This window comes from Dromaius novaehollandiae, chromosome 2 (genome assembly GCF_036370855.1).
Source record: "Dromaius novaehollandiae isolate bDroNov1 chromosome 2, bDroNov1.hap1, whole genome shotgun sequence".
NCBI lineage: Eukaryota > Metazoa > Chordata > Aves > Casuariiformes > Dromaiidae > Dromaius > Dromaius novaehollandiae.
Window position 1 is genome coordinate 3,278,188 of NC_088099.1, and position 144,179 is coordinate 3,422,366.

At 45.5% G+C, this 144,179-nt stretch overlaps 1 protein-coding gene and 1 long non-coding RNA gene across 2 annotated transcripts; one reads left to right on the forward strand and one right to left on the reverse strand.

The window, feature by feature from the left end:
- Nucleotides 1–11,895: 11,895 nt before the first annotated feature.
- On the reverse strand, nucleotides 11,896–18,771 carry LOC112980786 (uncharacterized). Its single transcript, XR_003258510.2, has 3 exons — nucleotides 18,352–18,771; nucleotides 12,301–12,505; nucleotides 11,896–12,200 (listed from the first exon to the last, which is right to left on the reverse strand). It is a non-coding gene; the product is annotated as an uncharacterized LOC112980786 (long non-coding RNA).
- A 77-nt stretch (nucleotides 18,772–18,848) lies between these two features.
- WNT3A (Wnt family member 3A) lies at nucleotides 18,849–113,249 on the forward strand. Its single transcript, XM_026096114.2, has 4 exons — nucleotides 18,849–19,445; nucleotides 68,462–68,703; nucleotides 101,234–101,499; nucleotides 104,795–113,249. The coding sequence occupies exons 1-4, from the start codon at nucleotides 19,375–19,377 to the stop codon at nucleotides 105,272–105,274; spliced, it is 1,059 nt and encodes a 352-aa protein (XP_025951899.1). The 5' UTR covers nucleotides 18,849–19,374; the 3' UTR covers nucleotides 105,275–113,249.
- Nucleotides 113,250–144,179: the final 30,930 nt, after the last annotated feature.

Here is a 144,179-nt window from a genome sequence, read left to right on the forward strand (position 1 = left end):
TGGTGACACCATTCTCCTCTGTCTGGCTGTGATGTCCAAGTAACAAGGGTGAGCATGAGGTCTATGCCGTGAGTGGTTTTGCAAGCGTGACTGACAGTATCCTCATAAAAATATAGCGCTAGCACTCACCTGCGCTGCTGGATTATGGCAAGATGACTCAGACATGCCCTAGATTAAAACTGAAGCTGATTAGGCTATTCTTTGATGTTTTTTTACAAGACATAAGCAACAATTCAAAGGTCCAGACAACGGAATCCACCCACCCATTGGTAGCTAGCAGCCCAGAGCAAGTCAGAGCACTGCTCTCTTCTACTCAGCCATCGCATCATGTCTAAGGGCAATTCATCAGCAGGAAAATTCTGCTGTAGGTGTCTTTATTTCTGATTCTTACATGAAGTATGTTGAGGTCCTTGTGCACATGGCAGTGAAAATGTCTTTTGAAGCTGGAATAAAAGGGAAGCTCATGTCTTCCTCTCCAGCTAGTGCTTCTGCATTTTCCGAACTTCTCCAGATATGGGAGAACTGGGATTTTCCACCGTAGTGATGGATTCACTGCTGATCCTAGATGCCAGCTGGGGAGTTCTGTGATTCCTTGTTGCATTGAGAAAGAGCATCTGGCATCTGGCTGCTTCAAAGTACCTTGAGTCACTAAATGATTAATAGCTTAAGTTTCTCAGAGTGCAGATAACTACATTATCTCTTAATTCACTTCATAACGACATACATTTCATAACTGCATACACTTCATAACTACACACATGGGAAGCCTTCGTCTCAAGCACACAGGAACCAGCTCCCTGTGGGCACTGGGAAAACCTGCTCTGGTGGACTTGAAGATAATCAAGTAGGTGTGGAAATGGCCCCATCTATTGGCCACAGAACTGGTCCTGAGCGCAGTGACCTTCAAACCATGCTGAAATCATGCAAAACTGCTCATCCAGCACTGGATAGTCTTTAGTCTCCTGCTTCTCCTATGATCTCTGTGGGCTTCTCCAAGCATGTGCCCCATCATCTGCTGGAATAAGCACACCTGTACTGTGGCATCTCTAGTAATTAACTGCAAGTGCAAAGATAAATAGCAATCAACCCTAGAATTGGCCTTGTTATGCCGTGCTGAATATATCTAACTCAGGTGCTTTTCTCCTTAAGAAAGCAGGCCTTTGTGATTAGGGAATGTGGGGAGAAAAAAGAGGTGGCTTTTTAATATATCCACAAGGAAGGAATCCACCCTGCAGTGTCTGTGCGGACTCCACAAGCTGGAGGGAAGAGGACAGGGTTAAATCCATCCCAGCCATAACAGCAGTGCTACTGATCCCTGTAGGGCCTGGAATTAGCACACTGCCGACAAGACGTAGCACCGGAAAGGCCTGGAGAGGATCTGTTTGGCAAGAGCCGAGGAAAAGGGAACGGAGCAGCGGGGAGTGTCTGAAACAGCTGAAAGCTTGCAAGTGCGTGGAAATCAGTAGGAATGCCTCGCGCCTGGGGGACGGGGAGCCGAGTGCCGGCTGAAGGGCTGGTCTGTTCCCGTCTGCCGCTCTCGCCAGCCACCCTGGCTGCTGGCACGCAGGGTCTGTTTTGTCAGCACGGCTCGGGAAGCTGCCAGCAATCAGGCAGGCCAGGAAAGCCACCAGTCTCCTCCCTCTCTCCATAGCTGGAGCCTTTGGTGTAGCCTGGGCAGCCCAGTCCCTCTCCCTGGCATTGTGTCCTTTAGTCCATCTAGACCAGGATAGTGTCTACAGGGAGGAAATCTGGGATGTGAGGCATTCCTTACACAGAAAGAGACGTGGGTCTCCAGGACCTTGGCTCCAGCCAGTTGGAGATAAAGCTGCGCTTGTGTTTTCAATAAACCAGCAACCCACAAGGCCCCTGGGAGCGTCTTCAGGAGCAGCTTTAGCCCAAGTTCAGGAGTCTGGAAGTTCCATGGGACGCATTGGGATGCACCTGTTCCCATACGGTGCTCTCGTGGAGAACCAGTGCCATCTTCTGGCAAAGAAAGACTTTTTCAAGCCTGAGCACGGGTTTAAGTGAGGAACGCTTTGGCCTCCTCCAGCTCTGTAAAGCAGCAGCACAGGGCCTGCAGATCCATTTGTGAGACTAGTTTCAAGGTTGTCTGTGGCAAGAGCCTACAGAAGATGCATCAACTTTGTTTGCAACACCTAGCCCTAGACTGCAACTGCATTTTGCTAGGCTCCATGCAAATAAAGAAGAAAAGACTGTCCCTACCTCGAAGAGCTGGAAATCCACCCCTTTTCTAAGTCCTTGCCATATTATGTGATTATACCATATTGTTCTAGCTCAGTTTTTGGCTTCTCAGAGACAATGTGATGCAGAGCAATAACACAAGCTCACCTCAAGTTTCATCCTTTCTGGATGAATTATCCAGACAAGAGAGGGCGTAACAGTAATTTCACTTCCATTTTGCTAATCCGCTTTCCTACAGGATTTTGAGAGTGAAGCTGAAATGTGGGGTCTGAGAGGTGGCTTCGAACCATACTAAAGCAACTCCTCTCATGGCATCCTGAGGCTGAATACCTGGGCAATAGATTTCTTAAATCGCAGTCCCTTCTAGCAGTGGTTCCCACTTACACTCCAGAAGGCAGCACTTTGAATGCATTTAATTGCTTGAACGGTCTGGTAGGTGAAACCTTTGGATGCATCTATGAGGCTCAGCTCTAACATGATCCAAAGGGACAACTGTAGGAGCTGAAAAAGTGCTAGGTACAAAAGCCTTTAATTCACCATCTCTGTGGGGTTGGGTGCAGATAGCTACTGTGTAAACATCTACAATTAAATCTGAGCATCAGTAACGAGTAAGCCTGTACTCCCGTTGGAGTCCAGGGCATGGGTCAGTCATCTATAGGCAGACAACTACAACCAGTGAAATGACTATCACCTCAGAAGTGCGTGTTTCTCTCTACAAAAGGGGTCAAAGGGACCATTCAGATGTATGCACCTGTGCTGTCACGCACACATGAGCAACTAGTCCAAGCCCGCTTAGATGGTAGCTACTAAGGCATGGTTAGTGAAGCCCACATTCCCTTCCCATCTGCCCAAGAAATGGCAAACTGGTGCACGATTAAATGTTTCTGCAGATGCAACCAGAAACGAGCTTCACATGCACCTACACATAGGCCTAGGGACCTTGTGCTGAGATTGACTGGTTTTCCCCATTACCATGACACCTTGCAATCACCCCTGAGGAAAGCTTTCTTGGAGCTGTGAGCTGCTTCATGGTCACTAGATGGCAGTGACTGTTTACATTTGGCAGCTCTCAACAGGCAAGGGGCATCCAGGGGCGAGAAGAAATCAGTGCAACTGGAAGCAAAGTCCACTAAGTGAGGACGTTTAGGTGGGCTGTGGGGATGGACACTGAGTAGTGACACACTGGGACAAGCTACTTAGTGAGAAGAAAAAGCTTCTTCTTTGACAGTTAAGAGCAAGGTTGGATCAACACATCAGTGCGATTTGGAGCTGGAGGCTTTGCTCTCCTTCCCCATATCTGACCACGGATTCCACCGGTAGAAGCAATAGCACCAGACTGCTGGCTCGCATAGTACTTGTATTAGGAGTCACAGTGGTCTAGATGGATTTCACTTTGCTTCAGCACAGGACACTGGGATCCTGTCAGCAGTTTAGACCTTGAGTGCGGACCTTTAGATCTCCCTGTCTGACCCAGAAGCTCTGACAATGGATGAAATGGAGTGGCCCAAGCTCATTCAGTCTCTCTGTGGCACAGGAGACACAGGCTTAGCAATCCTGTTTCCTTGAGGGTGATGGGTTCAAATCCCCAATATGGAGGTCTCACCTCTTGGCTGGCCTCTCACCAGTGCAGGAATCATATCCAGAGCCATGGATGTGTAAAACCCATGCAGAAAATCAACATCTGTTCTCTTGCACTAACAACAAGGGAGGTCGCAGCTCCCAGATTATTTTGCTGGTGATCCCTTTTCCTTCTATAAATCTCACATCTTTAGTCACTTTCTGGACAGGCTTGTGGCTAATAGTTTGGGAACCACTGACAAAAATATTGCAGTACTGTTCTAGACATTAAATGTAAGATGGTCTCACGCTGCTGAAGCCCAAGGGCAATCTTTGCAATACACCATTCACGAGTGGAACTCACTGCTGCAAGATACTGAGGCAAAAGACAACTGGCAATAGTTTAATTCAGTACCAAAATGAGCTACACATTTCTCCTCACAACAAGAGTGTAGGAAGTGTAACAGCAAATGCCACAAAAAAAAAAAAAAAAAAAAAAAAAAAAAGCATTTTGACAAGGAAAGAAGCATTCTCACTTCAGGGCAGAAAGCAACCTGCAAGGAATCCTGCAATGATCTCCAGAAAATCATTCCCTATGAGAGCCCTTAATTGAGCACAGTTTGTAGCTGGCTATGAAATGAGATAGGCAACTAATCTGATCAATTATGGTTACCTTCTCACCACTTACATTTATCTCCCAAGGTATAAAAGCCTCCGGTAATGCAAGGAAACCTTTGAGAAACTGGGCCTCAGGACATGGAGGTGCCTATCTCTCCTTGATTAACCACTACTTTGACATCTTTGAAGAGCTGGATCTTGGACACTAAAGCAACATCAGGTCACGGGGCTTTGTCCTTCTGTTTGAATACCAAGCATTGGTGGAGACTGTGCATGTCACCTCCTGAGCTTTTCCTTGGCCCCTCGGCTGTCATAGGTCCTTCCAGCTCTACAAGGAGTGGCTTTCCTCAGCAACCACGAATGGGCATTGTGGTGCCTGTGAAAGGACGAAGGGCTGGAAGAAGAGATGATGTCCACAATGTTGTCCAAAGGGCCCTGGGGGATGGAGGGGAGGTGGGGAAGGAAGGGGGCTGCTCTCCATGGGCAGCACTGCCCTCTTCTCTGCCAGGGGAGCACTGTAAGCCCGGCGATCCCATGGCAGTGACTGATGCCATGTGGATAACACTCAGGGAAGGAAAAGAGCATCTTCAAAATATTCTTTTTTGGACATTAAAAAAACATTTATCCCGTTGTCTGTTTTGTTGTTGAAAAGCCTAAGATAGCTGGAATTTTAGAAAAATCATCAAAATCCAAATAGTGGTTGCAAAAAGCACTCTTAAGTTGTTTCATAGAGTAAGGCTGCAATGGTGGCCTGGACTGGAGATATTCTATCTTTGGAGATATTCAAAGCTGTCTGGGCATGGTCCTGGGCAGCCTGCTCTGGCTGACCCTCCTTGAGCAGGGGGGTTGGACTAGATGGTCTCTAAAGGTCCCTTCCAACCTCAACTGCTCTGTGATTCTGTGACTTTTAGGGCCTACCCAAATGACAAAGAGAAAAATTGCCTTTTTGCAAGATACATCTCAAGGTGATTTTTCAAGATAGTACCACCTTTTCCCATCCAAATCTGACCAAAAAATAAAATTCTTAAAAACAAAGCAGCTTCACAGTTTCTAGAAAACAGGTGCAATAGAAGCAGAGGCTTAAAAACCTCTGGAGAGCTCTCGGGAGACCCCCCAAAAAAAGACTCCAAGCCATGCTGAAAGTATTTTTACAGCATTTCTCCAGAGCTTAATCTGGAATCGTTGACTTATCAGTACATAAAACTGCTTTTTCCTTTCTGCTGGGAAATGATTTTTTTTTATTTTGTGAATCCTGCTAAATGCTTGTGCTGTCTTGTGGCAGTGAGTTCCTCAGTTTAATCATTAGCTATGTATATACAGGCATCTGCTTTTACTGTTTTTAATTTTGCTGCTTTTAATTCCATTGGGTTGGTATCATGAGTCAGAACAAATTATAGCTTCTTGACTGATTCCTGTCCTGTTCATTTTGTTGTACATCTCTTACTCACCACCTCTTGGCAATTAAACCCTGATATTTTTAATCCGTTCCTCCTCTTCTCTCTTTTTTTTTCTTTTTTTTTTTTGGCAATGGGTGACTAGAACTGAACACAGTTTTAATGTTCAGGTGATGATACTCCCAGTACTATTTTCTCTTTCTTCCTAAATATACTCTGACCCCCTTTCTCTTTGTTGAGATCATTCTTGCACAGGCAGCTCTGTGGTTAGGACAACAGTTTTTTGGGGGGTGGTTGCAGTCGATGGAAAGTCCTTGCATGGTGATGACCAGCCTTGGTTCTCCAAAGGCAACATCACCTGCTACCTGCACTGGGAGTTATCAGCCAGTCTGCTCTCTAATGGCCTAGCTCGCTTGATGCTAATCAGAGCCCCAATTAGCCTGATCCATCACTAGATTTTTACCGCTTAGGTACCACCTCCGTGAGCTATATTTCAACTAATGTATTCAATGTTTGACTTGGACGGCTCATTCTTCCTCCATCTCCTTTTTTAGGAGAAAGGCTTTTTTTCTCCTGCCAGATATTTTTACCTTTCGTCTTCCACGTTCTTCTAATCTCTTCATTTTTCCATCTCTTTCAGCAGAGATCAGCATGTACTTTCTGATTTTGCTAGCCTTTTCTCCTGGACTGAGCTGCTCCTCTGCAACAGGGGTCCAACACTTCTTCCATGAACGGTGCTGCTTCTGGGCTCTGAGAAGTCTATCCCATGTTTCTTGGTCCACGGTGTTGCAGTAACCCTCAGCCGAAGGGAGATGGCAGACCGCCACCTTGCATATCGGATGACGCGGAAACCTTGGAAATGTTGGAGGAGCCTTTTCTAGCCCTTATTGGCTGAAATTATCCTGGGGTCCCAGGGAGGAGATGTGGTGTTACATCTGTTCAGGCATCCCATCAGTGGTTAACTGCAGGGAACGAGCAATGCTGGCCCCACTCTGCAGGCCCCTGACAGGTCCATGATGGACAAGAGCATTGTGAAAGGTTGGCAGGAAAACCCGAAAGGTCGCGTTTAAAGTAGGTCCACATGAATTGCTGTGATGTTTGAATGACGGTGCAAAGCTCATGTGAGCATGTTTCCTCCAACCATCCAAGCTAACGCTACATTTCAGACCCCACACAGGTCCAAGACACCTCTCATTTCCTGCAAACCCCATACTGGAATAGGAGGAATTGTCACCTACTTATCCCTTACTTAAATACCTACCATGCCCTTTCCTCAGCTGTGATTTCCCTTACACTGGGAAATACGCATGGTAGCTTTAAACAAGATCACTGGGACCATTGCTTCAGGGCATTTTCCAACTGTTTAACCGAGAGGAGAGCTTCCTTGTGTGAAACATCCTAAAACTCATGGCCCCTTGTATCCAAGGGAGCTTCAGAGTTTGTTATGTTTGAAGACTGTGCAGAAAGTGTCAGGTAGATTTTGGCCACGGAAGTGTGAAGAAAAGGCAGGCTGGATAATGTGGTTGTTTGTCCTATCCCACCAGCAGCTCCCTCCCCACCTTTCCTTAGCTGGCTGCGTAGATCTACTGGGGCCTTGAATTGCCACCCACCTCCCATTCTGCAAAAGAGCTTCAAGAAGATGCTAGGATTGCAGAGAAATGATGGGAGCTGCAGCTGACAGCGCAACAGCACGGGGCTTCACCTGCACTCCAGAGCATTTCACGTGAAGATAAATTTGTGTTTAAAATAAAGATGTTGATACACAACATGTTGTTTTCTTACTGACCAGTCTTGCCTACTGCTTCTGAATATATCTACCACTTGCTGTATTTAATACACTACTTCTGAATGTTTCCCCAACTTAAGTTAGCAAATATCTCAATATTTGATGGAGATTTGGTTTTTTTCTTCTTAACACACCATCTTCTGGAGTCACGCTATTTTGTGCAAACATATAGCAAATTCCATGGTGTACAAAATATTTTGAAACCATCTTCCCAGACTATTTTAAAAGTTCAGAAACTAGAAAGCAACACATAACTCCAAATATATTCACTTTCTTAAAACCTTAGAGTTCTGGGAAGCGGAAACAGAGGCAGAAAGAGCTGACTCCTGATGTCTGGAGTGCTGGTGGTTTATTGCTCAATGTCTTCTGAAATTGCAGGTTCAGACTTGCACAGCTTTAGCCCCAAGGAGTCAACAGAGGGAGAAAGCAGGGTGAGGAGAGGATGAGGAGGCATCTCAGGAGAGGACTGAGCAGCCTGTTGGCCATGAGCTGTCTGCAGGGTTTTCCAAGCTAGTTACTGGAAGAGCTCACTCCTCTCCATGGCCTCTGCAGGCAGGCAGCACTGCTAGGCAGGATTGCAGCCGTGTCCCAGGATTGTGAGCAAAGCACTCCCTTTTCTGGGAATTGCAGGTTTTGGGATGATGGGCCAGATCCCACCTCCATGAAAGCCAGGACTTTTGGATGGATCCAAGTATCCCCCAAGCAGAGCCCTTTCCTACCACAAGGCCGTGACCACAAGGTACCTCTCCCCTCTGGGAAGTCCTGCCTGAAGCCCATGTGTCAGGGCCATGAAGAACTGCTGGAAGCTCAGCAGCTCCCATGAGCGAGAAATAATCTGTCTAGTGGGGCCCACTGCAGGCCCCAGATTTTGCCTTTGGAGGGTAGAGTCATTTTTTGAGACACTAGGCCAGCTCATCCCCGGTGGGAAACCAATAGCATATGAGTGACCCGTTGCCCTGTGGAGACTTCAGCACTTTTTCTCCCTTAGTGGCTGCAGAGAGAGATTATAACCCCTTTTTCTCAGGGAAGAGGGAAAAAGAGTCTCGCAGCTGACAATGAGGCCAAGCCCTGCAGTTGCTACTCCCTTCTTACTCCACTGAAGCCAATGGGATTTCTGGGAGGATCGAAGCCAAGTAGGGCTGTTCAGAGGCAAAGATCTTCAAGTCCTGTGATGTCCTTGCCATTCCCATGAACAAACCAACTCCGGCAGGGCCAGGCTCTTGCTGAATCCAGCCAAATACAACCCACATTAAGGGTTGCTCTACACTCATATTGAAAAGCTGGTGCTTGCCAACATTGTGTGCCTTAAACTTCTTGTATTGACCCCCTGAGCACTGGCCTGGGGAAAGGATTGTGTTGAGGAGTATGTTCACGCAGTGCCTGGCACTGGGGAGCTCTGGCTCATGCCTGGGGTCTCTCAGCGCTCCTGCAAGACTTATAAAGGGCTGTAATGCATTTGAAGTCTGGTTTCCTTGGGAAATTGGGTTTAGCTGATTATGGTGTGTGTCTTTATCCGCTCATTTCCTCCCCTCCAACTTCTGAACCCCTTGGCCAATCCCAGTCAAATTTGGAAGACAGATAAAAGTTTCGAAGAGATTAAGTTGTATGAAAACAAGCATACAGGTAGGGAAGAGAGACCTCATTACTGCATTTCCCCTCTTTTCCCCAGGAGAGAAGACTGCAAGGTGAGCTCAACATTTATTAGACACTAGAGAGCCCACATAGGAAGGAGGAAGGCACAGGGGACACCAAGCATCATTGACTCCGATTTCTCACTGAACTATTTGCCGTTTAAGCCACTTTGTTTGCATTGTCCAAGTGCCCTGGTCTTGGAAATGACCTCTTAAACCAGTGTGAAGGACAGGAGGGATTTTGGTCCTGCAGACATGAGGATGTCGGCAAGCCAAAGTGATGCAGCCATCTGGTCCCTGCTATCACCCTGCTTCAAAGCCGTCAGGAGAAATCCCTCCCAGGGGTGTCTGCACCACACTAAACGCAACGCAACCCTGGCCTGGAGCACAGCCTTTCCTTGCATGAAGCATCCCATGTGTTTGCGGGAGCATCTGCAGACCCACACTCTGATCTTCTGCCTGTGCGTGGTCTTTGCCATTGCAAAATGGGTGCAAAGAACCCACCACAGCTCCGACACGCCGTGTTTTGCGTGATTTTGACCCACTTTGATGCTGGGCGAGAAACTATCTGCAGGTGTCACTCCTGCACGCGGAGTAAATGCTCTCAAAGAAAGTCCGGGACAGGTGGCCACCCGGCAACTGCATTAAGACATCATAATTTTGACTAATTTGTAAACAGTCTGAAAGAACATCCACCCTCCCTTGAAGGGGGAGAACTGTCTCTTTAAACCCTGGGGATATGACCTCTTGTCCTCTCTGTTTATAAGAAGGAAAAGGAGAAAAAAAAAAAAGAAAAAGAAAGGAGGGAGAAAGAGAGAAAGTCAGACTTGCTGCCTTGTTAAAATCTCCCCCCCACCACCAGCTTTTGTGATGAAAATGGCAAGGAACAGCCACTGCTGCTCCTCCAGCGCCCAGTTTTCTCCCTTTGTCATTCAGGCTTTGCAAGGGAGAGCTCCTGCCTGTTTATTTATCAGCTTGCATCCCTTGTCAACACCTCACTTGGCTGAGGTTTTCACACCTTGGTGGAGTTTTATCCCCGCCCCCCCCCCCCCGTTTTTTTTTTTTTTAACTTTCTTGGCTAAATCTGTATGTTCTTTTTTTTCCTTCCTGAGAGCCAGCAGATCTTTTCTTCTCATCGCTTTTGGAAGAATGCATTTTCTGCTTTTGGAGGAATGCTTTTTCTCCTTTTGGACCAATGCATTTTCTCCAGTATCAGTGTCCTGCACAGCAAAAACAGCATCGCTCAGCCCTGTCCACCCTGTTTCCAGCGAGAGCAATTTTTGGTGTGTGAGAGAGATATCACTGCTTTATTTCATTATCACCCACCGCATGGCAAAGCTCTGAGCCAGCTCATTAGCCCCCAGGGACTGGCACCCAAAGCTAATAGATTGCATGACAACTTTGCCACTGTGATATGTAGTATAAAATTGATATAAATAACTGATGCCAAATAAGCAGATAATATAAAAATCTTACCGCTCTTGACTTTTAAAGCACCTAAAAAAGGATTTAGGGACCTCAACTAGGGCGTTATTGCAATAGTAGGCAGTAACAGGAGTACCAGTCTGGAAGATGCTCCTATGTTTTCAAATTGTACCCTACATTCTCAGTTACTGTTTCTAATATATCTTAATTACCCTTATTCTGTGCCTGAAAAGAAGACACTCCAGTCTGGGTGGTTTTTCAGACCAGAGTTTGTCAGCAGCGTAGAGAAATCTCCGTTTAAAATGCATATTGATTTGCAAGGATAAGACTGAATCCCAACATTCATATAGAGAGATAGCATCACTTGGTTTTCAAAGAGTGATATTATGACTGAATTCACAAAGAGATACAACTCTGAATCTGCTTTCAATTTTAATTTTTTCTTTTATTTTCACCTGCAGCAGGAATGTGGCTAGCCCTTTGAAATGGGGTGATTTGAATGGCATTTTAGAATGAGATTAGAAAATTCCAAATTTACTATCTCAGCAGTTCCATAAATAACTGTCCCTGCTATTGATCTTTCTGTTCCACAAACACTGGTTTTTTCGCTCTTGTTTTTCCTTAATCCAATTTATATCCCCAAATTATCATTTCTATAAAGCGGGATTGGGTGGAGCAGAGAAAAGAAATTACAATTTTAGATCAGTTCTGAATATGGATTTGGAGGGAGTCTTCCGAAACAGCTTGATTTTTGACACCTTGCTTGACTTTAAATTTCTGGATTTGGGCACCTAGCTGAAGGTAGCTGTCTAGGCTGTCTCTGCAGTTAATGAAAGAGAGGTGGGAGGTGGAAAACAAGGACCTCCAAAGGACATTTCATTCCTCCAGTCGAAGGCACATCACTTCCAAGGGCATGAGCTCCCATTCATTGCGCGCCATCAGCACGTTGGGTACATGTAGTTTCACTTTTAGATGCTGAAACTTCAGGAGATGGATGTGTCCAGAAAGGCTTGCAGGATTTGGCCCCACAAGCAGAAATACCAGACTCTGAAATGTTTCTCTCAAAGAGAATGGCTGATTTTTATTACTCTCTTAGATAAGTATCATTGTACTCAGTTATTAGCGTTTAACCCTGCTATGTCCTGTGAATAGTTATTTATATACATAATAGCAGGTTTGGGTCCTTAGAGATTATCAGCTTCCACTGCTGATTACTAGGGTTTTATCTGAGTCTGGCCTAGAGAAATTCCACACAAGCAAACACACATTACACACATAGGGCTCAGGTTATGTATACATTTATTGAATTAGAGTCAGTGTCCTTAGGGGCAAATTTACGCTGATCAGGTCCTTCAGTTCTCATTTGAGGTTATTTCCTCTGTGAACCTGTAGTACTCAGCCTGCCTGGAAAAGCAGAGCTGGTCCTTATGGGCACAAGGACGTAAGTTTGCCTTCAAACGCGCAGACCTAATTGCAAAATCTTTCTGATCACCTTGTCAAGTGCAACACCACAGAGCCCCGCCGTTCTTGGACAGTCCCTTGCCCCACCGGTCCCAGAGGCACCACGCATATCCTGGGTCTACCTTACTGTCAAAAGAAGCAGAACTGCGTTGGTGTCATTGATGAGCACACTTTCTGGCATAACAAATTGTTTTTTCCCAAGCCTCTGCAGTGAGGAAGAACCCACCTTGTCCTTCATGGCAGTCATTTGTCAGAGGATGGTCTCCACCAAGTCACTTTGCAATGAGTAGGCAAATGCTGATGGAGGCCATCTAGAAAAGTCTTCCTCGCTGTCAGTAAATGGACCTACTGAACAAAGCACTGATACCTCTTGCCAGAGGGGTTGTGAGGGGCTCTGGAGAAGATGCTTGAAGGTGACAAACTCAGTGGGGCTGAGGAGGAAGCAACAGTAAAATGAAACAAAATGTTTACCTGAAAGTAGACAGGTAACAGCTTCCTCCCCAGCATGGACAAATTTGGTGCTCACTTCTTGGCTGCTGCTGCTATTCAATAAATAAAGCGGGTATTGATGGAGACCTGGATGGGTAGGTACAGTTCCCTTCTGTCGCCATTTACAACAAGGAGAGATCTGGGTGAAGCGCCTGATATTTCTAAGCACTACCTTCACTCTCAGAAGACATTGTCACTACCTATGTACTCTTATCCAGGAGGGTTTAGCAGGGCAAGAAAGCAGAAGACAAGAGGTGCTGGGGTCTCCATTTACCCGTTTCCATCGAGTATGCAGATAAGAAAATAGCAGCACAGCTGCACAGTCCCAGAGCATTGATCCCTCCTGAGCATTGTATGGAGAAGGCAAAAAAAGGCGTAACACCCACAGTTCATCCCCCACCTTCCCAGGCAAGACCATGCTGTCCTTCAGTTCACCAGGCCTCCTTGATACCCAGCCATGAATACAGAGACAAGCCCCGTCCCCACTTTGGGCTCTGCTGACTATTCTCAGGGAGGGAAAGGAGACCACAGCCCTGGCCCTGCAGAGCCCTGCGCACTGGCTGAATTTCTGGGCCATGGCTTTTTTCTCTCCAGATTTGTTCTCCTCCTGCACCACTAGGTGGGCCAGAGTTACACCAGCCAGAGTCCTACCTCACCTGCAGGAGGGAGGCAAGGCAGGTGCCTGGCTGGTCCCTGCCAGCCAAGGGACAGCCAGCTGCGGACCAGAAGATGAAGGGAGGAAACAGAAAGAGGTATCAGAGAGAGATGAGTTTCAGCCTGAACCTTGTGGTCATTGAAGCCCTGGCAGGAGAAGTCTCCTGTCCTAAGGAAGTGACCATCTCAGGGAGAGCAGCCCAGCTGGGAAGTTACATATGCCAGTGAAGTGGCAAACACAAAGTCTCATCACACCTCAGGGGCAAAGCCAAGAGCAGAGCCCCAGTCACCAGTTCAAGGCCTGGCTTTACCACTTACTGCCTTTCTAAATTACCATATTAGTGGCCAGAGCACTCACCAAAGCCTAGCATGGAAGAAACCTGTCCAGCACAGTACCAGCAGGTATAGCGAGAGGCAAAAACAACGTTGAGAGCAGAACCCACCTCACAACGTTTTTCTTCACCCCACATGAGATGACAGAAGCTCCTGTGTATAAAACTCCAGAGGACCCAAGCATTGCCCGTGCCTGTGCACTGGCCTATGCCTGCAAAAGGTCTGGCACATTGCATTACAGCTATTTGTTTGCTCAGCCTCCTTTAAACAGAACAACCATGCTCCTCCGTACCTAATCCTTTCCATCCCCTGGGGGAGATACCAGTTCTGGATCCTTTGCACTTGGCCATCCCACATTTCTCTTATGAACACTGTGATCAGAAGACAACTTTGCCATTATCTTTTTATAGATATGCTTTGATGGGAAGCCTGAAGCAACCAAAATCCCAGTCTGCCATTGGCATAGAATAACGTGGCCAGATGGCAGCCATATCCAAAGATGTTTTAGACAGTGTCAAATATATTCCACCTCTTTGCAGGTGGAACACAGGGAGCATTAGAGATACCTCGACCTACCTGGTTGAAACTCCTGCCCTGAATGTGCTCCTGGCTTATTCATTTCTCTCAGGGCCTCTTTAGAGCCCAGAGAACAGGCAGTGGCCTGTAGGCATCTCACCTAACTCCAACCATCTGAAGATTAGCCACCAAGTCTAAAGTAGACACCTAAAAGAGAGAAATGCAACTCCAGAAGCAATTCACCCCACTTACTGTAGACAACCATCTTCAGGTGGGCCGAGTTGCTCACGTCTCTATTGCGCCATTGACCACAGAGGGAGCCAAGGTTTCATAACTAGGATTTAGGCAGCTAGAGTCAGGGCAGGTGAAACCCATGCTTTTAGTATATTTGGTACATTTCTAAAACCTTCTTCACCTCGAATATTAACTGGACCAACCTCTACTTCCAGGTGGCAGTGACCTTGAATTTCTACAGTAAAACCAGCTGGTCACAGAGAAGAAAAGACACCAGTCCAGCAGTAAGATCCATCCTTTCCCCAGTTCTGCTACAGAATCACATCAAGAGCTAGTTGTTACCCATCTTCTGCTTCATTCTCCACATCTATAAATCACAGAGATCAATATTTACCTGTCTAATCACTATTTATACTGCTGTAACACCCAGTCAGGATGCATGGATGACCTGGATAAGGGAAGAACTCAGTCCTTAGGGACCTTAAAAGCCAGAGAGGTGGAATGGCGTGCCACAAGTCAACAGGCCCATGGGAAAGCCAGGGATGTGCATCCAGGATCTCACCAGTAGTGTGAGCTTTTCTGACCATCAGTGAGGAGGGGAGGTTTAGTTCTCACAATGTGTTTTGGAATCTGGGCTGGGAAGTGCAAGGGAAGGAAGTGGTTGAACAGTTTGGTTCCCAATCTCAATCACAGTGAACAGTATGGGTTTGAGACAAAGCAACTTCTAAATGCTATTGGGGTTCCTCAGCAGAGATGGCTTTAGGGTAGGTGGAACACACAGCTGCCTGGTGGGCATTTGCTGGTCTTCCCACTAGCACAAAGTGCTGGACTGGGGGCTTCTTGTCATGGAATGAAAAATAGGCAGCAGCTTCTTCATGCTGCCATGGTGGCTGTATCCAACCATGGAGACCACTATGTCCAGAGAGGCATATTTGGAGCAGCCAGTGAGTAAATTTTCGAACAGGGAAGGTTCATCGTCATCCAGCAAGAACTGTTGCCAAGGGTCATTGCCAAAAGGAGATAATGAATTAAATTTCCCTAGTGGAATTTCAAATATTAAAGGGGGAAGGGGCAGAACTACGCTTTTGTCCTCCCCCCAAAAATAAGCAAAGGCTTCTGCCCTGAGGGGAGCTTTCCTTGGCTCTGTTTGTTGTCAGTGATGATGGTCTCTCCCATCGTGCTGCCATATCAAATGTTCTCCATGTAGGGAAGAGGGGGAAGACGAGCAAGAGAAGTGACACACGGAATATTTGAGATGTGTGACAGACTGTGCTGCACCTGTCTGCTCGCCTTCCTGTCTGTCTGGATCTCTCCAACCTTCTCTTCTTACCCCTAATTTCTTTACATAGAGTTCTCCGGGGTGGAAGCGCCCTGGACATGTCATTTTTTGAATATGGAGGAGCACAGCTGTTCCCTCTTGTGACTAACCGCACAGTGAAGCAGTCATGTTTCTAAATCCAGCTCTCTTCGCTCACTCAAGTGGGCCCTGAAGATGCCAGCTGGGCTATCCCCATGAGTAAGCAAGAGAGGACCAGCTTGCAATGTCTTAGTAAGGCACTCCGACCCCATGACTACGAGGCCTGCTCCGTGTCCTCTCCGTCCCCTTTCCCATACCAGCTTGACAACTGAAGCTACCCGTGTCCTTTCGCAGCAGGCTCAGAGGGCTGAGGAGCCTGTCCTCACAGCTGCAAGTGTGGGCAAGAGTTTATTCTCCCTTTGACAGTCAGGACCTTCAGCGCCCAGAGAGGTCACGAACGAAAACTGGAGGTTGCTTTGCTAGCGTAAGGCTGGGCATGGTGGAAAGCCTGTGCAAGACAGCGCGTGGGTCCACCAGAACTGAGATTTGCTTTCTACCAGCCAAGGATCCACAACTCTGGAAGCTGGACTTTTCTCAAAACTTCTATCTGGATGTTGTTGGAGGGAAAAAAAAAAAAAAAAAAAAGAGCAATGCCAAGGGCAAAGAAGCCAAGGAGATGTTGAGCTCAGCCCATGAAGGGCCATATCCTGCCCATTGCAAAGGATATTTCTGCATGCGTGCATGAAAGCTTGGGAGAGCTGAGGAAGGGACGAGCCCTGTGGAAACCAGTGGACCAGCATGGATGAACTTACCCAGGTTTTGATATCAGGCCCTAAACCCAGCTGTCAGGAGAAAACACTGCTGATTTGACCAGCCGAATACAAACAGTCCCACATCCATAACGCCCGTGGAAGCCTTTTTATTGACTCTAATGGACTGCAAAATCTGGCGCTTGAGAGGCTCCGGTTCAAAGGTAACGTTGCTAATAGATAACTAATCTACAGTAGCGTTCATAACTCTGCACATGTCTGCTATACACCCAACGACCTTTTTGTCAGCGTAATTAAAAGCAGTCGGCGTCAGAATAAGCAGTGATGCTGCCTGCTGGAGAAATCAGTACGATCCCGCTTGTGCGTGTGTGTGTGTGCGCCTATGTCAAAGTGGATTATCTCCGTCCTCCCCAAATCGCAGCTGCACAGCTAAGAGGAAAAGGGAGAGTGGCTGAATTTGTACCTCCAGGTGAAGCTGCCTGGTGCTTCCTGCGGGGAGGGGCAGGGGCTCTGGGGGACGTTTAAACCTCTGCCCCGAGACAAAAGGATGGAAGATGAGCCGGACCCTGGGGAGGGATGTGTGTCCGGCCCCTTCCTCCCCCTCCGCCTCCGGTCGGCGCGGCCCCGGGACCCCGGCGCTGGCGTGTCGGGGACTGTGTGCGCGTGTGTTCCCGTCCGCCGTGTGAGCAATTGCACTTGAAAAGCGAGAAGAAATCCCCTCCTTTTGAAAGTCTCGGCGTTTGGTTCTTTCCAGTAATGCTATAATTGGATGGGATTTTCTCTAATACGGAGGGAAAGTCCTTAAGATGATTTTTCACACACCGCCGCCACCTCCCTCCTCTTCTCTCCCCTCGTCCTACCTTACGTGAAACTCTCCGGCCCCTTTGGCTCCCCGGGGGAGAGGAGCCGGTAAAGGGGGGTGGCATTAATGCACTGGATGCGATTGCAGCACCGACACCGCGGGGACTCGCTCGGAGAGCCAGAGGAGCATCGGTCCCTTCCCGGGAAGCAGCGAGCAGCCGCTCGGATCGACTCGAGCTTGGCTGCACGGGGCGATTGCATCTCGGAGCCCTTGCCAGCGCTCGCGTTTGCAACCACTTGTCATCCCAACCCTAAAGAAAATAATCAGGCCGCGACCCCTGCCAAATTCCCAGTGATTTAAATATCCCCGAATGAACTGCATTTCTAGTATAATTTCACTCGAATGGATCTATCTCTCCATCTAGCTAAGCACAAACACATCTCTCGCTACATGCATATGCATATGAAGCTGTGTGGGGATGTGTAAATAGAAATATTCCCTACTCAGGGAAAATAGGCAATTCATAATGAGAAAGAAACGCATTTTGATTTGAATTAATGCAAAGGTTACAAGCTTTCCTCCAACAAAAATCATTAAAAATTGTACTTCTCTTTGTCCCACGGGAGCCACAGAAATTTTCCCATTCAAAGACAAAATAAAAGAAAGTAAATAAATAATGAATAAACAAAATAAATCGCATCCAGTTCTCTCTTTGCTTAAAAAAAAAAAAAAAAGGCCATCAAAAAGCAGCAAAAATCCAACAGGCAGCTGCCACAACAACAAAAAATGATGGGAAAGATAGTCGTCACTATTATTCCAGGGAGAAAATATCTCTTAGCTAGTCCGGTGCCTCCGACCCCTCGTTTTCTCCTCTCCGGACCCCTTCCAAGCTCCCCAGGGCAAGGGGAAAGGCTGTCAGCTGGGTGACACTTGCCCACAAATAGAGCAAGCTTTAAACAATATGTTGCAGAGGAGCAGCAAATCCAACTGTTCACCCAGGCTCAAGGAGCTACATCTTTATAATAATCCTAATTATGATTGCTTTTAGGACTTCCGCCCCGCAGAAAACCCGCAGTTCTTGGAAGCACGCGATCCAGCCCGGCTCACCCCCCACCACCGCCACTGAAAGGAGAGAAATTGTTGCAATATGTAGAGAGAGAAATTAAAGAAGAGATCAATTACTAGTGCCCTGTGGGGTGGATCTGGTGGATGAAGTCGTTTGCAGCGGTGCGGTCGCAAACGCCGGGCTGTGACTCCTGCAAATTGTGATGAGCTGGATGAGCCTTATTGAAATTTGCCTGGAAGAGGTTGATTTCTTTGCAGATGTCTTCGCTGGAGCTCTTGGATATCTGGCTGGTCGGACTGGTGGGGAGCGGGTGTGCACGGCCGTGTGTGTGTGCGCGGCTGTGCGTGCGTGTGTGTGCAAATCCTTTTTTTATTTTTAATGAAAAAAGGAGGAAAAAAAGAAAGACTCAACAGAAAGTTTCTAGAAAGTTAGTTCGAATGCATCCCGGCCGTCACCGCGAGGAAAAGGGGATTTTAGAAGAAGACAGAATGGCGAAAAGGAGCAGGTTGACAAAATAATAATTTTAAAAAAACCTTCACACTTTTTTTTTTTTTTTTTTTTTTTTTTTTTGCATTTTAGTAGCTTCGACCCAGGGAGTGAAATCCGGGCAGGTTGTTATAGCTACCCAAATCCACAGGGGTCCCCCCTGTCTATTTAAACCCCCTAAATCTTCCTTCCCCTTTTTAAAACTACATTTTATCCCTTGGCTTGTGGGCCAACGTGCCCCCTAATGAGTATTAAAACACTATCTCCTTGCAATTAGCTCATTCCTGACTTCGCGCTCCTGATTGACAGAACAAGCCAAAGCATCAGAATTCTCCCTTTGGCAATAAGTGCTGATTGGGTCCTTTTTAAGAGAGCTACTTCAAACTTTTTTTTTTTTTTTTTTTAATATTTGCCTTCAGTGTCTTGGCTGAGAGAAGAGTTTTTTACCTCTCTGAGATTTTTTTTTTCCTTGAGAGTAGTAGAGGAAGCAAGAGAGGATTTACCTGGTCGGGTTGAGTTCACTTCATTTGACTTTTTTTTTTTTAAATTATTGTTATTATTATTATTAAAATAATCATCCTGCCTCAGAAGAAAGGAAGGTTTTGGCAACTCTGGTTAAAAAAAAAAAAAAAAAGAAAGACAACTTTTCATCAATGGCCTCTTTTGGATATTTCCTGTTTCTTTGTGGGTTGAGTCAGGCTCTGTCAAGTTACCCAATCTGGTGGTAAGTTTTATTCTTCTTCGTATTTTTTTCCCCTCTCATTTTCATTTATTTTTCCCCTCCTCTGTTTTCTCTGCAACCCCTGCGCTTAAGATGATTTGAAATTCTCCTTTCGTTGCCACTCAGCTAAAGAGGTGGGATGGTGCCAGCGCCAGCAAGTTCTTAGAACCTGCATTTCACCTCTTTTATTTATGCATTCACTTTGTTTATTTTGACTGGGTTATACCTGCGCTCTCCTTCTCCTACTGTAAAGCAGAGCGAGCGAGCGCGATCGGAAAGTTATTTATTTATTTTTTTTTTTTAAGTGCTTTGATCCTCTCCTGGGAAGAACAAAAGGCGCTGCCTGAATTAAAGAGATAATGATACAAGTTGACATGAGCATTTCAAGGTGATTTCGAGCTAGTCAGGTGGAAGGAAGCGGGGGGGGGGAGAGAAAAAGGGTGAAAACGTTTTTTTTTTTTTTCCCCCTTCGCTTTAAGGAATATTATTTTAAAAAGAAAAAAAAAAGGAGAAAAAGGAGGTGAGACGAGACGGAGCAAGCCGGGCGCGTTATGTAAAGGCAGGGCGGGGAGCGGCGCAGCGCAGGGGCCGCGGCAGCGCGGAGCGGCCGCGCAGGGCGGCGGGGACCCGCGCACCCCCCCCCCCCCCGCCGCACCCCCCCCCCCGGCCGGGACCAGCGCGCTTTCCGCCGGGGCTGCGCTGCTTTCCGCGCTGCACCCTACGCCTTTAAGAGCCCTTTCGCTCTCCCCCACCAAAAGCCAATGGTGCTGGGGAAGGCATGTAACTGCAAGACCTGCCCTAATTACCGCGGGGAGGTAATTGGGCTGCGGGACGGCTCCTGCTCTGCGAGCGGCTCCCCGGCGCGGGCCGGTGCGCAGGAGCCGCGGGCAGCGCAGCGCAGCCCCAGCCGGGCGCCGCGGGGCGCAGCGCGGTGCCGCCCGCACCGACGGCTCCGGGCCCGGCTCTGGGTGCGCAGCGCCTTCGCCCCCCCCCCCCCCGGGCGCTGCAGACCCAGGTCGCCGCCGTAAAACCCTCATGCAAAAAAAAAAAAAAAAAAAAAAATCCTCCTCCTCCTCCTCCTCATCTTCATCATCTTAAGCAAAAGGTGCTTCGAGTATCTGTGGCGCTGCGGCTGGCGAGCGCGGCCGGGCGGTGGGTTGCGGGTGTGCGGAGGTGAGTGAGGGTGCTGAAGGCAGGTTCTTCAGCTATGCCAGGTATGTCTGGAAGCAGGGAATGCGCTGGGATGGGGGAGAGGTAATAAAATGCAAATGGGTTCTTGGGAAGACAGGCAGAAGGAGCACCTGGACGGGGAGTCATTAAAAAGCAATCTTTTATTCACAGCCCCGATCTAACTTATAATTAGGAACTCCGGCTGCATTCCTGATTGGAGAAGGAAACGCATTCCACCGATGCCGACATAAATATTCCCTTGTCACCGGCGGAGGGGCGAGCGGGGCTGCCCAGCCACCCGCGGCCGAAAGCCGGCCGGCACCTGGAGACCCCCGGTCCCGCTCCGGAGGGTCCCGGGGGGAGAGGCAGGGAGAGGAGGTGGTGGCAGGGGGACCCGAGCGGTGGCGGGGGCTCTCCGCCGGTCCTGGGCATCAGGTGTGCGCAGGGGCACTGCAGGGCGACTTGCTTTTCCGTGTCTTTCCCCAGCTTTCTGCCAAGCAGCGGTTTGGACATTTCTCTTGGAAAAAGCACGAGCCCCCTTAGGCCATGGAAATGCAAGAGAGGTTTTGACTGGGCTGGGGGAGACGCCGGGTGCTGCTACATCCCCCCTCGCCCCCCCGCACACACCCCTTTCCCTCTTTATTTATCCTCCGGCAAGATATAAACTCACTGCCACCCCCCACAGCAAGGGAGACCCGGGACTGGGGTCCCGCAGCCCCACCGAGCGCGTTGCAAAATCCAAAAATCCGGAGTGCATTTTCCATTTTTCCTAGGCAAGACCACACTCCGGAAGGAGACCCTGCTTGCAAACTAATTTAGCAAACTGATTGCACTACTTTATTTTATATTAGTTACTTCTTTCTTTTTTTTTTTGTTTTGACGGGACTGAAGAGAGGGCCAGAAATTTATTTAGTCCGCTAGTGCCGGCGACAAACATATCATTTCAACCGCCGCTGTTTAAAACCTCGCTGCTACGTTAGCTGGTAGCTGCTTAGCCGCTTACAGCAGAAAATCTGTGATTAACCTTCCCCAAACTGTGTCGTTCCCAACCCCCCCCCAATTAATAGTTTCTAATTAAAATGTGAGCCCATCCTAATGCATGCAGAGCTGCAGATACTTGCCTTGCTTTCAAGACAGTTTGATCACCCAGAAAAAGCAGTGGCTGAGAAAAGTTAGGGTTTGGTTATTTTTTCCCCAAAAAGAGAGAAATCGGGGGAAACAGGTACTGTGTATTTGGGGAAGGGGGCAAGCGGGCACGCATCTGTTACTGTAATTTCTGTCTGCCTCTAAATAGAGCTCTTTTCTTGTCCGAGCGAGCTATTTTGGTTGTTATTCCCACCACAGCGTGGGGGCACCTGCTCAAAACTGGGACACGCATTCGCGCTGCGGTGCTGGGCGGCCGCGGCGCAGACACAGATGCGTGGCCGGTAATAAAAAGCTCGGGGAAGAAAAAGGGAAAAGATCCCACAGGGCAGCTATGTGTGTCCGAATGCTTAGCACCGAGCAGCAATAACGGGGAAAAAAGTTCTTGAAAAAGCTTCTCCAAAGAAAGAAAATCCCTAGGTCATGTATTTATAGAAAGGGACAAAATAGGCTTTAAAAATAGCTATTTAAAAATAATAAGCGGAGAGGGCACCGGTAGCCATTGGGGCTGAGGTGACAAGTTTCTGAGGACATGCTGGTGTGATTTATTGTGGTTTAATAACCCCACGGGACCTTGTCCAGCGCAGCTCTGTGCTGTTTGACCTAAAGGAGCCGCTGGCAGCAGCAGTAGGTCGTTAAACACCCGGGGCTTCAGCCGCCAAAGACTAGCAGCAAAAAATTTGGGATTTGGGTTTTTTTTTTGAATATTAGTGACTTTTTTTTTTTTTTTAAGAAGAGACTGGGTGAGGGGAGAGTTAGGAAACTCCAGAAGGACTGACAATTTTGCGAGCGGAGAGGGTTAGGTTTAAGCAGCCCCCTGTCCAACTGGGGTTTTTGGCCCAGGCGATGTCGTAGTTGGTGTGTGAACAGAAATAAAACTTTCCAGCTTCCTCGCGCTGCCTTGGCTGGAGGACTGCCTGCCTGCACACACAATGGAAAACCCTTTTTATTTTATTTTCTAATCAGTGGTTTGAGGGCTGACTTGGTCTGAGGATAGCCGGAGAGTTCAGAGATGATTCAGAGGGTTTGATTCAGGAGGAAAAAGCAGCAATGGGAGTGAACACAGAGCTCCAGTACTGCGAGCCAATATGCAGAGGCCCGGGAGGCTGGTGCTGGGGGAGATGGTCCATGCGGGAGGGGGTTGCTGAGCCAGATCCCAAAGCGTGGGATTGCAGAGGGGCTGCAGGAGGCTTATGGCCAGGGAGGTCCTCATGCGATGTCATGTGCCTGGCTGGTGCCCTTGGGTACCAAGGGGATCCTTGCAATCAACCCTGGCTGATGCAGAAGGGCACGCTGTGGGCCACCCTGCTCCCAACCCACGCCTGGAGGTTTGGTAGGATGCAGATGGCATGAGCTGGTCTGGCCGTGGGCCGCCGATGGTGTTGCTGGATGCTCCACACAAGAAGCAGAACCAAAAAAATACGTAATAGCGCAAGGACCTGGTGGGTGAGATGGTCCTGAGCCACCAGGCATGGACTGTGGCATCTCCTCACACAGGGCGATTCCTCCTGTCCCATCTGCTGTAACACATATGTCACATCCCATAATACACTGGGTAATGAGATGGGCAATAACCAATAGATAGTGGCAGAAAGGAAGGAGTGCAACTGGAGATGCCAGGCTGGCATTTGGAAAGTGGACAGGAAGGACGTGTTTTAGGAATATTTTCCTAGCTGTGGCCTGTGCCAGGCTGCAGGAGATTTTAGCTTTATTATTTTTTCCCTGAGACTGGTCATGGAGGCTCTATGGGTTGAATCATCCATGTAGGCCGAGGCTGGGCAAAGCCCTCGATGTCCTGCAGTAGGCACTCACAGCCGATGAGGACTGGCTGATGTGATCTAACAGCTCTTTCCATCCTTATTTCTTGTGATTTGGGGAAGGCAGGCACTTGGGAGTGGGATGGGAGGGCAGTCTTGCCAAGAGAAAGAGAAGGGAGCCCGTGGCATCACTTCGGGTATCTGCAGGTGCCCCACATCACGCAAGAAGAGGGGCGCGTGGGTGAAGCGCTGGCTCGTGCCCTGATTGAGGTCTCCCCTGGGGTCCAACCCCCTTAGGGCCGCTGGAACGGCCCCGATTCATGCTGGCGGGGGCGAACGCCAAGATGGGATCTCGATCTCACGAGAAACGCGATGCTCCTCTGTTGCGAATCCGAGAGAACCAAGCTGAGTTTTGGCAGGCTCCTTGCTTGAAAAACCTCCGCTTAGGTTTGGCAGAGAGCAAGCGTGTTAAGTGAGAGATGATCATCCCTTGTTAGCCAGGAGGGAGGCAGAGCTGTGGAAGGTCACCCAAGGGACAGCGTGAGCCACGCATGTTGGCATCGGAGCTCCCAGAGCAATCTCCAGCGCTCTGAAATACATATTGCGTCTACCCGCTCCTCTGCTCCATTAACCAGAGCCGAGGATTTTGACGTGTCGGAGGCGGTGGCATTCATCTGCGTTTCCTCTACCGCTGCAGCGGGTCGCAGGGTGATGTCAAACAGCTGTGGTGCTCCTCTGCAGACATGGCAGCATTTCAGCCTGACACGGTGCGATTCCTCTACGTGCGCCCCTCTCCCACCCTTGCCCCAAGAGCTAGGAATTGCTCTTATATACATATATATATTACAACCCTATCTTATATGGCCCTATTTTGCCAGGCACTGCATAAACACAGAATGGGATATCCAGCCTGTGAGGGAAGCTGATGCTTTAGCCTATTTTCAGGTACCAACTCCTCCGCCAGCCTGGATTTTCTTGAGCACGGCATGGATGATTTACATCCAAGCAGCAACAGGGATAGAAGGCAATGGGGGCTGAAGGGATCTTGCTGTGTAGATGTAAACAGTAAAAAACAGCCATAGCCTGGTCCATGCTTAGGGTGCAATGTGCAAAGGGAAAAGGAAATACTCTCCCATCTCCATTTCTCTTGGTGAGATTGGAGAAGCAGGCCCTAATGGTTTTTATGTTGCTCCTAGCATAGTCCAGGTATGGAGAAGCTGTGCCAGCGGGATTAAGTGACTGGACCAAGGTCACACAAGAAGCCTCTGTCTGGACAATTTTCCAAGGTGTTAGGAAGAGTGCAAGTCTTGTTTCAAACGTGAGGAGGACTGGGGCTCTCCCTCATAAAAGAGCGTGTGCTAAACAAAAGTCATCTACTCCCTCAGATTTTAGCCTGCAAACTGTGTTGTCTCATTGCTTATTCATGGATTTTTTCCTTTCAATTTTAAGATAACTTCATTAGATGAACTAACCTGAAAGCCAGCAACTTGGTATTCAGAGCATTGAACAAAGGCACAAAACAGGCATTTTCTAACCAAGATTAAAAGAAGTGAACTATTTTGCTCCTCAAGGCAACCCCTTTCAGATAGCCCCAGAGGCAAAACATGTCCTTTACAGATGCCTGAACACCTCTAAGTGTTCAAAGTTTTTCAGGTAGGATGTCTTACTGATATGGCTTGAGCTCTGATATGTGCCCAGGGAGAAAGAGGATGTTTTTAATTCTCATTTTACAGCTAGGTAAGCAGAGACAGAAGAATTCAAAGGCCCTGCCCAGGGCCTTGCAATGAATCTGTGGCAGAGTTGGGTGTAGCATCAAGATGCTTGGGCATCAGGTTCACAGAGGGAGGGGAGGCAGTTTCTCCTGCTTTCTGAAGACTTTTCTACATCAGTCCCATGGCCCAGCTTGGTTTCCTGAGTGCTGGTGCAATGTACAGTACTGGGGCAGGGTAAAGAGATGACTGCTTCGGGGGCAGGTGATGTTAATGAAATAGGTGTTCTCCTCTCTGAACTTCCTTGATGAGCCATTTCGCTTGTGCACCGTCACCTTTTTTAGAGACACAGCTCTACAGCTAGGCCTGCCACAGGCAGCATCATTGGCAAGGGGAAATGGCCACAGCCCTGCTTCCTATTTTGCCACAAAAGCCGTTTTGGCTGTCCCCTCTAAAGGGTCAGGCCTTGACTTTTGCTGCGAGTCCGTGGCCCTTCTAGATGAGGAAAGCCAAGGAGTTGCTGTCTCCTGTCCCTGGAGGCACCAGGAGGAACAAGCCCAACTGGCTGCTCTCTCCATCCCAGATCTAGGGCATCCCCTTTCCCCTTGCATATCCGCTTCTAGTGGGCCAGCTCTGCTCCAGCAGAGGCCAAGACTGCTGGGGCCAACACTTCTGCATCGCTTCTGCTCTTCCAGACAGGGACTGCCAGTCTCACCTCCATATTGCATCTCTGGCACTTAGCACCGGTATAAAGCAGGCCGTTCTGAGCTGTGCCCTGAGCTGCTCTCTGGTTCCCATGTCCTGCCCAAGTCCTCGTGAGGAGCAGATGTTTTTGCCTCGTGTTTACAGGAGTGCAAGAAAAGCTGACCGGGACAAGCATGTGTCAATACGCCTGCTTCCCCCTCATTTAGCATCAGCATTCCTCCGCGAAAGGTACCCACACTTGTATTCCTCGAGTGCATGATTCAAATAACCCAGCCGCATTTCAAAGGACTTTATTGGGCATAATGGCAGCACTTAACAAACATTGCACAAGTGTGTCACAGGGGGAATCCTCCAGACTCTGAGTCACTAGCACTCCGTTTGTACAGCTGAGTTTTACACAGTGCGTTTAACGCGCTGAGCCAACAGTCTCATCCCCAGGGCATCCTGCAAGCAGGGACAGACTGGTCCTACTCCCACCAAAGCTGATGTCAAAATCCCCTTGCTGGAGCAGGGCTGGGCTCATGTCCTATCTTGGGATCCCGAACAAAACCCCACAGGGCCAAAGAGCACAGGCTGGAAGAGGAAGGTGAAGCTCCCAAAGTTCTGGAGATCATTGCTGCAGAGAAGGAGAAGGACCTTTAGGCCAAAAATAGGCACCCAGTGAGGTCCATGAGAGCTAATGTGGTTCAGTGGGTCTAAATACTGAAGGGAGATGAATACTCAGGAAAGTCTGTAAGGGTAGCAACCCTCCCAAGACATTCATAACTTCCAGGGCTTTGTTAGATTGGGCCCAGGGTTAGTCTTTCAGAAAAGCCACTCCTGACACTGTCTGTGCAAAATGTTTTCATATAGCCTGGGTCATCTGTAATGTTTTTCGTCCCTTCTGCACCTTTCAAAGTGGCAAGGCTTGCTTCAAGTCCTGTTACAATCTTAGCCACAACATATAAAAATTCCGCTGATCATCAATTCACTTCAAATTCTACTAGTGCTTGCAAAAAAAAGGAGGGGGGGAGGGGGAAGAACCAATACATTAACTACTTTGTTTTGTTTTGAACTCCTAACATAGGGCACTGCTTTTAAGAACAGCCTTTAAACCAGGGGAGAGCATTATGCATCACAAAGACGTCATTTGTCTCTTTTCCTTGTTTGTCACCTGCATATTCAAAGTCCCCTACCCCCTTGGGTGTTGCTGATACCCAGAGAGTGTTTTGCATTTGTAGAGCCTGTGCCATCAAAGGGGTTCAAGGTGCCTTTGGTCTCCTCCTCACAGTTTCTGTCCTGGTGTAAATAATAGTCAGTGATGCTTTATATCGGTACGGTGGTAATTCTTAGCAGGGATGCTGTTACTCTTCTCCAGCATACTTCTTCCCCTTCCCACACTGTCTTGTTGTGAGATGCTTTAATCTTGTTGCATCTTTGCCCTCTCTTAGACCACACTAACAAGGTCATGTCATAGCATATGAACTGGTTCCCCTCAAGATCTCAGGCCTGTATTTTGCAAGGCATAGCAGAGCCATTTCCCCTTTCCGTGGAGGAAGTCTCTGTCGTCTCCAGGTGTGTTGGAGGAAGTTTGCCTTAGATGCTCAGAAAGTGCCTCAGGGCTACCTTGAGCTCTAAGTATGGGAGACCCTCACATTTCTAGCTCGGCCTTGTGTCTATCACAGGTTATGAAAGCTCTCCTCATCCACATGCATCTATCCTGGTGTTTGGTTTAAGCGTGTCTTACAGAAAGGCATCAAGTCCTGAAATTAAGTACTATTTTAGATGTCTACATTTAGATGAAACAGGGCCCTTCACTCCTCTGGCTGAGCTTGGCTGGTTAAACCCTCTGTGACTATGGAGTTGAGGCACCTAGCTCACAGAGATGCCACCACCATAGGCATCCAGATTTAGTCAAAGTGTTCCTAAGGCAGGGATTCCCCTTTGAAAATGTGCTCTTTCACCTAATAACTAGCTGTTAAAATAGCTTAATTTCTAATTCCTATTGCCTGGCATGATTTCACATGGTTAAAGTCAAGTCATGGACTTTTACTCTGTCCTCTTCCCGTATTTTAAAGAGCTCCTTAGTTCACAGTGCTCATTTGTGTACTGGAATGGGTGCAGCTGTGGTATGAATGATACTGTGCTATTGCAGGACACGCATGCCATCCAGGTTGGTACTAAAAAGTTAGCACTAGCCTCCAGACCACCTCTCAACTCAGCAAATCCACACCAGCTTACATTTTGTTGTGTCTCAGCATACTTGCAAAAACCTAAGGAACTTGAGCTTTTTGCAGCTTTCTCTGTAAGGTATTTAGTCCTGCCTCTAAACTAGCAGGCTCTGGAGCACAAGTGCATCTTCCTCATGTTTGCCACCCTCAGCTGCCAAGCACAGCCATGGTCTCCCAGCATCCTCCAACCACATCCACCCATCATTGACTCAGGCTTGTAATAAGACTTCACCTCTAAGCTTAAAATTATAAAACAGCTTTCCTGCTTCCCTATAGCAAGGAGAATACGAGAAAGGGCAGAGACCATCCCTGCTATAGCCCAGCCTGTGAAATGAAGCCACACAGCACTGAACAGAGCAGGAGTTTCTCCTGCTTCCAAAAGGTTGCACCTTGGCTAATAGAGATATTTACTAAGGGGTGGGAAGGCAGGAATAAAACTCCTTGAACAGCTGCCAAGCCTACCATTCAGTTTGTCCCTCTGCCCCCAGAATAACAACAATAGCGCCTGTTGCTAGACAATGTTGTGCAGTGTGACAGAAAGCAACCCTAATTCCTTGCAGCCTGAGGGAGACACTTAAGGGAACATTTCCATTTTTCACCAAGATTGCAGTAACTGGGAAGAAATGGGGTGGTCTAAGCTCTTGCTGGACAGGTAAGGTCCCCTCCAAAGCCAGCTGAAGACTGGGAAGACACGGCTGAGCATCAGATAAGATTTGTAGAATTGACTGGGAGACTGGCATTTCATAAAGGCATAAAAATCTGGCTAATACTGGGATTTGGGAGATCTAAGTTGACTCCTGTCCCTTCTGGAGGAAGAATTATCTCTTAGCTGTCTCTTTCCAGGTTTCCTTTAGAGTCATTGGACAGAAAAAGGATGCAACCAAACTGATATATATTAGATATTTACTTTTGGATGAGGTGAATCACATCCCAGCTGTGACAGTTTTCTCACCATTGTCTGCAATAGGATCCTGTATAACTAGGTCAGGTAAAGGTATCTCCATTTAAATAGATGAACCCAGCTCCTTTTCTCACTTCAAATAAGACTCTAAAGGCAAGGTGCATCTAGGCATTTAATGACCCACCTAGACATGCAGAATACTAAAATGGGAGGCTTCCCTTGGAAGACCCTTTTGAAAATCCCAGGGGGCATTGTTCTACATTTAGGCACCAAATTACATTTAAGAATCTGTCACTCAGGTTCCTGGTGTTGGAGGTGACCAAAATTCCCATATCTCAGAAGGGTGATCAAAGGGATTCCTTATGGCGTTCTGCATGCTCTTCCATGGGAAGAGCAGACCTGATGCATTTGCCCTGAAACAGTTTGCCTTACCAGGTGAGCTGCATAACTCACCTGATTCTGCACACTGTGGGGTTGCTGCCGCTCCTTGAGGATTTGCTTTGTGATGCCGGTGATGAGCCATCCTGGAGGCTCTGGGGAATACTCACTGGAGAGTGGCTCTTCTGAAAGTGTACAGACACTGAGAATTTGGGCTAAGGATATTAGGAAGTGTGTATTGATATAGTCTATTTTCTTCCAGTAGTGAGGCACTCTGCCTTCTGAGGGAGTGTTTGAGTGGAAGGCTCAGCCAGCCTAGCCCATTCACAGAAACAGTCTCGTACAAAGAGTGTGCTGATTTTTTTGAAGGCCTTGATATGCTCTCATTCACAAATAGTGTGAATCTATGGAGAAGGAAGCTTGGGCTTGAGACCAGGTTTGATGCAGTGTTAGCAGAAGCATGGTTTGGTTACCATCTGGAAAGATTTGTTGGTGGAAGTGCTCAGACAACATGATAAGAGGCTAAGTGGAAAAGGACAGACAGAGAAAAAAAAGTGCAAGGATATTTAGACTTATAACTCTCACTTACGTGCCTCAGATTCATTAACTGAGTGAATTGCTGCAATCTGATCAATTAACTGGTTTTACTGAGCTGCCCCTTGACAGTGGAATTGCAATACCCTTAGCTCATTCTGAACAGGAGAGAAAGTGGATTAGCTTTTTTGCATTTATTGAAGTGCTTATTTCTCTTCGCATGCTATCAAGAGAACATAAGGTGAGCCGCACAGATTTAGTTGTCTGTCTGTTAGGCATCTTAGGTTAGTTGAGGTGAGTCCCACTGTGAGTTTGCAATAATAGGTATGACAACTTCTACTATCGTTAAATCATTCAATCCAGAGATCATCATCTCATCCGTTCTCGTGTACCCCAGGCCGGATTAAATATACCTAAGTCACAGTTATGAAGAACTAATGGGTATACAAGGTACTTAGCGCTGAGTCATTACTAACAATAATAGCAAGTGGAAATGAAAGGAATATATTGGATCACAGTCCTTTTCTAACAGGACAGTGGATGTTAGTGGGATGATTAAAAAACTTAAAAGCCACTAACAACAGAAGACGGAGGGCACAGTGGGATCAAGTTTTTGCCTGAAAGAGTATACGACCCAGACAGATGTGGCAAACAACTGAGTTGAAAGAGAATAGATAAGAGACATTCACAGAAGATTGGGAATCAGACAGGGAAATGTTAATTCAGTGGCCACTGAAACCCTTGGTGCAACTTGCCCACAGGCATGTGGGAAGTCTGTGATAGACACAGACACTGAATCCTGCTGATGCAATGTGTGGTCTTGGTCCCTTCCTGAAGGAAAGGGTGAAGCTCAGTCGAGCACAGCTTTCTTACACCTCTAATAAAATTATAACTTAGCTGTAATGGCTACTAGAAGATTTTCCAAACTGTGGTGAGGAAACTGCTTCAAGGATTATGTAGTCCAGCATATATTTACAGCCATGAATGGTCGTAACTGCCACCAGCACTGCTGCTGGTGGTATCTATTGGCTCTGATAGTGGTACTCAGCCAGAATAGTTTGAGAACTACTGACCTACACATAGGCTGCAGAAAATAGGGTGATCTAGGCGCCTGTATGGATTCTTGCATGGAAAAACCCAATCTTGTCCATTTTTAGTATAAGAAGGGTAGGAGAATATGCAAGATCTTGACTATCCAATGAATTGCAGACTCCTTGATAAAACCAGGGGAAAAAAGATAGCCCCATGGCTAAAGCACATGCTTGGGACATTGGACCTCTCTGCCCTCCATTATTTGGATGACCTTCAGCAGAGGTTCCTCTCTGTGCCTCCATTTCTGATCTATAAAACTGAGATAAAAAACATTGCCCTGCATCATATAGGGGCTGTAATTTCACTAAGTACCATGAAGAATTTAAGTACAGATGGCCACTAAGGCTAAAAAGTACTTTGGTGATCTGCACAGATGGGAAACAGACAGCTGGAAAACCAGGAAAGGCAGTCTACTATGGTCTGTGGCACAAGTGGGCTGCTCACATACCGTTTCAATGTGCAGCATGAGGTCATCGAGCGGAGCCTGAGCTATAGTAGGAAAGGCTGTGCTGGACTTACCTTTGACTCACTGTTTCTAAAAACACTGGGAGTGAGGATATTAGCCAGGGCATCTGGGCTCTCATGAGTCAGTACGACGAAGAGCATGAGAGATGAGTTTTGGTTTGTTCACTCTGTTGAAGTGATGCACATAATGCCTACACACTGCAGCCATGCTGAGCAGGATTCGTCATAGTCCATCTCAGAGTTGGACAACTAATCTGGGCTAGTCATCTAAGTGCCCTTTCTAGTCAATGAACGAAGACTGACACTTCCTCACCATGATTCATCAGGCCTACCTTTGATGCCAATCTTAGGATGAAATGACTCTCTCTCCATAGGAACTGATCTCCCTGTGTTGGTGATCAGGAGAACCTAAACGACTAGTTAGATGCCTGACTTCTAGATGAATAAGGTTAGGTCAGATGCTCAGAATCCATCAAGCCCAAATCCCTAGGCTAATCCTGAGCAGATCTGTGGGACTCCATGGGCAATGAATTTACATTTCTGGCAAAGTCTGTCTGCTCCGCTTTTCTGTGGTGCTAGTCTACAACACAAAGGCTCATTCAAGAAAAGAGCTCTTGGAGAGACATTAGTTGTTAAAGATATAGTCATTTGGACTAATATTTGGAAACACTAAAGAACTGCCAAGCAGAGGTACAGTGATACAGCCCCCCTTCAAGGCCAATTACAATTTTGAAATCACCATAACAAGAGTCCCCATATTGTCTTCTCCTGAGCCTGTTGGTAGCTAGTGATTAGAAAGTAGCTTTGATTTTTTTTCCATATCTTTTCTCTTTTAAATAAATAAATGAGTGTCATGTTTGTGAGTAAGAGCTTAAACACATAATCCTCTTTTTTGAGAAGACGGTAGGCAAATAAGAAGGTTTTATTTTTTTTAGAAAAAAAGAGATCATGTGCCTTTTAAGCCAGTCTTGGCATTTCTAGGGTTCCATTGACCTTGTTATTACAGAAAGATCTGTAAAACTTTCTTCACACACTTGTGCTGTCTAGTTCTCAAATTCCTGGACTGTAGCTGTTACTGTGAATTCCGCAGTTTGGCTTATCTTAAATTTCCTTCGTCTTAAAGAGGTCAGGAAAGATTTTCTAAACTGCCTAAATATCAGGTCTGTACACAGTTTTTTGCTATTAAAACTGTCTGGGTGGTAAGATAGGCATGAACTTTGCCTTCGGTACTGCTATGCTAACTTGGACACTATTATTAATATGAGCAGATTGATGGATGAATATTAGATGGAGACACTTTTGGTGTAATTTTCAGTCAGTGTTGGACCCCTTCCTTGTGAAATTCAGGCCCTTCCAAAGTGTGTTTAAAATGCAGATGTGTAGTTGTGGGGGGAGAGCGTGTGCTAAGGGACTGATGTCCTTCAGGGCATGCGCTTGGTGGGGATTAGGCAGGAGAGCACCGGAGGGTTTGCTAAGCTGGGGGCAGGGAGGGACTCGGGCTCTCAGACATGCTGCTCCTCTTCTCTATCTCTTACAGACGGGCGTCTGCAGGAAGCAAGGCTTAAGCAATCCCGCCGGCTGTTTGCCACTCTAGTGCTGTTTGAACCCATTGGCCAAGTGAGCAAGCGTTTGGCAGAGGTTCTCAGGGATATTTGATACCCACAAGCCTCACAAAAACTGGGCAGCTAAGTAGAGGGGAGATGTTACTGGTGCCCTTGCAGAGGGAGAGGCAAGCATGCGTGTGTGTGTGTTCATGCACACGCATGTGTGTGCAGTGTCCTCTGGGCATCAGAGAATCCACACAGGAGGATGTCAGGAAAGCCAGCGCTCACTACTTTCACAGCCCACAGAATAATTCCTTGCTCTGTATGTTTTTCCTCCCATTGTCTTCTGCTTCTTCTCCCTTCTTTTTCATTTTGACCTCCTCCTTTCTCACTTCTCTCCCTGGATATCCTCTCTGTGTCTCTCCAGTGGGGCAATGTTACTGTCTCCATTGGGTTTCTTCTGTGATGAAAGGGGCAGCTGCAGAAACTGGGGGAAAGACATCAGGACAGGGTTTGAAGACAAAGGCTTTTGTGTAGGACTTTTGACTATTTCTTGACTTGGTGCATTTCAGTGCATCAGACTCCATGCACTGAGACATGCAATTTGTGAGAGGAAGGAGGACAGCAGTGGGACACACCACAAATCTCGTGATAGACATATTGCATTGTTGAAGTGAGGAGGAGGATGGAGTGAATGAACCTTCTTAAAGAGGATGGAGAATTCCACTTTTTGGAAGACTCTTGCTTTCCAGACACAGCTTGTCTCCCACACCAGGACAAGACATACTGCATGTGTCCCTCACATGGGAGATACCTGACAGCACAGCTTGGCATTGCAGGCATTTTGGTAGAGGGTCATGAGATAGAGTGAGTGAGGCTCACCAAGACTGTGCAGGAGGCAACAGGCCAGTTCATGTTTTGTGAGCACAGGAGCAAGACAGTTGCAGAAGTGCACTCATCTCTCTGGTGGAGCAGTATTAGTAGCTCCCAGTGACACCTCACAGAAAAGTCCCATTAACTACTTTGAGGATTCTTTGGAGCAAATAAATATCTATTATCCTGGAAAATGATTGTATACATATATAATCTATATGTGTATGCATATGTATGTATGTGTATAGATAGGTACATGCATAGATGCTTACATACATATACACCCCGTTCCTTAGCCTTGGCTTCTAATTCAAAGACAGGTTGAAATCTTCCCTTGACTCTAACAGAATTTGGAGCAATTTCTATGTCTCATGTCATAGACTCTGAGCTCCTTTAGGTCTTGATCCTGCAAGTTTCTTCATACTTTGATTTGGGGCCAGGGAGGTGCTGCTTAGTCTTATGTCTATCCTTAAATATCTGGGCCATTCTGCTCATTTTTTATGCACAGGCACCAAGCTGGGTCACAGTTTGAGATCAAGCCTGAGAGCAGGCAGAGTCTCTTCTGTGTTGGGCTGATACATAGCACATTATTATGCATGCTGTCAGGGACATACATACAGTAATAATGTATGCAAATTATGGACATATCTCTCAGTCCCATCTCCTATCCCATTGCGGGCGAGAGAGGGAACCCAGTTAAGGCTTGTATATATCTGACAACATGTAGCAAAACTTGGCTAGGAACAAGATGGGGGTTTTGCGGCATGCAAAGGCAGCATTACAGAACTTTTGTGTATATCCTAATGGGCTTCAGCATTTGCAAAATCCATCCACGTACCACCTACCCTGATCTGCATCCAGGTCTACGGGTGTTAAGTCAAGAGCTTCTGCTCTGAGCTCCAGAGGTTTCTGGCTGAATCCCCAGTGCTGGCGAAGACTCAATCAATGTGAATAATTGATTTGGTAGTTCTGTGGAAAAGAATAATCTGTTGGCTAGGGTGTGCTACTGAGATTTAAGAAACCTGGGTTCAAAACCCTGCTTCAAATCAAGCAGAGGAAACTTATGAAGCTCATTTTCCCATACAGTGGGTGAGTGCCCTAAACCACTAAGCTGCTGACTACAAGTATAAAGGGGACATTGCGTCCTCTGACTTCACTTTGAGAATGGTACCTGAGGGGATGGGCACATGAACAAATTACCACGAGGTAAGTTAGGGTGTGAACAAATAAGATGCCAGTTTTTCTGTGGTAACTGCCCGTGTGAATGCTCTTACCCTGCAATAAATACAGGATGGTTCATATATACCAGGGGGTAAGAACGTTCACATGGGTGTTCACATGGCTCACACCCTGGTTTAACTCCCCGTAACTTGGGTCTGTGCCTCTAACCTCAGTACTCTGGAGAATCCATCCTGGGAAAAAAAAATCAAACTCTTCTGTTTTAGAAAAGCCGCAAATCTTCCATTTCCAGTTGTAATTATTTTAAGGCATTTTCAGCTTGCCAAAAATGATTTGCCAGGTTTGACTCAACTGCGCTGTTTTTGCAGAGAACGGCTCATTCTGAGACCCTCACAGCCAACTATAGCCAACATGGGCAGATAGTCTACCGACGCTTCACAAGCTTTGCCTGCCTCGTAGTCAGAGACCTTCTGGGCACTGACATAATATTGATATCCCTGTTTCTCACAGCCAGCCTCCGAGCCTTGAAGAGGTCTAAACATGTGGAGATATGAAGTTAGGCACATGAAACAATATTTATCCATGGGGAGAAAAGGAGGTCTGATTGTGAGATGAGCAGTACTTGTGGGTTGCCTTGAGGTCAGCCAGTGTATGATGCTCTTTCACACACTTCTCATAGGTCTGCGAAATGGCCGCAAAGGATGGCAACAGCTCCAAAGAGAAGTCCTTGATTTTGCTACTTGGCACACTTGGTCTGAGAGCCTTCCAGGGCTACAAAGATAGACAATTTTGTCTGGGAGCAGGCTGAGTGTAACTGTGCATGGACCCAAGTGACTGAATGAGGAAAAAACATCTTTAAAACATTCCAAGAACTGGATTCAACATTCCAGTCAAAAAGTACTTGCTTTTGGGGTGGGACCTTTTCTCATGATCCCAAAGGTTGGCTGACGTATGCTATCTTGTTTAGGCATCTCCTTGCAAGTTAAACTGGGAAGACTCAACTCATCCGTGAGGTAGCATTCCACCAATGTGGGACGCCCCTGTTTGTAAACAGGGCTTGCTCAGAAAGTATGAGGAAATCTTCTGTTTCCAAGCACACAAAGAGTTGTATCCTTACTTTCTGTTGGGTGACAGCACACTCCCCTACAAACCTTTGTCGGTGGAATTCATCTCACTTAATTTTAGCCATATAATGCTTAAATATGTTGGCCAGTCATCTTACCTCCCTTTAGAAAGAAGGGCATCTTCCATAGGCGATACCTGAGATAAGTATCTTTGCTGGATGTGATGAGTCACTGTCTGGAGTTGCTTATCTTTCTCCATCCACTCTAGAAACAGCCTAGACACCTCGCTTTTAGACAGCTGAAGTTGGAGGTATGACCAAGTGTTTGAACACCTAACAGATGTCATTGATGTGATGTCAGTTGTTGTCTGGAAAGTTTTTGTCCCTATTTTAAAAGTGGCTGATCAGTAACTTCTCCCAGAGGCCTTACGCATCTGTCAGATCCTTGACCTTCCTTGGTCATATTTCCAGGAGACAAGAAGTAAAAGACCCAAATCCTCTCCGGTGCAAACAGCACAGCTTTTCCAATTTGGGCATGCACAGAAGCTGAGGCTGATACTGCTTTGCGGAGTTATTTCACAAAAAGAAAAAACCTGCCATTAAAAAATGAAAACTGAATGGGAAAGCAGGTCTACTCCAAATGCCGAATCGTCCTCAGAAAGAAATGAAAAATGACCTCTCCTCTCAAGGCACCTGAGTTTTGTCTTCTGTCTTGAGGTACAAACAGAATCTGAAAGGCTTTAGCTTGGGTTTAATCAGGCCAAGAACTTAACAAGATTCAAGAGAATTTGTCAAGAGAGTTCTTCAAGAGAACATTCACAGAGAGATTACAAATATTCAGGACCATCTTAATTAATGGCAATATGTATATAACTAAAACCTTTTATTTCAGGGCTTAAGGAAATTTCTGGCTATTGGAGACCAAAATGAGATACATGCGAGGAAACAATATTCCACATATGTCTTGTGCAGGGCACTTACATTGTCCTCTGGAGCAGCTAGTTCTGGTCACTCTAGCAGAGTGGTACTCATCTGAGGTCTGCTAATTCCCCTCTTTCTATAGAGCTGGAGCGTTGTTACCAGCCCAGTGTGTAGGGCCGCTCATTCGTGGTTCCATGGGGGCAGTAAGATTGTTGCAGTGGAAAGAGGAGCAATATTCTTCATTGCACCCTTCAGAAGGCTGATGATGGTTTATAACTGGCAAATGGCCCAGTGTAACTTTGACAATGTTTTGGTGAATTATTGGGCTAAGTTACCACCAGTGAGTGCTAATCAAGCTGAAAGGTGATTTTTAATCCTCTCTCAACTCTCTGTTGAGGTTTTTGTGGCTCACAAGAAGTGTAGGATTCATCTTGTCAAACCTTTGCCATCTGAAAATTAGACATCTAGTTTATGACTATCATGCAGTCTCCCTTTGTAGTGACAAACTCCTCAAAAAGGCAGTTCAGCCCACCTATCTTAGACACCTACCTTAGGACAAAACAACTAGCCCGCCTGAGGTACTGATGTCTCTGTAATGATGACAAAGGGGGCCTAGACCATAGCCTTAACTATATGAATAACTTTTGGATGACTAAAGAGAGATGAGATGAATTCCACTGTAGGGGACTAGCTTTGGTTTGAGCATTGGCTTCTACCATGAGAATGCATGAGACCTCAGTTCTGGTGAATCTAGAGATTTTAGTAAATCCAGTGAAGTCCTGCAGCCTTGAGAACCTGTTTAAAGCTGAAGTGATGTGAAGTGGTATGGCTTTATAGCCTAGAGGATGGGGACCACAGCTGACAATATCACAGCAACAGTATTACAGTGCAGGGGTGAAATATGAGGTCATTGTGGCTGAGGAAGCTACGGAAGCTGCTTGCAAAGTGTTATGGCTTGAGAAGTTTTCTAGTATCTACACGTCTTTTCAAAGTCTAATTGTGCTAACACTGTAGCAACCCTGACTCCAGGGAAGTTTTTAACCAAGCCATGAATCTCTGGAAGCTTCCTTCTTGCTTTGCTTCAAACCTCCACAGTGAGAGAGTCTCTGTCTCCAGACTGATTTCATAAGCATAAACACTGGCATTTCATTAGGCTTTTGTGGCTGCATATTCAGATGAGGCAACCTGGAAAATGAGAGATTTCCTCAGAACATCCTGAGCAAATGAGAAATGTTATTGCAACCAACATGGCTTTGCAGAGTATGGACCTGCGCTCTGCTGACCTTTACAGAACCATGGCATTTTTTTTATAACGACCGTCCTATTCTTACTGTTATCACAAAAGTGATAACATTTGCATTTCTAGATAAAAATTTCAGCTTTGCAAAATTTAAACAAAATGGACCTCATTTTTCTCTGGTTGAAATATTCATCTACTTTTCAATAATTCCACGATGTCTGAATATTTTTCCCCTCACTTATTTCCTGCCCTTTGCATTGTGTTTCATCCAGCTTTTAAGAAATTCTTCCATTTCTTGGTACAGTATGATCCACATGTATGCATTGCTTAGGAAGTCCGGGGGAGTGGTGATGGTAGCCAGCTCAGCCTTTTAGCATAACATGGGTCCAGCATTTCCAAGGTTTTCTTATGGATGCTGGAGAGTTTGGTCCCAGAGGTGACTGGGGACCCCTGCAGTCCTGGATAGATAAGGTGTACTTGCAAAATATTTTGTGTGCAATGGGTTCAGTAAAGCTAGAATTAGAGTTATTAAACATGTCATTTTTGTATGCTTAAAAAGCAGCCAGTTTTCTGAAAAAGTGACTTATTTGGCACAAAAACACGTATTGTGCTTTTCAGAAGGAACATGGGCTCTATTGTATGCAATAATTCCCATATTACAGTGAACACTGGGGAAGGCCTCACCTCACATACTAAGGCATATAAGCCTTGACTAAGTTTTCTGATATGTATGCATCTAGAGCCATTTGGGATGCCCTGAGATGTTCAAGACATACCCACAAGTCTGGCAGATGTGATATGAGACCTACAGCAGATCCACGTCTTTCTGGAACAGTAACCAACTGGGACACCCTAAGGGATCTCGAATGGCACTAGACACCTATGTTTAGGCAGCTGAATTGCATTATAAGATTTAGACAACTCCTTTATATGCAGACATCTACATGTATATGTCTCAGTCTGTGAACGGGGTCCCATCCTGGGAAACTTTAGCATTAGGTGACTGATGTTTCAATGCATTTGAAAGCAACAGAAACTTGCTAAAGAGCAAGTTCCCTGGTGAAATTTTCCTGATACCTGTTTTGACATCTTTGGTGCTACAAAACTTGGTAACCTTTTAGGACTGTCTAGAAAATAAACGTGTGGGTATTCCAGATCTTAAGAGTTAGATTTGTAGCTATTTGACACAGGGTATCTGTTAATGTTTTAATCTGGAGAAGCATTCAGGATTTTAGGTTTTTGATTGCTGCCACTGTTAGGTACTTACATTTGTGCAAAATAGAAGTATTCAGACAAATATGGACTGATGCCCACCATGTCGTAGAACCTCCCAGCAGAGAGGGATATCTGTGTGGCTGCTCCCTCTCCTTAATCCAGCTTTTAGTCATTGCTGTACAACTTGAGGCTTTAGTAGAAATTAGAATCCAAGTCTAAGAGTTTGCTTGTGCGTGAAAGTTACAGCAAATTAAACTCGTGATCAAGTTTCTGTGGTGTAACAAGTTACCACACATCAGCTGACCCTTGGTAACTCTCTGTGTGCTCACTCTTAGCCTGCAGCAAGTGAGGTAATTAGACTTTGCTTACCCACAATAAAAAAGGGTTAATTTAAATCACATTCACTAGCTTTTGCTGTAGGCTAGGAATCCACATATGTAGGACTGCTGTGGGTCAACTAGCGCACAGTAATTTAAGCTTTACTAACTTGACCATGAGATTGAACCCCAAGTGGAGATTTGAATTTTTCATGCAATGATGTCTGTGTGCTAACTCCTTCAGGAGGCACTCTAGGATGTCCACGTTTAGACATCTGCAAGAGACATCCACTTCGGACTCCTTCATAGTCAAAAAAGAGGAGAAATGGATGTTTCTAGGGAGCCATCTGTCTCACCCTAAAGATGTTTTTTAAAAAAAGGGACACATGAACTGTGCCCTAGAAGGGCCTATTTCCTTTCATTGCTGGAAAGGAAATCTGGATGACTGCACAGATGTAAGCCTCTACATTCCAGATGTTATCAGCTGGACAAATGAATCCCACCTCCCAGCGCCCACTGAGATCAATTTTGTTGCAGGCACATAAGCATCTAGTGCTGTCTGAGTGGCCTCCACCTGCCTCTCCAGAGGGTCTCAGGTTTCCCGAAAGTCCTGTGTCACATCTGCCGATCCCAGAAGAGTATCTCAGAAATGTCATCTCAAATGAATTGAGCCCTAAGTGTGAAGTGACTTCTCCCTTTTCAGAGAAGAACGAGTTACTTTTCACAAAGACATTCTTAAGAGAGATTATTCAAGCACACATAATGTTGACTATCTGTACTCAGAGTTAGTGAGGAATAGATAGCACTCAATATATTTACCATCCAGGTTGTTATGCAATGACATCTCACGTAGGTAAATCATTAGTGATCTGTATACACGTTCTATAGCGTATGTGATGACTCAGAGAACTGGAGAGTCTCTGCATCATGCAGAGAATCCTATCTTCACTCAAGCCATAATAATAGGAGAATTGGTCAAATTCCAAGGTAGCTGAGTACCTGAGTCAACTGCAGATGGACAAAAGGCATGAGAGTCATACAAATAATGAACTGACCAAGCATTTTTTTAAATCAGTATCTTTCAAAGGCTTGTACAGTGCTGCAAGTTGCCTTCCTTTAACACAGATAGCCCTTTACATAATCTCAGTATTGTGTACCATCTTGAGCAAAGAAAAAAAGGAGGACTTTAATCCTGTGCTGAATGTAGGGAATTTTGAAACTGAACATTAATAATCCTCACTAAGAGTTTGATACCGTTGACCAAACATAGGTGTCTAGAGCCATTTGAGATCCCCCTGGAGTCCAGGTGCTGCTTCAGAAGGGAACAGGTCTCCCGTAAGTCCTATATGTCCGTAAGCCTTGTGTAGGTATCTCTGATACTCAAAGGACTCTTGCATGGAGATATTTAGGCAAATCAATTGATTCCTGAGCTTCAGATTCAGACATCTGAATTGGATTTTCTACAATACAGGCATATATGCCTAAGCTAGTTATCTGAGTCCCAGTATAGTTATGGAGATTGAAGGTTCAATATAGTTACCTATACCTGGATGTGTAGTGCCTTTTTGGACGTTTTATGTTATCTGAGGTATCCACATGTATTATATGACACAGTACCTATGAGAAAGTCATGCCCTTAGAGTGGTAGCAGAAGAACAGCTAGGATATACTCTAGGGCATGTCTACATCTACATAGACATTTAGTGCCCCTTCTAACACCCCATGGCATCCAAGATATCCAAAAGATCCTGGCAGGTATGATACAAGACTTGTGGGAGATGTCTGAATGGCAGGCTGGAGCCACATGGATACCGTAAAGCATCTCATATGGCATTCAAAACACTTATGCTTAAGCAATTGAATCCCATCCTGAGGGTTCAATATGTGATAAACTAAGGGGGAAAAAAAACCCAACCCCAACAAGATAGTTTCATGCAGGTCAATACAATTTAGGCAAAAAAAGCAGTTGTTAGTAGGCTTGCTTCAGAACGTATGTTTCCCAGGAGAAGGTGGTATTATGTAAAATAATGTTATCTGAAATATGTGGAGTAATGCACTTGTATCTTGGTAATGGCGATGGTAATTCAGAGGCAGGACATGGCACCCTTGCCTGTTACAGAACATCCTGGCAGTCTTATTGACCATGGAGTCAATGGGACCAAATATGGAAGAAAAGAAGAATAAATCGTCCTCTTGTGTTTTGGTTCCATTCATTTGGATCAGGTTTAGCCTATGTTCAGGGAAGGAGAGGTTTAATTTGCCAGTGGATGTGTGGTGATGAAAGAAGACCGCAGTTTCCAGGAACTAGTAATCTAGCACCACTCACCAATTTTAAATTGACTTTAAATTCTTTTCGCTTTGAAGAGTCATCCAGTATTACTGTTTGAGAACTGTGTCTAATTACTGCAGAAGAATAAAATTAAGATCTTGTTAGTCTTACCTGGAAGGAATAGTTGCATTGTGTCACACAGAATAATCTTGATTTTACTGCCACAGCATCTAGACTGAAGTTGAAGACAAGTGGGTTATCAAAGCATTTAATTTCACTTATGATAAAAAAATGCATCTTCAGATGAGTGAATGCAGTCTTGTCACTGTGGCTTGACGAGTCACCAGCCATCAGAAGTACAACACCTCCTGGTATATATGACCTCAGCTCAATCTAATTTTGAGGTGAAAGGAAGAGATTTAAATGTATGTCTCCCCTCCCAGCCAGCACAGGCTAAGAGCACTCTCATGGACAGTTGGAGCAGCTCTGCTGGCAGGCAGAAACTTGTCAATTACTTGATCTCATTCATTGTGTGCCAATACCTCACTTCTCGTCACCTTGGTGAGTAAACAGAGGGAGGTAGAGCCCCTGCCTCCACATTTATGAAAAGTGTTGCCATGTCAACATGCACAACTTCACATAGACACGAGTGAATAGATCAGCTATGCACAGGCATGCATCTGTAAGCCCAAATGTGAAATGCAAGGTGATGGGAAAGAAGAACCCGTATGATCCAATGCACTGAGCCCTTGAATTGGATTGATGTGATGTTATGGCTCCAAAGAAAGTGCACCTGGACTACTGTATTTCATCCCATGCTCATGCCAGGAAGATCTTGACAAACTGGAGGGTGTTCAAAGAGTAAGGGGGCTGGAAGGACTGATGCTGATGAGCAAAGATTAAAAAGTACTAATCCAAGCCAAATAAGGATATGATAACAGTTCTCAGATATTTGTCAGGTGTCTATAATAAAAAAAAGCAAGAAGGAATCCACATGGTACCAGTGGACATAACTAGGAGTAGGCAAGAAAGGGGAATATCAGTTAAATATCAGGGGAAAGTGAGGATCCCCTCAGCAGGGATTAATACCTGGGAAAGCAACTTGTCCAATTTCCTGGAAAAGTGGCAATGTAGGGGAGTGTTTTGGAAATGGTGAAAGCACCATCATTTGACTTATTTAATATGATCCCAGGCAAGACCATGGAGAATTTGCACCAAGATCTCCATTTTAGGAAGAGGGTAGGTGGAACCAGGGTAAATAAGCAATTTTTTTATGCAATTCAGTGCAGGCTTATCTTCAGCCGCTGTAAATCACTATAGCTCCACTGACTTCAGTGGTGCTGTTCCAGATAGGTTAAGACATAGAAGAGGTCACTGAAGAGCTGGAATGGAGGATCTGGTTGTGCAGACATGAATCTTTTTACTCAACCTGAGGACTTGGTCATTCACCTTTTTAAAGTGATGAAATTGCTAATCCATGACTTTGTCTACCAGGTGTAACGAAGTGTGTAAACTCATAATTTCCTATTGACTCCAAACATTTGTTGTGACCAGGCCCACGTGTCTTCACAGTGTTAATCATGAAATATATCTTCTATCCAAATAAGTAATAGTATTCCACAAATGGGATTTTTATCATCTATGTTATACTTACTCAGAAGCAGTGGGTTGAGTAGCCTCTTGGAAGTGCCTTTCCTTCCACCAAATCTAGTGAACTGGATAATTAGGTGAGGCTAGATATCTGTGTTTTGGATGGCTAGCGTTAGGTGAGACGGATCCTACCTGAACTGCATATGAGCATCTGAGAAGCGGAGTATGCGACAACAAACTATAATTTGTCAGAAAGCTTATGGTTAATGCTTTACTCTAGATTTTCATAAGTGAAAATGAAGTGATCTATTTCCCCTTGCTAGAGTAGGGCCTAGATATTCCCCTCTTTTGGACACACCCTCAGCGAGAGGGACGTTTTCTCCACTTCCCAGGCTTGATGAGGGTATAAGGGCTGCGCCTACATCAGATGTAAAAAGGCAAAGATCTTTCTCATCAATACTGTTTAAGCAATGTCCTGCTACTCTCTTTTGCATCCTGCTAAAATGTTTGGCAACCAGCATTCCCATGCTATGAAAGAGTTGGCATTAAAGGATAGGATCCTCACAGAATGTATAAAATGGTCAACAGAATGCATATATATGGGGCAAAGTGTCAGAGTTGAGCAACTAACTTGGCTAGAGGCAGATAAGAGGAAGGGAATATGCAACTTCGAAATTCATCTTTGAGGTCTCCAAGACTGGCCTGAAGTTCCAATATCCTATTAGCTGTGGAGCTGCCACCAATGCTTAAATCTCTGCATAAATGCACAGGTATGCAGCTGGTAGGAAGGAGGAACAGTTTTGTCAACACAGTTAAAATGGGGTAGGTATCTTAAGAGACAGACTGGCTGCTAAATACCTTTAAGGACCTGAGTCCTAGTTGTCTAGTCCCTGGAGTGCTGCTGTTTGACACCACCTGAGGATCCATCTTCCCTCAGTGCTGATAGAGATCATTGGATTTCAGTAGTGTTGTCATGTTACATTATGTACTGCTCCAAAATGCCTTGGGATGACATTTATACAGAAAGCTGGAGAGGACAGTCTAGATGAATTATGTCTGCAGTGAGTTCCTTCCAGCTGAGACAAGCTCAGGAGCAGAATCTCGTTCTTCCCATCGAGCTGGCGGCCAAAAACACGAACAGAATCCTCCCCACCCCTTCTCCCAGCATTGGCTGGACTTCATGGCTCATGTGCACGTTGCACAGAGACCCTCATGGTCCTTAGGCAGTAACTCTATTAGGTGAGTCAAAAATGGAGCCTCCACCCCGTTGGCCAAGCTGTGCTGTACTTGTCTCAGCTGGAAGTCACTGTTTGCATAATTTACCATAGCTACTGAAATATGATTGATTCCAGGCTGAGGCGTGACATGCAGGTTCCTAGCTCATATAAGCAAATTTGCCTAGTGAATTTGGATTGTCTCCCAGCTGCTGAGTTATCCAACAGATATATATTTTTTCTTCACCTTAGTGATGTTGTATTCCAGGATTTGGGGAACACTAGGAGCCAAGAACTCAGGCACCCTACATTTGGGTCTGAAGTAATCCTTTTGATCAGTATTGACCCATCAATCCAATTTAACTGACCTAATATCTCCTTTCGCAGCCTGAGGTAGAGATTGTGTTAGGAGCATGGCAGGAATTTTGCCATGCACCAGCATTCCCCAGATTCTTGGGTCATTAAACAGCTCTGAGAAGTTCCAAGGTTATTATCAATTATGCTGGTATCTAGATTAGTCCCTGCTCTGTCACCATATCAGTAACAGAGTCATAAAGTTGGCCTTTGTGATTCTTATCTCCTCACTTTGATCAGCCCCCTGAATCTCGATAGCGTGCTACGTTGATCTTGTCTGCACTGTATGGGTATCCAACAGCAGTTAGCAAACAGAATCTATGTATGGGACTCAGTGTGTAAAAAGATGGAAGGATCCATGGCTGGGATCCTCCTTTGTTTTTGCCAAAGCCCTGGTAAGGTTTGAAGCTGTCTCTTGCCAGGAGATCATGCTTTCACTGAGAGCAAATTGAAGTGATGAGAATGAAGTGATTAGAAGTGAAGTGATTAGAATGAAGGGAACATCTTTTGAGGAACATGCAAAGTACCTTTTGATCTCCAGTCTTCAGAAGTTGAGCTCCTGACTCCCTGGGTCAGATGAGGACAGCCTATTTTGGATTTTTTTCTCCTAGGACAGTAGATGGAACAGCTGTAGACACCTGAATCCAGCTGGACCACATGATTCCTCACCTTTCTCTGTTTCTGAAAAAGAGAAGGAATAACAGAAATGCAGCCTCAGGACTGACTTTCCAAAAAATGAGGGTGTTTGAATTAGCTACATCAGTGGGTCCTTTTCATGTATGCTTTAGAAATAGAAACAGTACCTGCCAACTGATTTCAAAGGGGAGCTGATAAGAGAAGACACTAAGGGTATGTAGGCCACAAGCAACAGTGGATAAAGAGAGTTACGTGTATATGAGGGCTGAGGACTCTTATCCTTGCCTCATTTGTGTATCTTGAAGGACAGTGTCTGCCCAGGACTCTTGCCTTCAGCTCTCGGAGTACTAGAGCTTAGGTAACCATGGGCCTCTTCTGGTCTGAGTTCCCTGAGCTGCTATTTATTTGTGCTTTGCAAACTGAATTTGGCCTAAGTGCCATCAGTGGAGAAACCACTCTAACAGAAAGAGTAGGTGAAAACTCATCAGTTAAAATATACATTCAGCAAAGACATAAACAAGTCACCTTGTACTCTCACTTCCTAACCGAGGCTAATGTATAACGCTTCTGTTTGGGCTCCCAAACAGCTCTTTAACCAGCTGCAGAGGCAGAAGTTTATTAGAGGTCTCTACTCAGTGGTAGTCTTTGTACTACTGTGGATCAGGCTATGGGTCAAGCTCCCCTTAATTGAAGTGCATGGTGTGCCCACCTTTGCCTATGACTGTAAAACATCCCCATGGGTCTTTGCTGACTTAGAACAGTATGCAAATTATGACAGAAATCTTTAAGGAGATGATTACTGTTCGTTAAGTAAAGCTCAATATAGATTTATTGTGTTACCTGAACCAGTGATTTTTTTTTAAGTATTTAATTCTTTTTTAACATTTGGAGGCTTTCATGTTTTGCCAGACTTTTAAATTATGGAAGCCTTGATTTAAAACACAATGGCAATTTCTTTGGGGTAGGCTCTAACATTACAACACCTAACACAGGAAAACCTGGGTCATGCCTAGAGTTACTCACTTTTATTGCACTAAACCTAATCCCTTCTTCATGAAAGCTTTGGTTCAGCCAAGCACTTAACCACATATTTAAGCACCTGGGCCATGCTGTCCTTACATACTTGCTTACGTCTCATCAATCCATAGCTTGGTTACTCCATTGGGTAAATCAGGACCAAAGGCAACTTGAGAGTCAGAGAAGGAAATTACCAGCTTCCTACCGTATGCCATCTGCAGTAAAGTGGGTTGAATGGGGAAAAAAAGGAAAAAGAAAGAAATAAAAATCCACCAGTGGTCAGAGAAGACTCTACTTGAGCAGCAGCAAATGGCTCCATTTGATGTTGCTCTGAAGGCAGCAAGGACAAAACTTTTTGAATGGGGCAGGGAGGTTCTTACATAGAAATAAAAGCCTCTCCCACCCAAAACAGTGCTCCTAGATGCCACATTGACATCACTGGAGTTGGAAGTCAGGTTTGCATACTGTATCATAGTTTCTGTTTAACAGTCGATTAGAGGCTGAGATATGATGTGCATCTTTCTGGCCCACCTGGAAGCGCATTTGTCCAATGATCCATCAGCTACCTTCTATTCTTATGCTCCTGTGGTTGACACGAGTATTTATGAGCTCCAGTTTACGATTGTAATATGGCTTATTCATTAATAATCCATACATCTATGTGTTCACGGCCTTTAACTCCTTGAATACCTGGTTATTTTCATGAATATGTATAGCAATGTTTTTCCCAATTTACAGATCAGAAATTGAGACAAACCAAAAAACATGATTTGTCTCTAGTCCCACAGGGGATCTTCTTGTGCAATGAGGTGTTGAATCCACAGTCCATAAGTCCTAGACTTATGCCTTAATGATTACACCATTTTCTCTACTAATTAAAGTTAATCACAGATAAAATTGATCCATGTGCACGCTGGAAGGATTATTGTCTTAATCTACTACCTAATGTCAGCTCCATTAAGGACAGGTTCAAAAATCACCAATCTTTCAGTGTTGAAGGTTCTCCATCTAAAACAAGAAAGCTGTGAAGCTTCATTAGTCACTGCTTGCGAAGGTCCTATCTGTGCTTAATCCAGAGGTGGGAAGCTGAAATTATCACTCTTATGGTAAAACAAAAACTGAGGAAAATCTGCTGCAGTTCTGATTGGTAGTCTTTGATGATTAAAAACATGATTCATCCAAAAACAACCCACGCCTTTCAGTCTGTTCCCAGAGCTCTGGCGCCAACCAAATTCTGGGTACCGAAGAGACAATTCTGTCCTGTCACAGCAAGCAGTATATAAATTGCAGCAGGGCAATTCCTTTTCTTCTGCTAACACAGGGTGTCTTTCATAAGAAGACCCAAACTGAATAGAGTAGCACATACAGGGAGAGTCTCGGGTGCAAAATCGTTTTTTGAGCAGGATGCCACAGGACAATGGAATGGAGAGGCCACAGCTGAGATGTTTCCAAACAGCATTTTAGTTTAGGGCCTCTGCTGATAAGTGATTAGAGGCTATAAACAAAAAGCTGGTGCTAAAAGGATCAACAAGCAAAGTCAGTGCTGAGTGGGAGCAATTTGCTGGTGAGAATCAACATCCTTATTCCTGTAACACTGAAGAAAGCTAGTAATTTTGAGACATAAATCCCTTTAAGGCTTGCCACATCCTGGTTCCAACCAACTTTGGGATGGGTTATGCTTTAAGCAGGAGAGGCAGCATTGTAAAGCCATGATCTTATCCAACTCTCATCTATCCAGCTATTTATATGGTTGCAGATATATTACATTCCATTGTAAAAGGCAGATCTTGGTACTCAACCCTTCGAGAGCTTGTGGTGAGTGCTCCTCAGATGAGAGAATTTTATAGCACTTGGTGATAGGGGACTTTATGGCCCATCAGGCCCATATAGACCATCTTAGGCCTAATCGTGTCAGATTCCTTACCCAAAACAATAATGAGTTTGAGTCATTGGGTGGGAAGCCTTCAAGGAAATCTAAGTATAGTTTTATCTCTTTAGGACCATTACGACCATGATTTCTGAGAATTACACTCAGTCACTCCTTCATCAAGTCTAATAACTTGTGTTTGAGCTACAGCATTTAGAAAGATGTTTGAAGTGGCATTTTCTGAAGGTCCTATAGTCCACATACAGGTGACTATCCTTAGACCTTAAAGGACCTTGTAGGTGCATGCTATGGCATCTGAGATCAAGAAAGTAATGAATAGCTCAGGTCAACACTCTAGCTCTCTATGAGTCACTGGAAAGAAGCTTTGGTAATATTCAAAGCATCTCCTGTATGTGATCAGCTTCAATCCTGTGTCCACTTTTCTTCATTGTCTGTAAAGGGAGGAATGATGTAGTAGCTTTGGACTGGTATGAATCATTCATTGCTCTCCCAAACTTAGATGCCATAGTACATATTGCTGTCCATCTAGGGCGCTGCAATAAATTATCTGAATACAACACGTGTGACTTGGACATACAAGTCCCACAGTTTTCACTGTGGCTTGTGTGATATTTTAGGAGGTTCTGCTCTCCCTCTGTCTTGGGAAAGAAAGTCAAGCAATAAAGACTCTGCCACAGCCATTAGCAACTGGTCTTAGTAATTACAGTGATCCCTACTGGCACAAATATGCTCAGTAGCTTCAAGTGTGGGTTTTGCAAGTTCTTACTGCTGCTGGTAGATTAATCTTGTTACTGCTTTGTCTGGTACACTAAAGCTACCTCTGACATCTGAAATTCTCCTTTTTGGTGTTTTCAGACAGTGAGCAGGTCTTTGTAATTAGCCAAATAAGTTGACCCTTTAACAATTCTCTCCCTCCTAAGGCAAAATGAGGATGGTCCCTCACTATACTCTTTGCCTGAACCTTCTGCAACTTTTCAAACATCTGGATACAGTATTTCAGTAATGTCCTCACCAGCTCTGTGTGCAGAAGTTATATTCTCCTCTTCTGTTTTCACTGTCTTAGCCAGACTGCCATTGCTGATTTCACATCCAGGAGTCCGTCACACAAATCCCTGCATCCCCTTGGAGCCAGGACACAGCTTATGTTACCCCTGCAAGCCTGACTTGGCATCTGGGGCACAAAGGTGGCTTTACATGGACACATCTGATTCCTTACTTTGTATTGCTGCCATGTACATATCTGTCGCTCCCACCTCCCCAGTGCTTGAGTATCCTACAGGCTTTCAGCAGTGATGTGATACTTATTTTGGACCATTGGCAAGGAAGTTAAATAGCGCTGAGATGATCTCAGAGAATCTCCTTTAGAACAGCCCCACCTGATGACGATGCCTTAGTAGAATGATACTGGAGCACTTTTCAGCTCTGCATCTATTTATCCTGTATATTACCACTTTGAATTCTTTATTCACTATTATCGTTTATATTCTGACAAGAATCTTATATCAATAGAATCACTTTTCTCACTCTTGTTTAAGAGTAGCATTTAAAAATTGTATGAAATTCGTTTAGCGTATAACTGTTTACTACATTAATTATATTATAGATCCTTAATTCTCTGTGGATTCAGTCTTGTATCACCTACTTCACTTTTTGGACAGATAACAGATTGGCAGTTATCCATTTGTTCTTTAGCAATGCCGGTAGTTTCTTAAGCAATTTTGCATTCTCTTGTATTCCATCGTCAGTTCAAGATTTATTACATATGTTAGCATCAGTGATCTGGAAATATCCTTGATTCCCTTCCTCCTTTATCTGTTTATTTATTTATTTGGTTAATATATTGTTAGAGACTATATATGTATGTGTGTGTGCAAATATTTCTAAATATTCCCCAGTAGTTCCCTAGGAACACTAGTAGCCATGGGTTTTTCACTGTGACTTTAGCTTCCCTTATAAGTTATCTGCCTTACGCAGTTCTAATTTATATTTGTAATTTCCCGCTCCTCACATTGCTTATGAGTGCACATAACAACTGAGTGAGCCTGAGATTCGTGGATACTTTTCTATGAACTGATAGGTGACTTTAAAACCATCCCATGGGATTTCAGCTGTGTTGTCATTTTTATAAGAGCTGAGGTATTTGCTTTGGGGAATTACATTCATTTTACCTAAACTTCTCATGACACTCCACCTGGACAGACTTTTATTTATTTATTTATTTATTTTTTTACCCCTCCTGTCCTGAACTGTAGTTTGGTGGTCCTGTGTCACATCCAAGGTAGGGAGATTAAATTATTTTTCCTGTATACAGCTAGGACTGGAGTCATCACAAACCTGGAGTCGTTCCATAAAAGCCTAATGGTTTACTCCACTTTCATTAAGTACAGAATTTAGCCCATTATATTTGGAAATCCATGATCCAGACAAGATCCATGCATTTTTAACTGTTCCCCTAAAACACTTTCAAAAGAAATTTAGACCCTTCCCAGTCAGTCTTTCATCATCTCACATCTCACCCTTCAAGATCTTTCCAATTATTTATTAATTGCAATACATTAGCAGTTGCCAGTTCCAAGGAAGAGGAAAGGCTCATTGTCCTGAGCACCGTATGCGCATATAGTGAGAGACAGTCCCTGCCCTGAAGCACTTCAAGCCTAATCTAAAGAGACAGGAAAAAAGGTGGGTGAGATGAAGAATTATTAGTATGGCACTATCCTAGCAACTCCTTACCCCAGATCCCTGGCAACTTTCCAGCCCCAAAAGGGACATGACCGTAGATGTCTCTTCTCAAGATCACCAGTGTGGCAAGAATAATGCCAGTTTTGTGGTGGAATGCTGATTTTTCCACTGAGGAGGGATTTTCTGGGTATTTGGCATAGCTGGAGCAGAGCTCCATCGGTGAGGAGGAAATGCAGTTATGCAATGGTAATGGCAGCAATCGGATCTGAATGCAGCTATTGAAGGTTCTTGCACTGCTATTTCAAAAGACCCAAGTTTCTACAGCTGGGAAAGTCAAGGGAACATTCCCCTTCTTCCTGCTGAGATTTGACATGTGTGGACATAGATGAGGAGAGAGGTTTGCTTAGGCAAGGCACCAGTGCTGACTCCTGCTATTCTGCTAACTGCTCTTCATTTTCTACTCGCGTCTTCTCCTACCTCAATCCTGGCCCCTCTTCTCTGCTTCGTTCACCCCTTCATGTCCTTCCTGACACACAGACAATGAGCTTTCTGCAGTGGGAACCAGCTTCTTGACGTCTCTCCATAAAGCTCTCAATACAGTGGAAGCCTGATCTCAGACTCAAGTTCAAGGCACAATAGTAATAATTATTGTTATTATAATAATAATAACAATTGAAAGATTTAGAGAAAGCAGGAAAAAAGTGTTGCTAACAGCAAGAAAAGATTAGCCTGATCCTGGAAAGAGGTGCGTATCAGCAACTTTTATTCGTCAGATAGCCTCGCTCTTCCAGCGTAGTACATCATTAGAGACAAGGAGCTCCAGTTGTGCTCCGGGATGGAGCGTGTGCTAGGGGCTGTGCAGACAATGAGGTGCAGCTGCAAAAAAAGGTGCAGGGAGCTGCTTTCCCTAAATACAGGTGCACAGAAAGCTGGGGAGCTGGCTGCAGGCATGTGTCCAGGTCTATCAGCAGAGGGTGGCCTAGACCTCGTGCAGAGGGAGGTCAGTGTTTGGCCACTTACTGGTATGTAGCATGGGGTTAACAGCCAACATGGGCTTGTAGGGCTTTCTCCCTCTCCCTTGTTTCTTCTGAGCACACCAGATAAATAGCTCGAGGTGAAGGCCTGCACATTCTTTATGAAGCAAAACGTGCTGTCGGTGTAAGGAGGCGAATCTGTGGCCCGGGGCACCATGTGCAATGTAATGTGTCTCAAGTCCCTTGCACGGGCTTGTTTGAAATATGTGTCAATAACACAAGCAGCAGCAGCTTGCTGCTCAGAAAGTAAAAGGAGTTTAGTGTTGCGGGGAGCTCGGGGGAAAGCCGAACTGGGGGGGAGGAGGTCCCCGTCTCACTCTGTGAGCCACCTTAAACGGTGCAGCCCTTCCCCTCCTCCCCACCGTGAACTCCCTCTTCAGTTGGTGAGATCACCCTCATTAAAGTGAACACCCGACAGAAGCACTTCCAGGAGAGATTTGCTTACAAAATCATTTTCAGCAGAAAGAATAAATGATCTCTTGCAGGGAGTAAGTGAAGCCTCTAATTATTCTTTTTACGGAATCAGACCAAACCCAGATTAAAACTGGGGAGGTGGAGAGGCTGATTGCCTTCACCTCCTTGCCTCTTATTCTAGATGAGCTTCAAGTCCAGATGATTTCAGTGGAGTCACGTTAGCACATGCAGAGCCTGTGTCCGGCAAGCCATATCCCGTTTCCACAAATCTCTGCACTGCAATCCAGGGTTGCCACCACTGCCACAACCGTTTGGCTTCAGCACAGGTAGCAGGTCTTACCAGTGATGGTGGTTAGCCGTTGGAGCACATACCTGGGGGAACTGGCAAATTTCTTGTCTCTGTCTATCTTCAGCTCAAGACTGGGTACCTTTCTGAAGGAGGTGACTCAGCCAAGCAAAAGCTACGGGGTTTGCTGCAGGTGAATCTAGTGTGTGAAATGCAACGTCCAGTGAGACAGGAAAAGACAAGCTAATGGGTGGCCCAGCTTGGAAATACATGAGCTGAAAAACCAGTAAGATTAAAATGCTCTTGAAGAGAAGCTCATGAGAAAGAGCCTATTCTGTTCCTTAAGAGTTTCAGAAGCGTTCCTAGAGTTTTCTGATTATCTCTCAGCAGTTTCCCTGCCCCAGTTTAAAAAAGCTATCCCACAAGGAGGCAAGTGAAGGGAAAGGTCTTGAATCTCCAGTTCATAACCTTGTGTCACAGAGAGATTCCCCTGAATATCTGTCCTGGCCTGGGCTACAGTGGGAATTGCTGTATTTGGGTCTTTGTTACTGTATTTGCTGCATTTCCCCAGGAGGAGGCTCCTACCCCGCTGCAATCCCCTTTCTTCTCTTAGCAAGTCTCTCTGGAGCTCCTCTAGAACCGGATCTTCACTTGGCTGAAGGGTTTGGCGTGGGCGAATACAAACCTCCTGTTTATCACTTGACACCACAGCCCTGAATTCAGGGTGGACTCATGTCATTAAAGGTCTGCGATGTCAGAAATCCACACCTGAGCTATTACTCTTTTATAGCCATTGGAGGCCAGCACATGACTGAACTTCATCTCAAAATAGGTATCTAAACTAGGCCAGATGACTCGCATCTTAATTGTGCCCTTTTCTCTCCATTGGCTATACAGGAAATGTAGGATGATTAGTTCAGGTCTGCACCATAGGCTTCTATGTTTAGGCACCCAGTTGTATGGTGATTCCCTATGGAGTCTGAGACATCCATATGGGATGGATGGCAGCTGCGACACAGGCCTTTCAGAAGACCTGGTGCAGCAGCTGGAAGCCAGGTAGGATCCCCAAAGGTAGCTGGAAGGGTATGAGATGCCTGTTTGTGGGCAACCACCCTAACCCTCCCATGTCTTGAAATACTGCCCCAGGTTTGGGAAATTTGGCCCACCTAGTTTTGAACTTCTGATTTCCAAATAGTCTCAGTCAGTATTAGCAGCAAAGAAGGTATAAGGAGGAGTTCCTTGAGGGCGTTCAATGTTTTTGATCAATGCTTGGGTGCACTAGAATGGAGAAATTTTAAATCTTATCTCTGTGGACAGAGATGTGTCAATAGGTGTGTCTCTGCATGTGTACACATAGAAAGAAAGGGAAGGGAACAGAAGACAGAAAACATCTGATGGCAGGATCAAGGATAAATATGTACTTGTGTTCATGGTTTTACTTGCATTGCCATGTTCAGCCTTGCAGTCCAACAGGCCACAGCAGTTAAGGCCTTAGTAGTTTGTTCCCTCCAAAGAAAGTGTTCTCTTTGCCCTCTTAGTTATAAATGGGGTAACATCCTGTAGCTGGAGTGCTTAGAAACTTTTGAAGGCCAGGCATCCTTGTGCTGTCAAATCTCCAGGCATTCTTGTTTTGTGTAAAATATCTGATTCTTTTTAATTCCTAGTAAGCTCTGAACCTTAAGATAATTTGTGAAAACGAATTCCATTAATTAATTAGTTGAGCATTGTACAAAGTAATTTCTTGAAAATTGTAAAAACCAGAGATGTGCAGGGCCTTCTTAGGCAGTAGTTGTAACCTCCAAATAGTACTTAAGTTCTTCTTGTAAAAATCCATGAAAATTGAACTTTCTCTTTCTCAAGTAATGTGGAAAGTTGGAAATTTCTTTATTTCTAAATCAGTATGATTTGCTCAAATTCTGAGTGACTCAAATATTTCAGGCCAGTCAAAACAATCCTTTGGATTTCAACTTTTTAAGGTTCTATTGCATGCAAGAGTATGGTAAATAATCATAATGATAAAAGTTTCAAAGTGGAAAATGCAGAAAATAGGCTACTTGCATTGCAACAAATCTGTCCTTTTATTTTAATTGAAAAATAAAACTTTAGCAAAGCGGATGTCTTTACCTCACTGTGGAGATATTTTCAGGTGGAAGATTGTTCCACCAAGAAGGAGCAATTAGGATCTACTCCCCCAGCACGGGAAAACCAAGAACTGAGGAGAGCAAGCAGTCCAGTGCATTGCTCCTGCAGTTCTCCAGTGAGGCAGAGCACAGGAAGCTGTTTTATGAATGGGAACAGCTTCTTGGCAAGCAGAGAGCTGCTGCTGCAGAGGGCTGAGTGGTCTCTGTGGCTACTCAGGCTCACTACCTCTACCAAGGCTCTTTAGAGCCAAGCAATGTCCACGGGTTGCACATGAGATCCATGGGGCGATTTGATTTTCTCCAGTGGAGCTTTCTTCCCACAGGCTCCCATTGTCACTGTTCAGATCTCCTGAGAAACCTAATTATTAACATTGCATAATCCCCCAGATACATCGGTACCTCGGTTCTGCGGGTAATGAGAAGAACTCCAAGCTGGAAGGAATCCATCTGTTAAGCTGAGTGACCCTGCAGCTTTATTATTATTATTATGAAGAGGAGGGCCCATCTCTGGTTTCTAAAGTAAACACAGGAGGTGTCTTGGCAGAGGAACCTGCAGCAGAAAGCTGGGATTGCGTTCCCAAATTCTTGGCTGCTTCCCTCGCTGCATGTCAAAGCTGGTATCTTTGCCTAATAGTGATCACCCCTCTACTAGCTGATCACTATCTGGCAGGCTGTCTGCATCTCCCCAGCCACTTTCAGAAAGAAATCATTAAGGCTCCGCTGCAATGTGGAGAGGTCTGCAGGTGTGGCTTTTGGCTGCTGACACCCTGCAGAAGTCATTCTGCCGGAGGTTCCCGATCCCCAGCACTGAGTTACCCTGGTAAACCATGGCAGACGAGCCCACTGTTATGGCTATTGCTCTCCGCCCAAAATCTTATTTCATCCTCCGCATCGGAGATTTGCATTAGTTTCTCCTGCTCCAAGGACAACTCCCTGCCCTCTTGCTTTCCTCTAAATCCTACCCCTCCTACACACTTCTTGCTTTCCTCCAAATCCTACCCCTCCTACACGCTTCTTGCTTTCCTCCAAATCCTACCCCTCCTACACGCTTCCTCTCTCATCCGAGTTTCTTCCCCATTCATCAGCCTGACCACCATCGATCTTTATTCAGCCAGGCACTGAGTCACCCATCGTGCTGAATATTTACTAGGCTGGAGAACAGTTACGTTTTTCTGAGGAACATCAAGGCACCGCATCCGCTGAGTCACTTGGAGAAGAGGCTCTTTGAGCTATGGTTCCCGGTGTGCAAATGCCAAACCCCAGCAGGTTTGGGGAGAGGAGCCTGGAGAATACACCTCAGCCCTTCTCTGTGTGGTCTCGTGCTGTACACATGGTGCTGTAATTCTGCATCGACATTGCAGGAAATCAGGCTGGGACTGTTGCTTAGTTGCTCAACAAACCGAAGGAGTTTTACACCCAAATCACCCACTTTCAACAAGAGATCTGGAGACCTTGGAGTAGGTGGCCTGTTGCTTAAGAGTCCACAGAAGATGGCTAAGGAAAGCAAGTTGGTTATGAATAGATTCGTATTACTTATACAGGGCTTCCTTCCTTCCCACCTCAGAAAAGACTATTAGACACTGGCCAAGGTCAGCCTAGGAAGTTGTGGCATTTCACTTAGCAGTCCAAGAAAATCAAGCTGACATCCATGCTTGTTCCATTCACATCAGAATAATCTGGGGGGCTAAAGGAGCCCCAGTACTTCCATTTCAGCAGACAGGATTTATCTAAAAGAGTAGTAAAAGTCAGAGCTGCAGAGGGAATGGAATTTTTCTCTTCTTTCTCTGTATCAGGTTTATTGCTATTGTTATTCTTTTTGTCGTCAAAAATTAGCTCCACAAAGGTTGGGGTTTTTTTTCTCTCAGAGAAAATATAAATGCCAAGACATACACTGGCATTTTTCCTGTACCTTTGAGCGACTCATCAGTCTGTGCCTTCTGAATTTTACCTAGATTTAGCCAAAACATGTCAAAAAGCCATGAAGTTTTTTTCCAATGCAAAATAGTTTCTTTGCAAAAACACCTAGTCCAGGGGAGGATGTACTCCAAGAATTCCAGTTCCATTTTTTAAAAACTTAGTTCCATAAGCCGCAAAAAAAAAAACAAATTTGAGGATCTGAGTCTCATAGCTAGATCCTCTGGAGTCTTGCAAAGGTTGTGCTCTAACTAAGGCTTTTCCTTGGGTTGGTGTGTTCCTGGTGGCCTTCCCTGGTGTGGATTCTCTGTTGTCTAGCAATTGGTGGTCTTTTGCTGCAGCCTTCCCAAAGAGGAGGGAAGGAGAAGCTTAGGAGATCTCTGCCCTCGACTGCTGTCGTGTTCTCATGAAGCTCTCACGGTCTCTAGTACGGCTGACATGTTCCAGTACATTCAAAAGAAAGACCCACAGGTAGATACATGGCTTAGTACATAGGTACAACACATGGTGGTATATCTTACTTCCACTGGAAACCTAGATAAATTGTGTGGAGAACACAGTGTTGGGTTTTCTTGCTTGCTCGAGGTAGTACTTTTAAGTGCATCATTTTGTTGCTGCATTTTTATCTTGGAAGAAAAATGCAGTCCTAAGAAAGTTCTATGTATTTTTTTCAAGGAAAGAAGTTTTTGTTCCCTGACAACTGTTGTGCCCCTTTTCCCCATGTTTATTTGGAACAAAATCCAAATGAAGATTCTCATTTGTCCTAAATCCATCCTGCGTACAGAAGTGGTCCTCAAAGAAGGCATAAGGTGTATCACACCTATGCAGAGGCTTTGGGACAGTGCAGAGTTGATTTAGATTTAATCAGTCCTGGAACCTTTCAGGGGGGTTGAATGAAAGGAGTACTGTGACATTTCAGACCAGAAGAGGAGCAGACTCTGTGATGAATCCATGATGAATGGATGATATGAAAGGAAGCACAGCCAGAATTTATTGCAAAGTAGTTAAATGGTATTTTGATGGATAGTACAACTAGATTAAAAGCTCTTTGTGTATGTGTTTTGGGTTTTTTTTTTTTTTTTTTTTTTTTTGGTCAGTTCAGTAGTTCAAAATGAAAGCACCTTTTTTTCACATTTGGAAAGTCAAGCATTTATGGGAATATCCTTCCAAGTAGATCATAACTTCTTTTTCCACAGGAATCAAAACATTTCATTTCAGTTTTGAGCTTTTGAGGATTTTAAAATAAATGTAAAGGATTTTTACACAAAGCAAAATCGTCTGCAAAACAACCCCCCATAAAACTGTGTTTTTGGAACATTCAGAAAAAAATATACCTTTTTCTGAGTGCTTGGCAAATGTGGTAAACTCCATATACATGTGCAAAATGCTCAAGAGTTGTCAGAGTTAATTTTTCTTAGGTATATTAAATACAATTAAATATATGTTTTCATTGGGAAATGGGTTCATGCAAAAAAATTGTGCCCAGCTCTAACTGGCAGTTTCAGCAGAGTAGATGAACAAGTCTAGGAGAGACGGTCTTCTGCTCTTCCACAGATGATCAGGATTCAAATGCAGTGACAATATATGGAAAAAATGGCAAAATTCCTGTTGCAACTGGAGCTGTTCTGCGAGTCTGAAAAGGAAACAATCCCTGAGATGGCTCAATCAAAACCTCTAATTCGTTATTGGTAATTAAAAAAACCACATGCAGCTGTAACTAAAAGTTCCTCACTGAATGCCTTGGTGCAGTGAAAGTACTTAAACATATGCTCAGCTTTAAATATGTGCAGCGTTATCTTGAAGCATAGACTGAAACGCTTTTCTAAATCGAGGCTTCTTGCATTTCCCTTAACAGTATTTTATGACCAAAACGAAAAGTAACTGTAGGATTCATTAAAGGGAGAAGGGGAAAGAAAAAAGAGAGAGAGAGTGCAAAAGGAAGGAAAAACAAAGAGGAGGAAACTTTATGGCTCCGTAAACAGCTGTAAGCAATGTCTCTGGTCGGGTCAGACCGGTCTGAGTTGACAAGGCAGTGTCTCCAATTATATAGCATGCTGTAGCCTGTAAAAATGAAATCAATTTGTTATTTTTCTGGGAGAACATTATAGCGTGAGTTCACACATTTGGTGAGCCTGATGACTCAGTTAAAGCCAAGGAAGGAACTCGCAGACGTGCGTGTGTGTTTGGCGTGACCAAATGCATCTTCAAAAGACATCTTTGGGGGAAAAGGGCAAGAAATGTGTGTGTCTCTGTGTATTAGAAGAGTGGATAGGACCCTGAAAATCATGCTGTTCAAACAGGGTTACCTAAACACACTGTTAATGAAGAAAAATGACAGACCTTCACATCCATGGTTCTCATTTCAAAATTAGCTTCAACACTAAGTAGTTTCAGGATAAAATTCCCCCAAGCACTTAAGCATTTAAGTAATTTAGAAGCCCAAATCCAATCTTCACAAGCATCTTAGGTCTTTGAGCTCAGTCCTCAAAGGTATTTAGTGCTGCCGTAGCTCAGAACGGACCTCAGTTCGGGGGGGTGAGCATTAATGAGAGGTTTGAAACCACAGCACATAATTTATATTGCTGATCATTTAAAACAGGTTCAGGTCTGGATGCTCTGGGAGGTGGGCAAATTAGAAGGGATAAGACCAGCCACACTCCTAATTACTATTGAAATTCATAGCAGGAGTCTAAATATCTTTAAAGACTGCAGGCAAAGTCATTTTTGAAAATAGGACATACGCTCCTGTCTCAGTTAGGCATTTCTCTAGTATTTACCTAATACGTTGCCTCCTCTCTTCCTTCCATGCCTCCCGTTTAGCACAACTGACACAGCAAATCTGGCCTATTTTCATCTAAAATATGTTTCCAGTGCCCAAGATATATGAGTATTATTCCAGGTATAAACAGGCAGATTCTCTTCCAGGCCAGCCAATCTTTGCATCACAAACACACATACATACATACTTTCCATTTGTCATGAAACCCTAATACATTGTAGGCTGGGAGAAGTCACAAGTAAAGCAGCAAAAGTGTTTACATGAAACTTTAAATTACTCTTCTTTCATTTGCAAGTAACTGTTGTTCCTCGTCTCAGGTAAATTTATCCATCAGCAATATCATTAGATGAGTTCATTATAACCACGAGATTTACAGCTCTCATAAACTGCAGTGTAGGTGGCAGATTAAAATGGTAAGGCTTACACATCTCTAATACCTTGTATGGAGATCCTGGCAAATTTTTCAAGATAAATGGAGAAGGATGGAGGCAGATCTCGGCAGGGAGACCTCCATGCAGAAACCCTGGATGTAGGATGTGGTGTGGAAACAACATCAGGGTCACTATGTTCTTGAGCCAGGCTTGAAAACGTGGTTTGAGGGGCCGTTATTCTGCTTGATGGGTTGTTCTTCTGATGATATGTATAATAGAAGAGTTAATTGCCTAGGGTAATTAATGAGTTCCTGAGACTTTTTGTAAGGAACTGGGTTGTTAATACTCGTACTCTGTTCTGTTCTATTCTGTTCTGTAGATCCTAAGGGAAGACAAAGTCAAAGAAACTGGTCTTGCACTTAGAGTGGAAGGTGCTGAGTGTTGTGGTGTGCCTTAGTTCCTGTGGGAATTTACTGTCCTGGCCAAACCTGAACTCAGATAATTATGTACAGCTGTCTTAGCATCCACTCGAAGTTGCCATCGAGTCTTCTATTTTCCAATTCCAGACCCAAACTGTCGCTGTGTGTTGTAAATAAGCTGCCATATTCCACGTTAGAGGTAGCTGCCTTCTACCACCTAGCAAAGACATCCCTTGGTGCCTTCTTGGCAGCCTTGCAGGGACTTCTGAGATTCAGCTAAAATGCATAAGATTCCTGGTGCCTGACTAGCTAGCTAAAAACAAGGTGTCTAGTTTATGCTCATCACCCAAGCTTCTCTACAGCCAGTGCAGCCTCCTAGGCATCTACAGTGATTCAACCCACCTATCTGAGGCACCTATCTTAGGATGGGCTGAATTGCCCTCTGGAGGTGCTGATCTCGCTCCATGGACTCTAGTAGACAGCCAACTTGGCCAAGATGCCTTACTTTTAAATGGTCAAAGTCGGGTGAGAGGAGTCCCACGCTTAGAGATCCTCTGATGAAAGGTAATAGAGAAATATAATGCCGCATCATCATCAGCATCATTATTATTAATGCAGGGCAAGGGTGAGGGAATTATTCATGGGAGCAGATTTACTTCCATGCCTATGTGTTTGCAGGATCAGACCCAGCTACAAGTTATGTGCATACTTTATGGGCTAGAACAGAAAAAGAATTTAAATATAGCTCTTATGCTCTACTTTAGGATGAAAGAACAGATATCTAAGAACAGAAGTGAAAAAAACAGTAAATTCCATAGTTTTCAGTCCTTTTTTCAAGACTGAAAAAAAAAATCTGGAAGGACAGACACCTGCACAGTGAATTTGAGCTGACTCACAAGAGGTTTAGATTTCTTAGTTCTTTTTGTGGACCTCTTAGAAATAATCTGTGGATACCTAAAAGTTCAGAGAGTAAAAGTTGAAGACTCTGCTAGAATCCATTGTACAGACACTTATAATTTCTGAACGATAGTATGCCATTTCTGGGATTACTGTTAGAGAGCTAAGGCCTTTACTGGGCAACAGAGAACTAAAAAGCCCAAGCTGAAAAATATTTTTTCCTGATAATCAATTACTTGATTCATGCCTTCTAGAGCTAATCCAATCACTTTATTGATCTGTGTTACGGTGGTTTTTCAGTTATTCAGGATTTCAGCAGAAATATTTTGAACTAAAACAGTAATTATAATTTTCATTATAGCTCACATTTTATGATTGTTTGAGTTTGGGGTATAGTTTTAATGCTATGAAAACAAAATCCACTTAGTTAGCAAAATGATTCCATTTTCCATTTAAAAATATGGGATTTGAAATCTTCCCTTCCCTTTCTTTTCCACTCTTTCTCTTCCCTTTCCTTCTAAAATTTCTCCAGGTTTTATTTTCATTTTATTGTGAAGCTAGAAAAATAACTACAATATATTCTAAAATATTTATATTTTCTGATAAAAAAAATTGCATTAAGTGAATGCAAATCTATTAATTTTTTCTAAGTCTGTCCACCAACCTGACCTCTGAGCTGGTGGTTTGAGTCCTTGCAGGAGGGTTTCATGGAGACTGATGTATGTTACTGGAATGGAAAAGAAGAGGCAGTAGGCTCAATGACCTCTCCTAAGCATGGTCTCTACCTCTGATGAGGTTGAGGTGCTGTGGGATGTCATACCCAGCCTCCCGCTGTCACATCATACCATAGCCACCGTGACCATAGTCAAACCATGTCACGGTCTACCATATCTCTTCTGTCATGCATGCCAGCCCTATACAGTGTCGTGGGTGTGAGGGGACCGAATTAAGACTGACAGATAGATCCTATCCTGTGAGTCTTTTGAACATTCAGGTGCCATTTGCCATTCGCAGTAGTTTCCATTTGGAGAAATTTCACAGCCTTCTATTAGCTCAGTTCGCCCCAAGTGCATGTCCTCAGACGCATGAAGTTCACTCTGCTTGATCCTAGCAGCCCACAGGAGATTATGGTTAGGGCAAAGCAAAGGGCTTAATTCTGGTGCTCTAGAATGGAGTAAGGGCTACATGCTCATCATCAGCAAGCAACTTTCCTCTGAGTCCTTCTGGCCTAGTACCAGGAGATGTGAGACAATAGTTGCTGGGTTTTGCTTATAACTTGGCAGGGCTTATGAAGTCTCCTCCAAGCCACATTCTTCAACCCCAGAGGCTCCTTCCCATATTTAGTGTCATAATACCAAGGGTGTGTTGTGAATGTACATCTTTTGGATCAACAGCTCTCTTCAAAACTTGCCTTCTTCTCCATAGTAAGGGTGAGATTCGTCTTCAGAAGTTAGGTGTTGCACCATGGGGAGGCAGCAAAAATGAGAGAAAGGAAAGGCGTGGGAGGTGAGCTTCTTGAAATCTGAATGGATTATGGGAAAGGATTTGGAGCTGGCATGACATCCTCTTGTAAGGGGTCCTCATGCAAAGGGAGCAGCAGGAGAACATAAATGACTTCTACCATAAGGAGGTGGACATCTTTTAACATAACTCAGCCTCTGCACCGGGACTGACTGCATCTGTGCCTTGCATCTGTGTGAGAAGACAAAAGGAGAAGTGCCACTGCTATTGCTCAATTCTCAATATTCAGCAGGAAGTTAAGTATTCTCTGGGTCTTATGCTGGGTCATTGCACAGACAAGTTTCACTCTTGCTGTACAACATTAATAAATGCAATTATTTTACTTGTGTCTGGGACCCCAGAAGGACCTCCACTGAGGAAGCTCTCAGCAGCACTTGGAGCTGGCAAAGGGCCTCTCCAAGGTGAATAGCAAAATAGACCTCCTAGAGAGTTCAAGAATAATAGAGTTCAGGAAGAAGCAAGTAGGTGTACGCCCCTCTACATGCTGCTACTGATGTGTCAAGGACTTTTGACAACCATATTGAGAAGGTAGGAATCTTGAAAAGTCAGTAGAATGGTGCCAAGAAATTCTGCTGTACAGCAAAGTCATCCAGAACTGAAGTCTTCTCTTTTTCTGAAGAAACTATGAGCATATATTTCCTGTATATTTCTTCCTCATAAACTGACAATGGTGTCCATTCCAAGAGGGAGGGTACAGGTAATTTATTAAGAAAGTGACTGTGCACTTATTTACAACTGCTCTGCTGAAGGAGCAGGTAGACTGAGATAAAGGAAATGAAGAGCTCTCTAGGTGTGTTGGCAAAGAAAAATGCTCACTGAAGGCTGAATTAAACACTTCAGGGCATGCAAGGCTTAAAGATAAGACAAGAACTTTGGCTGTGGACATATAAAATAGTACTTTCATGGCTCCTCCTGAGCTAATGGTAAGAAAAAGCTAATTGGTTTGAAAAAACAGCTCTTTGACTCTTTGTCTTGCTTCAGACTTAAACAGCACCTTTTGGGCGTAAGTGGTTTTGAAAACTTGAATGCTTAATGAAACCCCAGTGAAAAAGAAGAGGGTGATGACAATGTGTCCAGGAAGTGTTGGTGCTTAAGAAGTTTGAAGGCGATGTCTGGTTACTTCACAGTAGTTGACACTTGGCCCATTTCACCACAACACAATTTCAAAATTACCAGCATGCAGAAGACAGCTTACAAGCACATTGCAGGAGAGTGGAAGATGCAAAAGACAGATTTAATCAATGGAAACAGTGAGAGAAATGAATGCTGGGAGCTACTAGAAAGTTGAGTAACAGTGAAATGAGATTCTGATCTTTATAGGCTTTCCCAACTTTTTCCAAAGGTTTGAGTTTTGTTTTGGGGTGGGTTTTTTTCATATCTCATGATCAATAAAAATGACAGAAGGCTGAAAGAACTTGGTTCTCCTAAAGATAAAATGACTTTAGAGAGAGAGAGAGAGAAAGTGTTTTCATCTGGATGCTGGAAGCAAAGTAGAGACCAAAAGAAGGTGCCCTGGTTGATATTATCACACTTTGGAATCTGCAAGTGAATTAGGAAGCGAACTGCGCTTAGCTGTGTTGAACAGCAGAGGTACTGGTCATGGAGAGATGTTTTCAGATTCCACCCTGTATCTTCAACTGAAAGTCAAGTGACTACACTATCCTCCATGAAATGCCAAATTTACATTACACCGTATCAGTGCCTGATGACATCTTGAGAGCAAGAGTCTTGCTGGAGATTGTCTTTTGCAGACTAAACTTTCCAGACTGTAACACAGATCAAAGAAAGGTGTGACTGTTTCCTTACTGTATTGAGAAGGGAGTTGGGTGAAAAGCAATCTGAAATATTTCTACATTTTTTTTTAATCTTAGATGATCTTCCTAGCAACGGAAACAAATAGTTGAGGGCACCAACCTGTGCTCTTCCTATGACTGTTTTTTTTACCGTACCTTTGCTAGCCACTGAAAAACATAGACATGGACATGAGTAACAACTGTTCACATAAATTAGAGCTTATGAGACTGGAATCCTAAAACTTCATCCAGGTCCTACTGAACTAGATCTAGAAATTCCTCCAGGCTTCACAAGGTGATGGATGGAGCCTACAGTGGGCTGGTTCTACCTCAGTGGAAACTTTGCCTTCGGAGGGAACTGGATGAGACTCTTTGGAATGTTTTGGAAAGGAAGCTGTTGGCCTTAGGTGATGTGGGAATAGGCACTGGAAATAGCCGTCCTAGCCTCCTTCTAATCCCTCCTTCTAGCGGAAGAACTATTCTCTGAAGGATGTCAGAGCAACTAAGTTAGTGCTTCTCTGTGGATGGTTCACTGAAGGTATCTATTTCTCCCCAGTGTTTATAGAAGGAGATTAAGACAATCTACTTTTCAAGCCTAAACTTAGCTTCAGTGAATAGCTCCTTGCTCCCAGTCCTCAGGGGATTTTATGGGCTGAGACTTAAGACTCCACATACCCAGCAAGGCAACACACAGCAGGCCTTCTGAAGCCCAAAGCAGAACTTTAGACCACTTTCCTTGGTCCAGGAATGTTTTGTATATAAGCTACCAGTGATACAAAAATGTACACAGTGAAGTCAAAGCAGAAGCACCCTTTGGCCTGGGATGGGATGTATTTCACAGATGCTTTTCTGTCACTAGTGGTTCCCTTAATCCAAAGCTCAGGAGGACCTGCATCAAGCCACATTCATAAGGAAAACAAGTTAGCTGGGGCCTCTTCTCTGTCCTCTCTTGTAGGCTTCTGCAGGAACTTGCCTGTTTCCTACAACAGAACTGAGCTGTTTGCATGGAATCCAACACAGCACTTGGCTATCTTGGGTAGTACTTTTTTTCATCTAACTTAGCCACCCCAAATATTAGGTATCATGGCATGATTTATCTGGAGGCTTTTGCAGTGCAGACATATCCTACTCAGCCGGACACCCAGGCTGTCTTGATAGCCAATGACGTTTAGTCCATACAGTCAGTGGAGTCAAGGGCATGATTCACTTCATTGTACAGCAGACATCTAAAACCGGGCAGATGAATCGTGCTCTAGAAGTGCCTGTTTCTCTCTGCTGATTACAAAAGCAGCCTGGGGTGAGTAGTTCAGCTGGAGATGCCTGTGCTGTAGACACCTGAAGATAGATGAGATGAACAAAATTCCTAGTTAATGTGAGCTGCCTGGGCTCCTTTTTTAATGTAGTGGAAAGAGAGAGGCACTTCTAGAGGGCAGTTCATGCTACTTGTCTCATACTCCTTCCCTAAGGTGGGATGGATTTTCCTCTAATTTTAGATTAGATTAATTTTTTCCCAGAAGTGCAGTTGATGTGGAATGCAGGTGACTAAGTTTAGGAAAAGAGCTGAAAACCCTTTGCTTTCCCAGGCACCTTATCTGCCTAAAGTTCATTTACTGGGCAATGTCTTGAAGGGCACCATCTTTACAGAGCTGATTATCTGGGTGTCAGTCTCTTACCTCGGAGCATCTGGGATCCAGAACTGGAAATTCTTGTGTCTGACCTGGCTGGAAAGGGTTGATTTGTGAGGCCTAGTCTATGCACACCTAGAAAAGCCACTGAGCTCCACCTAAAAACCTTTGCAGTGATGCTGGCAGCTGAACATCTGGATGTAAATATCCTTTTCACATCTGTGCCTTCATGGCAGGGTACCCCCCAGGAAGGCAGCTACCTGGCTACAAGTACCTTTCTCCCCATAAAGGGACTGGCACTCTCAAACAACTTTTATCCATGTCATGAAAAGTTCTAAAGTCAAGTTAATTTTCTTATGTACTCTAGCAGTGATAGAACTCTTGTAATTTTTTTTTTTTTTTTTTTTTTAGTTTGTGCAAAACAGAGTAAAGGCATATTCTTTGACTGCCCTGTTGATAATTCAAACGCACTAGGGTGCTCCCAAATGAAAACCACATAGCAAAAAATTAATGTAAACAGAAATGCATACTGCCCAAGCAGGTTTGTTTGTCATTAATTCTGAGCAGAAAAGTCAATCAAGAGATTTAATTAGAAGAAAAGGAAATTATAACCACCCTTCAGTTTTAGTAATCATGGTTATTATTAGAAGCACCAGGAAAAACACTTTAAAATTCATCTAATTAGTTATATATCTGCTGATCTCTCTGCATAGCTGTCTTGTCTGTCTCTAAGGCTTCAACCAACATAGTGGTTCATGGACACTCCATTCAAAGCACATGCCTAAATTAAATACATTTGGAAATATGCTGATAAACAGCAGGAAATCTTTTCCAGACCTTACTTTCAGGGAGGTTACAAACATGCCAGCCATGGCCCCAACTTGCATGCTCCCATGCATGAGTATTTCTAGTAGCATGAGTACCATTTCTCACACAGGGAAATAGCATTGATGTTGGACCCACACTGAGCCATAGAAGAATCTTTCCTCAAATTATTTCCATTCCAGTGGGACTGTATTTCCATCCCTTTTCCTCCATAGCACAAGAAATTTAACTGCTTATGAAAGTGTCACGGGGTAGTGAATTTACATATCCCGCCTGCAATATTTGGCTCAGAGCCAGCCTTCTTAAGCTCTTGAGGTCGAAACTGCTTGAATCTTTAGGGGCAGTTTCAGTGCACAGAAATTACTTGGTAAGGTTCAGACACATACGGCACATTGGTGAATTTTAGAGGGTTGCCATTTTTTGGTGTTCCTCTCTCCAAAGACTTGAAAGTTGGTCTCTTCTACTGTTGGTGTTATTACCTTTTACCTTGTGTAGCTCTGAAAGCGCTTTTGATTTTTAATCCCTGGGCTTCCTCAGCTGCAAAAATTTTTTTGTAAAACCCATCTACTCTTGTACAGATGGGCTTGGCTTTCAAAAAAAAGAAATATGGTTTCTGCCACCTGTCTGCAAGAGAAACTTACTATGTGAGCTGAGCATCTTTGGGAAGATGGAGCACAATGATGGGTCAGGGCTCTGAGAAGACAAAGGAAAGGGAAGGAAGGTGTTAAAGGCAGAGTTTCTTGCTAGGCCCATAGAAGATTTCAGAAGATAGATGATTCTGTTTTGGGGAGGGATGATGGTGGGAGGGATGCTCTCTGCAGAAAAGGGAGGCACAAAGGGACTGAAAATGTGGATTTTCTGTCCTCATAGCTGGGAACCAAGTATGAAGATCAAAGCCTGCCTGACAGCAACCCTTTCTCCTTGTGTTTTTTTCCAGGTCCTTGGCAATTGGTCACCAGTATTCATCCCTGGGGACTCAGCCCATCCTCTGCGGGAGCATCCCAGGACTGGTCCCCAAGCAGCTGCGCTTTTGTCGGAACTATGTGGAGATCATGCCCAGCGTGGCGGAAGGGGTGAAGATTGGGATCCAGGAGTGCCAGCACCAATTTCGAGGCAGGAGGTGGAACTGCACAACCGTCAATGACAGCTTAGCCATCTTTGGGCCTGTGCTAGATAAAGGTGAGTAAAGTGCTACCGGTCTGGTGGCAGCAAAGTTCATGGAGGAGTAACAGCAGAGATCTCTAGAGGCCAACTGTGAACTCATGTTTGCTTTTCATAACGTGTGATAAAGGACCATGTAAAACGCACTAAATGAGGGCGAGCGTTGAGCTTGGAGAAATGTGACACAGGCAGGGAAAATTTTGTCCTCCCAGGACAAAAATACAAGCAATTCAGGCTTGATCTAGAGGGCCTTTTCTAGAGGCAAGGTAACTAAGCCTTCTCATAGAAATAGCTAGTAATTCTGTGCCTCCCCAAAGTAGCAAGGGTGGTGATCCACCCCCTCTGTTATACAGAGAATATTCAGTCACAGGTAACAACTATTCCAATCTCCAAACCTCTGCTGGGATCATATGGGTAACCTGGAAAACTGGGTCATCACTGACCCTGCTTGGAACAGGAGATTGGACGAGAGACCTCCTAAGGTCCCTTTCAACATGAATTATCCTGTGATCCTATGACCTGCCCGTTGTGAGGAACACAAAGGAACAGGGTGATTGTGTTTTCAGTGGTCTGGCTGGACGTCTGACTTCTTTTCTGATCCCATGGCATTTTGTGCTGCCTTTTTAGGCTCTCTCAGTGATTGCAGAGGGGAAATGATAGGTGGTGACACACTACATTGCAGATCCAAACTCCATCCCAGCTGGAGATGGTTCCTAGGGGCTGGATTTAGTGTTGATCGTCCACACATCAGTGTTGACACTGTAGTGGGATACAAGGAAGATCAGAGGCCTGAGGAAATCCCCCTCAATTAACAGCTCTGCTTTCACTGGTCTTGAAAGTGGCAAACTAAGACAGGGTGGTAATTCAGGCAACCCCCTCTGATCCAGCTCCCATTAACATAAGTGGGAGATACTAGTAATGTTTTGTCCCAAGTTGTTGAATACAATAGCATTTAAACACCTGGCTAACTCTGAGTATCTGGTCTTTCTCCCCATGTGTTACTAAAACAGTATTTGGGGGCTAAAATAGGCTATTTTAAACAAACAGAAAGAAAATACTGTTTTATCCTGCTTTGCTTTCGGAGCCTGACTTTTCAAATCCTGCCTGATCCTGCTGGCTTCAGCATATCTGGGTCAGGCTCTGCATTTCCCACTAGCACAAGTGGGTTCATCTGAAAGACAGACTTGCTTTACTTTTAATTCCTGCCAGGAAGATAAGTGCAGATGCCCTGTGCAAAGCTATAGAGGAATATGGCTGCCTTCTCTTAAGAGAGCACCAGCAAAGGAGGATTGGAAATCCTTTTTTTTTTCTTTTTTTTCTTCCTTTTGGCTCCAGTTATAGCTCCAGAAACAGTTACATGTTTCTGATAGGGCTGACATTTGAAATCACCCTGTCTTGAAAAGCAAAGTAACACCATTTGACCTTATATGAGGAGAGGAGGGAACGTCGGAGATGCGTCTCAGGGAGCCCTTCTGAATCCGTGTGTGCAGCTGATCTCCCACGTTCACCGCGCTCTTCCAGCGCTCGCCGTCAGCAGACAGGGGCTGTTACTGGGGTTTTGTTTGTTTTTCCCCTGCTGTGTTACTCAGAAGAGACTTGGACATTTCCTCCTGCGTGAATTTTAAAAAATACGCCAGAGAGCATCGCGGCAGCCAACGGAGAACAAAGCCTTGATTTGTATCATGGCAGGGCCTATTGTGGTGGGGCTCCACCAGCCCAAACAGGCATTTTATATGCACGCAGCAGGAGAACTGGTGATTTCAGCTGATGGGCTGATGCTGTTATCCTGTTATAGCTGGGGGGCTGAAGCACTGTGCTAACAGTAGCGGCACTATTTTGGTGCAGCAGTGAGAGGCCACACCAAAATAAAAACTGCTGAGAGGTCTGCAGTGTGGGGCAGTTAAACCCATAGCAAAGTGTCGTACCAAAATGCTTTGCTTGCAGTTAAAGCACCTGTTCTGGGCTCCTCATTCTCCGGCGACTATAGCACTTGAATTTAGCTGGTGCAGCAAAATCGAGGACTTCTCCCATAGGCACGAGCCCAAGTGACTTGCCCCCAGAGCATTCAGTGGGTCTGTGGCACAGTGAGTAAATGAACCCAGGCAGCCTGGTGCCTCCACCTTGTCGCAAGACTGGAGGCTTTCTTAAATGACACGTGGAGTGTCTTGCGCTGCCGGATACTCTCAGATCGGATGCTCCACGTCACCTGTAGCACGAAGGGCCACGGTTACACCTTGTGCAGGAGGAAAACGATCCTCATCTGCTCACTGACCACAGGGTCCCCGATCCACCAGCTGCCAAATACTCTTATCTCACAACTGCATCGACATGAGGGGTCTGTCCCTTGCTCGAGGCCCGGAGATTGCAGGTTTTCGGTAGCCCGGCTCAGCGAGGGAAAGGAGGCTGGGACGATTTCATAACTGAAGAATGTTGTTCCTTGAGGGAGAATCAAACCACCCTTCAGTTTTGCTTCACCTACAGCAGGAGGGGGAGAAAAAAACAGCTCAGTCACATTCTTGTGCGGCAGATCCCCCAGGGTAGGAACATATTTGAGCTACTACCCAGAAAAAAAGAAAGAGAGAAAAAGAGGGGAAGAAAGAAAGTAAAACTCTGTTTTGTAGCTTAAAATTTAAGGCACCTAAGATTGGAGTTTCTCCTCTGAATCAGTAGAGACCCTCAGCACAAACCAGTTACGGTCAGTAAAGCAGCTCCGCTTTGCCTCACACGCCTATCTGGACTTTTCTGAGCACAAGGGATTGATTTTAATGCCTTCAGGAAACACTTTCTAGGCCCAAACCTCACTGAGGCTGCCGCAGTGCCTGTGCTGTGCTCACGGCTTCGGTATCTCATTGTTAATTCAGGCCTAGGCTGTCTCTCGCTCTGATTCAGCGGTGCCAAACTGTCACCAGACTGGTGCTGTTAAGAGCCATATTCTGATATCTCGCCTGAAACAGGACTCTTTCACTCTCTTCATGAGCCTGCATGTTGGTGTCCCCATGCAAGCAAGAAACCCCACCTGTTTTAGCTACAGCTCTATTTTTATATATATATATATATATGTATTTTTACAGATCCATAGTTGGGACAAGTCAAATATTAAATAGTAATGGTGTTCATAACAGAGGCTGGCTACTAGGGAATGGTGATGTTCAAGGGGTCAAGGCCTGCTGCTATGTGGAGACAACCCAACTCCATGTCCCTCTAGCTGCACCCAGGCTATAAGAAGTCCTCCATCCCATCCTGCTTGGTTATGTGCTTTTATCTGTCCTTGGCAGTGGAAGAAATATTCCCTGTTCAAAGGGAATCGTGTTCCCCGCTGTGCTGTGCTACCTGCTTTAGTGACCGTAACTTTACTTAAACTTTTCTAATAGAGTGATTTATAGGGAAAAATGCTGTTCCCATTTGTTCCGTTGGGATTGCCAATGTTGCTTCATCCACACTTTGTTAAGAGATGGAGCAGAATGTGGCTCTAGCTAAGTGACCACGTTAGCCACAGTCTGTGCCCAGCTGCTTGACTAAGAGGTCTGGCCTTTTGTAAGGGAATTTCCTTATCTTTCAGTTTCAAGGAAACTGAAAGGAAATCAAGGAAAGATTTTTGAGTTATCTTTAAAAATATACAGGGTAAAACTTTGGAGAATGCAGGAGAGGGACACGCCTGCACTGCCAGCAGAAAGTGAACTGTGCAACCCAATAGGCATTTTCCGTCTTGAACTTCAGTGACTATGTTGGGAATTGGGTTTTTCCCCCTGCCTCTGGCATTTACAGACTGAAGACACTGACACAGAGAAATATTTAAGTTGTGGTGCATTTCCTAGCCTCACAACGCAGTGCAAGCTCTCTTTGAATCCCTGGGCAAAAATATGAGCCAAACTTAAGAAAAGCAATATAATAAAAGCTTATCATGGTGCTGCCACTTTAAAAGACCTAAGCACATAATTAAGTCAAAATAAAAGTTTCCTCCCTCTCCTCCCCCTTTCAATAAAAGTAAATTACCTCAAACTATTTAAGCCCCCAGTTCGTTTAAATTTAAAAAGGGAGCCCTTGTCTATCTATGTCTTTCACTCACTCCCACCTCCTTCTGCTAAAGACTGGCTGGGGCTTTAAACCTGCCAGCTGGACTGAGAAATGGTTAATAGTTATTGTGGAGGAGCAGCTTTTAATGAACTATTGAAGAATGATACATTGATGGAGTAATGGGAGTTTAAGTCGCTCTGTAATGAAACAGGTTCTCAGCGCGGACCCATTGTGGTGTAAATACAGCACGTCTCTCCCACTGTTTGGCCAGGGCTAAATAGCAGAGGCCAGAGGGGGGTCAGCTTATGGGGTCTCTGCTTTAGTTAATCAATCTGATTGGATTAGGGTCACCGCGATCCCTAATAATGTCAAAGGTTACGCCAGACTGGATTAAATGCTTTGTTGAGAAGGGCTCAGATTCTTTCAGCTTTCCCGGACGGGGCTTGTTTATTAGAGTTTAACACTCATGCCACCTTTGGAAGCCGCACTGTCCTTTTTTTGTACGTCGGGGTGTTTGCCGGCGTGCGAGGGGTCTCAAACGAGGTGGGGCATGTGCGTGGGTGTCTCGTGGCTTTGTCAAGTGTCTGTGCCCGTCGGATGTGCCCTCTAAGGACATGTACCAAATTCCCCACTGGACAAATGAGAATCTAATAGGTGATGCTGAGGTTTGGGGACATAAATTGTTGGCCGTTGCCCGTGCTAGAATGCAAATGACAAAAGTCATGAAAACAGTGGTGTCACCCACTGGTCATGTACCCTCAGGCTTAACCTCATGCCTGCCCAGCAAAGAGATGCCCTTTTGGATAGAGCCCCTGGTTGTGCAGTTGCCCAGATGGGAGTGATATGAAACACAGCAGATTTAGGACCACATGGTTGCTTCCATATTAGTCTTCTCTTCCAGCAGTCTGGACAAATCAAGGTGGGATGGGGTATGATCCCACTGTAATCTTATCTAGGGAGACCCTGAAACCTAAAGAATGAGCTTCATTCATGATGTTTTTGCAGAGGACACCGTCTTGTAGACATGGCAGAGTACCCTTCAGAAAATGATATCAAATCATCTTCTTGATGACCACCTGGCAATGGATAGGGGCAGCAATAATAACATGTACTGATATGGTTGTCAGATCACCGGATCTCAAAGGCCTCTGCCCTTCTCCCTGTTTCTTTCCTTCCTGCAGTAGTGTGCATACTGCATGTGTTAAGCATGATCAGGATTGTCAGATCATCCAAGCAGAATTCTCACATGATGCAGACAGGAGGACTTCACCTCAGACTTCTCGAATGAAACCAAAATCCGAATTTGATTAGGGCGCCTCTTCACAAAGGACATCTGTTCTTGATATACCACCAGGAGACAGAGAATCTACTACTCCTCATTTCTAACTTGACACTAATCTGGTGTAGACAACCAGCCACTGGCTCTTCCTACACTTTCCTGTGCTAGATTCAGAATAACTCTTCTAGAACAGACTATCTTCTTTGTGTGCAGGTACTTGCACATTATAAACAAGTCAGTCTTCGATATCTTTCTGATAAGCTAAACATGTTGCTTGGGAGACCATCCAACATTGCTCTCAGCCAAAGGAAATTCAAAAGTTAAAACTGAGGCCTACAGAAGAGCAAACTGTGATGCTGCCTGCAGCACTACACTTTCTCAGCATGTCTGCCAGTGGGTCAGCAAAAGTTTGGGTCCATTTTATCAGACGGTGACACAGGTTGAGGGAGTTTCATCTGGTGCTGGGGTCCCCTGGAGCATGATTCAGTCAATGTATTTTAGATATTTAGGATTAAATTCATCACACTGTAAAGTTTCTATGTTTTTCCATCAATTATTGAAGGAATCCAGGGACACTGGCTCATTTGGTCAGAGGACTTCTGCTCACTGGGAGTACATGAGGAGCAGAGCAGGCATCAGTCTAGCTCGTGAGAAATTAATATTCAAGTCAAATCTAGTTTCATATGTGATGACAGGCGCTATTACCTTCAAAGTTAGGTTTAATTTGGGCTCTGTCTTTCAGCTACCAGCTCCATACCTCTTCTCTCTCTCACAGGAAGGCCAAGAAGTAACTATGTTCATGGGTTCAGACTCTTTTGTCCCTGTTACCACTGTGGACGAGAAAGCTCATCTTGTGCCTAGTGAAATCCATGTGAGTTTTTCCCTTGGCTTAGCAGGAACAGAGCAAGGATTTTAAATTCAGTTATAATAACTGGGAGACACAAGTCTTCTCCAAAGTTTTTTTCTTGCTGTGTTGTAACAGTTCTGCTCCACAGGCTCTCAGATAGGGCTGATCTCATCTACCCAAAGTTAGATGTCGAAGTCTGAGCTAGTCACCCCAGGCTCCCTTTGTAGTCGGTGGCGAGCAATCGGCATCTCCAGAGAGCAATTCATCTGACCTATCTTAGACACCTATCTCAGGATAACATGAATCATAGCAAGATGTTTATTTCTCTCCATTGACTATAGAGGGAGCCTAGGGCTACAGGCTCAGACTTCAGCGTGTACTTCTTAGAGGCCCGATTTGGGGGCAAATATTTCCCACCCCAGTCTCTCTCCTGTTAGAAAGCAGTTCTGACATCTGTCCCCTGTTGCAGAGGCCATTTTAGGAACATAAGAACATGGCACTGAGAAGGATCTCCTGGACCACTGAATACAGCCAGACCCTTACTATTTCAGGCATAATCCCATCTCATAATGTCTTGCATGATTTAAAATTAAGATGTTTAGCAGATCTCATTGTATTTTTCCTGATGGCATTCTGGCATCTCAGTTGTCTCTGTGCCAAATGCTTTCCCCCCTCTTTCCCTGCTCTAGATCAGACTTCTCCACTTCTGCAATAAAGTAAGGCATGAGCAGAAAGCCACAAGATACTGATCCATCCAGGAGGTTAGTTACATGTAGGAGGTACTCTCTGCTCTCTCATGAAACTCTTCCCAAGAGGATCTGATTTCCAACCACACCCCGTCTACCTCTCCGCTAATGGCAATTTGGGCAGCTGCCCTGGTATCAACAACGGAGATCTACAAACTCTACCCTGTAACTATGGGGAAGGAAACTAGAAGGATCAGGATTGAAAATGTGACTATGCAAGCTCCACTCAGCCATCAAGATGCATAAATACAGTAGGCCAGAGACTTGCCAGTGCTGCTGAGAAAAAGACTGGCAGCTCTTGGCTCAAAACAGAAGCATCAGTTGTGTTTAGTATCAGTGTAAATTGAGTTTGGAGCTGAGGATTACTCCAGGAGATGAGACAATAAAAAGTGCAAGTCTATTACCGCACTGCCTGGGTCCATGTTCCAGCCCACAGATTCAGGACAGCCCATATTCACGGTTGCAGCACTTCTGAACTGACTTTTCCCTAGCTAGCTCAGTACAGGCAGCAGCAGTGGAGAAGAAACACAGTTTGTAGGGGGCTATATGAGGTGCAGCCACATCTCTGGTTTTAGCCCACATCAGTACTAGGAGATTAGCAGCTGCCTCTGAGCCTTGGCAAGAGCAAAGTTGCAACAGCAGAAAACAGAAGATGCTGAGGAAACTTGATGATGTGTTGGTCCTTCAGCCTCTGGGAGAGGGAAACCAGCACGATGGCAGAGGAGCTCCCTTCTTTTACTGCAAGGGCTGCACAAGGGCCAGGTGACTATCAAAAGAGATCAGTTTGGTCTCTTGTGACTTCAGTGGTGCTCGAGGACAAGTGTCAGGCAGCCTTCTGGGGTAGGATGATAGGACAGGCTGCCCAGCAGCTCTCAGAAGGCTATGGTTAGCATCACATCTGGCTGCATTTGACTCTCCCACCCAAATGACTAGGTGTGTTGACAGAAAGCTGCCTTTGGCCTGTGCTTGGTGGGCAAGGACAGGGCTGTATTTCTTAGCAAGTCTTGGCCTTATCACCTGTCAACCTGCAAAGTGATCTCAGGACGAAGACCTGGCTCTTGTGCATCTGCAGAGTCCCCTGGAGATGAGATAGCCCCTGTAAACAGCTCTTTCTGTAACCAACCCCCAGACGCAGGCTATAAATCTGGGAAAGCAGTGATGGCAAAAAGGAAAAACAGCAGCCAAGCCATGAGTCGATCCTGTTTGCTCTCTGTGTTTCCTCTGCCTTCCGCTCCATCAACCCTCAGCTGCCAGCCCTGACATGGAGATTTTTCTGGCAACTGAAACATTAGATGGGGGATCAAGCAGGGGAGAGGGAACAAGACAGCCCATGGCTAGAAAACCGGTGGCGTCCCTCCCGGCGGTGGGAGGCACTGGAAACTTCTGCCTCGGGCGGCCTGCACAAGGCGATGGGCTGGCAGGCAGCGAGCTGCGCAGGGTTATAGATTTATTTCCTCCCCCCCTCTCCTTTCCCTGCTGGGTATATTACATTCCCCAACTGGGCTAAGGCTGGTTGCAACAAGGAGCTCCCTCTGCCGCATCCCAGAGTGCCAAGTCCAAGCGTGGGAGCTAGTCCTAGACAAAAGGGAACAGTAGAGGGAGCTGATTAGCATCCCTTTGTCCCGGGAGAATCCCGGCCCCGAATGGGCCCTCTGCACACAACAGGCTGCACAAACACACACGCATGGACGCGAGCCAGGGAGGGGAGAGGGGACGGAGGAGGCCTGGTTGTGTCCCTCTGCAGCGGCGACCGCAGCGGGCACTGGGGGAAGGGGACGCGGCGGATCGCACTGCTAAGCGCCGCTAGAACCGCCAGCACGGCGGGCTGGATCCCGAGCCAGGGTGAAAACGGTTGTTGTCCATGAGGGTGTTTTCCACCAGCTGAGGAGCTAGTCCTGCATCTGCCCACACTCGTATGCACCAAACAACAAAAGCCTTCTGCAAAGATGCCCAGGGATCTGAATCCATGCGTCTGGCTTTTCTTGCCTGTGAGATGTGTTGTGAGCTGGCAGTGGTGAATAGACGCAGGGATTTTAAGGCCAGAAAGGGCTGCAAGAGAAAAGGAAAAAAACAAGAGCAGTTAAGACTTCCCTGCATAGGTTTTTCTGCCCCATTGGCCTGTGTGGCGGAGGAATGGATGTGGCGCTTGCCTGATGGGGTTTCCTGGAGCACAGTGGTTATACCCACAGCCTGTCTCCCTCCTTGGCAAAAACCAGGACAGGGCAAGCAGCTAGTACGAGGGGCTGCAGAGAAGAGACAGCCAAGGCACTGAGACAGAGGGTGCCTCCCTGCAAAGGTGTGCTGCAGACGAAGGTTAACTTCTCTCGTTCCATGCTCCCTCAGCCCCGTCTTTCTGGGAGCACATCCTTCAAAGGAAAGACTCCCTCGTCATCTAGGAAGATCCATAGGATTAGCAATTGGAGGCCAACAATCAGAGAAGGGGAATGGTTAAAAAGGATTGTTATGGCTTTGTGTTTGGGTTTCTATCGTGCATATGCCTGATGTACTCATATGAGTGACTAGGGCCATGTTACACTGGGTGCTGCACAAACAGATGGCAGAAGATTGTGATCAGTGAAGACAGAGCAAGACTGGAAGAGGAAAGCAGATTTTGGGGGGCTCCAAAGTCTTGTGAGAGCCAAAGTCACAGAATCAGTGACCTGCGGGAGGGAGCACCCAGCAGAAATAGGCAAGAGCTTCCACCAAGCCAGAGCAGGCAGAGATGCTGAAGAGAAGAGACGTTTGTTTGACAAATAGCAAGAGATGGGTGAAGCCGAGGTAGCTGAAGACCGTGTGAAACGGGCCCCAAGACATTAAGCAGGGAGGTGTATGGTTCACCCTCTCCTGCTCAACTTCAACACGTTTCCTTTGGTCATTGAGACACATCTGGAGAGTGTAGCCAGCAGCAGGTCACCATAAGAGGGAACTTCTGCTCTCCTCTGGCTTTTCAGTTCGCAGGGGACTGCCTCGCCCAGGTTTGCTCTTGCTGTTGTATTGCCAGGCACAGCAATGCACTGGCTCGTGAGAACGGGAGCAGCTCCCCGCAGGTTCCTATCAGGGTCGATGCTAGTTGCTGTACAAGTGCACAGAAGGAAAAGACGGCCCCATCACAAAGCACTCTTGCATTTATCGCCCTGCACTATGGGCGTTTTGTTAAGGGTTTTAAACTCAGAGCCTAGATGCTGTACTTCTATTCATAGATGACTTTATAAGGAGCTCCTCTGGAATGTGTCTCACCTCATCTGAGGTCTGAGCAAACTTCTGGAGGTGCCTGTCTGACTTCACTGACTACAGAGGGTGGCTAAAGGAATTGGCCTCAAATTAAGGCACCATAGGAGTTATAAACACATCACAGCATGGATATGCTTTAGGGAAGGACTCGAAGGAGAATGTGGTGGCTTTGTTTTGTTTTTTTGGGGGGGCTTTCACAGTCATGCTCTTTTAGGAAATAGGATAAGGCGTGGTGAACCTCAAAGAGGCTCTGGAGCTTTGGCTGTAGATGATCCTAAAGTCTGAAAGTAAAGTACAGACAGAAAGTCAGAGTGCCCACCAGCCCCTTGGGAAACACGGAGCTGTCCACAGGGCTTGAGGTGAACAATCAGCAGTAGGTATAGATTATGCGTGGAGGAATGGAGAGGGTCTTTCACTTTTTATTTCATCTCAACTCATCTCACCTTTCCTGGAAAAGAAAAACAGAAAGCATACTTGTTATTTGACTGGATCCTCCAAACCCAGCCTAGGCCAGTGGCAGGGGGCAAGGCAGTAGTTCTGGTTCTGGCTTTACTGCTGGCATTGGTGAAGACAGAGGGCCAAATCCTCTTTCTTCTGTATCTCCATTTCCCACGGAGTGCACCAAAGAGATGACTGGATACTTCAAAGACCGTGATACCAAAGTAGGTCATATGTAGGGCCCTGCAGCCCTTGGAACACAATTTAAGTAGTTTTATTGGCCTATTTATGACTGTTGCCCTCAAGTTTGATCGACAAGGCGGTACTGCTTCATGGAACACTTCCTGGTAGGCTGCAGTTTGTTGACTAAGCATCTGGCATAGTTTCCTCTCCTTTACTTCCAGGTGCTAAATCACATTAAATGATAGCTAATAATTATGGTTTATCCTTTCCTAATCATGCTACTTTCCCAGGGAAGCTGTTGCCACAGGGATGTTGTGGGAGTGTGAATGGGTGGGGAGGGCACAAGAAGATGTTTCTGTTCACCCGGAGCCATAAAAAAGTTGGAGACCCCTTAGGCTAGGCACGCAGGATCCAGCCTAGGAGATATTATATCTTGTCAAAAATGCATTTATTTATTTATTTTCCAGGCCAATTTTCCATCAGAAAAAGCAGTTGCATCAAATTGGGGATGTTTTGCAGAACCCCTCAATTTCAAGGCAAAAATGTGCAAGACATGGTTTAAAAAATGCTTTCATTTTCTTGTCTTGTTTTGTATGTTTCAAAGAGTTTCATCTGAATTCATGAAAAGAGATTCTCTTCAAAGCCATTTTACTTCTTTTCATTTGGAATGTGATCTTATTTCAAAATAGCAAGCCATTAAACTGTTGAAGAAGCACACTGCTGCAGCTTTAATATTTTATAGAATATTGAACTGTTTTGATATTATTGAAATAGAATTTTTATCCTGTAAAAAATAAAATTTCAACATTAACAAGATAAAATGCTTCAAGAGCCTAAAATATATATATATTCAGTCTTTTATAACATGGTGAAGTTCAGAATCTCATATTTTCTGTCTGATTTTCAACTCTCAAAAAAAAAAAAAACCCACAGAATTTCCCATAATATAGAAATTTGATTTTCTGGACCTCTTTACTAGCCTTGGCTTCAGGCACTCTCCAAATGACTCCTTCATCCTGACAAGCTGGCTAAATCTGGATTTGCTGAGGATGAAGTATCAGAAATCTTCTCATGAGGATCCCCTAAATTAATAAAGCAGCCTTACAGCTCTGTAAAACGAGAGCTGTGACAGATAAGCCCCAAATCCATGACTCATTCTCCCCCATGATAAAACATTGAGTCCCATCATGAAAAGACTCCAACAGGAAACTGCACTTCTCTTTTTAGAGAAGAAAAAAAAGATGGCAAAGTATTCTAGTGGCATTGACTTTTGGTGGAGGAAAGGTGTTTGTGTTCGTACAGCCTTTTCTACCAGCTTTCTTAACTGCACTTTGATGTAGCTTCTGAGGCAGCTGAGGTTGAATATGTAAATATACCTAGAGAGCAATAGATGGGAGCTCTGTGGAGCATGGACAGTCTCTGTTGGACATTCAGCGAGCGTCCAGCACAGCAGGGCTCTAGCAAGTTTTGTAATACAAGTAGCATTTGTGTCCAGCATCTGAAATGAAGCGTACTGTCTATGTTTAGCTCTCCTGAGCATTGTGACTTCTCAATCAGAAGTGACAGTGCACATCACTTGTGTCTGAACAGATCAGAGACGACTTGGTGAGCTCCTGAAGGCAAGACACTGGCAAATAACGGGTTTTGCAAAATTCTCCGTATGTCTTCTTCAATAACATCCCTGATCCAAACATATCCCTATATGATGTCATTGATCCAATGACACTGACGACATTGACCAGAAAAGAGTCGAAGAGGCTACAGATGTCTTATAGTAAAATACCTCATACATCCATTGAGCAACACAGTGTGATCCCACCTTCTTGCTTTGGTTCAGAAGAGGACAAATGGATGCTGTAGCTATTGAACTTCCCAGTCAACAGAAAGGCACCATTTTGGTTTTCAGTTCCACGTTTCCAAAGTTTGTCCTAAGGTATCAGGAACTAATAATCAAATGAAAGAGCTACAAACTGTCCCTAAATCTCCCACCTCTAACCCAAGCCAGCTGTTAACCTTCAGAAAATTCCTGTCCCATCAGTCATTAATACATTTCTTAATTATTCATGTTAAGGCTATTGTGGACTTCCCTGAAATCTTTAAATCAACCTAACATAGGGCTAGTGTTTTCCAAAGCACAGAGAGGGAATAGTTAAATAAGGAATCCAAACATATCTCTATGTTTAACCTGACTTTCCAAATAGATATTTTAGAAATGGATAATACTCTGCTCTAACTGCCATGGTCATCATTCCATTATAGCTCTGGCACAAGCCTCATATGCCAGTGCTGGCTACTAAAAAATATTGACTCAAAGTCTGCAAAGGAGTAAAGATGCAATTTAAAAATATACGTATCAGCATTACAGCTCCACTGGAAAAGAGTCTGCAGTCATCAGTGTTGCAATTCAATGAGGTCACTGCTCAAGCACTTGGAACTATTAATGATGTACATTTGCTTATTTTATGAGGCTGACCACTAACTTGTTTGACCAATAGCTGAAAGTGTATTAGGCTTGTCTTGCTAGGGTGGGGTCTTCTGATTTTTGAGATGCAGTGTGGCTGTCTTCTAGCTTGTTAATCAATACCTGCACATTTTCTCATTATGGTTGCACCTGCTGATGTCTGATGACGACTTTTGTTTGGTTCCATCTACACTGCCAAGAGAAGGGTGTCCTTAATTCAGATTGGGCAACTGAATGAGGCAACCTGACTTAAAATGGCAGAAGAGCTAAAATTGAGCCTGTTTGGGGTCAGGCAGCCTAGTACAGCCCCACGCAAGATCGCTGATCTTCTTGACTCTACAAGCTGCATATGACACATATCAGAGAATCCAGGGGTATCAGTGTACCACAGTACCTCGGATGATTGTGGAGGGAGCCACGGGGTGACCTCCAGGGAGCCACCATACCCTGTTGCTACGCAGGACCGGCCCAGGCAAGCACGCTACATCTCAGAGTAATAGCGATACTGGGCTTTCTAGCCCCCATGTAACACAGCCCTGCTGCTAACCACACAGGGGTGAAGAACTGTACAAAAACTCTGGCAAGCCAATGTGATTCAGGAGCCACTGGGGAGCCACTCCTGCCTTACTGACTTGAACTTAAACTACTCATCCAAGCTAATACGCAAACTGCCTTGCCTTAAATGCTGTTTTAACCCAATTTAGCTGACTGAGATTAACCAGCCTAGGTGAAGAATGTGTCTTCTATGTGTAGGGTTTACTGTCCAGGAGCTCTTCATTTCAATGCTTGGTCTCTAAGCAACTTCTCTGACACTGAGAATCCACAGATGATGGGCCCTTCATTTTTCTTATATCAAATGCATTTATTAAACAGGACTTGGGCCTTCAAAAACTGACATGCTGCAGTTTTCATTAAAACAAGGGTAGATGCAAGCCCTGAAATTTGAAGAATAGCCATGTTTTCTTGACAAATGCTCTCCTCTCTGGAGGAGACCACATCTCCATGGCGAAGTGGAATCCCAGTCACAGCTCCACTTGGTTCCTAACCTCTCCGGTAAAACTTCCTCCAGTCACCCAATTAGCACCAATGTTGATGATGCCTATAATGCCTAGGCCCATCCAGACTAGGAGGCCAAAAACACAGACTAGAAGAAAAGCATACCAAAATCTTCACCACAGTTGAGAAACATACAATAAAAATAGCACACACTCAAGAAAGCCGAGAGGAAGGGGAGACCCAAGAGTGTTTTACAGGCAGGGGATGACGATTCTTTCTGTCATTGCCTTGCTCCACTGCAGGATAGGATAAGGTAGGGTGTGCTGGGTGACAGCACCAACTGGCTGACTTATGCTCACATCAGGAGGTCCAGCAGCCTCCACAACAACTAAGCCCTGGTCACAGGTGACAGACCTAGCGTGGAAGCCATGCCTGATTTTCTGAAGAGTAATGCTCAGCTCAGGAGCTACAGTGTGGTCAGTCATAAGCCAGGAATCAAGCCTGATTTCATATAGCCCACTGACAGCTTGCCACCCTCCCCAGCTCATATCCATTGTGAGCAAATGCAAAGACACCATATTCCCTTGCCTGTTGCTTAATCCATTCCTTCCTGCCCCACTATCAATACAATAATACCCCATCGAGGAGACCCACCCACCAGGAAATCCCCCTTTAACACCCTGCAAAGGAGCAGCCAGATTTATCCCTATTGCTATTCTGGAAAAGCAAATAAGGACTCATCTGCTGTAATCCCCCCTTAAGACTTCAAGATGAGGCCTGTGTTAGCTGTTAGCATATATAACAGCTTGTACGTGTGAAGTGCCGAGCTGTTCCTCTATGGAGGTAAATCACGTACCAGCACATTCTTCAGGTACCCCACTATCTCTCCCTGAAGACATAAATGACCAAGTCTTTTCAATGAGTTGATAAAAACACCTAAAATGAAGACATGGGCTAAATGGGCTTGAGGATCTCCCCAAAGAACGAATCTCATGAGTCATCAACAGCCTCCAGCTAGGGAGTTTGGGGCCCCTCCTTAAATGCGGTGATACACAACATTTCCATTGGCCTTGTTTTCTCCATGGCAGCTATGACTTCCTTGGTGTGACTAGAAAATAGGTTTCCAGTTTGAGGAAAATTCTGAGATTTCTGCAACTGGTTGGGGCCTGCACTGGAATGGTAAGGAGACCTTCCAAGACTTTCATGAGAAGGCCCTGTGGACAGATGCCATCCCCAGAGCAGCTGAAGGCTCAGGGTGAAGCTGTTTGCTTGGGATGTGGGTGACTGAACATTTCAGTCATTGCTGTTCTTGAGGCTTTGCTGCTCCACACTGGAAGTCTTACATTTTTGGAGGAGCACTGGGAGGTGTTTTCGTGGTGCACAGCAGGGGACTAGAAAGGGGTAGGGAAGCCACCATCAGCACTAACTGGTGTGGCATCCTCTTCTGAGTCACACAACACTTCTGTGTCCTTGCTCTTATACTACCCACTACGCAAAACACACCCTGCCTTGTGGTGGGGAGTTGCTCTGGGCAGACTTTTGAACTAAACCACTATTACACAGCTACTTGAAATTGCTGGAGACCAGACTTTCTGACCTAGGTTATGAATCAGATCTGGATGATGCCAAACTAAAGACTGGATGATTTGATCTCAGCCTTTTCCCAAGACCCAACCCAAGTTGGTCCTCTTAGCAGAAACAAAGTCCAGATAACATTTGCTGTGCTTTTTTGACCACTATTTCCATGTGCCTCCTTTATTTTGGTAGTCACTACCCATCAGGAAGCAGGAAATACTAATGCATCTGTTAAGCTTCTGAATCAGACTGTCCACTATAGAAACTCGTTGTGCCCTGCAATTTGCAAATCCCAGACTTTTTACTCCTCCCAGCTAACTTTGAACAAACATCCATTTAGGGGGATGCATTTTCAGGCCCATAACCATCAGAAACTTCATTCTGCCAGCACAACTCCCACTGTTTCCATACCTAGTCCTGCAAGTCTTTTGCTGGCAAGTCTGGAACTGCACTGAAGTGAGCCATTTGCATAATTAAAGATTGCAGGACCAAGCTGATTAGAAAGTTTCAGCAAATTCTCCAATCAGAGCATTAGCACAGGTCCACTAGGAGAGGAGCTGGCTCTAGGTACATAGCTGACTTCTTCTTGGAGATGTGGAGTAACTTCCACTGGTTTCCACTGAGAGCTGGAAGTTCTCAGCTTCTCTCAGGATTGATCTCTGCACCTGCAGAGCAAATGCCTCTAAATATTGTTGTGGTTTTGGTGGCTTTTTCTTTATAATATCAAAACCTGCTGCTTTGATTAGAGATGGGGGGAAGGGAGGAAATCCGACAGTGTTTTCTGGCATTTAGTCCCTAATTGGAATATTCCCTTTGGGTATTTAAAAAAAATATATTAAATTGGCCCAGATATTTTTTTATGAATAACACTTTAATTAAATTTTTACATATTAAATGTACATCAATCGAAATACTTAGACAAATAGCATGAGTGTTAGTCATGTATAAGCAGAAGGATGAATCAGTCTAGGACTGCGTATGTTACAACACCCGCTCCCTCCGCTGGCACATGTGAGAGGCTGAAAGGCAAAGGAAATTAACATGAGAGATGGAAACCAGCGAGAAGAAAGAGCATAGGAAAAGGCCAGGAGAAAGGAGGGGTACCCAGTGGTATTAATAAGGTAAGGGATCCCTTATTTATGCAGTGACTCAGGCACAAGAGACAGAGTCAAGTGATCTGAGCTCAATTCTCAACTCTGCCACTGAGCTGCTGGGCAACTTCACGATGATACTTCGTTCTCCTAGCTTGTTTTCGTTTCCTCCTCCTTCTTTGCTCTGCTCAGGTTAATTGGACAAGTTCTTCTCTGTGTCCACCGGAGACAGAGCAAGAAGCCGTAGCCTAAAATTGCAGCTGGGGGCTTTTTGGTTAGACCTTAGGAAAAACGGTCTAACGGTAAGGGTAGTGAAGCATGAGAGTAGATTGCCTGGGGAAGGGGTGGAAGCACCAACCTGGGAGGTTTTTAAGAACAGGTTAGACAAACATCTGTCAGGGATAGTTTAGGCAGAGTGGATTCTGCCTTTGGGCAGAGGGGTGCAAGGTCCATGTCTGATTTTTGTAATTTGAAGTTTTTCTGGAGCGAGGGCTGAGCCTGTGTGTGGGTTAGTGCAGCGTCTCCCTCTCAGAGCAAAGTGCTGACTTCAGTGGGGCAGTCTAGACATCAGTTTCATACAACGTAACAAGAAGCAAGGTGTCTCAGTAGAAAAAATAAGCTTTTTTTGTGAAAAAATTATGCCTATACCTAGATGCATCCCTAATAATGACGGTTTAATTATTCTGCCATTTCCACTGAATCAGATAAAGGGTTTTTCTGATTTACACCAGGCCAAGAAGGGAGTCAGGCCCAATGTTGTTCTGCTGATGGCCAAAATACATTTTTTACTTTATGTGGTTTATTCAGAAACTGATTTTCAAAGATATTTCCTTTGTTGTTGGTTGTTCTTTTTTTTTTTTTTTTTTTGCATTTTGGGTATCATCTATCCCCACTCATTACACAGGGCAGCAGCAGTGTTGCCACCATGGGAGCTTACATTTAATAGCAAGAGAGGAATCTTTAGCAGCTCCCATCCCAGGAGATCGCCGAATGCATGGCTTTGATTTTGTTGCTGTAAGACAGGCAGGGATGAAAGCGATGTGCACTGTTAGTAAACCCTGAAGGTACTTGGTTCCTCTAGCAGTTTGGTGAATGCTTTCCACTCCCACTAAAGTCACCGACGGCAGTGTATGCAGAACAGGTCATCACCCTTCCCCTCCACCCCAAGTTAATATGTTGGATAAGGAGTCATGAGTCGTTCCCACCAAAACTGGAGAGCACACACCCATAGCCATGGGGTGTGGATGTTGTTTAACAACCTGAAGCAGAACTGCACCAGCATTTAGGGTGCAAAGTCAAGCATAAGATTGTGTCCAGTTGTCAAATACAAAGGCAGGACTGACATAAGAGCAAGAAGGCATTTAGTGAATTAAAAACGGCAAGAATGAGCAGTGCAGGCTGGCAGGTTTAAGGTTTCTTGCTATTGGAGAGGTGAAGTTCTGGAACAGCTTCACAAAACCAAGCAGAAGGAGCGAAAAAATACCCTGATGGTGTACAGCGTGAGGAACGGAAAGCTTCATCAAAGCAAATGTTATCATTTGGCTTATGACAGGTTAATGTAGATGAACACAGAGACAGAGATAGAATGGGAATTCTGCATTTCTCCTATGAAACAAAACCCACAGCACCTGCCTCTTCTTCCACTGGTTCACTACCCCCATCTCCCTTCAGAGGAGCTTTAATCACCACCTGGAAGTTATTCACATTCTGGGTGTCCATCATTTTCCTTGCCTTGGAGGATGAAACCCATGTGTAGTTCAGAGTGGGAGAGATCGTCTCCTAGGAAAGAGCCTCCATAGTCTGCACACATATGACTCCTCTAGCCGTGAGCGCTGACAAGTGCATGACACGGGGCTGGGCAAGAAAATTGCATCTCTGTAATTAAGTAGGTGGGCGTTATGCAAACTTAAGAATCCTGGGCAAAATACGGTAAGAATAAGATTAATGAAACTGGCTCGTTTTATGAATACAAATGATGACTGGTTGAGAAAGAGTTGTCTGGAGGCGTTTGGTATCCTTTGCTTCTACAGCAATTCTGTTTTCAGGTCAAGTAGCTATCTCATGCTGCAACAGCTGCGCTCTAGCTCTGACTGTGGAAGGGGTCATATAGTAGGGGATTGGGGCTTGACAGTCCTGGCATCAGTCCACAATTTTGAAGTTGTTTTGGGGGTCACTGGTTCATAAATCTCAGTGGCTCAGTGAAGAGCAGAAAATGCCATGTCTGAGAGCTTCTTGGTGGACATCAAAAACTCAGACCATTCTCCTAATCCAGGTTGAAAGAGGGTTCCTTGTCCCATCACTAAGAATATGTGGCACTTGTCTGCATCGTCAGATGAGACCTGTGTGTCACCCGCATTGGTGGTGTAGGCACAGGCACACAGGTGGACAGCTGTCCGCAACAAGTAGTGTATCCACAGTAGTGGGGAGAAGGTAGACAAGCAGAAACCAGGTGGGTTTTATAAATAGTGGAGTGGTTGTTAGGGATCAGAAGAAAAGAGGAAGTTTTTGGTACTGTACTAATATAAAAACAATTATTTGGGTAAATGTTGAGTGTAATTTCATCCCACATCTGTGATCCAAAATAGTTTGCTTCAGTGTTTTAAATCACAACTATAGGTACTTTATTATTATTATTATTATTATTATTATTATTATTACTACTACTACTACTACTACTTAACTCCTCTCTATAATTGGAAGATGAAGATGAAGGAAATGTTTCCATTTATTGAGTTTCTGCAGTCTTACATTCACCAGGAGCTCAAGCTCTTTGCCTTATGCTTAGGGCAACAGATCACCAGGTGGTCTCCTCACCAAGCATCAATCAGGCATGCTTTTACTCAGACTCCCAAATCAAACAGAAGACACATTTTCAGTTCAGCAGGATGACAGGCTAACTCTTTCTGGTTGCTAGTGTTGCTACTCCGATTTTGTCTTCCTAACCATTGAAAGATTTAAGGGAATGTCTCTCAGAACATGACTGTTGGTCATAGGAGTTTCTGCAAAGGCTTGATTGTGAGATTTACGCACTGCAAAGCTTGGTATCTGCACCCGCTTGGCCCCCAAATGTGTCTATGAGGGAGCCAAATATCCCTGGTGGGGCATAGCTATCTCCTCCAGAAAGGTGGTGTAGTGCAGGTCTCGCAGTTATTCTTTTGGTTGGTTCGGCTAATAGATTTGATAGGTTGCCCACACCTAGAAGATATGCTCCATCCTGTGACGTCCTCACATGCACTCGTTTTATGATAGGCAAGGACACAGCTGAGTATAGCGTTAGACAAGTGCTCAATACATTTAGCTCCCTTTTCCGTTTGCAAATTATACAAGAGCTTCAACCGTAATCAGAATATCTGTCATCCAAAGCTTATCTCTTGACATATAATTGCTTGTAAATCATCCAGTCTGTGTCCGGTCCTGTTCAGATTTCTCATTTCTCTCTGTCTAAGTAGGATTGCAGTCCCCATTGCTTCACCAGCTGGCTGCATCCTTGACTACTTGGGATCAGACAGCAGGAAAAGCATGATTGCTCTCTGTTTCACAGGTGGGCAACTGAGGCAGCGGCAGGGCAGATGAGCTGCTCCAAAGCTGCTTAGTCCTGCCCAGAACTGAGCCCCTTATCCCTCAGGAACCACAGATACAGCCTCCGAACCATGCTTCCTCTCAAGGGCTATTTATAAAGTGGCTTTTGTGCTCTGGGAGTTGCATGAACTTTTCTGCCTCCTCAACTGGGTGAAACTGAAACCCACAAAAAAAAAAAAAAAAAAAAAGCCAAACCCTACTCCAGGAGGGTGAACAGTTCTCCTGCAATTCCACCAGCACCCAAAATACACTCCCTTTTCCAAATCGAGCCTGTAAAGCAAAAACTTTTGCAAGCAGAAAAATTGCTTAATTGCCTTAAATTGATTCCATGGTTTTATTAAGATATTTGCCCAGCTCTATTATGGTTAATTATTTGTATTACAGTAGACTGTGAGGCCCCAAGCAGAGATCAGGGCCCCATTGTGCTAAATACTGTACAAGCACATAATAACAAAATCACTCCTTGCCCCAGATAGCTTACAATTACATGGAGAATTGCAGTGGAAAAATACCACAGTTGTAACGCTCATGTGAACACCCTTCCAGAAGGCAAACGTGGATTTTGAAAGCCAAAAGGGACCCTCGTGAGGGTCTGGGTTGCTTTCATTGTGCGTGCTTCTTGCATTCCCTCTTTTCTTGTAGAGCTCCAGTGGGAAAAATCCAGGAAGAATATTGACATATAACCAGCGCAGGAAGGTTTTGTGGTGGATAGGCAGGGCAAAACAGAGAATAGAAAAGAAAAGAAGGGAAAAAAAGTTCCTGTGCTGTTTTCCACTTCATGTTTTGCTTCCGTGTGCATCTGAACTCTCAGCTTGGAAACTGGGCTGTGGGAGGTTCATTAGGGAGCTTGTTTCCCTGGGGATTTCCACCCTCATTTTGCAGACTCGAAGCGTTCCTCTGCTTAGGTAAATGTCAAGAAGAGCACACGGCTTTTAACCAGCCTCTTGGAGACCCCGCACTTGCTGCCGCTGCCGTCCTCCACTTCCACAGGGAGGCACGAAAGAGAAGCAAAAATACAAAAGGGGAACCCTACGCTTCACCTTCCCCCTCCCCCTGCCCGTCTCCACAGCCAGAGCTCTGCAGCTGAGCCCATGCACGGGAAACCTTGCAACTTCAGGGGTCCAAATTAGGGGAGCTTTCCCATGCCTGCACACTGCCAGGATGGGGCAAGTTTTGAGGCCTTTTTAGCTTTGCTGGAGATGGTCTCCATGGGTGGGAGCGTGGCAGTTTTTGGATGACTCAGGGTCTTCCTTGCACCCAAGCTACTGCTGAGCACTGGATGCCCCTCTGGGCTGCTCAGGAGGCACCTTGTAGAGAGACGCACATCCCCGTACCACCAAACCTCTGTGCTTTCCGTGGTGTTGCAACCCAGTTCTGGTGGGAGTGTAGGGCTGAGGGGATGTGAAAGGCAGCAAATTGTACCCAAAAACAAGGGGAAAATCCAATTGTTTCCAAACACTAAACTCAGGCCTCAAGCGGAGCGGGAAACTCCGGAGATAACTTCGGTGTGTGTATGTGTGTGTGTAAAACAGCCTTGCAGAATACCACAGCTTTAGCAGGGCTTTGAAAAAGATCTGGGTGGTGATTCAAAATCCAGGTTATGACCTGTGACCTTTGGATGAGAAATTGTTGCCATTTAGGATGTGTTAGGAGGTCCATCCTTTTCATCAAATGCGTGTTTCTTCTTGCTGCGGGAGGCAATCACACCGGTATATCATTAACTCGCAGAAAAGGAGGCTGTAAAAGAAGTTGATGGGGGACCTTAGCCCACACCCTGCTGGGGTCTGCTCAGAGCACAATATCCCAGCGACCATGAGATTAAGCTAAAGAGAAAAGTGAAAATGCTTTTCACGATTCACACGCCCTTTAGATTGTTTTATTAAACCATTTGAATAGGGATTTCCCTTTCGGCCGACAACGGGGCCCGGCCAATGCATAGTTCTAGGTTGCTATGACTTAGTTGGTGCTGGCTAATCACAAGTGAGGGCAAATTTCATATAAAATATCTCGGGCCATTGTCAACCTAATGCAGCGTGACAGTGCCAGCACAAAGGGGGATTCATTCACCCCAGCAGGTAATAAGGACGATTTGCCATACCAACCAGGCAGTCTCGAGGGGGGCTGTCAAATACGATCAGAGCAGCGAAATGGAGCCTCACATTCCTTTCTCAGGTGGGCGAAGGCGATCCTTTTGTTCGACGATGTTGCTTCTGATAACAGAATACAATTATTTTTTTCTTCCCCCTATCCTATTGACCGGCAGGGCTGTTTTGCATAGCGGTCTTTGGCGCTTGCCTTTTTCTTTCCTGTGCCTTTTTTTTAACGGGCAGAAGGGACCCCGATGATGCTTTAACCTGATCGCCTCTGGAACGCGCCCCGGAGAATTTCACCCCGGTCCTTCCCTGCTCCTTTTCCGCCTTCCCCTTTCATTAAGGAACCGGGCCTGCCACAATGAGCGTGCTGTATCTCGGCTAATAACCTCCAATTGGCACACAGCTTCCTTTTGTCTAAAGCCTTCCAGGGACATCAGGCCATTGGGGAGACCAGGGGTCGGGATAATTCAGGGAAGTCTGATGGGCTAAGAGAGCTCGGCCGTTTCGGGACTCAGAGTAGAGATGCAATATTCAGAATAGGGCACTTAATGGAGGGGGGGGTCAGGCGGAGAGCTTTTTACACATGACCAAACCAGCAGAAAGACAGATAAAATGTGCTTGCATTAAGCAGGGTAGGTAAGGAGACATACGTGGTAATGATTAGATAGACAGAGAGATAGGACGATGGAGAGCGAGATAGAAGGATGTTTGCTTTGCAGGTATCAGACTTGGGCTGCTGATACGAGACTGTCCCTCCTGATTTGCCTATCTTGGGGGTCTGGTTACCTATGATCACCTGGGGTTATTCTGACAGTAGCTAATTAGCAAGAGCATTCCAGCCCTCGGCCCACCCTGCTCCCACCGAGCCCTGCCGGCTCACCGCGCAACCGCGTGCACCGGTCCCCGCTCCCAGCACTGCGCATGAGACTCCCAGGCTGCTCCAGCATCGGACAATCTGGCTCTACCTGTTCCGGGGACCACAAATGCTTGGAAGAGCCAGAACTGTACTGGAGTTTGCAGTGCGGCTGCTCCGTGCAACAACAGCAATAAGCAACCACCAACAACAACAGCAATAAAAACCCACCATTTAGATGTTTTAGGGGAATTTGGCCTGTGGGATTTTATAAACCATGTTAATCCGACCTCCTTCAATCCAACATTCCCTCTTATCTGTATCGGCTTCATGTTCCCTGGCAGGAATTGCCCACTTAATAATTTCCCTCCGATGATCTGAATCACAGCTAATCTGATCAAATGTCTTTTCAGTCTTTCATCTTCCCAGGGATGTGTTGACACTAGCACGTTGGTTCAGAGAAAACAAGAACTCAATCAGAACTTCATTCAAAACACAGATGGGACCCAAAGCTAACCTTTCCTTTAAGATATGCAAAAGTGTGGTTAGCTTCTTGTTATTATGTTCTGTATTTGCATAAGTCTTTGCATTTTTGGGCCTGATTTTTAAAAGGATAAAAAAGTCAAGCAAACCCTGGAGCTGGATTTTGATGAGAAAGAGCACAGAATCAGCTGGGCATGAAGTTGGCAAGGCTCTTGGTGAAGAAGGGCAGAGGCTGTGGCATTACACAGAGCCAGGCATGGGGTTTTGGGGGAGCTACCAGCTGACATCACTTGCTGCAGTGTATATGTGCTGAATCCTGGTGTGGGGGAGCTACATTTCTCCCACTGCCTCTTCCTTGGAGCCTCCACTATCCCATTTCACGGTTAGACCTGAAAGTCTCCATTACCTGCAGCCCCCAGAGCTTGGGGTTTTGCAAAGCAGGCTTCCCCAAACTTATAAACTCACTTGGGAAACACTGCTAAAAATGAAGGGACGGACCCGAGACAAGTGTACATGCCAGACAAAGGCTGCAGGTATTTGGGTCTCACGAATGTATGGCTCCAAGCCATTCAAGTCATAGTCTGTAAGGCTACACTGAGATTTCGGTCTTACAGAGGGATCTTAGGGGAACAGACTCAGTGCTCTTTCTGCATTCAAAGGATCCCATGCAATCATTTAGGCCCTGCTAATATGGAGGAGATTGATGGGGGCTTACATAGCTCTGGGCACATATTCCCTGCGCAATGCAGAGGTGCTCTGGAAACTCCTGGAGCTACTGCCAAGACCTGCAGTGGCTATCATCTCAGAGGAGGTGCTGATGAGAAGGTAGCCCTATCCACACATCACAGCACACAGGCAGATTTAGGTACTGATATTGTCCTGGAAGGCCCTACTCAGAAAGAGTGAGCATCACTCCTGGGGTAATAAGGCACCGTGCTCTATTGGGTGAAGAGAAATGTCCTCCCTTTTGTCCCTCTCCTTTGTAATGTTGTAGACTGAAAGAAGACTCAGAGCTCAGGCTATAGGTGGTAAATTGATCTTTTTCCCTCTGTCCTTTATGGACAATATGCCAGATCTGGTGTGTGGTGTGAGCCAGTAGTGATATAGATGGATTATGAGCCTGAAAAGCCTACAGCAATTGCCGTTTGAATGAATCCGTGAGCATTCTGTGATACGGGAATTTAGTGTGTTTTTGCAGAGAGAGAAATTGAGGCAGAGTTGCAGAGCTGGCCATGTCTTTGCTTAGTGGCTGTTGCCACTTCCCAAATCCTTCCTAACCTCCCTCCCCCCCCCCCGAGCCATCTCACCCTTCACTAGCCACCTTCCTGAGTGACGCTGCTGTGACTGAGCAGAAAATCGGAGCCAGGGCACTCAGTTACCTTGTGTTTAGACTTGGAAGGACACCAAGTAAAGAAATGAAAGCTTTTAACAAGCTCAGGTTCTCTTCCTCACTCTGGGAAGCATTTTATAGTCAGTATAAATACAGCACGTGCTGTTGAATTTGGGAATGTGCTCGCGCAATGATCTACCCTCCCACCGGGAAGCCTGACTTGTCCCCTCCTTTCTATAGCTCTTGTGTTGAACACGTTCAAGGCCACAGCTCCCTCCCCTCCAAGTTCCCTAATGAGTGGAAGGTGCATCTTTAAAAACAAACAGCGAGCCCTGCTCAGAGATCCCCAAACCGGCTCCCCAGAGGTTTAGAGTATCCTTCAGTGCCAGGACAGGAGATGCTGTTCCATGAGGGCAATGCATCCAGGTTGGCAAGGCTGGGTCGGTGGAAGTATGAACGCTTGAAACAGGGGCATCTTTGGAGTGGAGCTAAAGTAGGATTGAAGCTGAGCCAGCCAGCTTATGTAAAACCCTTTCAGTTGGTTTATCTGAGATGGGATCCTCTATTGCTACAATCAAGAGGAATGTGGTAAAACTGAAGCTCGCCTGCCTCCGAGGCTGTGAGAGCCAATATTTTGTTTCCAACGTTCCCAGTATTTTCCCCACGAGCAATGTCAGGCTCGCAGCAGCCATGACACCTCTGTGATCCTCCTCCTCCTCCTCTTTTACGATGGGAACGACTCTTGTTCCCCTCCAGCACTTGGGCTCTGTCTCTGCGGCATGGATGGATCTGTCAGCCGTCATGTGCCAAAGGGTTCCCTGTCTGCTACAGCATTCTGGGCTGTTCTCCATCTTCTCCTGGTGCTGTGCCAAAATTTAGTAGTTCTGATTGGCAAACGATTTGCTTCTTTGTGATCATAAAAAAGTCTTTAACATTTTTTCCCCCCATCCCTCCTCCTTTCCCTGGGGAGAAATATGTCCTGCACTCTGAGATATGATCCCTAATTTCATTCTTTGTCAGGTTTTCCTGAGGGAATTGGCCTAATGAGAGCATCATAAGTCAGGACATCATTCCTATGTCCTGAACCCTTGGTTCTTGCTTCTGAGGGACCTGCTTGTTGGCAGGTTTAGCAGAGAGGCCAGCTAAGATGAGGGTGTGGAGTATCCTCTTTCTCCTGATATCTGGGACAAGCAAGGCTTCATTGCTGCAGGTGGGACTTGTCTATCCTGCAAGCAAATTTGGGGGTCGTCAGGGTCCCATTCATGTTAGTGTAAGCCAATATCCATCTCTGTGTATGTTTTTGTAGCTCCTGTGATCTCTGTCTCACCAGCCCTGCTGGATTTCACTTCTGCCATTCAGAAACTATCTGCACCTCCAAGGCTGTCAGTGTGGGCCTAAAGAAACCCCACCTCACCAGGGTGTCACAGTCTACTGAACTCCCAGTGAGGATCTGGCTCAAGGTACCTCTGAAAGCTGTCCTCCAGAGCTGAGATCTTCCTTCAGCCTTGTCTTCAGTGCAGTTACAAACAAGAAAGTGGCACTGACTTTTTTACACCCATCAGCACTTCAGCTCCTGCATCCATGGTCAGGAGCATTTGCTATTAACCCCTCCTGGCATCCTCTTTTTCCATCCAAAGTGGTGCAACATGGCCTTTCATTCAAGCCCTTCTGGTTTAGCTTTTATCATGGAGGTGTTTATGGGTGAGCCTACCCACGAGGGAAGGAGGCAACTGAGCCATTAGGACAGGTCTCCAGTGTGAGAAGCCATGCTTTCTCCAGATACACTTACTCCAGAACCACAAGCAATAGCCTGCCCCCAGCTTTGCTTCCAGTTTCTTGCCTCTTAGAATTTGTTTATTTTTTTGTGCATCTGTCTGTTTGTTTCAATCCAGAGCCTATGTGGTGCATAGGTGTCTGCAGTCACCCCACTGCAGTATCTTTCCTACTGTAGGACTAGGAGTAGGATCCTTCATTCAGAATAAAGATGCTAATGAAGGCTGGGAGGAGTGGCTAAGGTCTGGGAATTCAGTGCTGAGTTGTTTTCTCACTCTTTCCTTCGCTATCACATATCCCCAGAAACAATCTGGGCCAATTCTTTTCTTTTTCGTGGTGTTTATACATCATCCAGCCCAAAGAGGCCAACTCACTGTTTCACTCCAAGGGCCATGTTTTAAAAAGGATGGTGATAAACTGAAATAATCCCCAAAAAGCACATGGGGAGAAGAAAAGTGCTAGCAGAGCCATGATTACCCACTGAAGGGGCATGGCAGGTTCTCCCATGTGTGAAGTCTTTAAATTAAAACTGGTGGTCGAAATCTCCAGAGTCTATCATATAGGAGTCTGAGTTCCACCAAAACCAAGAAAATTAAGGTTGCCCATAAAGGCTCCAACCAGTTTAGGAGTGTAGCTGGCATCAGAGGTTTGGCTCTGTGGCCAGTGGGAAACCATTAGAGCAAGGCCCATCTATGCTGCTTGGCTATGTGTTCTCCACACTGCTGAGGTCTGCTTCTTTCCATGCAAGATTTACAGCCCAGAACCACCTCAAGCAAGACACCCTGCTTTCTTTCTTTCTAAAACTGTACAGGTCTTGCTGCTTTCTTTTAAAATGTGATCAGTGGAAACAGCAGTGACCCCTTTCTAAAAAATTGCTTAGTGATTAGAGCTGTGGTCCAGGATGCAAGACTTAGAACTTCAGCTCCCAGTGCATCTGAGAGTGGGTTGCATTGCCCCATCCCAGGAGCCTGTTGTAACTACCAGGCCACTGTGCAGAGAGGCAAGATTTTGGGGGCCAACAGTGGGGAGAGCAGCACTCAGAACTATGGCACAAAGGTGGTAAGAAAAGGACTGTAGGTTTTTAAGACCAAAATATACCATTATGTTCTTCCTTCTGCCTCACCATTGTCCTTCCTCCCTCATATCTGGGACATCTACCTGACCTGGGGTTAGTCATTGAGAGAAAGATTCAAGGCAAATAAGTCACTGTCTGAGGAGCAGAACCCACGAGGCCAGGTGTCATGTTAGACAGTCCAGATATTTGTGCAGTTATTCATTTGCCTTCCTTATTCCACATCTTGATGACCCATTGTTCTGCTCCAACACCTAGCCACAGTCAGAATGAAGACGTCACTGAATTTAGCATTGCAGACTCCTGGGCAGATAAGCAGGATTGTCTTCAGGTATATGGATAAGGAAGTAGAGGCACAGACTGCCCAAAATTACATCAGAAATCTCTGTAAAAACAGGAACTCAAACCTCATCCTCTGGCCTCTGAATTCTTGTTCTGCTACTGCCCGGGCATGATTTTCCACATCCTGAGATGTCTCAGCTGCTGAAACAGGGTGGATAGGTGCTCCGCATGGGATGTTCATGCTCCCAGCTTTGCAGACCAGGCGCTTAGGAAACTACACCCCGTTTCCAGAACTGACTAGTGACTTGGAGACAGCTCTCTGTGGGGGCATGTATAAAGCACTGCAGAAGGCCCTCTTTAAATCTCAACACCCTTTTCACTGATAGACAACACCTCCAAAACAGTACAAAATTGGGTACTGCAGAATGCCAGCCATCCAGCACTCTAGGCCTTAAGGGAAGCTCGGGAGCAGACAGGCATTAGACAAGCTGAAGCCAGAGCTTTGGTGACCTTGTGCTGCACTAAAAACAAAGTGGTTAAAATGCTCTTAAGTCAACATCCCCATGAGGTATTAGTCTCCATTAACCTTCTCTTGCCAGATGACTTTCCAGAAGGTCTCTTCAAGTCATAACGAGCTGCTTGTCTCCTGCTACCAGAACCACCCAGAGAGGAATGAGGTGACCTGACAAATATACTGCACTTTCCTGTTATCTTTGCTAAGTCTCTTGCATTTTTATATGGCACCTTAATAACCCCTCATTTCCATTACAAGTGCATGCTTTCCTTCTGCTTATCTGTATCTCTATACACTCCTTCTCCATTCCTGCAGCCACACTGCCTCCGGCTACAACCTGGGGAGCACTCCAGAGCTCAACAGGGTCAGGTCTGCTTAGTAATCAGAGGACAGTCCTATAACTTAGTCGGTGGCAGGACGTGATTCACGCAATGGCGCTCTTCCATCTGCGTCAATATTGAACTCGGTGCCGTAAGTTAGGGGTAGGAGATGTAAACCCAGTGCCCTAATTTCATGAAGTCATTAAGAGATCGGCGGCAACTTTCTCAAGAGACAAACTCCTAACCTCGGTGCCGCAGGCCAGATTTCAGCTTCGCTCTGCCTGCCTACATTCCCCAGGTAGTTACTATCAGATACAGCGCTATTTGCTTCCTGTTGTGTGCTGTTAAGTGGTGGCTGCACTCCACCCCAGGGGTGGCTGCATTTCAAAAGGGGAGTGATTGCTGCATATACGGGCTGTAAAAGCCATTGGGCTCTTTCTGGGAAGAGGAGCCCAAGTATAATCGGTGCTTCTTAAGGAAAAATCATATCAAAACCCTCCTGGAGCTGAAGGCTGTCACTATGGGCTAGCGCCAGCAGAGAATTTAAGTAACGGATTTGGGATTTAGGGGGAAATTGGGTACCTATGTCCCAAGCTGTGATCTTGTAATCTTCTGTTCAGCTGTTACCACGTCCTGGAAACACTGAAATTCTGCAGACCCTCTGGCTGAGTGCCCTAAAGCTCCCTGGGTTTGGTGCCGAAAGACCTCTGTCATGAACTCACGGGTCCTGCTGAAGCCCAGGTGGATCCTAACCCAAGGCCACTCCTCTCATGCACACGCAGGACAGGGCTTTCTGCAAAACACCATAGGTGCAGCTGCTTTCTTTTCATTCAGAGCATGGCAAGGCACTGGGGCTCTCGCTGGCCTTGGCAAACATCAGTTCAGTGGCTACAACACCTACCCGCGTAGCCTGAGATCAGGTCTCTCCTCCTGAGGGGAGGATACCCCAGTGATGGGAGCTAACCTACCCAAACAATGTGGGTTAGCCACCACAGCTGTTGGATAGAAGGGAGGAAGAAGAAGAAGAAGCATGGTCTTCCTCTCCTGTTCATGGCAAAGCACCATGTCAAAGCACTCACCAATTCCTTGTATAGGCACTATACCCTCCACCTCCCTACAGAGGGCAAAGGGTTCATCCCAGTGTCTTATCTGACTAGTTTCTATGAGAAGTCTTTACCTTTTACAAACCCCAGGGCTAATCATAGACATCCTTGGTGAACATCATACCAAGTCCCCACCCTGGAGGCTTAGTTTGTGGATCCCACCTGGGCAAGAGCAAGCTGCCAAGTCCACAGTCCTCTTAGAACTGGGACATATCTGGTCATGCTCAAAAGCTGAGCTTTCAGGCAACTCAGGAACTGCATGGTCACCAGCTGTGGGAAGCTGCGTTCCTCCAGGCTGGTCAGATGCTGAACAAGCATTTTTCGAAATCACATTGTGGTACTGAGGGTTCCTACATTTTCCTTTTTTGGTTCTAGCCCTCAGTGACTTACTAACCTCACAATGTGCATCGACATTGTGATCCAGGACATTGCTCATACCTTCAGCTTGTAAGTTCATGCACATTATTTGATTTGCATATTGTTGTATTTGGTAGTCTTCCCAAAGTGAAGCTGTGCTGCACAAGTTGTTGCTTAAACCTTCAATCCAGCTGGGACTGCTCTGCAAGCATGCATTTTTGATTTCTCCCCAAGAACAATGTCGGCTTTTTGGCTTGGCATATTAAAGTCTCCTCATGTTAGCAAAAGCTGGAAGCATCTAGAAGGTAAATATTAAGCCAAAATGCCCAGGGAAAGCTAAGATCAGCAAAATGCAGTGCAGAGAAAGTTTAAGTGGACTTGTGGAGGCAACTCAGAAGTTGATGCAAAGCTCAGTTGAAGTCAGTGAAGTTGCATCAATGGAAAAACTGACCCTTTGCCTTCATGGCTCCATTTGTGTTCAACACTGTTCTAGCCTAAGCACCAAAAGGTTTCCTAGACTACGTGCTTTCTTAGCTAAATGACCTATGGACAAGAGGGGAGCTTGTGAGGGGAAGGGAATAGGAGGTCCAGGGAGGCAGGTTATCAAAATCATTCTGTCTTCTTAGAGATGTCTCAAGGGGTTGAGAATAGTCCTTTCCATCATAAAAATGCCATTTGGCTGAGGCCAAAAAGCATTACTGTGATGTTTTCTGAAGTATGATGTTGAACTCTGGGGTCATTTCCAGTGAGTGAAGAAATAAAATGAGACTGAAACTGAAAACAAAAACTTGATGCTTTCATATATTTCCCATCTGCAAAGTGTTTTCAAAGGTTTGGGTTTCATTTCAGCACTGTGGGGAAAGAGCACAGGAAACCAGGAAAGCTATGCTAACAGTGAGCTGTCCTCCCCCACCCAGGCTAAGCCAGGATGAAAGGGTGTGAAGGAGGGTCTCCACAGAGATCAAGCCCCCTCACTCCCTAATCATGAAATCTTTTGGCTGATCCTGTCCAGCATCCTGATGTGGTGGGCAGAAAAGGAAAACTCGCCTCCAGTCCCCTTGGCAGAGGCCTTAACTGGGCAAGTGAGCAAAGCTTTGAATACATGCAAGATGCTATATGTTGAACACTGTCTCCAAGTGAGTCAGACAGCCTAGGAAAAAGAAGGTGGCTTCAGGATGGATGATGGGGTCAAAGTTTATTTTACGCAGTGAGGACCAGGGAGCGTCTGGCCATCCTAACATTTTACCACCTTCCAGCTATCAGCAGCTGTCCCTTTCAAGGAGGAGTAAGTGCTTTACCTGGTGCCAGTCACACAGCCAAGGGCAGAGACTGGCATTCACTGGAGATCTTCACTTTCCAAGTTATGTGAATTCAGCCCAGTTTCTGTTATATGAAACCAAGACTTCAGCTCCAGGAATGCCCAAGTGGTGCATTTCAGGCAGATGCAGATGCTGCCTTCTGCCCAGCCAGCTGGAGAGAAGGCAGCCCTAACTAGGGGCTGTGCGATCTTAGTTGTCCAGAACTGTTAACTTCTGCCCCTCAGCAAGATGCAGTCAATTGATCTCAGCACCATTCTGACTTGACTGCGTTATTTCTGGATGGTTTGGTAAAACCAGGACCAGGGTTGCCTACAAAGTACCATATGCCATAGAGCTATAGACCATCTGAAACCCAGTTCTCCACTGTTTTTTGTTTCACCATGGCCCCATCCTAAGACCTTAGTCAAAACTTCTTGGCTGACCTCAGTGCACTTGAATCAAGCCTTATTTGCTAGTATAAGAAAATGTCCATGGAGTAGGTGAAAGTCAGACCACAAGGAAGAGTCTCCTGACCTACCGCCATGTCCTTGAGAGAAAGTGTTCACAGGCTGATCGTGGCCACACATGGTCCCTTCACTGACAGCTATTCATGGTTTCTGTCTTTCACAGCTACCAGGGAATCAGCCTTTGTCCATGCCATTGCTTCTGCTGGAGTGGCTTTCGCGGTGACCAGATCTTGTGCTGAGGGCTCAGCCACCATCTGCGGCTGTGACACGCGCCACAAGGGCTCTCCCGGAGAAGGCTGGAAATGGGGGGGCTGCAGCGAGGACGTGGAGTTTGGAAGCATGGTGTCTCGGGAGTTTGCTGATGCCCGGGAGAACAGACCAGACGCTCGGTCAGCCATGAACAGGCACAACAACGAAGCTGGAAGGACTGTAAGGCCATTTAGTTTTACCTTATTCGATCTCACCTTACTCATTTCTTACCTGCCACTTTAGAAACCTGTAATGAATAGTGGGAGGGAGCTGGGGGGAATAACCAAACCTAAATCTGGACTGTTTTCCATCACAAAATAATGTTATGTGCCCTGTGATGGTTCTTGCCAGGGAGGTGATCAGTGGATCTTTGTGCCTGATCTAAGGAGCCTAGAAGTAAATTCACCCACCCAGATGTAACTGAGTACCTCTGAGTCAGTTGCCCAGACCCCTTTATAGTGAATGTATCAAAACAGACAGCAGTAGTGTGGGATTTCATCCCACCTTAAAGTAGACATTTAAAATAGCTCAACTGAAAGAAGCCTTAACTGAGCCTGTTCCTCTCCTTTGGCTGTAAGAAGGGGGTGTGTCATACAGCCGGAGATGTCTGTGCTGTAGGCACCTGAAGTTAAAACAGATGGACTGGAGTTTACTGGCAGGATTCAGCAGCTTAAACACAGGTGTTTAGTGTGAAGTGAGGAATCCTAAAGTGTCCAGCCTGCCCTCCAGCTGCTACTGCGAAAGTCCATGGGTCTCCTGTAGGTCCTCTCCCAGCCCTGAGCTGATGCCTTGGACACCCCTGGAGCTCACAAACGTTGCTAGATGCCTGTCCTTCAGCAACACAGTCCTACTTTGAGTTTTCTGCAACTTCCAGGCAGGAGACATGGGCCCAGACCCAAGTGTACAGCTGCAGTCTCCTTGTTTAATTCCACAGATCCATACGATCTCCATCCATCTCAGCTTTTACCTCAGAAGTCCCCAGGTGTCCATACCACTCTGGCCACATGTTGTCCAGAGAGGCTGTGCAGGGTGGGGAAGGCTGAATTGCCAGTGTCCAAGAAGTGTGATACCATAGCTGCCCTTGCAGCCTTTCCCTTGCCCTCGGAGCCTGGTGGATTGGGCTCCAGCCCCCAGAAGCACCACCCTGCTCTGTAGGCTTGAAGGTGATGAAGAGCAGGAGAACATTTCCCACCCCTCTTCTTGACACTGTTCCCAGGGTGTATTTTAAGAAAATAAGAGGGAGTGTGACTCCAGTGCCTTCTGGTTAAACCTGGACTCAAATCCATGCCCCAAAACTGGTTAATGTTTTTTTTCACTTCAGTCATTTGACAAAATAAAGATCTCTTTAAGCAGGAACTGAAAATACAAAGTCTTGCCCACATCATGGTGACTGCCTCATAAGACAGTGAATCTTTTCTGTAAGGCGGAACAATCCATCTAAGGGGGTGGAAATTGACTTTTTCATCACAAGAATAGCCCATAAATGCCAGCAGAGCATACTCTCTGGGAAACAATTTGTGAAATTCAGTCACAAAATTCTTGCTAATGAAGACCATGCTGCAGCTCCTGTGAGGTAACAGCATTTTTTCTCCAGTGGTAAACTAGAGATATTTTATCCCTCAATGAAAGAAAGGTACCTCACTGCAATCAAAAGAGATTAATATGGTCTCACTCCCTCGGGAGCAGGCCTTACACGTGCCTGGGAGGGCACACGACTGTGCAGTAAGCCACAGCAAAGCCACCACAGTTGCACTGTGCTGGGAGACCACTGTCCACAGACAGACTAGGACTTCAGTGTGAGCTCCTCAGATGGAAGTGGTCAAAACTGTGTGGAATTTTTCCACCTACACCTCTGGAGAGCTGATCTGAAAGAGGGGTACCAACCTTTGAAATGAAAAGCCACCAGAAACAAGAAATGTCTGCAACAAAGATGAATACAAGAAATAATAATGTGATTTCCTAAAACACTGGCTCGTATTGTCTTAGGTCCCACAAGGTATTGTGCATTTCTGGTGGCAGTTACTGGGCAAGACTGCTGAGATGAAGAGGACTGTGGGGAAGTTGGATAGAGTGGGAGAGAGGGATTTGCCTTCGATTGAGAATCCCCAGAAAAATCAAGCTGCAAGTAAACAACTCTGGGATGTCAGCCCTGCAGAGGTCTTTTTGCAGCAAGTCTTTTCACTCGGCACTGAGTTATTTTTGGACATTTTGCAGATGTCAAGGATTAGAGAGTAAATGTCACAGAATTATCTGAAATCCTACTATTTTATAAGGTACTGGTATTTTCCATTCTCCCCATGCCAGCACTCACGGGGTAGGTGTTTCTGGCCTCCATGCTCAAGTGCTTCCAGCTAAACCTGAGCCATAGGCAATGTTGCATATTAGTTCTCATATGAATTCAAACCCTACTACCAGGCCAGAAGCTTTGTTTAAGTTTAGCATGATTATATGAACCAAACATTTTGTGGTTCTCTCTCATCACTAATTACAACCTCCTTTGCGGAGTGTGATACTCCGTAAATAACACAGGAAAGCACCTGGTGAACACCAAGGTGCTGATTCATGGCAAATCTTATGGACTCAGGCTGGCACTAGTCTGTTCATGTACCCAGAAATTTGCTGATCAGTCTGAAAATGCAGATTATCGAGTAAGTTGCATAAGGCTGTCTCCCACCTCAGAATACTGGAGGGCAACCCCCTCTAGAAAACTTTGGGCTAATTTAGCAATAGATGAAAGCAAATAGCCAACTTTTGGGACCAATAATCTTGTTTCCATTTATCCCAAGACAGAATTTTATCTTGGAGCCTAAGCCTTTTAAAATAAAAAAAAAAAAGAAAAGTTGTAAATTTGACTTAAAAATATGAATACCTTACTTTTCTGTCTTCTGAACATGGCCACCAGCAAGGCTAGAACTTTGTTTGCTTAAATAAGCATGAAAACATATGTCAATGGATAGAATGAAATGGATGGATGGAATACTGGGTGAGATGGTTAGAACACTTCCTATTTCTTTCATTTGCAATGGAATAGCTGTATATTCCACTTACCATAGTTTTGTCATTGTTTCAGCTGGGTTTTGTGTTCTTTGCTTCTCTAACTAGATGAGTCTGAATTACATTCGTGGGTGAAAATACTGCAATATTCCTGTATAAGCATTGATAATATAAAAATAAATATGTACAGAAATCACTTCGGTCCATAGTGAAAGCACTTTACGGATGCTTAAACTTGGGGTGGGAGTGAGAAATAGTCACTGAAAACAACAACGCTACCAAAGTTTATATCTGCCTCAGACCCAGCATCCTTGCAGTGCATTGGCTGAGAGATAAGGTGATTCTTGTTCACAGGTATGTGAATGTATCTATAAAAATACTGCAGTTCTTTAGGAAATCCTTGTTAAAAAGCAGAATTCAATATAGGTTTTGATTACAAGCTAATATCTTCCTTCTTCTTTGCCTTTCTTCTTTTTTTCAGTCCATTATTGAACTCATGCACCTTAAGTGCAAATGTCATGGCCTCTCGGGCAGCTGTGAAGTGAAGACCTGCTGGTGGTCTCAGCCGGACTTCAGGGTCATCGGTGACTACCTCAAGGACAAGTATGATAGCGCTTCTGAAATGGTAGTGGAAAAACACCGGGAATCCCGTGGCTGGGTGGAGACCCTCAGGCCCAAATACAACTTCTTCAAGGCTCCAACTGAGAAAGACCTGGTTTACTACGAGAACTCACCAAACTTTTGTGAGCCCAACCCTGAGACAGGTTCTTTCGGGACCCGTGACAGGATCTGTAACGTCACTTCCCACGGGATTGATGGTTGCGACCTTTTGTGCTGCGGCCGCGGACACAACACGAGGACTGAGAAACGGAAAGAGAAGTGCCACTGTATCTTCCACTGGTGCTGCTACGTCCGCTGCCAGGAATGCATACGAGTCTACGATGTCCACACGTGCAAATAAAGCAGGCAAAATCCTTCCTTGGGCTCCAAGTGGAGAAACAGATTTGAGCCTACTTCCTCTGAGATTGCAGACATGAGAGAAGTCTACTTTTTTGATATTAAAGAATAAAAAAATTTTAAAAGGCTAAAACTGGTTGGATAGAATAGGTCTAATGACTTCTGGGCTATCCCAAGGTACATCTGGCAGTCATAAAGGTATGCCCCAATTATGCCTCCTGTAGGAGACAGCGGTTTCTTTAACTAGCCGATGATATAGAGCTGGAAAGAAGAGCATCAGCAAGAGCATGGATTTGCTCTGCTCTCACCCACCTAAAGTGACTCTTGTGATTAAGTGTCCTTTGAAAGACTTGCATCTTCCTAAAAATCTCCTCTTCCCTCAGCTAGGGAGAGGTTACGTAGGATGACAGCACTAAGTTTTCTGAGATCTATCTACATACCCAAATGGCCAGATTCTGTGTATAATATGAGCAACAACAACAACAAAAGAAATACAAGCAGATAAATTAATGAATTTTTTAAAAAATGCAAATCCTCCTTAGCTTTTTCCCTGGAACCAGGGAAGTCTACAGATATATTGTAGAGCTGTAGAGCGGGCAGGCTCTTCGCATGAACTTTTTAGCATAGTAGCTTCTGCCAGATTTGACATAGGATGCAGTGACACCTGTAGAGACGGAGGGAGAGAGAAGGAGTGGGAGAGAGAGAACTGCTGATGGTTTCCTACAGATGCCCTATTGGCACACAGCTGATGTGCACGCTACAGAAAAGGTCTGTGCCTGATATGTGAAGTGAAGAGAACTCAGCATATGCAATGAGAAGGAGACAGTCCCATGATGAGAGACATTGCTCCAGCTGTGGCTTGGTAGGTGACTCAGCCCATGAGCCTTCCTCTGAAACACGCAGTGCAAAACGAGTCTCCTGGGGCTGAATGCTCGCTGCTGGGAGTAGGACACCTGGCTTCTAGGCATCCCAGCTCATTTCAGCAAAGGAGGAAAGGGAAAATGCCCACCCCTCCCATCTTGTTGCAGAGCACCATAACTAACAGTGGAAAGTGCACTTAGTCCACTCCATCTGCTCTCCGCACCTCATGCAGGCTTCCCCCTGGGCACTTAGCAAAACCCTTAGACTGCAAGTCTGCCAGGAATATGACTCTGAAGGACTGTTTGTCACCCATTAATTTACACGACCATGAACCAACCCCCCCTGCAAGTTGGAACAGTTTCAGACTCTACCCAAATTTGGATCCACGTCTAATTTCTACAATCACTCCAGTCTATAAAAGTGGCACAGACTAAAATACACAAAAATCCATACTTTGAAACAGTCAAGTTGAGGCAAGTTTGGATGCAGAGCCAAATCTCAACTTCACAGCACAGCCCCATCTGTGCTGTTTGCCTCTGTCTCCCCTTCTTTGCATGCAGCTCTACTTTTGATTTCAGATCAGGATTGCCAGTTTACAGAAACACATTTTAGTTCCTCTGTGTGAATCAGGGCTTCCGTCAGCTATGGGGGTGTCCAGGCCTGAACCTCAGCCCATCTCCTTCGTTATTTACAGCATTGTAGCTCTACTCTTTGCTTGAGTTACTCCAGAGTGATACAGGCATAAATGAGTAGTGACTCAAGCACGGAGTCTTAGCCTGTCCAGCCTCTGACACGCTTGCTTCTTGTCCTCTTTGCCATGTCCGTATCTTTGGGTTCCCGTCTTAGGAACCCAGTAATCCCATTTTAGGATAATGTACGGACATTTTTTGTTTCCCTTCAGTACAGGAAGGGAAATGGGGCATGGTATAACTCCAGTAACCCATAGGAGTCTTTTCATGGGTGGCAGGGCAACATGATCAGAGCTGTTGGCCAGCTAACATCTGGACACCAGTGCAGAGAAATAAGAGTGCTCTTCTCTCCCTGTCAGCTTATTTCCTGGAACCAAAGGAAAGAGTATGCAAAAGAGTCAGGGAGAAAACAGAGCTTAATCCCATCAGCGAGAAAACAGGAGGAAAGGATGCCTCCAAGGGTCGACTCTGAGTCACGGCGTCTCCCAGGACTACTTCTAGGCTGGTGCAGTTTATGCATCATCATTTGTCTCAGGGCTGTGCCCAAGGGTGCTAACAGGTTTTGCATATTGATGGAGGCACTTCGATCAACACTCTGCAAAACAGCTGCAATCAAATGAAAGAAGAGACACAGAAAGGAGGGAAGGAGAGAGGGAGAGACCAAGGGAGAAAAAGAAAGAAATGGGGAGAAAAGCTGTAGTATCTGTACATGTTAGCATTGCACCCAATAAATGGCCACACTCCAACTGGTAGAAAGTAGTGGATTACTAAAAACTGAGAGGAAGATGCACCAATGGGTGTATTCACAGCTATTTTTATAATACAGTCTGGGGGAAGGGGAAAACCTGGTCATTTTGGCAAATACAGAAGGAGGCTGCTGCGGGGGAAGATTGCCTCAGTAACCAATATTCAATCACAAGCTGTCAAGAAAGAAAACACTGAAGAAAGCCACATATGAGGTGGAAGGCATTGATAAATTGCAGAAGGCGGGATGAGGAAAGATAAGTCCAGTTTATTTAATATGATTCTGCGTCAGCAGTCACAACACCAGATGTTAGATGCATCCCAGCATGGACTTCTGTCAGTGACTGGTACCCCAACAGTAAGGATGCAAATCATTACAGGTCATGTTCTCTGTCAACCCATTGACTTCAGCAGGGTCACACCCATAACTAGTTTTACCCTAATACTTTCAAGCAAGGTTGTTTCAAACTCCTTCTTTTATACCATAGCAGTGAAGAAATGGTTTGAAGGGTTTGGCTTCCTTTCATGCAAACTGGATTCTGGCCCCAGCCCATTCCACAGCTCACTAACATCAACAATTTCTTCTTTTGCACCAGCATCAATGCCAACATCACTACCAGGTGAAGTTTTTTTGGAAGCATAGGAAAAGAAAAAGACACAAAAAAACACAAAACAGGCATTTGCCAAGCAATGGCTTATTAAAGTGAACAGATTTTGACTGCAGTAGTGGAACTTATTTCACCTGACTGTGTCAAAGTTAGGCATCTAGTCTAAGCTATTTATCCGCTTTTTTGTGCTAAGATCAATGGCAAGAAACAAACAGCTCCAAAAGGTGATTCATCATAGCCTAGGATGGTATCTTAGTTACCCTCTGGATGTAATTTTGTGTTTCTTCTGACCTTAGCTGATGAGCTCATACTAGATGCTGAACTTTTAGATGGGTGCACTCTGATGATATGAAGTCTACCAGGAGTCAAGGAGGTGAAGCTAGAATCTGATCATCAGCTGAGATGGGCTGGAAGTTGTATTCCTTCAATGCTGGGGTCAGATTTGAAGCAGCTCAGTGGTCGGGGACTTCCACCCCATTCAAGGGATTTTTAATGAGACCTATGCATATCTGTTGGTTTTATTATGTAATTAGTCATCTATCATGATGATATAGTGTGGGGGGCTGAGCAACTACTACTAAAGGCAATGAAAAACACCTCTGTGGATTCTGTTACTCACAGCAAGTGCATCTGAGGGTCCTAGTCCTGGATCTGATCTTCCTACCCATGTGGAGGGGAGAAGGAGATCCTGTTAGAGGTCTGGGAGCAAAGGACTCCTAAGTGCACACGTGAGTCCTGAGTTTGACTCCATGGCTTTGGATGAGGCACTCGGGCCATCACTAACTAAAAAACACAAAATCAGGAAGTATATGTGGAAAACTAGGGTCCCACTCCACTGCCTACTCTAGGTGTCTCACTTAAAGGTTGCAACTACAGTGGTAGCAAAGATTAAGTTGGTGATGAGTGAGGTGCTGTCCCTCCCTATACATCATGATTCCTACATAAGGTATCATTTAGGAGGTCGTCTAAATAAAACTCAAAGCCTTTCTCTGCCTCAGATTCTCCAAATCTGTGAAAATGGTAGCACCTTTCTCATGGAAAGGACGCATTTATTGCTTAGGATTTGATTCAATCATACAGGCATCTCGTGACATTTTAGGTGCCCTATAATATCCCTTTGGATCCAGCTGTTGCTTCAGGGACTTAGGACTCCCAGAGGTTCTGTATCAGACATACTAAACCTGGGCAGATATGTCAGAGGTTGTAGGGTATCCAGAATGGCACAAGATGCCTATATGTAGACAGCTGAATTGTTCACTTCAGATCTGGAGATGATTTGCTGTAAAAACTTCCCCTCCAGCTCAGTTTACCTGGGTAATGCAACATTCTTGACTAAAAAGACACAAGATCATCCATTTCCCATAAATGAGACCTAATCTACTCAGCCTCCAAGACCCATCGGTGCTCTCCCCTTGAGTCTTCACTTGCGACTAGGTTTGTCCTCAGGCAGATGGTTTGTGTCATATGTCTGGCAGTACCAGGGAGAAAGGAGATGGTATCATCCAGCCAAGTAACACAAATGTAAAAAGGAAAATAAGAAAGAAAGGAGCATAATTTCTTTCCTCTTACATGCTGCTATCCAACCTTTCCTTTAGCTGAACCGATGAGTTTGATGGGCCCCATCATTTCCACATTCAACCCCATTAAAGTCAGTGGAGTTATATGCAAGGGGTGAATTTGGCCTCATCTCTTTTCTTTCTATGAAAGAAATGGAAAGTTTAGGAGTTTGTTGTTGTTGTTTTGGTTTAGTTTTAGGATTTGGGGTTTTTCTTTTTAAGAGAAAAGAAAAACATGGGGAGGGAAATGCATAACATTTCCTATTACTTGATCCCTAATGTACCTCTTTTAACTGAGAGTATTATGCCAAGCACTGAGAGTCTTCTCCAAAGCATTTTGAAGTCTCCAGAATTGTTTCCACTCCTGGCACGGGGCTTCATGTGCAGAATTACAACAGTCAGGGTTTAATCTTGAAAGGGGACCGCAGTGACATCCACACCACAAAATGCAGTATGAAACAGAAAATCCTGACCAGAAATCCCTGTCGCTGATAGCACCAACAACATTAGCTCTGCAGAAAGAAGCGTTATAGTCTTAGCCGTGCATTGCACGACTTCTCTGTTAACCTCTGAGAGCAATTTCTTTTGGCACACTATCTAAAGTCCTTTTAGTGCTGCACAGTTCATTCAGGTCTGGATGTAGTTTTCAGCTGGAGCATTGCATATTGCCACAGATATATTCATGGGGTATAATACCTTTGTCACATGTATTCATATGTTTGTCACGCCCCAATCTTTCAATTCACGTACAGGAGAACAACTTACTCATCTTACAGCTCTGGGTCCCTTTTTTAGTTTCAAGGAGAGCTTTCAGTGCTGACAACCTGGGACTTGGTGCTCCTGGGGATATTCAGGTTATGGCGTGAGCACTCTGCAGAAGCTGGGAGTTGTGAGTCCACTCCTGGCTTTTGTGCTATGGAAATTACTCTGGGATTCTCTTAATGCCTTAATGATATGCTTCAGGAATTAAAAGCAGGGGCCACCAAAAAGCACTGAGTCAAAATGACCTGCAGACACCAGCCATTGCACCCATTTGAAAGTGATAAGCAGTAATCAGCTGCCTAGAGGAAAACGATGCTTGGCTCTTCCAGACACCCCCAGAGCTGAGGATGCCGAGAAGGCAACGCTCTTCAGTCGGTGGAGTAGTGAGGGAGATGAGAGGTTCACTGAGATCCTTCGGTTTATATGGCCAAGTGGCTGTTTGTGAGAGGGGCTACAGAGAGAGCGTTAGGCGATGGTGAGAAGGTGGGCTGGGTGGGAGGATGCCCTTTCTGCTCTGCTGATCTGCATTTCCCTCATTCGCTATCTCCCTCCAGGCTAAATCTTTGCTCTTATAGTAGAGACGTCTTAGTACTGGAGAACATGTCTTCTAGATTTCCCTTCTCTCACTGGACAGCAGTAGTCCATCTAGCTTTTTGCTGAATTATTTTCTTTACAGCTTAGTCCTCCATGCTCATGTTTCCTGCCCTCTCTCATATGATCCAGTTACTGATCTGTGCTTTGTCACTGCTGAGCAAGGGGACGCGTCTGCTGCCTGGGGCCTTTGTTAGCCACTGCGGGGTGCACATGTTTCCATTTCATTGAAAACAGAGGCTTTTTGGCCTCCATTTTGGGAAAGGGATGTTTAGTCCTAGTTTCTAATACTGCCAGTGGCTGCACGGACTTGGGCAAGACAGTCTACTCCCACTTTGCTGCAGTTTCCAGAGGTGTCTTAGATGCATCTCCACTTTGGAGGGGGAGATTTTCCAAAGCGCAAATAAGAAGCCAGGCAGTGGTACCTGGGGGTGGGATTCAGGACACAGAGTGAGACACTTAAATGTAGGTATCTACATGTGAGTATGTGCCTAAACTCCCATACCATCAATGATGATGGGATCCATTTGCCTAAACGTAGTGTCCAGGGCTGAATCAAATTAGTGAAGATAAGTGTTTAGAGCCATTTGGGATGCCCCAGGGTACCCCACCAGCTTCTAGCAGCTGCTCTGGAAGACTGTGGGTTTCCTTTAAGTCCCATGCCATATCTGCCAGCCCCATGCAGATGCCTCAGAAACCCCAGGACATCTCAGATGGTACTAGACGCCTGTGCATGAGCAACTTAGTCAAGCTGCTAGTCAATAGGCAGTGGAGGCTAGAGAGCAATTCAGCTGGCCAAATGTAGGTATCTGCTGTAGAGCAAGCTGAACCAGACTCTGGGCCCCACTGAATTTGCTGACTAGATCTCCATCAGATATGGGAGCACATAATGAAAATGGACAAGTCCCACCATGTTCATCCACATAGGGAGATCTCCTGAGGCACAACAGTCACAGGGTCTTTTCCACATGACTTTGCCTTCTCTTCCATCTCTCTAGACCTTGCTTTCCTTATTCGTGTTCTGTGGATCAAGGGAGGTCTTGAACAGCCCTGAGAGGAAGTGGAGAGTGGGGAAGGTATGAGAAAATGCTTTCCTCATTTTCCTTTCTTTTTCCAAGTTTCTTCTCCTTATTTATTAGTATTTATTTATTTCTTACCACTCACTTCTCTCCACCAAAAAGCCTGAAGGCCTGTCTGCTACAGATGTAGGCTAGCAAGCAGCTGAGTATCACCCGTGTTTTTGAGGGAAAGCACCATTTTCCCAGGGCTCCTTCCCAACATGCACTTGTCACCCACTGCTGCTACTTGGAAAGCACAAGAGGCCCAACCTTTTCCAAGGCTGACTCCCAAACCCTCCCATGCGTGATGAAATCCTCCCCACTGAAACCCTGGTTCCCACTGACATGCGTGCCTCCAGACCCAGTTACCCCAGTGCCAGACTGTCCCCGACTGATCACAGTTCAGCTTTACAGCTCTTCTTCTCGCTGGAGCCCCACTCGATCTAGCTGTCTTGCAGCATCGCTTTCTGTCACTCCCAGACCGTGGCCTGCCCAAACAGGACCTCTCGTTGCTTTGGACTATCTGACAAGCCCACCAGCAGCGTGGGAGGGATAAAACACAGCCCCATAACACCTTGGGAAATCCCCCATGAGGCAAAACATCCTTGTCCAGCCGTCAAGGACAAGCATCTTCTTGTGGGTGGGTTTTTCACCGCTGCCTTCCCTTCCCACATACTGTCTGCCTGATGACTTCACCCTGTTCAAAGCTATGTCACTGTCTGTAACCCTTCCCCAGCCTGTCCCTGCCCTCACCCCTCCTGAATACCCTTTTGTACAGAATGCATGTATGATACAACCTGAAATTCCAAAGCTATTGTACAAAGTAGGATTGTCGCCTTTTTTTTCTCAGTATTTTGTTAAGTCTGATGATTTTTTTATGATTATTTATTTTATGAATAAATGTATATATTAGTAAGAGTATATATTTGCGGAAATAACTCATCGGGACAGTGTTGTTGCTCTGCTGTTGTGCTTGTGACCTCATTGGCTTTTACCCTATTTTCTACTGACAGCACACTAGCGATGTCTTGTAACTGTTTTTCGTTACCAGTTAAGTTTGATAGATGTGTTAACTTTATAATGAAAATTAAAAAAAAGCATTAATTTTAACCTGTGTCTGATATTTTTACCACCACTCCGCAGTTTCAATGAGATAATATTGCATAGATAGCCTGAAGTATCACTGGGGAGAGGTAGTGAAGAAACACATCTTCCCCTTGTAGGGCAGAAGCTGTGTGCCTGGGGCAGAGACACACAACGGAGCCCACTTGAGTCAGGGCCATTTAACACGTGCCCAGCTGCTGCGGTAGGTGACAACCCAGCTGTGAGTAAAACACATTCACTTAAATCCCCATGAAGCCATTTCCCAGCTGAGCACCACTGGGACAGGGAGAGCCAGTTTTCCTCCCCGAGTCCAGCTGCGATGTGGAGAAAGGTGGCCAAAAGAAATGCATCTTGCTTCGGATGCAGGCTGGACAAAGAGCAACCACACAGGCAGGGAAACTGAGAACTGGGGACCGAGCAGCGGGATGCAATTGGGTGGGGGCATTGCTGGCAGGCAAGAGGGGCACCCCGTGTCATTCCTTCCATTGGGGTCTGCACCATGGCTGGCCACGGACTGCATAGAGAAATCTGCCTCCAGAGGAAACCCTGCAAGAGCCTTTCCCCTTGCTCCGTCCTCAGTAAACCCCATGAAACAGGCTCATTTGAGCCAGGGAGCTACATAGACTCTCTTTGAGGCTTTCAGTTTAGCTGAGTTGGCTGCAGATGTTACGGCTGCTGGCACCGGGGGCAACGTCTCCAGCAGGTCTCCTCTCCACGTTCGTACAGACTGAAATCAGACAGGCTCTGCTCTCAGGTGCCGGGTTACGGACTGCAGCGGTAGAGAGCCGGCTCGTCCTGCCCTCCGTGGTACTGGGGTAGTCGTGCCCTGCGGGCGGGCAAGCCAGGCAGCGGGAGGCAACGGTGCTCAAACCAGTGCACCTCACCCCAACAGGGTGATGGATCAGACCCCGTAGGTGTTTTTGTGACCTTGGCCATTTACAAAGGAGAGGTTCAGACCAGCCAGCTTTATCCATCGCAGACTACGTATCTCCTCTAAGCTCGTCCTGGCTGATTCCTTTTTAGCCAACGGAGGGAGTCAGGAACATCCCGAGATTCACCCTACTTGTTAAAAACATAGAGCTTAGGTGGGATAAATAACTTTCTGGAGATGTCTGTTTTTCTACAGAAACTGTAAATGGGCACATCTATAAAGAGAAAATGCACTTTTCCTGTGGGAATGGATGGAGAGGCAAATATCAAACTGTGCTGCCCCAGACAAAATATTCCTCCCACATACACCCACACCTTGCTTCAAACGACATAGGTCAAACACCACAGAGAGCTTTCAGCATACCGGACCCAGCATATTTTCCAGAAATAAATGATAAACATTCTTATCGAAGAGCGCTTGAGATAAGCTTATTTGTCAAGCTGTGTTGCCTGGTTTACCAGGTTCAAGCAAGTACTCTTTTTTGGATTAAATAGAAAAAAATAAGAAATATGTGGACATCCCAGTCTCCCTTACCTTCTCCATGAAACCATACGTATTCTTAACCCATATGGGACTAAAGAAGAAAATCTGGCGTTGATAAGTCATTGCCTGCCCCATGACCTGGGCTTTTCACCATCAGGTGAACTACAGAGGTTCTCTCTTTTGCAGAGCAGTCTCTTTCCTCTCTACAGTTAGCCAACACAGCAGAACGTCACATTGAAACATGGCAGTGGACTTTGCTTGTGATAACGTAACCCATGGAAATCACCTAAAAATCATTCCACTACCAAGCGGCAGGTATTTAATACTCAAAGCCAAGAGTCTAACCCCACGAGATACTGCATGCCCTGAGCATAATTTCAGGATTGATGTGCACAGGGAATTAGGCACTTAACTTCCTTGTAATCAGCAGAGTTGAGAGATTAACATCTCTTTAAGAAATAGGACGCTGCACTTGGGAGAAGGATCATTTCCCAGCAAATAGTCTGTACTGGGCTGACTGGAGTACTCCTCCTAAGTGAAACCAGAGCCATGTGCACATGCCACCTTGCTGATAGTACTGCTAGTGCTGATAGTACTACACTGCCTCTTGTGAATGTTTGCCATGGACAGGCAACCCTGTCACATATGAACAGTAACTCAAACCATTCTGGGATGTGTCAGACCTGTAGCAGTCATGCAAATTGATCTGTACATGCACAGTGAGCCCAAGGCTTCTGAGAGTCCCGAGAGCCTTTGTGCCTGTGCAGGTCACATGCCAAGGACCAGTCTGGTGGGAATAAACCATCTGTGATCAGACGAATGTGTGTGTGAACAAAGGATCCAAAGCCTCCCAGCTTGCCACACAGGCTTCACTAATCACAGGGGGTGGGATTAACTCACAGGTTCAAACACACAAATGTAGGTGTCCACAGAGCGGCAAATAGGCAGCTTGATCCACAGTAGGTGCTCTGGAGTGTCCTGCCTGTCCTCTAGATACTGTTTCAGAACCTCATGGGTCTCCTGTAGGTCCATGTCATGTCTGGCTGCTCCACCCGGATGTCTCAGATACTCGAAGACATCTCAAAAGGTTTCACTAGACACATTTAGGCAAGTGAATTGAGCCTCATGTGCATGCATTTGAGCTCTGAGTTTCAAGTTCCTATTAGTGTCAGTAAAGTCCAGAGACTCTTTGTCCACCCCACGTCACCATAATGAAGGCACCCACATCAGGTGAATCACTCTCTAGACTCCACCAATTGGTAGGCCAGAGGCTCAGTCAGTTGTCTCATTCATTCACCTACAGCTGCCTGAGATCACTTAGGACATCTGCAATATCACATGGACTTGGCACATATAACGCAACAGACGGTTTTGGAGATCCTTGCCTTTCTGGACTGGCAGGTGGGTACCAGGAGGAATTACCTTAGATGGTACTATGTTTCGGCAAGTGCATGGAGACTTAGCTTTACACTGGTCATAATGGGAGCTTAGATTCTCCAAGCACATGTAGAGCTCACCCACACATTGTTGCCTAAATTTAGGAGTCTTAATCAGCAAGTTGAATCCCTCTTGAGCAATCAATCCAATGCAGCATCCTTTGAAGCTGCAAAAAGCAGCAGAATGCAATTCCTGACCAGCAGCTAACCAGGCCATTAAGAAAGAAGCTGTGACCCAATGTAATTTGAAAGCTTTGCCATCTCATTTCTACCCAGCCTGGCTTTGGAATTTGCTTACTGATCTCTTTCATTTGCAGGTGTGGGTTTTTTTCCCCATCATACAGTCATTTGGAGGCACATAGCCAGATTTGCATTCCACAGGGCTACAATCCGGTCTGGGATTTGCCTGCGAGTGTCAACAGGTGAAGTGTTAACTAATGAACTTGGTGGTAGTGTTAAGGTGAGGTCAGCTTAGTTTTTCTGCAAGTTGGTTTTGCGAAAGGACAGCAGAGTTAAATAGATTTTAACAGTAATCTAAAATAGACCTGTGCTCTGGCCCTGACCCTTTGAAACCTTGTTCAATGGTCTCTGGCTCATGCACATCCTGACACCCTAGACTGCCTGCTCTTCCATCAAAGATGAGGTGTTGCAAGGGTGTGGTGAATATCCCTTGTGCAGCACCTGAGCTCCAGGAAAGAAACTGGCTCTATAATACTTTTTTCCCTGGGACATGTGAAACCACAGTCATTCCCAATTCTGCTGTGCTGGTGTGTGTGGGCAATGGTGATGGTAATGGTGGGGTGCCACCTTGTTATGGTGAGAAGTTCTTCCATGCAAGCATCCGAGGAGAGTCTTGAACCTGTTTTTCCTGTCCTAATCAGTGCTGTTGGGTTATGCAGACAGTGTCTTTCATCCAAGGAATATCAAGGAATGGTATAGCTTCAGTGGGAAACCCATCCCAGAACGGCCAAGCACTGAGGACAGTTGGCGGCATATGGAAACCCAAGTGCAAGCCTCCCCTCCCCATCAGGCAGAGTACAGACTTGAACCTAGAGCCCATATCCTGGCTGAGTCACAAGCAGTTTCTGAGTGACTGATAGCTCCGGCCTAGGCTTGAGCAACCTCGCTGGAATTTTGGTTTCAACAAACTGGTGCTTTCCAGAGGAAAAACGTTTCCTCCAAAAGTGCTGTTCCCTCTGTTTCTCATGCTGCTCCCTCACAAGTGATACACCTGAATTCCAAGTGCTTTCAAAAATAAAGAATTAGCTTGGGTCTCACCCAAAACTCACAACAGAGATTGCAAATAAGAGTTTGGCTAGCTGGTGTGAATGGAAATGGGTGTATTTTCTGACAAGGACTTTCCCCTGTCCACTTGGACTGAGATGACGCACAGCCCATTCAAACACCTAGCAGATGGTTTTATCTTCCATATTGCTAATCCGGGCCAGAATAGCAGACCAAAATTTGAAGGACATTTCTCTCAGGCATGGTTTCTGCAGTGTCAGTTGGGACAGTAGAGTGTCTCAACTGAGTGGAGAGGGCAGGACAAGCAAATAGCTCAGAAGTGGGTAAGCAAAGGACTGGCTGATATAAAGAGCTAAATCAATAAACGACCTTGTTACTGGTTCAACTGTGGAGTGGGAACACCATCCCCCAAGCTTTCCCTGCGTGGCAGTCACCGGGGAGGAGTTTGGCACATGGAGGGCTGGCAAGGAGCAAACTTGTTAATGAATGATAATTGAGTGGTCCTCAAGAGCTCTGAATAAGTTCCCCAGATGCCACTTGCTGTTACAGACTGGCAGGGATTGCTCGACACACCTCAGCTCAGCAGCAGAGGTTGTTCCTGCTGAGGAGAGGAAGGTTATACACTAAAAGGCAGCAGATGCTTCAGATTAGTATGGAATAAAATGCAACCTAAAGGCTGACTGTGCAACTTCATTGAGCTATTTCTTCCTCCATTTTAATTAGGATGCTTTGGTATCAGAGGAACACAATACGATCCAGGTATTCTTATTATTATGATAGTCTCGATCCTAATCATACTTGTGACAATCTTGTGATATACTTGTAACCATCTTGTGATGGTTTCTGCAGTGCTCAGTTGTGGCTGAAGACCACCCTTAGTGCTAGGTGATGTACAAATACAGAACAAAGTGGTGGACCATGTCTTAAAGAAATTCCAGCCCAAGTTGTCTGTTTTTACCTAACACAGTTTACATCAATCAGTGATGCTGACAAATCAAAATAGCTTCTGTCCATCACTGTAGGCTGTCCTAGCTCATTTGCATGAAGACACAACAGCCATACCCAAGGAGGTCACAAAGCTGTACATATCACAAGCAGAGGTCTTGCAAGTCAGCTGAGTGCAAAAAGAGCGTCAAGTTAGTAACAGTGACAATATCTGACTTAGCTAGAAAAAAAATGAGGTCTCTCCTTTAGCATCATTTGTCAAACATGTTGTGTTGAGGAAATTATTTTTTTCACTTCTGGCTTGGCATTAACACAAGCCAATAAAAAAATAATAGTTCTGCTAGCTCACCATCATGTAGCAGGTTATACCTGGCTAGCAGAAGGAAGGTGGGAACTGCTTTGTAAGCAAAGGACATAGGGTGAGAGCTGACATGATTTGCAAAAGAAATCTTAGGAGAAGTCAGGCCTGGGGAGACGATACGACTGACAGGTAAACAGAGAACAACTACTCACCATTTCTCATAATATTAAAACTGAAAGCTAACAGATCAAAAACATCGGAAAAGAGTATTTCTTCACCTGGGGCATACTTAAACAGTGAAACTCACTGCAACAGGAAGTTGTAGATATTTAAGTTTACCTGGGCTTAAAAAGCAATTAGTCAAATTCACAGAAGAAAAATCCAGAAAGATTTTTTTTAACTCAAAGATACAGCTACTCAGTCAGAAACCTATGAGCCAGATATGGCTGGGAGTTCGGTCTACACCAGTGGAAGTATCACCTTATGCTTGTCCTGTTCTTCTCCTCTTCTCTAGGCACCTCTTCTTGGCCTGTCAGATACAAGATACTGGGCCAAAACAACCTGTTGTCTGATCCAGCACAGCTGATGCTATATTCACTGGGATGTAAATGTCCATGAGACAAACTTGGGGACAGCCTAATATTCTTCCTGCATTTCAGAGGGGACCGATTTTAGGAATGAGATGATTTATTCTTTCAGCTTGGGAAGAGAATCTGAAGATGGGGATCATTTCATCCAACTTAAAAGGTTTAAAAGTTCAATAAATCTGTCTGAGCTAGTCCCCGAGGCTCCTTCAGAGCCAGGGAAGAGAACAGGACATGTCCAGGAGGTGATTTGCATGATCAACCTTAGCTGCTTGTTTTAAGCAGAGATGAATCTCCCTCTAGGGGTTACTCTTCTCTCCCTTGACTACAAAGCAAGCCTGGGCTGACTAATGCCGATCCAGGCATCTAACTTTTACAGGCCTAAATTAAGGCAGACAAAGCCCTCCCAAAACTGCAAGCCCAGCCTCAAATTTGCAGGATTCCCAGCTGTGGACAGCTAATGGAAAAAGTACAAACAAAGTGATAAGTATTATGGAAAACATCCATATATTTCAAAATCAGTTTGGATGGGCCAACTAAATTTTGATACCAAAACGTCTTTTGGGTTCCTTAAGTCTGCATGCCAGCTACCAGCCAAACAATAGTTTCACCTGAGAATTTTAGATGCCTACAATGTTTTCATAAGAAGGAAAAGCTCTTGATAACCATAGGAGCTGAAAAGTGAAGGCCACGTCTAACCAGGGAGAAAGGTGTAGCGGAAGACATCAAAGCAAATTCCATTTCTGACCAAAAAATGGCCTTAATGCCTATCCAGACCATGAAACAAAATATCCCCAATGGGAATAAACTAAACAGACTCTAGTCAGCTGCTGAAGAAGCACAAAAGGTTTGAGCTGAGTCAGCTGGATTTTGACTCTGTGGTTGCAAGGAATCTAGGTAGCTCAAACCTAGCACTTGTGTTGCTAAGCCTTCCTGTCATAAAGAGTCTTTAAGAGCATGCCAGCAGTGGTGAGTGGACTCCTTTTTTAGGTGCAAAATCGTAAGAGCTGTGTTGTCTTTCCATTTCCACAAGAGAAGAACTCCTTGTCAGATTAAGGTGCTAGCTGTAAATCCAAATGGGGGGGAAATTTTGAAGAGTAAACTTAGAGGGCTTTAACTCTGCAAGTGCCACAAACTCAACTCAAACTAGAGTTTTTAAAGAAAAATATGAATGCAATGTAGAAAAAGAGAGAAAATGCTTTGGGACTTTCCATTTCTAGCCTCCAATACACTGAATAATAAAAATAAAACAATCTATTCCCTTGGGAATCAAAGTCATTCACAATTTGTGAGGAGGTAGGAAGTTGTGTTTATTTGTTCTAGGTCCATGATCTCTTAGTATCAGAAATATACAGTTACCCCTTCTTTTCAGAATGTTCTGAAATGTCGTGCTGACATGATGAGCTTTTCAGCTGTGAACTTCTCAAAATAAATACAAGGGGCAAGTTGCTTCAGACTCCAGACCATTTGAATATAGAGTATGTGAAGCATGCAAAGCTTGAAAATCAGCAGTTTGGAAAAACAGTGAGTGCTGAAAATGAGTCCTCTCTTGGCTTGTTCTCCATGCTCTAAATTCATGGCAGGATTTTCCTCTTTGACTACTCCACTCCATCATAAACACTGTAGGTAACAACAATGCTTTTTACCATATCTTGCCTTTCATATTCACCTAGAGGCTCTGGGCTACCAAATGACTTGCACTCTCCATTCTTAAATCCCTTCATTAAAAACCATCTCTTCTATAAAGCCCCTCCACTTCTGTCCTCCTCTGTGACTTTCTTGTTGCTAATCTTTCAACACTGCTGTCATGTATTGCCATGGACAGACAAAAATCTTTAATTTACAAAGCTCCAAAGAATATTTATTCTAGTCTCATCAACCCAAGGAGATGCATCAGAACCCACCCCCGAAGCAAAGCATCTCTTGAGATGGTGCACAGTCCACTCCCAGCAGAAGATGTTTAATAAAGACAACAGTCACAAACGACCAATGAGCATTTTTCCGTACGACTTGAGTTCCAGTTTTGTCTTCCGTGTTCACCAGGGAAGCATGCAGAGACATCTGCTGGCTGAATGATTTTCTGCAAGCAAACACATCTTCTCGGGCTGTGTCTTCGCTAGGTGGGTGCTTCAAGAGCAAGGCAGAACCCAAAACACGTATCTTCAGTGACGCCACGCCGCTCAGTTCACCTTGAACAGCTATCATCCACTGTGACAGCTCTCACTTAATAACGAAGCTGCCATCGGCTCAGTAGGGCAAAATGTGCCAAAAATGTGTCCATCAAGACAACAGCTCTCTCCTTGATGTCTCAAATAGTGGATTTCCCTGGGATTTGCCTTCAGAACTGAAATGAGTTAGACATAGTCCTCACCTCTCACTCCACTGAGAAAACAGTAGAATGACTGCAGACTTAACAGGGACAGATATAAATCTGTAACATCTGTATAAACAGTCTCTCATAATCATCATATTCAATTCCTTTGGTTCCAGAAATACTATCTCCTACCATCTGAGCTAAATAGTAAACACCCTGAGCAACACACATGAGCAGCTACACTCTGCCCAGCAGAGGACAATGACCAGCAGGTGCATATTGTCCCCTACAGTTAGTTAGTATTAAGGAGTACTCTTGCCGCAATGGTCTCAAGAAAATCCTTTTTTATTTCTGTTATGGTAGAACCAAGGGCTGAGTACTGTGCATGCACTTAGTGATAGGCAGTCTGTGCCCAATAAATGTTAAAAAGAGATGGGAAGAATAAATTATGTGAAACTGATTTACAGAAGAATGAAATGATCTCGGAGGCGGTTTACAGCAAAGCAAGGAATACAAGCAAAATCTTAGGAATTCCAGTCCTGGCTTTAAGCCCATATCTCTCATCCTAGCCCTCTCTCTGCCCTCTCTGATTTTGCCTCAAAGGAAGTCCAGAAGGTGATGATCAGTCAGGTCTTGATTTCTACTTTTCTCCTGAAGAGAAGAAACAAAATATTAGCAGAAATAATTTTTCTCCCACCAGGCTTCATAGGAACCTTTCCTGCACTGGAGAACAGAAGATCAGTGATGCTGAGGGCTGGTGAAAGCCTGCAGACCTCCAAAGCAAAAGCTGACTAAAGAGCAGAGCCACAGTCACCAAACCAGCAGCCAGAGAGTAATGCAACAGACGCGCTATCAGTAATTCCCCCTAATCCTCCACTGCATGACTAGTGTGGAACCCTTCTCAAGATCTTTAGATGTTAGGCCTGGGGCATAGCTGGAGAGGACACACCTTTGCTGGTTGTTAATCTCTCCAGACGTTCAGTCTGAAGATTCACAGGCATCGGAATTTGGTCAGGAATTGTCTTCTCATGGGAGGAAATAAAAAGCAAGAAAGAATTGACTAAAACAAGCTTCCTTCTGCACTGTTCCCACACATTACATCATCTTCCCATGGTTCCTGACATCCCAAGGACTGAAATACTTTACAGAGCTGGATGAGTATTGCTATCCCTATTTTACTGTGGGATTCACTGAGCTGCAGGGAAATGTAATGGCTGTTGTAGGCTGTAAAATACCCATCAGCACAAGTGGTTCAGTAGTGACATACACTGCATGCCCATCTGTGCTGGACAAGGCTTATAGATCAGTTATCGTTTCAGTCACATTCAGTAAGCCAAGCTGAAGAAGATGCAAAGAAGGTATTCAAATTCCATCTCCAAGTCTCCAACAGTAAGAAGGCTTTTATTATGGCTTTAATTTTTTTTTCTTTCATCTTGGCAGTATTACATTGTTTTGCATAAGCAATAATTTCCCCTTTATAAGTCCTCCCCCATCACTGGTAACTGCTAACAGAGGAGAGTAAGTAGCAAGGCAATATGAGAGATACTTCAACCACTTCTTACACAAGCAACATCAAACTCTAACCCGGATATCTGCTTTGGCTGCCACTCACCTTGACAATGTGCCGCTGGTGTTGGCGAAAAGGAATAACTGCTCATACCCATAATGTAGTATGATTTCAGGTCAATCAAAGGCCAATACGCCCCAGTGTCTTAGCTCTGCCAAAGCGCTTTAGCCAAGACCTTCCACTTCATTTTCATATTTCTTTCAGCCAAAGGGGCTGAGCACGGAAAGGACCCAGAGTGACAGTGCAATGTCAGGCTGAGCTACCTACGATGTCACACTAGACATCAAGAGTAAAACTGTGACACCATTTCTCCATGGTTTTCCATCACTCTCTCTTTTGATAAAGAATCCACATTACAAAAAATTCCCAAGTCAATTTTGTTTCAGACAAGCTGGAGTGCTTCCTCATCCGAAAGTTTCTTCACTAACCATAGCCCAGCTCTTGAGTGCAACTGAAGCTCTCTCCTGACGGTGATGCCTCCCAGTGGTGACATTTGGTTTTGGCTACTTAGCATACCAAAATAAGGATGAGGTTTACTGCGTAAGCTGTTTTCTCTGAACTGCACACTTTCCTTCACTGTCCATCAAAGCAAATGCTGGGATGATTAACCTACGCTGCCCTTAGAGCTTTGTGACTACAGCATACAAACCCCTCCTGGTCTCCAAAATACTTCTCCCCACATCTTCTCTGTGATGCAGTGGAGTGCAGTTGTCTTTATTTTGCAAATGAGGAGCAGAGGCACAAAGAAGCCAAGAGAAGAGTCGTTCCACCTGACTTTGGTCCTTTCGAATTTTGGTGTCAAGTCTCCTACTCACTCAGGAGAGTCAGATGGGCACTACGGGCCAGATTTTCAAATTAACCCTTTTAAGGCCCAATTTCAACAACAGGGTGAAGCATTTGAGCCATGTGTTGAGCAGGGAAGTGGTCTTGCAACAGACTGGCCTTTCAACCCATACTCTCCAGAGCTGTCCACTGACATCATTAGGAACTTTTTCTCAAATAAGGACAACCTGTACAAATGAGTATAGCTGGAAAAAGCCCCCAAGCTTCATTCTGTGCATAGCTCAATGAGATAAGGCTCTGCCTATGCCATAGCTAGGAGGCTGAAAACCATTTACCACCACAGGGAACAATCTAACCTACTTACTTCATTTGTCTGAGCTCTCCTAATTTTGACTAATCTAGACGAGGAAAAGATCTTCTGTACCTTGGAATCAAGTCTGTTTATTCCAGTTGTACCAGGAGGCCCAACAAAAGATATTTTCCCACAAACTGTGAGTGGTTTATATCCATTAGAGCATTGATTTTCCCCTGCACTTATACAGCATCTTTCATTGCAAGGTTGAGGGCCTGATAGATTTCCCTAGCAATACTTTCCCAGAGGAAAATGTTCTTCACTCTCCTTCCCCAAAAAGCTGCTAGGATCCCTCATTTTTCATCAAAGTGGTGGAAAACATGTAGGCATATCTCCTCTGGGGTAGCTGGCAGGGAGACCCTGTGGCTCAGAGATGCTTTCTGACACTGTCCAAACATGATGTGTCAAAGGGTGGAGGTTATAATACGACAGTGTCATTCCTCCCTGTTCTTCCTCTAAAGTACTGCTCACCAGACTGCCTGTCCTCTCTACCCATTCAGAGACTTCCAAAAATAAATATATCTTTTGGGTCTGTGTGATGAAAACGCCACTATGCCATTTTGTTTCATCACCTCCTATGGGTCACACATGATTAAAGAAAAAAAAGTGTCGTCTCCACCAGGGGTAGATAAATGTTTGTGCAGGCAGGTCGCTGGTCACCAGCAGAGGCCAGTTTCTCAGCTGGAACCAAGGGCCAATTGATTCTTTTAAACATTAAATTCAACACAGAACATGCAGGCAGCTAAGCCACACAAGAGACACTAGCTGGCAAGAGTAATGGTGTGGGGAAATGTGTGAAAAAGCGGTAACTTCTGAGAAACCCAGCTATGAAACCAAACTCAGGTGCAAAGATTTTGGATACAGGGGACTTGCTGGCAGTTTAAACTGCTGTTATAGGGACCATAACAACTTTTATCTTGGAAAAGCAAAGTGTGATCTGATCTGATCTGAACTAGTAGGCTGAATCCCACCCACTATTCCAAATATAAGTCACCTGAGGAAGGATTTGTTTTATCACCATTCTTGCAAGTCTGTGTGTAGATTCAGCTCAATATTTTGCTTTCCTTTCTGATCAACAGAGGCTGATTCCTCCAACAAGCAATTCCCCTACCCTCAGATACCTGTCTAAGATGGGTGAGACTTTTTGAGGACTCTCTCTCATCCTACTATCCATAGAGAGAGGCAAGGTGTCCAGCTCACACTGGACAATATACTTTTAGGCAACTACATTTTAATGAGGAAAGTCCAGTTTTCGTTATGTGCATGCAATTGCACAACACTGCAGATAAGGGCAGGAGCCGACTACTACATTAATGTGGCCACATTGCTTCTGTTACCTCATTAGAGCAGGTATCTCTGTGCATTACCATATGCTGTTCTACACACACGGATTTCTGCTGCAAAATAACAAGTGCTTTCCTAAACAGGATAATTCATCTGGAATAAAATCTCTTTCCCCTGGAGTAGTGGCCCCATAGAAAGCTAAGTCTAAAATAGCTATTCTGGTCACATTTGCCATGAAGACAAGTCCTAAGGAGATGTAAAACTGGCACCACAGACCTTAGCTTCATATCCCCTGTAGTGAATTTCTCAAAGAATGTCTATTGTCTCGCTTGCCTCTGACTGAGAGATGATAAAACCAAGGAGCTGAGGGGCGCGTAGAAAGGAAAAGCTCTGCTGTGCAGAAAGTATTGCACATCGCATGGGAAATCTGGGCTCTTTTCTGCCAAATGTATTTTAATTACCTCCTTTTGTTTGCAGGACCATTTCATGTACCATATCACAGCACTGCCCTTGCCAAGCTGCCCAGCCTCGCCGGTCATTCCCCCACCCCCAAAATTATCAGGTCTATTTAAAAATCAAGAGATTTTAGAAATAATTCATGCTAGATTCATGTTATTTGTCATGTGTTTTCTGAGTGTCTCTGTGGATTATTCTCAAGCCTGGTTCTGAGTACTAGAAATCCAGGGAAGATGTTTTGTTTCTTTTCAACAAATTTATCATGTGGCCAAGAAAGGGAAGATGAGGAAAAGTCCACATAGAAAAGGTTTGCTGTGTAATTATGGAATACAATAAGCAAAAAAGAAAAAAAGGTAAAAGATAATAATAATTCAACATTGCACACAGAGATATATACAAAATGTGCCACAAGGGACATATTCATAATCATATTTGTCCATCCTGATGTAGGTAAAAGAGGTACCTTTTATAATTCATGTCCAGTGAATGTCACAAATAAACCTGAGTGTGAGTGGTTTTGAATAAAACTATTAAACTTGATGTAAAGTTATCTACAGTATTTTTTGTACATTTCAAACAGCAATCTGCAAGCAAAATATGCTTCACAGCAATGTCTGTTGAAGCTCTACAAGCTCCCACATTAATGATCATTTTCACCAAAAATGTTTGTATGTCAAATTATCAACTGCAAATTGTCATCTTAAACAAGAATGCAAAAGCTCCAGTGTGTACTTTAGGGAAAGTAGTTGTTCAGTGCAAAGAACACACAGTGAAAAAGTAATTTATTCCAGCAAATTCAGAAGCCATCCACAGTAGAAAACACATTTGTGTGAATGCACAGCTGAATATTTTCCAGTTGGGAATTGCTTTCTCTTTGCAGACAATTCACAAGTGAAAAAGAAAGAGCTAATTTGTTCGATTATTTTCTGCCACAAGCTGTGCCGGGTCTGCCAAAAACCTCTTACAGTCCTTGCAATTTTCCCGTCATCTTTGCCATTATAGTCTATGTTTATGCAGGACAATCCTTATGCGTGTGAGTAGCTCTGTCGATTTAGTAGCACCTTGTGTCAGCAAGGATTACTTGTGGGCAAGGCAGCCAGCAAAACGTCTGATCCTTCAGTCATCTCCAGGCAGGGACCTTTCATTTTTAAATTGTTAATAAAGGGACGTGCGCACCACCGACAACCACCACCCATCTATTTAACAAACTTAACTGTGAAATTGGATCCTTCCCATTTAGCCTGGTTTTGCCTTTGATGCAGTTCCAGAGCTTAGATTGCCTTATTTGCCTTTAATTTCTAATCCAGGCATATAGCCAAGTTTAGGACACGTCTCCAGTATTACAATATCCTCAGCACCGGCTGTAGCAGCTCTATGAGCATCCTACAACTTGAGAACAGCCCCAATAGATCAAGCCAAAAGCCCCTCAAGTCCCAAATCCTGGCTCCAAGATTGGCCAGCACAGGATGGTTAGGGATGCCCATGAGCAACAGGACACAGTAAGAAGGATCTCTTCCTCTGCCGACCCTCCTCTTCTGAGCTCCACATTTGTCAACAGGAAGGCTGGGTGTCCCCAGGAGGAGACATGTCCTCAGGAAGGTTTTGCTCTAACAACCACGGCCTTGCTGGACATCCCTGTTCAGCCCTGGCTCGATGTTCCCTCTTCAGTCTGATCCTGATGTCCCGAAAGGGGGTGCAGAAGAGTGGTTGGGGGATCAACGGCGGGGGGGGGGGGGTCTCAGAATGAGCAGTGGGGAAAGCCGTGAGCACTAGGGGGTAGGCTGAGTGGGGTGCTTTCTTCTGCATATGCAGAGGAGCTGGCAGTTAGGTGAGGTCTCAGGTGACATGTCTGCAGGATGCCTCAAAGTGAGCAGAGCAGGATCCAGGACACCAGCCACCTGTTTATAGCAATGGAGGTGAGGTTTTGCTAAATAGGAAAGTGGATTTTAGGCCAAGAGTAGATGCCTGTAGGACGAGGTAGTGATATTCCTTAGAGAGGAATATTCACGCTACCTACCCTGAAAGGTCCAAGGGTATTTCTGCACTGGAAAAGTGGCAGAATTACACAAAGATGGTACACTGCACCATGATCTTGGACAGGGTACGTTGTGTTTTTGCTCTGTCCTTCCCCATAGTAAAACAGCTGAAGAGGAAGCATCCTCAGGCTGGATGGGGATCAACAGCTTCTCTGCGTCTAGCTCATCAGAAGACAGTTTAGCATCTTGGCCTGTAGTGTAGCATCCACCTACACTGGCAGTGACTCACCTGTGAGATCCCTCACCATGAGCAATCTCAACACGCATCCTCCGTTCTTCTCCCACCATTGTAGGTGATTCAAGCAAGCAGGGGTGGACTTGTCCTCTTGAGGAGTGCCAGGAGAAAAAAAAAATCCTTGTGCACCTCCCTCCCAAGCCAGCGTTGTGCCACAGATACGGAGAGACAACTCTATCCCTGGGACTGCGCAAAAAAAGACTCAACTTAAGAAAACAACAAAATAATCCAACATCTCCCTTCTAGCTGGCAAGGGAGCCCTAGATCCTCCCGCCTTCCCCTACCCCCAGCTTCAAACATCTCAGGCTTCCTGACTGAATTTGGCTGAGGTCTAAAAACATGAATAAGCCTCCCCTGTCCGAAAGCCAACTGGCAAGGCCAGCTTGGATGGGACCCTCCATTTGTTACGAGGAAAAAGGCTGGTCCAGTTCTCCTTGTTAAGCGGCGCGCTGCTGGTCGGGAAATAAAGACAGAAGGTCTGTTTGTAGCCCTGAACACACCAGCCCTTCCAGCCTCAAAGACACGGAGGCGGCAGAAAATCTACCTTATTCACCAGAATGACCTAGTTCTGTTGTCAATAGGTTAGAGCAGAGCAAAGCTGAGGGAGAATATCCAGATTAGAGGGATCTCCTACAATGGGCAGTGAGTACCTTTTTCTCCCCCAAATTTCCCCCCCGTGCCCTAATACTGGGCTTGCTATCGTCACGAAACTCAGCAAGTTACGGATGCGTCTGGTTGGCCTCTGCCTGGCTCTGCTGGCGTCGAAGCAGTGGCAGCAGGTTACTCCAAGGGGCAGATCCGGCCTCGCGCTTTGTGTCGTGCCATCCCCAGTGCCAGCTGGTTGGTACGGAGAGGGTTTGTTTTGACTTTTTTTTCCCCCCTTCTCTTCCTCCTTCTTCTCCATCCCTGAGAAAGCCTGGAAAAGGTGGCTGCAGCTTTGCCATTCGTGCATAAGAGGAGCCATGGACTTTCTTCCTCCCGCACAAAGCCGGGGTGCAGGGAGCATCCCGCATCTTGTTGCTTTGCAGCCTGGAGAGCCCCATGGATAAGCCCCTTGGGGCCGGGTTTAGCATCCGCACCGCGGTCACGGCGCCTTTGCCACCGAGCACCAAGCCAGAGGCAGCTCCACGACATGTTTCACATTGGTGCATGCGGCAGAGAAAGCACTGAGAAAAGCTACAGCTCGCAATTTGAATGAGGCTTAGTGCCTAGATAAAAAAGGAGGACAGAGATTAAATTGCTTGCCTGGATCTACTGCAATGGATGGAGGACAGACAGATAGACAGACATTAACTTTTTGTTTGTTAATCGCATTATAATGTCTCAATGGAAAATTTTTCCGAAATCATTGATAGACATTTTAGACACGTGGCAGACATCATATATCCTACATAAACATCAATAACGATTTATTAGCCATTAACAAATGTGAAAAATAGAAGCTTGAAAGAAAAAGTTTCCCTCTCCGCTTCCGTTTTCTGGCAGTGACTGTTAGTAAAGGATTTAACCACTCATTTTACATCCTGTTTAAAAAAAGAGGGGGCTTCCCTGATAACAGATGCTCCTCTGGCCAACTGGCAAGGAAAAGGCGAATGTATGAGGTCTATAAATCTATTTCTGAGGAGGGTCAACAAAATGAGGGAGAGGGGGAGAGGGAAAGAGAAGGAGGGAGGGAAAGGAAGAAGAGGGAAAAAAAAAAAAGGAACCTGAAAGGATTAGAAATGAAAAAGAAGGTATTTTGTGCTGAGCTAAATATTATTTTGTTTCCATTGAAAGGGTTAAGAAAACAAAGACAGAGTTGACAATTTCTCCCGACTGGAAGCTGGGAATGGCCCACGGTGGCACAATGCTATTATTCTTGCATGGGCCCATTCTCACTGGATTTTCCACAAAATCTTTAATAATTTGATTCTTTTCAGCCACAGCGGCCAGCTGAGCTCTTTAAGAAACAGTAACAAAAACCCAGAGAAAAACCCACTACTGAGAGGGGAGCTTTGGCGGAGAGCTGAGCTGAAGCCGATTAGTTTGGCCTGAATAGAGCCAGCCGGGTCCTCGAGCTCTTGCTCAGCCTGAAGTCCTCTGTCTCATTCATTGCAGTACAATATCACCACCAGAGCCCGGGCCTAGGCACTAAATTACACTATTATAAAACTAGATTGATACACAAACTTTCCCTCCCAGGCTGAGTGGGGACTTTTTCAACAATGTTTTTTTTTTTTTTCCCCTCCTTCTTCTTCTTCTTCTTTTTTTTTTGCGGGCTCGGGGCTCTATTCAGGCATTTTGAAGTATCCCATTCATATCGAGCATATCAAGCCGTAATTGTGCCACACACACCAATTGCAACCCCGGGGACGCGGCCCGCCGGGGGGAGGGCGGCGGGCGCGCGGGGAGGCTGGCGAGGGTTTTTTTGTTTGTTTTTTGGGGTTTTTTTCGGGGTTATCTCCCAGAAGGCTCGCCCAGACTTTTCCGAGCACCGGACGACGTGCTTTGTCCCCCGGGAACCGGCATCACAGCGATGCCAGCTCTCGTGGATTTGGGGGGAAGTGTGGGCATCCGACCCTTATCTCGAGCCTGGCCATCCCCACCTTTCCCCAATGGCCCCAGCTCCTCATTCCCCCAACCCTTTGGGCTGCAGGAAAGCAACGGATGCACTTTTTAACCATTTCTTTTTTAGCAGAAGAGAGTAAAAAAATTCTTCCAGGTTTCTTGCAGAATAGACCTTTCTCTTTCATTTTTAAAGGCTTTGAGTAGGTGTTTTCCACACATTCCTGAATAGGATTTGAAAGATAGCAGTTAAGGATTGCAAAGCTCGCTTTGGGCTCTCCCAGCACACGGGTATCCGATGTGTATTTTAACCCTGCCAAAATGCAGGAACTCGAGATGACAAAGTCTAATTAGATGACATAGCCCTCTCCCGGCCAGGCAGAATCGGTCCTAACATTCTTTTTTCCCCCAAAAAAATAGCAAGTACTTCTATGGAAGAGACACGGATGGAGCCCTCACTATTATCACCGCTCAGTTTGGAAGAAATCTCTCTTTGTAAAACATCACTCATTTTGGGGTGTAAAATGCAAAATGAGAAATGCTACTTTGAAAAGAAGCAAGTTTGAGGAGGGGAGGGGAGAGGGAAGACACAACCCAGCAGAGGACGGAGGAAAGTGTTTTAGATATCAGAAAATATGGTACTTCGGCACATTCCCATCCCACACAACCAAATCTTTCTAGGCAGCCCCCATTTTGCAAAACGCTGTCCAGACGTGCAAGAAGCAACGCTGTGTGCAGCGAGCCTTGTGCAAGCCTCTCTGTACATGTTTTCCACTTTATTTGTGGGATGAGAGCTGTATATCTCCATCCATTCTTCTTTTTCATTTTTCCTCGTTACCTACCTATATTCATCCTTTCCTGGGTTTTTCCTTGCCATCAATGCAATTTTTTTAGTTAAAGCAGATGCCACTCAAAAAAAAAAGAAAAAAAAAAGAGGAAGGAAAAGCAATTAACTAATTTTGCCTGGGAAAAAGGCAGAAAAATTCCTCCATTTCCTTGCCCTTGCTGAGACTTGTGGAATTTATTTTCCTCATCCTTTTTTTCATTTCTCTTCTGAAAGCCACATTCATCAATGAAAACAATCTCACTCTGCGCTGCCTCCAAACCTCAGGCTCCCCAAACACTCTGAATACATTAAACACAGCACAAAAAGAACAACAACCCAACATGCAAATTAAATTAAAACTCGCTCTCCGCAGAGAGAAATAAACAAACAAACAAAACCCCCAGAGCTTATATATACACAAAGAGGAGACATTAAAAAGAGATTTAACAGTTCTGAGGAATCTGGACCGTCTTCAATAGCTTTTATGAATGGAAACGGTTCCATGACATCAGCATCAATTCTAGTATCGGTCATTCCCGGACGGGAGCTCGTTTAGCGAATCGTTCATTAGCAGGGAAGGCTTCTGAGTAGTTTCCACTTAACATAGTTTGTGCCCTGTGGGTAGGCCCTAATAAACAGCAAGAAAGGGAGTCCTGGAAATTATTAGCAATGCTATCTGCCTCATTTAAAAGCGCTAATTCCAGCACTAGTTGGACAAATTTGGTGCATGACAACACCAGATATCTAGCTTCGGAAACCCTCTAATTAAGATGACATGATTACGAAGTTACAGCAGCACAGCAGAAACCGTGGTTTGCTCTCAGGTGCCTGGACCTTACGGCTTTGTGTTGTCCTGTGCGTGTCTTTGGGGGTTATAATTTCAATTTGGATTGTGTTTCTGTATGTGTTACGTGGCTCATGTGGCTGGTAGCGACACATAAACCTGAATGAGGGCAAAAGATATAATTTGCATTGTGGCACATGGAGGAAGGACCCTCCAACATCCACAAGCTGTGCCTGCTTGCAGGGAGAAGCAAAAGGGCCAGAAAAGAGAAGAAAGGGGCAATTAGAAAGGAGCCGGGGTGTTGAACCACAGACCTGTAAATGGCCACAAATTGGCCTCATTTTTTTTAAATTTCTTTCCTTACAGGGGTAGTACTTTAAGGAAAAGTTATACAGAAAGGTTTATACCCAAGGGCTGGGCTCCAGTCTCTCTGCTTTTTAAGGCCGGTGCAGACTCTTGGATGTTAACGAATTTAGTTCTGCTGTTCCCCAAGATCAGTGAAACAAATCCCTGTGAGCTAACCAGGTATTTCCTTGTGATTGCATGATTTTGGACACTGTACAACCACAAAATGCCATTCTTTCCAAAATCTCCTAGGCTCCAGCAGACTCTCCAACAGCCAGAAGAAAAACAACATGCAGAGAAAAGATGACAGAGAAGTGGCTCACCAGCTGTTTGGCCAAGCCGCGAGCCGCCAGCCCGGTGAGAAAGCTGCAGAGCTCCGTCAACGCGCTGGCTCCACACCAAACGCGAAGGGCGGCTTCCTCCTCCACGGGGGTGACAGATGAGGCAGTTGGGAGCAGCACCTTGGCTGTTGCGAGCTATTGAAAAATATGCACCAAAAAAAATATGCACCTGGCTGTTTGATGGCACGATGGAGCAAAGGAGTGGTCCTGCAGCAGGGGATGGGAGAGGGCAGGAGACATCGCACTGACATTTCTGGCTTGCCTAATATTTAGGGCAGGTAGCCCAAACCCTGCAAGACGGCCTTCAGTGTGCATTGATGAACCCCAAAAGACTCTGAAAAGGGGGGTGAAAAAAATCATGTGATTTCTGGACCTCGCTGCGTTACAAGGTACCCATAGGAAAGTGCATGACAAGTCGCTTGTCTTTTATGCCTAAATATCCTGCAGCAAGTAGGTCAGAGCTAACAGGAGACCCACCTCAGGGCAAGCCAGCAGTGGGAATCGGCTGGCACGAGGAGCCGAGGTAGGACAGCCACGCACCAAAGGGTTTCATTCTCCAAAGCAAAGCAACAGAGGACGATGGACAGTCCCCACAAGGGACAGGATGACTGGCGGGAGTGTCACCCATTGCCAAATAACCCCAACTGCCTGATGCCTGACTTCCCCAGCTGGGGATCGTCGCGGCAGTTTGGAGGAGCTTCTGGAGGGGGAATAACGGCGCTGTTGTGACATGATCCAACGAGGGCCGGGAGCGGATGCAGACTATCTCTGCACATCGTGCCAGATCACTGATTCACCTCTTGCACCTCAGCTCTCCTTTATATTTTCAAGCCCTCAGGTTTTGTTCAAGCATATGTGCAGATGCTGTTATCGTTTCTCTAAGTTGCTTTCTTCTTTTTCTTCTTCATCTGCTTGGATTTTTTTTTGGTATTATTATCATAGTGCAGTGGTGTCCTGCAGCAAGGAGTTCCCCAGGTTGGGACGCTCCATCGGGACTATGCACATCGCCTATCCCACTTGCATCGCTTGTGGAGGATGGACCCCAGGTGATCCATCCTCAGCGCCAATGCTTGTCCTACCAGTTACACCTCTCCTTTCCAGTGCCAACAGACGTTTCCCCCATCTCCTTTCACGGATCCTGCCCCACACTGGAGCCCGTGCGACCCTTTTGCTGCTGGGGTCTGGTGGGGCTGGACAAAGGACAGCATCTCTCCCCGTCCAGCAGCCACGGAGATTTCCTCATGGAAATCACAACACTGCGCCCTGGAGGCAGCTCACCCAGGGCCGTGTCCAACAGAGGTCCCGGGTTGTCTCAAACCTTTTCCTTTCTTTTCCTTTTCACCCCCTAACCCAACACGCAATTTCTTTTTCACTGCATTTTTCTGGCATTTCCTAACGTGTTTTTTCTTGTGTTACATTTCTTAAGGAAGGCTGCGTGATGAGCAGCAAATCATTATTAATTCCTCAGGTATTCGCTCTAATGCGATTAACCCCCTGCGCTCCACACCCCAGGGCTGCGCTTCCCGAAGAGCCCCCCCCAGTCCCCATCCATCCCCACCACCTTCAGGACAGGGACCAAAACCCAGTCCATGAACCCAGAAAAAGAGCTGCAAGGTGTGAGAGAGGGATTCACTGCTCTCCAGGCAGCAATTCAGCAAGGCTGTTCAGCTCTGCAGGATAAAGATGTTTGGAAACCGCATTAAGCCTCATTCCTCCAAGGCTTTTAAGTGACCTTCTCCCTAGCTCCAGGTCCACAAAGGTATTTTGTTGCATTACCCTTGAGGCAGGGATCCAAGTCCCTCAGAGGATCTTGCAACCTAAATGGATATGGGAAGCCAATGGAGAGGAAAGTGCCAATTTCTCTTCTGTAGAGTTAAAGAAGGAGTGACACAGCCGAGGAAGGAGTTTTTGTCATGTCAGGGAGTTTTTGTCAAAGCCCAGGTTGTTCCTTGCTCTCTGAAGGCCTGCCTTGTCCAGGTCAGAAAAGAGCTTTATTAGGATTCCTTTTCTGGCTCTTTTGTAGAAAATCCAGCCTTTCTGTTGGAAAGGTCACCAGATGTCCCTCAGGAGCACAGTCTGATGGGAGGTTTCTGAGCAGTGTGGAGGGAGTTTTTCCCTCTGTCTTGCAGGGCTTCAGCAGGGAACGGCCAAAACCCAGCCTGCCAGCTGCATCAGGGCCAAGATGGGTGGATGGTGCCATCAGGAGGGGAAGAGATGGGACAAGAGAAGAGCAGGAAGGCTGCTAGAGATGTTGGTTTGAAGAGACCTGTGGGTCTGGAAGTTCAGCTCAGAGCTGTGCCCCACCATCCTTCTTTTACCAGTCGGGAAACTGAGGCAGGGAGGTTTGCTGGAAGCACTCCGCAGACAAATTTTAGGACACACAGAGCTGGTTGCTCATGTATACTCTTTTGAAAGCACCCTCCACCTAGAAACTTGAGGGGCTACTGATAATTTTTTTTCTGCTATGGTCACTGCAAGAGCCAAGACATTCACCTGACAGCAAATCCTCTTGCACAACCAAGGCTCAGGATCCAATGGGGCAGCAAAGCTACTTCTCTCCACTGCCTGGAGAAGGCCTTAGAGGGGCAGAACAGACCTGCTGCTTTCCCGAAACCACTGCCCTGAAACTGGGTATTTTCAGAGCAGAGTCCAAATTACCTTCCATGGAGGAGAAGGTCTTTGCAAAGAGAAGCTGATGGGCTTTTCTCGTCAGCGGCACGGGGTTTTCCCCGGGATTGCATTTGCAGGAATAGGTGGTTGGAGAATACTAACTTTTTTTAACACTAGCTAGCGCGAAACCATTTACAGCTATTTCTACAGTGAAAAGGTAGCAATAAATAGCTCCAGTGTTAACAGTCCCAGGGGGGAGAAAAGCCTATTACAGATCCTGAGTATCTGAGTTAAACAGAAAAAGTTGGTCCAGATTCATTTTAACCATAATCAATAGCAGCGGTAGGTCATGGGATGGTTTTAAACCTCCAGCTCCTGTAGTCATTTGAGGAGCAAGAGGTAAATTCGTGGGGTGACCACAAGAAGGGACCACCTTGCCATGGCCCTGCCTGTGGCACTGAAGGACACGGCCCTGCAAGGAGACATCTCCAAGGAGCCTGGTTTCCTATAGCTTTGTATTTCATGGGTGGACTCTCTGGGGTCTAATAAGGGTTGAGACCGGCAGACAGGACACACACTCAAGTCTCACCCCCACCAAAAATCCCCCAGACCTTACAGAGGGACGGGTGGGAGCCCTCCATGGTGATCCGAGCCAGAAACACTGAGCCAGCCTGCACCGCTGCAAACAGAAGGAAAATGAGCATCCCCAGCCCCGTCACAGGCTGCAATCCCTGTGCCCCAAGCCCGGTATCAGCTGCCGCAGGGAAAAAGGCCAGGCTCAATTTGGAGGCAAGGCTGAGATAAAGGGGCCTGTTGACTTTTAACACCACCTGGGGAAGAAGACAAAAAAAAAAAAAAAAGGCAGAAAAATAAACCCAGAAAAGGAGGAGGAAAACAAGAGGTTTATAGCCTTCCTTGGAAAAAAGAAAAAAAGAGCGAAATTCCTGGCTCCCCTCACACCTATTAGCCTAGGAAATGGTGCCTGGTCTCCGCTGGGACCTGGCTGAGACCAAAGGGAAGGCGACCTGTTAGCAGGTACTTGAGAGAGGGTCTGCTCGGCGGCTGGGGCGGGAGGCGTGAGAAGCCCATTCACGTCCCCTAATGACCATACAAAAGGGCCGAGGGGGCTTTCATGGCAATCGGCTCCCTCGGCCACATCCCGCGGACGAAACCCCGCGGCCATAACTCCGCTCTTCCCCCTCCAGCCCGGAGCCACCGCGTTCCTGCATATCTATACGGCCCTACCGCTGCGGCGGGGGTTATTTGCGCTGTTTTCCCAGGCCGGGGCCTTTCCTCCCAAAAATCACACTCTTGGTCAAATAACTCGGCCTTTGATGTCAGCGAGGGTGGCTGGAAGAGCTCAGGGGATGTCTGCACGGGCTCGGTTTGGGCAGCAGCAGGCTGTTGCATCCCCAGACAAAATGAACCGAAACCTGTAAGTTTTGTGGCAAAATTCCCCTTGCTTTCCCACAGACGGTCCATCCGAGTCAGGCAGCAGTGATTCCTGCAGTGAAAACAAGAGCCCAGCAAAATTACTTTTTTTCCACCACCATTTTTTTGTGTCCCATACTGAAATACATTGCAAGGTTGTGTCGATTTGGCTGGGCTTTTTCTTTGTTTAATTTGGTTTCGTAGGGAAAAATGATCTCTCCTCAGACAGGGAAAAATGGAAATGTTTCATTTCCATATTTCCAAAGGACAAGGTATGGATTCTTCTCTTCATAATGACTCAATGCCATTTCAGCTTTGAAAAGGACTTTTAAATTTTTTAAAGTAGTACCTAAAAATATTTTTACAGGTTTAACATGGCTGAAAAACCTCAGTAACTTTGTGTCCTCCTGTTCAGAGCCATTTCCTTTCCGCTCATTTAGTTGATTAAGAGTGGCACCGTTTAAGCGCGCTGTTTAAGGAAGATCTGCTGGGCCACCAGGCAGTAGAGCAAAGAGTGGCCAGGACTAATTGCCCACTGGTCCAAAGGGATCTCACCAGCTCTTCACTGCTGTAAATCAAGCACAGCTGTGAACTGCAAGGATTTATGCTTCGGCTGATTTATACCACTTCTGGATCTAGATCACTGTGTCTTTCATCAGCAGATGTCAAGAACAGGAATTAAGTTAAAGGAAAAGAAAAACTGTTCAGTGCCCCTCCTTCCCCAGTCATTGCAGCTCTGGAACTGAAAAGTAATTCGTCTGCCCGACCAGATCCCTTATCTTTCAAATAGTCTCTTTTTATTTCTTTTAATTGTCTGCAAGCAACATTTTATTCTCAAGAAATGAAGGAAAATGAAAAAGGAGAAAACAAAAGTGAGGAAAAATAAAAAAGGGCAGTTTGTCTCTCCAGTCCCAACATGCAGGAAGCATTACTGAAGCTCTGATTTCAAAAGAAATAAATGCCGCTTTCTCCGTCATTCCTATTTTATGCCACGACAGCCTTAGCAATTATTTAAGCAACAGCAGGAGAAGCTGTGGATTTTCCCCATGATAAATCACACACTTCTGCTTCTCTCACTGCCTCAGTCATTTTTCCTTCCCCCAAAAATCCAGGCACTGAAGGCCCCGGAGCTGCGGCCAGCTCCCTGCAGGGGCAACACGGCCTTCACGCAGGGACCCACCGGGACGAGGCAGGTCCAAATGAGCTCCAAGCCTTCAAACAGGCCAGTCCTCCCTGTCTGAGGAGGCCTTACGGCCTGACGTGGTCATCTCCACCTCTGCAAGGTGAGGAAGCAGTATCACCCTCAACTTTAGAAACTAGGACAAAAATTTAGGCTAAGTGACTCACCCAAGGTCATCCAATAAACCTGTGGCAGAAAAAGAAATCTGTGTCTTTCTCTCTCTTTCTCCTTCTCACCCACAGTCCCAAGCTCAGAAATGCCCTTTGCCTCTCAGGCTCAACAGTTCAAGAGTGACTTTTTAGTGTTTCAAAATACTAATGGTTGTGAGACAGTTCACGCACCTGTAGAAGAACCTAGCAAAGCATCTTGCATGGTGCAACATCTCTTTGCATTTGGCCAGGAGGGAACCAGCACGCAGTTGTTGATGGATAAAAAGGTCAGTCTATCACAGGAAATTCTCCTGAATTTCCAGGAGAAGCCGGACCAACCCTGTTCCACTGCACAGCTGGTTTCTACCATGTTGCCATCTCCTGCGATTTCCTGAGCACCTCAAAATACCCATGGCTGTTCGCAAAGCCCATGCTCCTGGAGTCATGGGATTATTATGCTGAGTCTCATTTTATTTGTCTTTCTTTTTTTTTCTTTTGGAGATATCCAAAATTTGACTGAACACAGCCCTGAGAAACCAGATCTGATGTCAAAGTTGGATCTGACTTGGAGACTTCTCGTGCTCTGAGCAGGAGATTGGACAAGAGACCCCCCAAGATCCCATCCCATTTAATTGCTCTGTAAGTGTGTGACTCAAATTCCTTGTTTGTAGCCAAACTGGATACGAGTGAGGCAGCTGTAGCTATGGCCTGAACACTTCTGCAGACAAATGGACCATGCTATAATCATTTATTTCATCATTAATTCATCTTTCTATTCCCTATTCACTTGTTTCACCATGTATTAGGTCAGATTATACCTCACAGCTCTGCAAAATCCTTATAAAAGCACATGCTTAAAAATGTATAACTCGATCCTAGCAGGACTAGAAGGACCTAAGCTGGCCCACACGTGCTTTGTTAAGCAAAGGTCTTACATTCAAGCACTTACAAGTGAAGAAAGACATTCATTTTCTTTAGCGAAGACCAAGACAGACCATGAGATTACCTAGTGTGAAGCCCTGCGTGTTGTCAGCTGTTAAATTTCAAGCAAACACCAGGAAGGCCTACAAAATGCCATAGGCCACAGGAAAAATTCAGGAGAGACTGCAGTCTTCCCCAGCACCCTAAATACTTTAGGAGGAACTGAGGCAGCGAGAGATGCTCGGGTGACCCCATGGGGGGATCACACCCCACACTCAAAGGGAAGAGCTCTGAAAGGCCACTGCCAAACCAACTGTAGGGAAGGTCAGTCTTAGGGATCTGCCTTGCAAATCTTTGCTTTGTGAAAATCCCTCAGGGCCACAGGATGAAGCAGGTGTCCCAGTTCCAGGGGAGCAAATGTTCTTTATCTGCTAAATATGTCAGCGCAACACAGGCTCGGTGCTTCAGACAGAAAGTAGGGATATAACATCCCGGGACACTCTGCACCCTTCGCCAGGACTTTAAAGCAAGGATTGCAAGGAGCTATTGGCTGGCACAAAATAAAAATGAAAACTCAAAGACAGGCAGCATCCAGCTTCAGCCCAGCTATTTTCTCACTGTGAACCCTTGTCATGAACGGGGCAGTCAACCAAGGCCAGCCCCTCATCAGCTCCAACCTTCCACCAGCTCCAACCTTTCACCAGCTCCAATCTAGAAACCTCCAGTTTTCTATAGCCCGCTGGAAACTCAACCACCTGCCAGCTTTGTTGTGCAAGGGTCTTATATTTAAGCACTTACAAAACTCAGGTCAGGGAAGTGCTGTGCGTGTGAACACAATGGTGTGAGACCTTGGAGATCACTCGCTGAAACCCACCCAGCACTGCTCAATATTCACCCGTAGATCTCTCACAAAACAGGCCATAGCCTCAGAAAAGATGTTTAACGAGTCTATTAGTGAGTGGGGAGTGGGAAGGTGAAGAGCCCCTTGGTAGCTTTGAGCTAACAACACTGCCACCTTAATATAGAAGTTGATGTTGCACTATATGAAGGTGCTTGGGTGCCTTTGGCTTCTCTCTTTTGGTGGGGTCCCTTGGGGTGATTATTTTTTCTCACTACTAAATTCAGCCTCTTACCCTTGCCAGTCCCCTTGCAGTCACATACCTGCACCCCAGGAAAGAAGCAGAGCTCAGTTTGGCTCAGGTACACAAACAGCCTTTTCAGGCATGTCTTTGATGTTCCTTCGGTCCTTAAGAACAGCTGGGAGTTCAAAGCATTTATCAAAAGCTATGGGAATTGCATTGCAATGTAGCTGTATACTTAAAAAAAAAAAATCTCTTTACTGGGAGTTGTTGGGAAGGCTTAATCTAACCTCTCATTTCTACTTAAACCCTAAGGATGAATTATATTCTGTTGGTAAAAGGGCAGAAGGCACACTTGGTTGGGAAAAGTCTTCCCTGGGAAATCCCTGCTGTCTGTGAGCGGTGGTCATATGGCTCTCTCGGGAGAGTTTGCTCGCCCTCCAGAAAACTGGCACAGACTGAAACCGTCCCAGATATGCCCAGGAGACTGAGTTTGTTTGCGAGGCCTTCACAGCTTGTGAGCTGCCTTTGGCCTACCAGGCTTCCCGGCTCTGATTTCCCATCACTCTGGGCAAATGCTCCCACCGTCCTGCTAGAAGCAGTAATGCCACCGCCTAGCACCAACTACCATTGAGGAAAGGTGAAAGGTACCAGTATGCTGAGATGGAGACCTACAGCTCTGATTGGAAAGGCGCCCAAGTGAATGCTCAGACTCAAATACTCAGCTCCCCATTTATTCCTGTTTCAGTAGTCCTGATGCCCTTATGCAAGATCAGGCTGTAGTGAGCACATACCAACCCAGGCAGAGAAATATTCCCAGATCTGCAAAGGGAGTTTAGGAGTTGCAATGGGAATTGGATGCCTTAAATAGCAGCATGGATCTGGGTAAGGATACTTGGCCTAACAGAGTTATTGCTAGGAAAAAGCAAGCAAAAAATACAAGCAAGAGGCACAGAAAATGTAAATAGAAAATTAAGACAGTAGCAAGACTTTGAGTAAATAATTATTGCTTTATATGAGTTCAGAGGGCTGCAATGAGCATTTAGTCTGTTCTCCCACACCACTCGGGCCAAAGGATTTCCCCTCCATCAGCCCTTGTGCCTGGGCTCAGCTCTGGCATCTTTCCCCTCCCCATTTAACGACATCCAGAGCTTCACCTGCCTAAAAGTTGGACATTTATCCTAGCCAATGATCCTTTCCCAAGTTGCTAGGGAGAAACAGGTGGGCTGAAATGCCCTGCTTGGGAAATGGTGCCTGATTTCCACTTTGAATTAATCTCCTGCTGCTTGTTTTTGGGCGCTTCCCCAGTAGATTAAAGAGCCTGGAGCAGGCAGCATCCGCTCCCCAGAGAGGCACATGTGCGGCAGCGAAGACACCTTTTACCATTCCTGTTTGGAAAATAAACAGGAGTTTTCCCAGGGAAGATGGAAAGGGGCTCAGCAGCAGAGAGAAGAAGGGAGAGAGCAGCGGTGCGAGGGAAGCGGGTCAGGAGGGTGAAGCCATGCCGACTTGGGCCTCTCTTGGCCCATCGTTCTCGGGCACCACTTTTCACCTCTGCCCAAAACCAGCACGTGGTACTGGGCTCCCCATTTCTTCCTTGCTTGTTTTGCAGCTGCTGTTTGCCGCTCATTGGACAATTCTGCAATCTGCCAGAGTAAAAGCCAGTTGGTGCATTGTTGGCAAAGGGTGAAAAAAATCCCCAACCCATAAGTAAATAAAGAAGCTATAAAAGGCAAGGCTTTCTCAAAGCAATGGCTTGCAGGAAAGTGTTTTCAGTCACCTCTACTGACCAGACAGGTTATTCAGAGTACTTCCAGCCCTGGAGATGTCATCTGACATGACATGTACACGAGATGTATCATTTAGGTCATTGTGCTGAAGCACGAGACACCCCTCCTTCTTCCTCCTTCCCCCCTGCATCCCTCAGGGAATTTAAAAGTTCAGGGTCTTTAAAGTTGAATTCCCCGCACAAGAGTTCAGCACCTTTCAACCTTTTTGAACCTATTACAGGAAGAAAACCGGGTGGAAGGAGTGTGTATGTGGCGGGGGGGGATCAGGGAATTTATTTCAAGACTACAGACAAGTTTAGAAGCCCAAGAAAAAAAGAGACTCATTGCATTGGTAGGAAGGAATATAAAAGCCACTAGATTGGTTAGTCACCAGGGCCAGCAGCAGAGCAGAAGGCTCCTTCTAAAAGCCTCATAAATGCACCTTTAATTCTAAAATAATCCCGGTATAATTAAGAGATAAAGTCAATAGCGAGGGCTGTATCATCACAGGATACCAGCACACTGGTTTCAAAATAAAAATGAAGAGCTCAGGGGGAAAAAACAGAGTAATCTATCTAGTCATGATCAACTCATATCAAATGATTCACTCCTCCAGACATGCTCGGGGTTAGTTCGTGCAGCTCGGCAGGTCTGGCTCTGAAAGGTAATTCGTGACGGGGAGGTGCTAGTTGTGTCTCAGCCAAACCCGTGTCCATGCTCTGGTCAGTTCTCTGACCAGAGCTGACACTAGAAGAACTGACCAACAGCATCCACAAGGTTCAGTTCCCCAGCCAAAATCCTTCGGGATTCATATTTCTATCCTGTTATTTTTTTTTTCCCCACACACACTTTTACATAAGAATTAGCCATCTCTACTCTCTGAACCACTCAGGTTACAGGGATATAGTAAAACTATCAGTATGAAGGGTATGGCCCAGAGAGGGACACATCATCAAGTACGAGTTGCTAGAAACAGGCAGATGGGACATCACCATGGGCAGACGTTTCCTTATGCCACCAGAGTTGCATAGGCCCATCTCTGGTGGTGCTTACAATAAGCATAGACAAGATTATAAGCAGATGGAGCAAGAAGGAAGCTGAAGAAGTTGCTCAGTCCATCGCCCACATGGTATTTATGTCCTCTCCAGAGCGAGGTATGTGTGGCTGAGACTGGTTGGGAGCCAGGAGAGGTGGCGGCAATGGACTGGCCGGGAGCAGGGACCAGGGCATACTCCCTAGGCAGCGTACCTCAGAGTCCCCTTCTGCACTCTGGCATCAAACAGGCCAAGGCCTTCTGGAAGCAGCAGCTAATTCTGACCAGCCTATACAAATAACCAAAGAAGAATCAACTGGATGAAAGTGGGAGGAAACCAATGCATTTGCTCAGAGATTCCCAGCAGTGGGAGATAATAAAACCTCTAGACCGAGAAGGTGCACCAGACACATCAAAGCTGTCACTGTTATCTCAGAGCAGTTCAAGCATGGTCCTGTCCAAGGATTTGACCCCATGGCCATGGACTACAGAGAAAATGAGCCAGAAGGGGCTGCTCAGGCTGGCATTGCTGCACCACGGGACCTTGCTGCTCCCCACCACGGCCTTCCCACCATGGAGCAATGGTGCTCCTCAGATGCATCTTCTGACCAAATTGCTGCTAAAGCTCCCTCTTCCCTGCCTGAGATCAGAGGGAAATATGCCACAGCCTGCAGGTATATGAAGAGTTTGGTCTATGGCTCATAGTGCCTGGAAAGTTGGCCACTCCTTGTACGACTTGTCCAGAGGGATGTTGCAAAGAGAACCCTTCACCTCATCAGAGACTGATAAGGCCTTGGCAGGTGGAGCTATGATTTCCTGTGTTCCTCCCAGCTATGATTTCCCTAAAATACAGAATATGGTCTGCTCCATAATATTAAGCGTGTTTCAGTTTGGCTACAAAGGTTGTTTTCACACTTTCTACATGCACACTTACCATGCAATGATTATACACATTCTTTGTCCCAGTATCTT

Bases quoted from the DNA above. Each gene is read 5' to 3' on its own strand.
- WNT3A (XM_026096114.2), top strand. From the start codon at position 19,375: ATGGCCTCTTTTGGATATTTCCTGTTTCTTTGTGGGTTGAGTCAGGCT. The intron at 68,704-101,233 runs GTGAGTAAAGTG...TGTCTTTCACAG, and splicing joins TGGGCCTGTGCTAGATAAAG to CTACCAGGGAATCAGCCTTT. The intron at 101,500-104,794 runs GTAAGGCCATTT...TCTTTTTTTCAG, and splicing joins ACAACGAAGCTGGAAGGACT to TCCATTATTGAACTCATGCA.